A 144,179-nucleotide genomic window follows, 5' to 3' on the forward strand; every position below is an offset into this window, starting at 1 on the left:
AGGAGGTCACAATTCAATTCCTGGTCAAGGCACATGCTAGGTTGCATGCTCAATTCCCAGTAGGGGGCATGCAGGATGCAGACAAGCAATGATTCTCGCTCATCGTTGATATTTCTGTCCCTTTCTCCTTCTCTCTTCCTCTTTCCAAAATCAATAAAAATATGTATTTTTTAAAAGAATCATGGCATCTGCAAAAGGTGGCAATTTTATTTTTTTAATTTCCAATTTGGATAATTTTTATTTGTTTCTCTTGCCTGATTGCTCTGGACAGGACTTCCAGTACTATGTTGACTAACAGTGGTGAGAGTGGACATCCTTATCTTGTTGCTGATCTTAGAGGAAAAGCTTTCAGTTTTTCACCACTGAGTATAATATTAGCTGAGGGTTTGTCATATATGGCCTTTATTATGTTGATGTACTTTCATTCTATATCCATTTTATTAAGTGGTTTAATCATAAAAGGATGTTATAACTTGACAAATGCTTTTTCTGCATCAGATAATTTTTACCCTTTATTTTGATCAATTTGCATATGTTGAACCAACCTTTACCCTTCCACCTTGATGATGTTTTGATATGTTTTACATCAAGTTAAAATTTACAGTAGTTTTTAATATCTTTTTTCATGTAGGGTTATTGTTATTGTGATATAATTGACATATAGCATTATATCCGTTTCAAGTGTTCAGCATAATGCATTTAGGATAATTTTTAAAAACTGCACTTCACTAGGACAGTGGTTGGCAAACTCATTAGTCAACAGAGCCAAATATCAACAGTACAACAATTGAAATTTCTTTTGAGAGCCAATTTTTTAAACTTAAACTATATAAGTAGGTACATTGTTATTAACTTAATTAGGGTACTCCTAAGGCTTAGGAAGAGCCACACTCAAGGGGCCAAAGAGCCGCGTGTGGCTCGCGAGCCGCAGTTTGCTGACCATGGTGCTAGGATAACAGCTAACGTTTAGTGAGTGCTTGCTATTCTATAGGCACGGTCTAAAGTGCTGCACACATACTCGCTCTTTTATCCTTACAGCTCTGAACTGAGGTTGGTACTGTTATTATCAGCCCCGTTTTACATATGAGGAAACTGAGGCACGAGGAAGTTCGGCAGCTTGGCCAAGGTCACACCATTAAAGTCAGGCAGTGGGAGGCCAGACACCTCATCCCTTTATCTCGATGCTCTATTGCCTCCCTTCCTTACTTAAACTCTCTCCTTGCCACTCACGTTCATTCAAACTTCTTTTAGATTTGGCAGGGAGAGTGAATAAGGAGCAGAGAAACTGCACGCTCGAGATAGGATCGTTGCCAGCCAGGAGACGTGGTGTCCCGCCACAGTGCGACAAGACCACTGCAGGCCCCGGGTCTGGCTGAGGGGGGCAGGGCAGAGATCTGTTCCTAACAGGGCAGGACCAAGCCTGCCCCAGAGCAGCAGCCTTTTTAGCTTGGTGACACAGAAGCAGGAGCAACAAGCGGGGGAAGAAAGGCGTGTTAAGGAATGTATTTAAAATGTCACATGGCACCTTGTCAGGCAAATGACTTCTGAAGCTGGGTCTGCTCTCCGTGAGCCCTGGGTATTGTGAGTGACACGGATAACACCACACGTTCACTTTCCTAGTGGGCTTTTGAGCCAGAAGAGGAAAGGATCTTCCCTATTTTTATTTGTGTTCTTTTTCTTTTTAAAGCTTAGCACTATGCTGAGTCTATTCTTTCCCTGTCTATCAAAGAATGCACCCTAGGCTCCCTAGACCAAACTCAGACACTTACTCAGACATATATTCAACAGGCGGAGAAAACAGTTAAAAGATTTGGTATCGGGACCACCATGATGCCAAAGCAAACCTGGATCCTCATCCGAGATGGGTTTAGCACAGGGCTGAGCTGAGAGCATCTCGTTTCTTTTTCAGGGACAATCTTACTTACACGTAGACCTTGAAAACGTTGCTCCTGTCTGTTCGATTGTGTAAGTGATGCTTGTGGTAATAATTGCTCCGGTGCGGTCCTTGTGGCCGCCTCGCACATGCTCACATGGCTCTCACCTCCCATACTTGTCTGACCTGAGCCGCCAGACGGTGGGGCCCAGCGAGGGATATAATACCCTGGGAAGTGACAACAATGTCCTGGTGGGAACACGATTCAACCTTCAGCTGCAAAATGGGCAAGAGCGTCCTCTGCCTTGTGGTGGTGTTTTTTTTTTTAAGGAATAATAAAGAGAGAGATGCTGGTGCCCACTGCTCTAAAGGGCTTTGGGGAAGCAGCTCTTGGTGCTCTCCACAGATGTTAGACGGAATCCGGAGGGGCTGGGCAGTGGGAACAGTCTGGGTCCTGAGCCCCATGTGTGACAGGTGGCGTAGACTCACGAGAAGGCAGAGTTCTTGAGAACAGGACTGCCGTCTGGTCATCTCGCATCTCGGGTTCAATGGTCTGTGGCACCGAGTGTGGCCAATGGCTGTTGGCTGCCAGGGACACTCAGCATGGCATTGTCAATGCTTCCAGCCACAGGGCATTGGCACCCTAAGGACCCCCAGCAGCTCCAGGAACAAGGAATGTTGCTCAGGCAGAGAAAGAGACCGAATGTCCCATGTCTAATGGGTGACTTAACGATCCTCCGAGAGCCACCCTAAGAAGAAGGCTTCCCCAGGGGTGCCTGAAATTCCGCGAATAGGGAGTGTTTTCCGTTTGTGTCATCCTCACTAGCTTCTTTGAAAACGCCTCAAAGAGGGGCATCCACATGAGCCCCTTGAGCCTTCATGAGACCGAGTTGGTCATGTCACAGTTTTCTTCACGGGAGAGACCGTTAGCAGGAAGGGGCAGCTGCCCGGGAGGGAGCATTGGACTCACCTGCTCCCGTAAACAATGCTTACTGTTTATTGCTTTTTTTTTTTGTCCTGACCGAACCCTTTGAGAACCTTGGCTGAATTATCCTCCCCAAGCGGGCGGGCTCCGGACTTTCCTACTCAAACTTCAACATGGGCTTAAAATACAGGAGCTGCTCACACCCCCTCTTTCCAGAAGCCTATCTCTTAGGAGCAGTGATACCCCACCCCGCCCTTGCAGGCGCCGACAGAGAAAAGTCGATCCCTGGCTAAACAGCCATAATCGTGGTTGCATTTCTTTTCCTTCTTAGGAATGACAGGGGTATTTCCTATGAACAGTCCCCTCGGGGTCTGTGTGACTTGCATTTGAGCTCAGCCAGAGGACCTGCTTGCAAGGCAGAGTGGGGGCTAGCACCGACTGAGCACCTGCCTGTGCCAGACACCTGGCCAGACGAGCACTGCCTGCTGGAAATGACTTGGTTAGGCAGATGGTATCCTTTCCGGGGTCACTGAGAACCGAGCTGAGGTGCTGAGAGAAACAAAGGACTTTTGCGGAGTCAGGAAGCTGGGCTGAACTCCAGAGACTCAGGGCACAGTCATAAACTCCGTGCATACCCGCACTGGACTCTGCACAGGACCGTGGTGCCTCTCACGGGGAGTGCAGGTAGCAGAAACCCACTCAGAATGAGCTGGAACAAACCTGTGGGTTTATTGGGAGGGATATTGGGTACCTGCTGGGATCAGAGGGAGGTTGACCACCAGGGTCAGCAGCGGGAGTCCTTGGGCTTTCTCCCTGGCCCTCCACCCAGGAGGAGGCTCAGTAACCTGCACCTATGTTTTTTAGTTGGAGTCCTCAAAAGAGAGAACCTCTTTGGCTGCTCGACAGCCAATGGCTTGACACCTTCATTGTCAGGTGTTCACATCTAGTCCAATCAGCTATGACAGAGTCATGAAGTAAAAACATGGTTTCTAGGCACTAATTCTGCCTGGATAGATGAAACAGTTCTCTAAAAATACACACACACACACACACACACACACACACACATTCTGTGCTGGGCAGACAACCCAAACGTATATTAGATTTGGCTGAAGTTCAATAAATGTTTATTGTTTATTGCATTTTGGGGGGGCGGGGGGGGGGGGCGGTGTCCTGATCAAACACTTTGAGAACCTTGGCTGAATTATCCTTCTGTTTTTCATTTAGTCCCTAGGCAGTGTTCGTGTGGTCAGGAAAAAGATGTGGCATTTCTACAGTGTATGCTAGTTTGTCCCCTTGTTTATAATCACTGGGGCAAATCAAGAAAGGAGAAATGGCCTATTTATTCTAAAAGGGTTGGTTTTGAGGGGACAGAGGAAATGGGGGAACATCTGTGGCCGAGGCTATTGTGTGTGCTGCTGGAAGGCCTCCAAGGCCAGTTATTGGATGGTGGGCGGCAACAAGTAGGTGCTTTGTTTTTCCCCATAGGAAGTTGTTTTCTGTTTTGCAAGTTTGTTGAATCTCTATTGTGTCTGGGGTAAATATCCCGAATGCCTGAAACTCTTTCTTTCCCTCCAGTGTGCCCTGACTTGGTATTTTACGTAACCCCAGAGCTGACCAAAAAGCATGTGAAATGACATGACCTACAGGTTAGCAGCTCCTTGGAACGGAGGCTGCAAGCATATGGAATAGTCTTATACTGCCACCATGTGGGAACTGTTGGAATTACAAGGCACTTTGATTAAAATGATTTGTTATACAATGGAATTTCAGAAACAAAATGAGCAAGTAAAAAAAAAAAATCGTGATGGAACAATCCACCTGCTAAAAAAATGACCAGATTCTGCAAGGCTTAAAGGGATATACAATATTTCTAGGTGTGGCCAAGTTAGGTAGGTGAGGGTTTGAGACCTGCCTCAACCTACCATTATCAGTGAGTGTCCTTAGACCAGCCACTGGGTTTTCTAAGCCTTAAGTGTCAAAAAGCAGTATGAGTATCCATTTCACAGGTTTTGTATTGGCCCTTCCTGTGCCAAAATTTAGCACTTGGAAAGCACTCAATAAATGGCTATTGTCGTCTGAAATTGGCCATGCCTGGAAGATGAGAGGTCTTCTCCAAGAAGAAATAGAGAAAGGTGCCAGAATGGGGGGGGGGGGGGGGAGGGCGGCGGGGTGTGCATCGGTAATCCAAATAAAACCGAAAACTCAACATATGCCCTAGAGCAGAAGTGCAATAAACACTTGAAGGGTTGGGGGAGAGGGAGCAATGGTGTCACTGGAGATGGTTCTACTTGTCAAAATGGGGATGAAAAACATTCTTTTTTACTACTCATGTTAGAGTCATTTTAAGGCGCTATAAAAATATCGAATGCTCATGCAGTAAGGATTCTAGAAATGTACTCCAATTTCCTTTTTTCAAATAGAACGATCGAGTGGTTGGATCTCTCCTCAGTTAATATGTAGATCCAGACTGAGATCAGAACCCAAGACTTTTGGCAAATAATGCAGCACCCTTCCCGTAAGGCTGAAATGGTGCTCAAGACTGGCCCAATCAGGACTGCCCGATTGTTTTCAAATGTTCACTGGTGTGATTACCTGACAACAGACTTCATGTCTTACAACTAAACTCTCTCCTGCACGTGCCCAATCGGCCTTGGCCACTTTCAAACCACTGGCTTCCTAACTCTGGATCTCCATGGTAATAAACTCTTTAATGGCAAGAACATGTGTTACCTCTTTATACCTCCTGGCACCTGGCACAACTACGCTTTTAAAACTTTGAGATACAGATTTATATGCAGTTGTAGGAGATGATACAGAGAGATCTGTCTTTTACCCCGTGTTCTCCAATGGAAACAATTTGGATTATAATACAGTATCCCAACCAAGGCGTTGACATCGATAGAAGCCACTGGTCTTTCTCAGGTTCTCCCAGTTTTCATTGTACTCTTATGTGTATCTATACAATTCTATGACACGTGCAGGTTCATCATCAGCGTCTAAATGCAGAACAAGTCCATCATTCAGAGCTCTTTTGTGCTGTTCTTTTATAACCATACCCATTGCTCTCCCACGCCCTCCCCACCCCGTCCCTACACTCTTTTGACCACTAATGGTTATTGGGCCTTTTTCACTCAACAGAACTCACTAGAGATTCATCCAGAGTGTTGCTGTGTCAATAGTTTGACCCTTTTTATTGCTGAAAGTATTTGGTGATGTAGATGTACCACTGCTAACCATTCACCCCTTGAATGGCATTGGGGTTGTTTCCTGTGCTTGGCTACTAGGAGTAAAGCTGCTATGAAAATTTGTGTACAGGTTTGGGTGTAAATACAAGTTTTTATTTATCTGCGATAAATGCCTAAGAGTGCAACTGCTGGGTCGAAGAGTAATTACATTTCCCCTTCCATACACCCCTGCCCTTTGGCAACCATTGGCTTGTTCTCTATATCTATGGGCCAGTTTCGGTTTTATTTATTCGTTTTTTGGGGGTTCAATCTAAAAGTGAGATCATATGGCATTTGTCTTTCTCTGTCTGACATGTCAGCATAATACCCTCTAGTTCTATCCATGTTGCAAATGGCAAGATTTCATTTCTGTTTATAGCCGAGTAATATTTCATTATATATGTACCACATCTTCTTTATCCATTCATATACTGATGGACATCTAGGTTAGTTCCATATCTTGGCTATTACTAGTAATGCTGCAATGAACATAAGGATGCATATCTTTTTAAATCAGTATTTTTGTCTTCTTTGGGTAAGTACAGACTTTTAAATGAAGAAATACACTACGAAATTACCCATGGATCAAATAAAAAATCACAAGGAATAAGGAAATATTTATAACTGGACAGTGAAAATACAACATAAAATGTGTGGTTATAGCTAAAACAGTAATAAAAGTGAAATCCATAGCTTTAACTAATTATGCTAGAATACAAGCCCATTTCCATTTTAAAATGACAATAGAAATAAAATAGATTTCAATATGGAATTTCACTTTATATTATCTTTGTTCAGAGCGCGTGTCTGAGTAGGTGTAAACCAATGAAACTAAAAAGGCAACTACAGCATACACCACTAGAGGGCACTATTATCTAACACCATTGTGAAATAATTTTTAAAAATCTAGTTAACATCCACCACCAGACACAGATTCTTTTTCTCTTGTGGAAACGTTTAAGATCTCATAGCACCTTTCAAATATGCAGAACAGTATTATAAACTATGGTTACTATGCAAGTATACACCTTTTGACCCCCTCCACCCATTCTACCTCTGGTAAAAACCAATTTATTATATATATTTGTGAGCTTGATTTTCTTTAAAAAAAAATATTTTTATTGATTTCAGAGAGGAAGGAAGAGGGAGAGAGAGAAACATCGATGAGAGAGAATCATTAATTGGCTGCCTCCTGCATGCCCTTTACAGGGGATCGAGCCTGCAACCCGGGCATGTTCCCTTGACCCAGAATTGAACCGTGACCTCCTGGCTCATAGGTCGATGCTCAACCACTGAGCTACACTGGCCTGGCTGAGTTTAGTTTCTTGGTTGATTTTTATTCCATACATGAGATCACAAGGTATTTGTCTCTGACTTATCTCACTTAGAATAATGCCCTCAAAGGGCCACCCTTGTTGTCGCAAATGGCAAGATTTCGTTTTTATATGATTGAGTAATATCCCATTGTGTATATATATACATCTTTATTGATTCATCCATTGATAGGCACTTTGGTTGATTCCATTATCTTGGCTCTTGTAATAATGCTGCGATGAACATGAAGATGAAGATATATTTTCAAGTTACTGTTTTCATTTTCTTCAGATAAATACCTAGAAGTAGAATTACTAGATCATGTGATAGTTCTAGTTTCAAGTTTTTTAGGAGCCTCTGACCTGTTTCCCATAGTGGATGTGCCAATTCACATTCCCACCAGTAGGGCACAAGGGTTACTTTTTGTCCACATCCTCACCAATACTTTTATTTCCTCTTATCAAATACCCATTCTAACAGGTGTGAAGTGAGGTGACATCTCATTGTAGTTTTGATTTGCATCTCCCTGATGTTTAATGATGTTGAGCATCTTTTCAGGTACCCATTGGACATCTATATCTTTTTGGGAAAATGTCTACTCACATCTGCTACCCATTTTTAAATTGGGTTACTCGGGGATTTTTGCTATTGAGTTGTTTCTCTATTTTGGATATTACCCCTTTATCAGATATGATTTGCCAACATGTCCTCCCATTCAGTGGGTTGCCTTTTTCTTTTGTTGATGGTTTCCTTTGCTGTGCAGAAACTTTTTAATGTAGTCCCACCTGTTTTTCACTTTTGGTGTCAGGTTTTTTTTAAAAAAAATCACCACCAGATCAATATTAAAGAGCTTACTACTTGTTTTCCTTTAGAATTTGTAGTTTCAGGTGCTGGTTTTCAAGTCTTTAATTCATATTGATTTTCATGTCTGGTGTAAGCTAGTGGTCTAGTTTTCCCATGTTCCATGTATTGAAGAGGCTGTATATATTCTTGGCTCCTTTGTCGTAAATTAATTGACCGTACGTGCATGGATTTATTTCTGGGCTCTCTATTCTGTTCCTTTGATCTGTCTGTTTTTATGCCAATACCATACTGATTATTATAGCTTTGCGATTGGTTTGAAATGAAAAGTGGGCGGCACTGACTGCATCTTTCATTCGTAGCTTTGTAGTGTTTCATGTCATAGGGCAGTAAGAGTGGAAGGGGCTCCGGGGACGAGCCAGCCTCGTTCAGCTCCACATACCGAGACCTGAACAGGCTGGAGTGCACCTGCCAAGGCCGCCCACCAAGGTCTCCTCACTCCGACTCCAAACCTTATCAGTCCCCTCTAAATCACACTCTTCTACATACACTTGGCATGCATGTTCAGGGAACTCTGAATGTTTATGCAAAAGCATCAAGGAGAGGAGCAGCTGGTAGAGCTCAGTGGCTTATCTTCAGGGAAAGTCGGGGGTTGACCTTGAACTTGAAAGGCCTGGCCTCCCAGGCACACCCTGTGGTCCCTCCCCCAACAGCAAGGGCTACCAGCTGCTTGAAGGAACGTCCACTTTTTGTCTTTGCACGGTTCCAGGTCCCCAGAAATGTCCCTTCAGCTCCTCAGAGACGTGGCCTAAGCTGTGCCACACCCTGGACTTCCACATGTCACTCGGTTAGTTTTGTCAGGAGGCAGTTCAGACAGGCGGCCACGGCGCGCTTCCTCCATTTCTGAATGGAAAGGCTCATGAGCAGCCTCAGGAAGAGCCAAGTGGTCGGGGCAGAGCCCTCCTGGGACCCGGAAGAGCCTCCTTAACCCAGGAGCAACTGCCGGGCAGGAGACCAGACCTGGGGTAAGAGTGGGTGAGGCTGTCTTCTAAGTGAGGGTCTGAGTCTGGGCTCAGCCAAAGGGAGAAAGCCCTTTTACTTCTCTCAGCGTTCAGTTATTGTTCCTGAAACCGAGTCCTTGCTGTGTTCAGGTGGTAAAGCTCATGAAAGGCGCAACTCACTTCGTCTTGGAGACAGAGCACCATTCCCTATTTTTCACTAAGAAAAACTCTAGATACAACCGATGGAATGAAAAGCAAGTGTCATTGGAGACAGACAACTGATATGTCTACAACTTGAGTACAGTAAGTCCACGTTACTCAGTGTGGCCCACAGAGCCAGGCTGTGCTTGTTACCAAGACCCCCAAGAGGTTTGTATGCAGGTTAATTAGACAAGCACAGCCCTGGGGCTGTTCAGGTAAACAAAGCTGAGAAAAGCAGACTGGCCCCAGGACAAGCATGATCACGCGAACTCTAGGCTGAGAGGATGTTGACGCGGCCATGGGTTGAAAGGATTTCTCTGCAGGACCTGCAGATTCTCCAGCTTAGGTGGAGTGTGCGTCAGCACCCGAGTTCCTCAGCGTTCCCGTGACCACTGGCTCCGCTGAGCAGTGTGGAGTAAAAAAGTTCACTTCCTGTGGCTCAGGGGTCACTTCAGCCCAACATGAAGCCCCTCCCGCCCCTCCCCTCTGGGGTTGACAGCGACAGGGCAGATGAGGCGTCTGTTTTTTGTCACTATGCTTCTTTCTGAAAACCTCTGAGGACTGCAATGAATTTCACAGAATATCTGAGATGATTAAACACAAACCCGCCACCACCCCTTTAGTTGCAGAACTCACACATTCAACAGTTTTCAGGATTCTCATTCCATTCTTTTATTTCCTCATCCCACAAACATTTAGTTTATCTGCCTTTTTACAACCTGATTTACAAGCAAATGAAAAGCAGGCATTCATTAACCCTCCAACGAGCGTGTATGAAACATAGCACAAACCCTAGTATTTATACCTAAGCAGACTTAGAAGCAGCTTTGTCACAATCTCTTAACATTCACATTAGTTTAAATATTGATGCCTGTTAAGGTTTGCATAATCTACTGTACATAGTTATTTCTGAAGTAGGTTAAGACTTTAATTGGAAAAAACCTTCAACAAAATGCTCTAATAATTATGTGAAACTTATTTACAGTTAAACATTTAGGGGCTTGATTCACAAAACTTAGTGCAGATCATGATTTGTTGAAGAGCTTCAAGGAGAAGGGCATAAGCAGCACGTAGGATATCCTCCAGGTAAAGCCTAGAGCAAACGGCTTTTATAAGAAAGTCTGTCAATATGCTTACTGGAAACTACAAAAAAGTAAGAAAACCACCTTCAGCAACTGCACCTGATTTGCACATTTACATACACAGCAGCAACCAGAACAGACACAGGAGCGGGTGCCATTTTTGACAGTACTCTGTATATTATGCACAGGAGGAAAACCATCACCCCCAATAATCACTACATGTGAACTCAGGGTACAGGTCTCCTGCCTTCCTATAGAGTTTAATGCCTGCCTCATCGAATTAAATAAAAAAGGACAGTACCTTTCAGAACAGCCATCAGTTTGATGGCTTTACTTGGTGGTTAGCTATTCCGATTACAAAAGAAACAGATAAGGTGCCAGAATCCAGGGTTACCCCTGAAGCCCTTCAATGGATCTGACAGTGATTTTAAATATAAAACAAAGGAGATGACTGAAAGGACATCAATAAGACAAACTGGTTTTAAAGTGAAGTGATAAATTTCAGTGAATCAGGTCCAGGTAAAGTCTTTAAAAAAAAAAAAAAAACACCCACAAATATTTACAGTAAACATTTTGAACTCTGGAATGCAGATATAGTACAATTACTAGAACATCACATTTACAAAACTGCTTGGGCAGTTGTTGCTCCAGAGTGAGAATTGGGAAATGTACAAGCCAGTCCACACTTTAGATATGTTATTAAAATACATTGTTAATCATAAAAATACTTTACTATATACAGGTTCGTTGTAAAAACTCTAGATTTATCCGCTGAAGGGAGCCTCTCAGGCCATTTCCGGCCCATGGGTCCAGGAGCCGGTACGGTCCTGCTAACCTGGTCATGCCAGGCTCTGGCTGGAGCTGCGGCCGGTTCTCTGATGAAACAGCAAGCGAGTCCCTCTGCAGGGGCCTAATTGGAAGAGTCCATTTTACTTCCGCTATATCTTCCTCTCCTAAATGCTGGTCCAAGTAACTCTGGGCATTCACACAATTCATTTGCAATTTGGTTGCACTTTAAAATAAGACTATAGTTGATTTGATCAGTTATTACACTGTCTTGCTTGTAGTCGGGATGGTTTGCGATAAACTCCCTCATCCATTTGGCGACTGTCATTAGTTCTCCTGAAAAAGAAAAAAAAAAAATTTAGGACACTTTAATAGTAGTGCTTTTTAAAATACAAGTTGACATTTGGCCAGGATGCATAATCCTGAAGAAAAAGCAGCGTGACCTTTGGTGTGGCAGGTGGCGGGGCTGGGAAAGCATGCTTTCCATAGCGTTTGCAGGACTCCTCCTGGAAAAGAATTTCAGGCTGCAGGCAGGCAACTAGACCACACACATCCCAGTGCTGCCTGGCAGATGCTACCCGCACACTGACAGACACTGCCAGCTCGTAAGAAACGAGAGCCAACACGTGCACTAACGCACGCGGCCTCCCATTTGGCCAGAGGGCTAAGACCACATATGCTGGCCATGTCATGAGACTACCTCAGAGGACAGCAGGTCCCGCGTTTGCCAGAGCAACCTTTGGTCAAAGAGGTAGAGAGAAAAGAACAGTAAGTGGAGTGGGAAACGGGCAGACATACCATTGGGGGTATGTCCTTTGTAAAATACAGATGCCATTACCACCATCACCGTTACTCTGGTTCACAGCTGACGGCTCCCCTGGCTAACAGAGGTGGGGTTCCTGGGGTGCTCACTGTATGCAGCAGGCTGAAGACCCTGACGCCCTCGCTGTGTTGCTTATTTACCTTACAGAGTTACTCAGCCCTACCAAAAGAGCCCGTGATGGTGCACAATGAACACAGCTGGACTTCAGTCACAGCCAGGCACTGTGTTGCATTCTCTACAATGCCATCAACTTAAAGATGCACCAATTTTATGAATCAGTATTAAAAAATAGAGCACTAATTAAACTGTGACTATCAGAGATTATAAGGTGTATCTGATTGTAGAGATGTCAAAATGTGAAAAGGTGTGTATTAATAAATGCATCCTTTAAAACAGCGGTCGCCAACCGGTGGTCTGTGGACCACTGGTGGTCCGTGAGGTCTGAAAAGTTGGCGACTTTAAGAATCTGAGTATTTTAAGATTGTCAGATTCTGCCTACATTGAGATTTGTTTTTAAAGAAAAAAGAAAGCAAAGGATACCATACCAGATGCTCTCTTCTTAATCAGCTTCAGGTAGTTCAGAATGCTACATCTGGTGTCCACATCCACTTCCATGTTTTCCAGGTAGGAGTTCAGAATTGGGATCAGCCCAGGAAACACGCCTTCCTGCACGAAGCAGGAGATGCCATGAGCTCCCTGCCTGTGGGTGTCGGCTGGCCGGCAGGCAGTGGGCGCACAGGACCCTACCTTCCCATTGATGATGGTGTCTATGCTCATCAGGGTGTACTCCTCGTGCTCCTCTGCGGCCAGCTCCGCGCCCTGCTGGGCCTTGCCACAGCCGTCCACCACAGCGTTGCCACCTGCTGGTGATGGCAGAGCAGCGTTAGTGGCCTGTTGTAGCCTAAGTGGCCCCAGAAGTCCAAGAGGATGTAATACCTTTGCAAATATCTTTCCTGAAGTAGAACATTCCCTGCAGGACAGCATCTCGTTTCTGTGCGACTTTCATGTTTTCATCAACCTAGGGGAGAAAAAGAACATGCCCAAGTCAGAACGCTCTTGACCAACCAGCCGTGCCTCCGTCACTTCTGCCATCAGGACTCGCCTCCCTCAAGAATTCTACCGTCCTTCCCGTGGTTTCTGGTCAGAAGAGCGGACTTTTCACCTTTATGTGGGGACTGTGTCACTCAACCACAAATTGGTATGTGCTTTTTAACAATAATGGGGGAAAGAGAAGCTCACCTTAAAAAAACAAAAGCATAGAATCACGTGGCTGCCTGCATTTCAAGGCACCTTTGTGACTGGCCTTCCAGGAAACCTGTCTGAGGGCAGGTGGCTGGCTCCCTTTACACAGCACAGGACTCTGTCCGAGACCCAGGTGAGGGAAGGCAGGAACCCAGCCCTGGCTCCCAGGTCCCTGCTCTGCCCCCGCTGCCCCTGGGGTTTTGCTGCCTCACTGTCAGATCTGGACTGAGCTCAGCTCTCCGGGGGCAGAGGGTCAGTAACACTGTTTGCCCTGGCCGTGTCCACTTATTCAACAGACCAAAACCTCGCCATTCGTGAATTCTCCATTTCTCCAGTGACTTTTTAAGACTCACAAAGTAAGAGCTTTCAAAACTTCTTAGTAATCCCTTACTTCCTATAATGAAATCTGAGAGGATTCTCAATATATGAAAGACACAAGTTAGAGGGTCACACTGAACTAGCATGGGCTATTCAGAGTCTTGGATGACTTAGCCTCTTCACTGTATTCATTAATTCCTACTGTTGTTTTTTAAAGACACATACGACCTGAATAATCTAGGGACTTCTAGAAACATATTCAAATCCAGGCTAAAATTCCACCATGGTCACTGCCCTAGCCATTTTGGTTCAGTGGATAGAGCATCGGCCTGATAAAGCCGTATCTTACCGTACCACAGTGCCTTTAAATGCTTCTTATGCTTCTGAAAAATGTTTGCTACACTTTATGGGGTAAAGAGAATCATGAATCTAACACTGATTTTCTAAGGTAAAGAAAACTGCTTCCTCTATCCCATTTATATACTTTCTATCACATTTGTCATTATGGTTATCTTTTTCAAAGATAGCTATTTTCCACACTGTCCTTATTTTAGGCATATTGTATGCAAACAACAGATGCCATTATGTTGCTATATTACCTGTTTCAGCTTTTTAATAGGAGAGTTTATTCAAATTTGTTGTCTTTTTTTTTTTTTAACCATTTTATGCTCTCTGGGCTATCCTGTCTTACACTCCCCTGACCCCACACCTTTTAGCTGCAGGTTAATAGTAGATAGTTAATAGTAGGATTTACTATTAACCTGTAGCTATCTATTACTAGTTTTTCTTTTAAACAAGTAGTTTTGAATTCTCTCTAAATGCCAAGTATTACAGAGTATCTACCATCCTTCTCCTCCACTGTCCTTCACTAGGTAAGACTTCTGGCATACTTTTAGCCCTAATAATCTATCAAGTTTTGTTAGAATTACCTGGAATTTAAAGAATAATTTGACTGGAAGAGAATTCGATGGTTGTGATTTTTAACCCCTCAGGATTCTGAAGACCTTTCTCAGTCTCTTTTACTATTTATTGTTGTAGATGAGAAGTGATAGAAGTGATAAACTGTTTGTTTTTCACCCTCTTGGCAGCTATCCTAATTCTCTCTACCTAGACAGCTGTTATTTTTCTTTGAGATTCAGAAATTCCTAGTGGGTTCTTCTTTAAATATTTATCTCTAGACCTAATGGACTCTTACAGGGAAAATTGTCTTATTTCCTTGATTACCATATCTTGCATCTCTTTTATACAGACCGGGCTGGGGGAGGGAGTGCCTGGCTCATGGGCCATATGAGGCCCGAGAAACCATTTGGTCTGGCCCTGCCAAGGCAACTGCCCGCAGGACTCAAAATTCAATAAATGTAGGAGCTTTTAACATAGCAACATACATTTATATTAAGCAAATCTATGCTCATAAAAGGGTAATATGCTAATTAGACCTTCCGGACAAAGCCATGGTGGCGAGGCAGAGGCAGTTATGGGCAATCAGGCTGGGGGGGGGGGGGGGGGTTGAGCAGGCTGGCCGGGGGGAGCAGTTGGGGGTGAGAAGGCTGGCAGGCAGTGGCTAGGGGCAATCTGGCAGGTAGGCAGGTCAGTGGTTAGGAGGCAGCAGTCCCAGATTGTGAGAGGGATGTTCCCCGAGGGGTCCCAGATTGGAGAGAGTGCAGGCCGGGCTGAGGGACACCCCCTCTCCCCGCCCACAAATTTTGTGCACCGGGCCACTAGTAATGTTATAAATATCCAATGGCCCTTGGCAGAAAAATGGTTCTCCACCCGATATAGACTATTCTTTTCTTCTAAATTACACAAACACTGAACTTTCCAGAACAATTTTCCATGTTCCAGTTCTTCATTTCTTTGCCATCTGCTGGGCTGGATCCCACTTTGGCTTCCTAAATCACTGACTTTGATCTTCAATATCTGAGGTGTGGTTTGTCTTTGTTGTTAATCCTCACCTGAGGATATTTTTCCATTGATTTTTAGAGAATGTGGGAAGGGAGGGGGGGAGACAGACACATAGATTGGTTGTCTCCTGAATGTACCCCAACCAGGGCTGGGGACTGAGCCTGCAACCAAGGTATGTGCCCTTGACAGGAATCAGACCCAGGACCCTCACTATCCTCTGAGCAAACTGGCTGGGCCATTCACTGAGTTTAAAATTGTGGCTACCATTGTTCTTTGTCTCTAGCAACTCTTCTCCAAATGCTCGGTGGTCCACAGTGCGTGTTTCATGGATGTGAGCCTTCTCTAGAATTTCTTTAAGAGTTTTTTCCAATTTCTTGAATTAGCTGTGTTTCACTGAGGATAATATACTTTTTGTAGGCTCTTTAAGGCCATTAAAAGTTCTTGGTTTCCTACTGACATTTAGACATCTATTGTAAACAAAGGCTTAGACTGGTAGCTTACCTGGACTGTGCCTCAGACAGGCTGCTCTCCCCAACAGGCACACCTGGTGTGCAACACGGGCCACGGGACTCCATGGCCCCCTTCGGCCTGGGTGTGAGAGCAGGCAGGGACGAGCTGGCAGCCAGACTGCCTCCCGGGTGTGGGGGGACAGGGCAGCTGCGGTGCCCCCTGGGGGAGAGGGAGCAGCGGCCGGGCTCCGCGGCTTCTTCCTCCTTCCACACTTGCTGGGACGGGGCTGCTCTTCTCCTCGCTCTGCCCTCACACCTCACCAGACCCCTCGCTCTGCCTGCAGCTTTCCCAGCCTCTCTCTCTGCCAACACACCTACTGGCCCAGGAACCAAACCTTCTACTTGCTGCCTCACAGCCTGGAACTGTTCTGAGGCTCTGCCAGGAAACTGCTTCCTGGAGTTTCCTTTTCTGTTTTTTATTGGATTTGTTTTTCTGATGGTCCAAGCCATCACATCCTCCAGGAACAGCTCCAGTTCAGCCCCACAGCAGGTACCCTTTCTCCTCACACCCTAGGCTTAATACTGTAACCAAAATAAGATGGTGGGGAGGATGAAATCTATTTGTGGGACTCACTCCAACCACCATCTTTCAAATGGGCTGAGTAAGAAACCACTGTTAGCACTTTTTCGGGAGTTTCCACCAGTGTAGCATCAAAAAGGAAAAAAACAATAAGGTGGAGGGAGAAGCATTTTTATTCTAAAAGGTGAACAATTCTAAATGAGGTCACATTTAAAATAAATATGACATACAAATGAACAGAATAGTCACAGCTATCTAGACCCACTGCTACCCTTTATCACACTCTTACCTTTGACAGCGGAATGAGAAAATCTAATTTGTAGGAAAGGATCACTCTCGTGAGCAGCACCACAAACACCACATACGCCGAGTTCTCGAAGTCTGTTAACTGAACCTAGACAAGCAGGAGCCCAGAAGTTAGGAACCCACCACACAAGCGAGCCACTCCCCAACAAAGCCCTCCTTGGATCACGTCATCCCCCAATTCCCCACCAGGGTCCGGGTCTGCTCACAATCTATTCTCAGAAATCAACCCTCCTTAGCTTCTGGACGCGCTCACTGCATGCACACTCTTGATCTGTATCAGTTTCCAGTTAATTTAGGAGCCTCTGCTAAGAGCGTCACGGGGTCGTGGGCACTCAGAAGACGGGTGTGTGAGATCGCTCCTGCTGATGCGCGTCTTACCTCCATGGGCCGGAACTCCACTCTCCATCCAATGTCTGAGTTTGGAGGAGGAGGCTTAAATCTCATTGTCTGCCAATTTGTGGACTGAATGTTCTATAATAAAAAAGGCAGAGAATAAAACCAACTTTCCATAGGCCCCAGAAAATACTAAGATGACTTGATAGTTAATGAGGGGAGACTGCTTGCTGTCCATACCTAATACTCTTCAGTTTATAAGTACAAAAAGGTACAACTTAAGATTTTCTTGGAATGTGACCTGCTAGGAAAACAAACAGCAAGTGTTTAAGAAAAGTTGGTTATATGCCAGCAGCTCTGAAATAACTGATCAGGTTATTTTTATGTAGCATGCTTGAACTTTTCACCATGCTGCAAACAAGAGAAAATACAGAATAAGAAATTTAGAACTGGAGATATAACCTGTAAGAATCATAATAAAAGTACCTTGAACCAATTTAAAATTTGTCTTGGTTTTATACTGCACTGGATAATGAAAGGCATGTGAGGTTTCCACTGGCCAATTTCTCACAGACACAGAAAACTGCCTCCGTCTTGGTTAGTGAGATAAAAATGCATTTAAAACAGGAACTACCTCAAAATGGTCAGACTCATTGGCATCATCCAGGTGTATTTTCTCTTCAAACAGAGTCAGCGGGTCTCTGATAAAGAGATGAGCAACATGCTGGGCCAGGAGGTGGTCAATGCCTGCAAAGAGAGGTTGCACTGGACTCACTACACAGCTCAAGACTCCACTGTCCTCTAAGTCCCAAAGGAAGATGGACAGCTCAGGAGGTTGAAGAGCGGGTGTCTAGAAGCTCAGGCAATGGCTGGTGTGTTCGGTAACTCATGTCGCCCAGGCCCTTATCCTATGGGCCCTGGGGAAGCGCCAGAGTTTCACTCGCTACTTACACAATGCCTGTTGGGGCACTGGTGGGGACCTAGATACAGACCTCCAAAGTTAGTTCCTTTTGCTAAAAGTCAAGAAGATCTCACAAGTATTTGGAACTTGAAACTTTAGGAACAAGCAGCCTCCTAAGAAAAGTTAGAGACTTCACACTAAAAACAGAAACCAGACCAGGAGTCAGCAAAAAAAGTTTAAAAGAGTTGTGAAGAACTAAAGGCGTACAGTCAAATCTAGGAAAAAAGGCATGGATGCTCACCTTCCTGCATCAGCTGCTCGTAGATTTCTTTATCAATTGTCAAGTCGATGTCATTGTACTTCTCTCCACACTCAGACAGATAACTGTCTATTGAATCATATCGGGATTTACTAATCCTATAGTTACTGTTCTTCAGTGGCTAAAGTTTAAAAAATGTGAATGAATGCCATATAAAATCATTTGGAAATAAACTAATGCCCCAAAGAATTACATTAAAATGCCGTATGTTTTTATATATAATGATTATATAAAAATGTCTAACCTTAACATAAGACTGAAAAAATAAGTTAACGCTGAAAAGCAATATTAGGGGAAATTGTATTTAAAAAGCCTGGATAAATTAAGTAGCCTTCCCCCCCCCCCCATTTTTAAGTAGCCTTTTTGCCTGATGATTTAAATATACCTTAACTTTTTTCTTTTTTAAAGCACATCACCTTCATTCTTATTAAGTTTCAAAAATAAATGCCAAGATTGACAGCAAAATAATTAATAAAAAGCCTGTACTGTAAAAGAAAACTATCAAAATGATCTCTCCTTTGAAGTTCGTTTATTTTTAGAAAGCATGTTCAACAATTTATGAGCAATTGCATGAAGAGCAGAGTAGCAGTAGTGTGCCCTGGTTCAGAACATCAGAGTTACTTGGGAGGGCTCCTTTAAAAACACCTATGTCAAGGTTCCAGTCCTAGAAAACTTATTAAAGGTCTGAGATGGGCCAGGGGTCTATTTTTTTAAAGATCTCCAGAGGTGGTTCTGATGGATACTCTTGGTTGGAGAAATGCAAGGTCACAATTCAAACAAGAGGCACTAACTGACCCTTATAAGGCAAAACCTAACCCCTTCATATGGGGCAAAAAATCTTTGACAACAGAGTATACTTTCCACGGCAGAAAGCATCATATACAAAGCACTCATGTAGCGCCAAAAAGCATTTGGTAAAAACAGCCATCAGCAGTGACTGCCAAAATATTAAAAACAAAAACAAAAACTACACTATTAATTTAGAAGATAAAATACAGATTTCAACAAATGATGAAAATTAAACCCTCCCCCCCGCAAACCAAATCACATTTCCACATATTCACCCCAGAACAAACACTATAAAGCCAAAGACCACAAAGATAGGTTTATAACCGATGAATTTCTTGCCATGTGTGACTCAAGATAAAAATTTGAGGGAAACTTCACAATCACAAGTAGTTATTACAATAGCTCTGGTTGATCTGCTTGATATAAAAAGGCTATGAAGGAAAAATCATTCCCACCTCCAGTCCTCTCTCCTCCCGAGTTCTATCATCTACAGATGCAGAAATCACGCCCCAGCGACAATCAACGTCTGACACATAGCCTCGGTAAAAAGGAGACGCAGCACTCAAAGCCATCTAAAAACAAACAGAAGTCAGCACCTGCAGGTTCAAAATGTCACTTTCATGCTGGAAAAAGCTCCATGCAGTTATCTCTGGTCACGAAGAATCAGTTATGCAACACAGCTCTACTGCACTGTCTGTGCCTGTTTCTCATAGTGGAATACCCCAGGAGTGACTTAAATCCCTGCATCTGGTACATTTAACATCCTCTCTCTAATGTGAAGACATGAAGGATGGAAGAGGGAAGATGGCTATACTGGAACTTAACACTTTAGCACATAAATGTCTTCCTAGCAACAGTAACAGTCTACAGCTTAGACTGAGTCCACTGGTTCTTAATCTACATATTATCTGGGTTAGTTCATTTCTGAATGAAGTCTTAAATGGACTTAACTAGCACACTCAGCAAATTTCGGACATGCGGTCTTTATTCTATGCAAAGAAGAATTTAAAGTAAGATATGATTTCTACTTACGACAATTGGGCAGATAGTGGCCAACTGATCATACAGGTATCTAGCCTCGGAAATGCTGCAGGCTTGGAACGTTACCTGTGTAAGAATTGCAAGTTATTAACAACAAAGAATTATTAACATCCTCCCCTAGGAGAGAAGTCTGAGAAGAAGACTGAAGAAGGGAGGGGCCTGGTATGTAATGGTCATTCCATTGATGAAACGTTTAATACAGGAGTTTGTTTAAAAGCTTGTCCTAGACGAATTTTGCTAGAAAGTGGTATTTAATCATGTTCAAAACTAACATAAATAAGATTTTAAAAGTCGATGGAGAAAAATAAGACATTAGATAAATGATAAAGTTCATTAAGGCATTTCCTCTTCTACTGGTTTCTTTCAAGAGCTTCCCTTTCACTTCAGTTGGCTGAGAGGTTACATGCATTCTGGTGAAAAGGGGACCTGGAGATACCGAGGATGGGTTCAGAGTGCACTGGTGGAAGCATGAGGAACAGCTTGGAAGGGGCAAGACCGGAGGAAGGCAGAGAAGTTCAAATGCTGCAACCGCCTAAGAAAACGTTGAGCACACTGGAACAAGGCAGCCAGCTCTAGAGGCCACAGGGTAGAGAGAGTGAGGGTGTGACTTAGCACTTGGCTTGGGTGCTCCCAGGACAGACAGGAAGAAGAGGCAAAGGCTTACGGAGCCAAGGACAGACAGACAAAGAAAGCCGCCCTGTAAGTGGCTGGGTCCAGAACTGGTGCCTAGAAGAAAAACCTGGGCTGGAGAAATATTTGGGGAGTAGGCTCAGATGATGTCCTGAAGATGAGCAGATCACCTAGAGCAGTGGTTCTGAACCTTCTGGCCCTTTAAATACAGTTCCTCATGTTCCTCAACCATAAAATTATTTTTGTTGCTACTTCATAACTGTAATGTTGCTACTGTTATGAATCGTCATGTAAATATCTGATATGGAGGATGGTCTTAGGCGACCCCTGTGAAAGGGTCATTTGACTGACAAAGGGGTCTTGACCCACAGGTTGAGAACCGCTGACCTAGAGAGTCTGCACATGATTTGTAAGTAGGACATTTAAGAGTTAGGCAGAGAAAAAGATCACATAATGATTAGTACAAATCCTCCACAAATAACTACTAAAAAGAATCTAAAAAAATGTTCTACCTTTTTTGGAGCAGGACACTGGGAGCAGTGGATGGGAGCAAGGGATATAAATTGTGGTTGTGTTGGCACATCTACATTAACTGCAAATTGGGAACAGTTCTAATTTCCTGTCACTGTTATTTAATAACTAGTGGCCTGGTGCACAAAATTTGTGCACATTAAAAGGGAATTAGAGGAAATATTTTTATATTGCTATTTGTCCTTTCTCTATAATAGAAGTGTCAGAGATGAAAGAAAATTAGTAAAATATATATGAAACTCTCCTGTCAGAGCCTGGGGTGCGTCATGGGACCCAGAGTCTAGTCCCCGCACCTCCGCGTGTACCTCAAAATCGCGCGAGACCCAGACCCGGCCGGCCCCGGCCCCAGCACGAGGGCATGACAATCATTTGCACATTAGCACTTTATTATATAGGATTACATAGGACTAGAGGCCTGGTGCACAAAAATACATGCACTTGGGGAGGGGGGCTGTCTCTCAGCCTGGCCTGCACCCTCTTGCAGTCCAGGAGCCCTCAGGGGATGTCTGACTGACGGCTTAGGCCCGCTCCCCACCAGGAGCGGGCCTAAGCCGCAGTCTGGCCTCCCTCTGCAGGAGGCGACTGGGCAGGCCAATCAGGGGATGGCGAGTGGCTGGCCCCAACCCCATCGCCCTGCCACTGCTGCCACCCATGGCCTCCCTCTGCAGGAGGCGACCAGGCGGGGCGATCAGGGGACAGCACCGGCCAACAAGTGGCCAGCCCCGCCCCCCCACCACCCCTCCGCCACCATTACTCACTGCCACCCCACCACCACCGTTCCCTCCCTCTGTCCGCTGGCATGCACCTTGGCTGGCCGGGCACTGCCTGCTCACCGGCCCCACTTCTGCCGACCAGTTGTTCTGCCGTTTGGTCGATTTGCATATTACACTTTTATTATATAAGATGACAATTTGAATTTAATGTTGGCACAGGAAATTACTTAAATTGCTTAATACTTGAAATAGCTAAACCAACATGTTAGTTCCAATAGTTTTAGCCAGGTCTCAACTTTGTATTCTTAAAAGCCAAGAACTGCTGTTGGAGTCACAGGTGCACCTGCTGACTCACAGTGGCATCTCAGGTCAGCGTGGTGACTATAGAAAACAATCTTTCAGACAGGTTACTGTGTCCTGATCTTCCTACACTTCCTATGCTAAGGCTATGTTTTCAGTAAAATGTAATAATTGCCCAGCCATTACAGATTAATTCAACCCAGAGAAGAGCTGAGTCATAGACATCAACGAATAAGAGTATCAAAGGTTAAAACAGATAAAGATTGAGCAGGGCTGGCAACTAGGTCACTGATAACCAGAAGGAGGGTAGTTTCTGGAAAGAGGCAGAAACTCGGAAATTAGTCTGTGCTGGGTAAGGGGTAAACGAGAAGTGAGGAGATGGGAGAGGGTGCACAAAGTATTTACTCACTTATCTGCTGTGACCCCACCACAGAAACCTCCAGCACAGCAAGGATGTCTATGCCCAGTGTGAAGAACTGTGTCTGACACCTACTTAGTATACTAGATATTTATTACATTTATATAGTATCTTGAAGGAATGAGGGTGTTATAGAGGAGAACACACGGTCAAAGGTAAGTTTTATTTTAATAAAATGGTGAGATACTTGAAAAACTGTGACCCCATGGGCCAAATTCACATGGATTTAGATTACAAGCACTTAAATGTTCCCCAAGTATTTTGACTGCTGAATTCTTCTGAATAGACTTCTCTACTTTACTTGGGTCCTATTCAGCACTTCTGAAAATTTTAGTGTGTGTCTGTGACTTTTGTTCTTAAAAAGATAGTACAGTGAGCATTGTTTCTTTTCAGTTTTGTGACTGGGTTCTGTTAACTGGCCTACTGCATACTAGCCCATCCACAGGCAGATCCTGGGAAAGCCAACCCTAGACGAGTTAGAAAATTAGCACCTGGAATTCAATAGCTGCGTTACAACAGCACAGTGACTTATTCTAAATCCACTTACTATCTTCCTTACTCTAGAGCTGATACCATAGTTACCAAACCAAATGCAACATCACTGCAGATAAAGGCTTAGTGGAGAAAGGAAAAAAGTTCTAATACCTTAAAAAGGTGTAAATATATGAACAGTTGGCTTCTGGTATCCATTTAAAGTATTTAAAGAAGAGAAGCGCCCTAACTGGTTTGGCTCAGTGGATAGAGTGTCAGCCTGTGGACTGAAGGGTCCCAGGTTCGATTCCAGCCCAGGGCATGTACCTTGGTTGTGAGCACATCCCCAGTAGGGGGTGTGCAGGAGGCAGCTGATCGATGTTTCTCTCTCATCGATGTTTCTAACTCTCTATCCCTCTCACTTCCTCTCTGTAAAAAAATCAATAAAAAAGATTTTTAAAAAAAAGAAGAAGAGAAGCAATGTCACCAGGAAACTGATGAGAGGGGAAAAATGAGTGTATGAAAAATACCAGTAGATGTTAAAAACCTAAATATTTAATCTGAAATTTATCTAGGCCCAGCCGGTATAGCTCAGTGGTTGAGCTTTGACCTATGACCCAAGAGGTGATGGTTAGATTCCCGTTCAGGGCACATGCCCGGGTTGTGGGCTCGATCCCCCACAGGGATGTGCAGGAGGCAGCCGACTGATGATTCTTTCTCATCATTGATCTTTCTCTCTCCCTTCCTCTCTGAAATCAATACAAGTATATTTAAAATTTATCTAGAACCCAGTTTAAAGCCACATGATTTTCTGGGTGTGGGGAGACCTCTTACAACACACAGGAACTTACTGACATGAACTCATTAAATGATTACTGAAGCCCTATCCGGTTTGGCTCAGTGGATAGAGCGTTGGCCTATGGACTGAAAGGTCCCAGGTTCGATTCCGGTCAAGGGCATGTACCTTGGTTGTGAGCACATCCCCCAATAGGAGGTGTGCAGGAGGCAGCTGATCGATGTTTCTCTCTCATCGATGTTTCTAACTCTCTATCCCTTTCCCTTCCTCTCTGTAAAAAAAAATCAATAAAATATATTTTTTAATAAATAAATAAATAAATGATTACTGAAAAGCTCCCAAGAGTCAATTTTGAATGTGGTTAAATGATTTGTCTTGTAAATTTTCCATTAATCTTCAATTACTTTTTAAACATTTTTTTCTGCTTTACCGTAATAAGCAGTTGCTAGTGTTCCACTAAAGAGATTCACAGCAGGAAGCTCTGTGTTGAATTGTGGAAGTTGTTTCTGCCACAACTTCACATCTGTGCCACACACTTCACATCTGTGCCAATTTTTTCAGTATTGACACTGGGTATTGGACGTACCATTGAGAAAAAGAAACTTAAATCCATGACAAAGCTTAAATTGGATAGAAAACTATATCAACCAGCAATAAAAATGTGGCTGGTAGATAGCATGAGACTGCATTTATTTGTAAAAATACAGCATTTCAAGGGAAAGAATAGCCCTTTGGAACAGAACAACTGCAATGTCCCTGGCGAAACACCTTGGTTTAATATTAAACCAAAAAAAGGCAAGCGGTTCTCCCAGCACCAATAGAGTTTTAAAGCTGTGCACTGTGAGTTCTAGAGCTTAATGGTTCTCTTTGGAAATATTTGTAATTAAGATAGGGAGGCAGATAAGCAGTTAACAGAAAAAGGTCTTTTTTATGAAGGGCGGCCATGTGTAAGGAAACTTTCTGGCCTGTTTATTTGGAAGCCACATATTTTATACTACCTATGGAAGTCAGGAAACGCAGGAGAAAACTGTACCCTTGGCCATGGTTACTGAAACACATTTAGCACGGAAAACTCGGACACTGGCAGCCGATTTTGATTCCACATAGCCGTGAAAATAAATGCATTAGAGATATGTGCAGGAAGGTGTGTGTCTGTGCTGCAGCTGTTTGAGATGATGGGGAGGCTGGTTTCCCGGCCCGTGTGGAAAGTGCTCAGGCTGGAGGTCCGGGGGCCCTTACGTGGGGACAATGCCTGGTGCTGCTCCAAGAACACTGTTCCTAATCAGCTGAAATAATGAGACCTAGATAAAACCTCCTTAAATAACAAGAGGCCCCCTTTTCTTTGATATTTTTCAAATTTTCAACTCTTGTTCTGAGAGGATTTTAAATAAAGATTAAAATAAATACTTCTGTTCATAAAAACAATGAAATAAATATTAGCTTGGAGTCAGACCTAGAAGAGGCTTTAATATAAACCCTTCTTTAAACTGCTGAGAAAACAGGCCAAAAAAAGTGGAGGAAGTTACCCAAATACCAGAGTAGCCAGGCCCTGCGCTGCCTGAGGAGTCCCGGGCTCTGCCCCCCAGGCCCTAAGTGAGCCTGGGCACAGTCCCTGCCAGGGGCTCCGTGATCTGATTAGGTCAGAACGGCTGTTCTACCTCCTGTGTAACTCAGCCAGGGGCAGGGCAAACTCAGGCTGTTTTCTTTTTATGCTGCCAGGTGGCCTCACATGAATATAAAGATTTAAAGTCCAAACAGTCCTTCCCTTGATGACAAAATCACTGGAATGCATCCATTAGACTTCACTTTCAGAAACAAGAGATTGAAGCCGTGTCTATAACCTCAAAGCTACACTGTCGCTAGATGGCAGCAAAAATCAGGCTTACAGAAAGAACAGAGACAGTGACCGGGAACAGCTCACATTTTATGTTAACCAACAACTACGCATCCCTGTAGTGAAAGGCAGATTCTGTCAATTCTGTCAAGAGATCGTTTCCAACGAATTTACTAAAATAACTTCACTGGTTTTCAGAAAAGCATACTAGCTACCTTTTCAACCTGATTAAATATGATTTTTAAAACGGAAACACAAACCTGTCAAGGACAGAAGTTATAGAGAGAAGTGGGCGAGGGCACTCGCCTCTGCCTGTGAGCTAGTACCTGAAGACAGCAATTGCCCATCCCAAATCCCATGGCGTCCATGTAGATGTGATCTGGCTTTGAAGCCTTGGCCGCCTCGTCATCCTCAGGAAATGTTTCTATAAACGGAGACGGTGTGTTCTTATCTTTAAATACTGTATTAAAAAAAAAAAAGAAATGGGTGAGAGCCAAGGACTAAACAACAACTCCACAGGAACCTCTCCACCCGCCACGCCTGTGGACTCACTTGGTGCATTGATGACCACCTTTTCTCCTCTCCTGTGCCGGATATTTCTGGTTAGGGTGCTGAAACAGACAACCAAACACCGTCCATCAGTCCCATGGGTACCAAAGACCCATTATGTAAAAGAAAATTTGATCATATACAAGTAAATGAATGACATCCTGTACCTTCAAACTAATTCTGGGGCCACTCTAGATAATTTATATGGATCAAGATACCCTGAGAGATCCTCCGAAAAAGGGCTTCACATTAATACCACTCCCCTCGGTGCGTACTCAAGACTGCCATTCTCTCCCCTGCTTCACCCCTGCGCCTCCTAACTCAGTGTTTGGAGTCCGCAGGGTCTGGTCTCACCCTGCACCTCTAACACGTCCCACATTACAAAGACTTTAACCAAACTTTAGTGCTTGCTCTCCCAGGCATCTCTGGAGCCCCAAGACCTCATTACTGCTGCTCCCAACCTGCAGCTTTAATACTTATCCTCTAGACCTGCTAGGAGCTACCAAGCAAATGTGGCTACTGAGCACCTGAAGTGTAGCTAGTCCTGATAAAAATATGCTGGGAGGAGAAAAATACACACCAGATTTTGACAACTTAGTATAAAAAAAATTCATATTAATACTTTAAAAATAGATCATAAGGTGAAATAATATTTTAGATATACAGGGTTAAATAAAATATATTATAAAGCCAAGTCTACATTTTTAACTTTTTAAATGTGGCTACTAGAAAATTTAAACTAACATCCTGTTGGAGAGTGCCGCTGTAGACTCAGTGCCATCGCCTCATGAGCCTGCATGGATCCTCTCCGTTAGAAGCACCTGCTCTCTCCCAGGAGGATCCCTGCACTCCCATTTTCTTTTTTTAATCTCACCAGAGGATATGTTTATATTGTCTTTGTTAGAGAGAAAGGGAGAAACAACAATCAGTTGCCCCTTATACGCGCCCCAATCGAGGATTGAACCCACAACCTAGGTATGCATGTGCCCTGAACGGGAATCTAACCTGCAACCTTTTGGTGTGCAGAATGATGCTCTAACCAACGGAGCCACTGGCCAGCCACGGCAATGCTACCTTTTTTTTTTTTTTTTTTAACAGAGTCATAATCTATCTTTTCTTGCAGCTGAATATCTATTTTCCCCTTCGCACACTCTAACATTTGAAGTTGGGAACTATGTCTATAAATCTTTGTCTCTCCCAAAAAACTTTGCAGACCTCTTAAAAATGAGTACTGACAAGTCCCAACATCCCTAACTCTAGGTCAGGCGCCAGGTTCAGGATGAAGGGTGAGATTCAAGGTACAAAGCTATTAGACTGGTGTGGGCCCTGAAGCAACTTAAACCCAAGAATTAAACACAAAAAGACCTAGAACAGTAGTCGGCAAACTCATTCGTCAACAGAGCCAAATATCAACAGTACGACGATTGAAATTTCTTTTGAGAGCCAAATTTCTTAAACTTAAAACTATATAGGTAGGTACACTGTTATTAACTTAATTAGGGTACTCCTAAGGCTTAGGAAGAGCCACACTCAAGGGGCCAAAGAGCCGCATGTGGCTCGAGAGCCGCAGTTTGCCGACCACTGACCTAGAAGATAATGGAACAGTGGTTCTCAACCTTGGCTGCACATTAGAATCACCTGGGAATTTTTTTTAAATCCTGGTTTCTGGGCCTCATCCTCCAGAAATTCTGTTTGTTATGGGGTGGGGCCACAACATTAGTAACAAAGAAACAGAATTTCCAAAGGATGAAGCCCAGAAATCAGGATTTTAAAAAGATTCCCAGGTGATTCTAATGTGCAGCCAAGGTTGAGAACCACTATAATAGAACAAAAGGTGGAGAGTGCCTATTATATGCAGATGTACATAATTTACCTTATTACCAGGGTATACAGAATGGGAAGAACAGATCACACACATACTGGTGGTAACTTAGAGGGGAACAAGGTAGAAATAACTACAGGAAAGCCTTCCCAAAATAGGTGTTTACAGAACTAGGATGGAAAAGAATCTGCTCATTAAAGGAGAATACAGTGGCTAAGTTAATGACTTTAAGATGAGTTGGAAATAGGCAAGTCAAACCTGGCCCCAGAAGCAATAATCAAGCAGCCTTGGGCACACAACAGGTGTGTGTTTGTGTGTACATGTATATGTGCATGTGTGTGTGTATATTATATATTGTCTTCTCTGGTTAATTACAGAGGGAGCCAGAATTCAGTAAATGCTTGAAAAGGATTCCCGGGCAGGCCTATCATCCTCTCAGAAGGCAGAGATCTGAGTGAGGGGCACCTGTATTTAAACACAAAGCTATACTCACCTAAAGCGGGGGTGCTTGTTTATTGCTTCATCGGGAAAGAAGAGGGACCTGGAAGCTCCTCCTTCGACCGGGTTGGGTTTGACCTCAGGCAGGGTGAACCCAGGACAGCCTAATCTACAACAAATTGAGTTAATTATGCCTCGTCATCATTGCACCTGTTAAAATACCTAGCCTCTATCATTCCCTTTTTCAGAGGGTCAAGCACACAAATGGTTTGTAAATATTATGCTCCATTACAACCACGCCTTTGCTTTTCTTATTCACCAAGATCTTCTTTTGTGATTCCAGCCCTTTACTAACCTCATCAGAGAACTTCGTTCACTCATCGCCCACGGAACACCCTCTAGAGCAGCGGTTGCCAACCAGTACTCCAGTGCTCTGAGGGCCACTGGTGGTCAGTGAGGTCCGAAAGGTTGGTGACCGCTGCTCTAGAGAAGGCCCACTTGCATCCTGCCCATCTCTTCATTCAACAGCATCAACCCAGGGGTTATATATAGGTGCCCCCTATCCAGCTTTTGAGGCTTCTGCTTTTACTAGCTCTAAACTCTCAGCTTATCTTTTGACCCTTGTACTGACACTACCCCAACCCCCTGATAAGCTTTGCCTGAATCTGAAAGGGGTCTCCTGTTTTTTGCCTCTGCAGGTCACCTCACAAATCCTTCAAGATTAGATTAAGTAGTGTCTCCACTGGTGTCCCCATCCACCTCTGAGATCTCTCTCTGAGGTCTGAAACCCAACCCTATTATCTACTTGACCTAAAGAAGTTTTAGTTCCCACACAGAAAAGGGCAGCTCTGTATGCATCCCTGATCAGAACGCTCCAATTCCACCTCACTTGCTGTCACACCACCTGTTCTTTGAGTTAAGGTCAGTGGTTAAGTGTGCTGTGAGGGAGGGCAAAGACGATCAAGTTAGTGAAAGCCACACAAGGGAGGCTCTTGTCAGTGGTAGGAAACTTGGCTGAGAGCCAAGACTAGCCCCCACGCCTCACTTCCCCCGACCTGAGAAGAACTGAATTTGCTGATCTTATCTAGAAAAGAGTTCCCAGGGTTGCTGGAACTCCTGTGGCACATGCCCTGTGCGTTACCGAGAGTCCTTTAGCGGAGTGACAAGTGTACACGGGCATTCTCCGCCAGGGTGTTGATCTGGGGGTCAGAGCTCAGATCCTCAGACTCCTGCACAGCTCTGCTTTGCTTCTGGACCAGCACCCCCACAGAACCTCCTGCCAAGACGGCCCCATTAACACCTGTGCTGTCCAATCTCAGCATGTGACCACTAGCCACAGGGGACCCCTGAGAGCGGACTGCAGCAGTGTGACTGGGGAATGGAATTCTTCATTCCCTGTACATTTGATTAAACTCAAATTGTCATATGACCATTGTTTTGGACTACACTTCCACACTATAGGATTTTTGCCTCTTTACAGAGAGAAAAATCATACTGTTTACACTTAAGAAACCAAGTACTAATTTTACTGTTGATCCCAAAATAAAACCTTCCTTATCATTTTCTATAGATGTAAGGTGAAGTTCTACAACTTCTACAACTAAATATTATTCTTGTTTTGTTTTCAAGTCCAAAACATACAGTAGACTTTTTAGAATAAAACTTATTTCATTGTCTCAACTCCCCCTCATAATGACTTACGAAGCTAGACCTTAAAAACAAAGGGGACAGGGGTGGCAATGGCTCCATACAGAGCCATTATCACGAGGAAAAAACACATTAGATTTAACTTAAAAAAATGTCCTTTTGCGGCCTACTGCCACACTACTAACCATTCTGAATTTTGAAGTATAAGAGAAAACAATTCTGGTTTGCATTACAAACCTCTTTTTCTTTTTAATTTGCTAAGTGAAAAGTAGAATCCTCTAATGTTAAGGAAAAAAAGGAAAATTTAAGATATTGAATTTTCCAGTTCACTGAAACTTGTCAAATAAAGGCCAAGAAGGAGGCTACAGGTATTATTACTGTAAATTTCATAATTACTTGACCAACAGCCTTGCCATCTCTTCTCTCCACCCCGTTTGCTGATTTTGCCCATCTCTTCATCTATCCATTTTCTCCATCTCCGCCACCCACCCTCTGCTGGCTGCCCTCATCTCCTCACTGAGCCCCCTGCTGGTCTCCTAGCAAGCCCTGCACCCATCCTACAGCCACACTGACACCACAGCCCAAGTGCAGGGCTGCAGAACTAAAACGTGATGCAATCCGCCCAACCCGACCTTCCCAAAGCTCCCACTGCTTTTAGGATAGCAACTGAAATTCTTAGTTAACACAACTGGCCCACCAACGACCTGCCTGGCATCACCTTACCCCACACGTCCATTTCATTCTCAGCATCCTCGTCACACTGGCCAGCCTTCTTCCAGCTCTTCAGGCTCGGTCCTCCCCTGGCTCGTCTTAGGACGTGTGCTCATGCTGCACCCCCTTCCTAGGACAGCCTTCCCTCTCCACTTCTATTAAACTCGACTAGAACTTCGGATGTCCCTAACAACCATCTTCCCTGGGCGGCGCCCCCCTCCACCACGCAGAGGCCATGAGACAACCACGTCGCTCTCTCTGTGCACCACACCCCCTCACTACTTTCCCTCATGGTTGCATCCTCACTGTGTGGGTCTGGTGTGGAGCAGGCACTCGGGTATCCTGTGAATGGCAGTCATGAATTCTTTACCTCCTTCAAACACTGGGCAAAGGAACACGCCAATTCTCTTCCAAGCACACCTGCCCACCCTCACCCAGCTGGGGTTTTTATTTCTGGCAGGGAGAGGGGAGTGGTGGCCTGCACAAATGAACAAAGGAATCACAGAAAGAGATGTTTTTCTAAATGTTTGATGAGTTGCTTAAACAGGTTTCAACTATTTAGATGTGACCACGGAAATGTTAAAGAAAATTCTCATTCAAGTGTCCTTCTGAGACCAATGGTGTGACTCTGAATGCCTGTGTCCATTACAGACATTTATCAAACTGTTCCAGGACATGGATACTAATCCCCAAAGCTCTCTGAACTTTGAGGAGGTGAGCAGACTTGGTCACACTCTGACAGATATCTAGCATAGATCAGATTGACGATTTGGTAGAACCGTATTCTTACGTACAGGTCCTACATATAATTGTAGCATATTTATGTATCTCATTGTAAGCTAAGAACATAATCTCACTATTTCTATTTATATTTGTGAACTTTTAGCCATTACTACATTAGTATAAATGAAGCTAAAAACTGCTTTACAATTCTCAATTAGACAAATCTAAAATTTTCTTTTCCCTATAATATCCAAATATGTGGAAAAGAACATTTTCCACGTATTTTTATTTCTGGCAGGGAGAGGGAAAATATGACCTAATGCCCCCTCCGCCCCTTGTTCAATGCTGATAGCGCCCTGGGTGCACTGATGGTGGCCCTCCAACAGGTGACCTCTGATAGGCCACCAATGTCACCCTTTACCGGTAGGCAAACACATGTGAGGGTGCAAGGAGCACTTGATCAGGGGACTCACTATTCCTCACAAGGTCAGAGCTGCATGGCACAGGATGTGCTGCTGCCTCCACCCTGCTACCCGGCCACAGTGGTCCTCCTGGTCTTTCCCACCAAGCCCAGACACAGCCCTTACCACAGGGCTCCAGGCCACACCACCCACTGGAGCTGGTGTGCAACATCTGCCTGTAGCTCTAACATAGAGGCAGCCAAAGGCAGTGCTGTGAAGAATGACCGGTCTGTAAAGTATGAGAACTTTTAGGGTCAAATGCTTGGCCATGATTTGCTCTTTATAACCTTGAGCTCCGAACTGTCCCCTGGGGCATGTTCACGTAGGAACTAACCTGGGAAATGAAGTTATTGTGCAAAGAGCCTGATTTTCTTTTAATAAAGAAGTTGCCTCCTTCCGGCGCTGTCTCATATTGTCTTCAACTGTGTTGAACTCGGACATGGTTCCTCCGTATGGCTGTCCAGGTGTCCCTTCAATCATGTAACTCCCGTACTCTGGTCTCCAAAGTGTAGGGTGGCTACAGAGGAGAAAATAAAAATTTGCTCCATCTTATTCTTTGCTGCAGTCTACTCAATTCTTAGAAGTTCTTTTAAAGCATTGCCTCAAAAATGTTAGAAACTATTAGGTATAAATGAAGCTAAAAACTGCTTTATAATTCCCAAAGGCCATTAATTTTCCATAGCTCTTCAACTATATAAGGGTTAAAAGTACCAGGTCCAAAATATTTATAAATAACTGAAAACACGCACAGGGCACTCTCTGTCAGGACAAGCCAGTCCCTGTGCAGGAAAGGAGATGAGGCCCTAAGGCTCTTTCAGTTCTGGGCTGAGGTGAGGGGAAAAATAAACTGCAGAGCACAGGCCCCCTTCCCCTCTTTGTCTACTTAAATAAATATTTAGAAAACATCCCACCAGCCAAACAAAACCCATCTGCAAGTTTAATCTGGCACCATCGTTCATGGTCTCAGGAACACTATGGCAATTTTTTAAAATAGTAAACAAGCTCTATATTGCCTTTACTATTCTAAGTGCTCTAATATGTTAATGGATTTTAAAATGTCAATACCCTACAAGGTAGATATTATTATCCCTCCCTTACAGATGAGGAAACTGAGGCACAGAGAAGTTAAGGGACTTGCCTAAGGTTACCCAACTATTAAGTACAGGAACCAGGATTTGCACCCAGGCAGCTGGGAATCAGAGCCCGGCTCTAAACGGGTATGCTATCCTGTGTCCTTCACCTCTGAGGAAAGAGGCTATTCTAGTAGTTTGACAGTTTCAGAAACACTGAAACAAGCCTCCAGCTTACTTCGGGTTTGTCCTTTCCCCCTTTTCTTGTAGAGTTTCAAGGACTTCTTCTCCAGACAGGACCAACTGGACTCTCTTCTTTTCATGATCAAAAGACACCAGCATGTATTCCACCTATTGAGATTAAGGAGAGACAGAGGAACATTCTTTCAGACTGGTGCTCAGTGTGACCTTTAAGAGAAGGCGGGGAAACATGGAGGTTGGAAAGGATCGACAATAACTTGAGACTGTCACATGCCTGACATGATGGCATATCATAAACATTTGTTTGCATAATATGAAAACCTGAAGAAAATGGTTAATAGTGGCACTGAGGACCACTCTTATACCTCAATTCCTTCTTTCCCCTCTTCTACTTAATATGCTACAGAAAGGTTGAGATGCCCATTTTGGAAAACTGTACTTCAAGAGGGAAGTATTCCAAAGCTAAGATTCTATACATTACATTAGCAAGAAGTTGCATTTTAAAACTTATTTCCTCGGGAGAAACTAAGATGGCGGCATAGATAAACACCGGGAAATAGTCGCCCCACACAACAATTGAAAATTATCCCAAAGGACGGAGCAAACATCATCCAGAAAAACAGGAACGCTGGCTGAGTGTAATTTCTACAACTAGAAGACAAGAAAAGCACGCTGAGAGCCAGGGGAGCTGCGGAGGCTGAGTGCAGAGGTACGGCGGCTCGCGCGCGCGTGGAAAGGGGGTGGCACCTGAGAACGCGGCTGTCTTTTTGAATCATAAGCTCCCGACTGCTCTGATCTCCGGTTCTGGGAAGTCTCTGGGGACCCAGGACTCATACGGGGAGAGGCTGCTCTCTCAGGCGGCAGCAGGCGAACTTGAGGGCGGATTTCCCTCAGAGGTGCTTGCAGCCGTTACCGGGACACTGAGACGTGCGACTCCGGGCGCGGAGAATCAGCCATAGCGTCTTTCTCCGCCCCTTTGACTCCCTGAGACCCCGCCCCACCCAGGCTGGGGCAGAGGCTTTTGCATGTCAATGTACCTAACTACAGCCCAGGCAGGCAGACCCGGAACTTCCAAGAGAAGGCCCAAGGCCCCGCAGCCGCTTGCATTGCTTCACAGCTGAGCCTCTTCGTGGCCCGGCTGTGAGGCCTCAGGCAGGGGCTGAATTAGCACCTCCTTAGATCCAGGAGCCACTGTACCCAGTGGTCAGAGGGGAACCATTCTCCCACTTCAGACACAGCTGCTTCCCACAGCCAATTGGCCTGGAGGTCAATTCCTCCCAGTGATCCTACAACAACCAAGGCACCAAGAGTGCACCAAGAGTGTCCACCCCAGGTAACTGGGGAGGCTGAGCCACTGGGCCCTACAGGACACCTGGAGCGCAGGGCCACTCTATCAACACAGGGAAGCAGCCAAAATGCGGAGACAGAGAAACAGGTCACAATTGTCAGAAACGGAGGAGGACAGACGACTGGATATAGAGTTCAAGGCCACGTTTATAAGGTTTTTCAAGAATTTTATGGAAACCGCCGATAAATTTAATGAATCCCTCAAGGAGTATAGTGAGACCATGGAGGACATGAAAAAGGACCAACTAGAAATTAAGCATACACTGACTGAAATAAAGAATATTTTACAGAGATCCAACAGCAGACAAGAGGATCCCAAGAATCAAGTCAAAGATTTGAAATACAAAGAAACAAAAAATACCCAACCGAAAAAGAAAAAAGAAAAGAGATTCAAAAAGTATGAAGATAGTGTAAGGAACCTCTGGGACAACTTCAAGCGTACCAACATCAGAATTATAGGGGTACCAGAAGGAGAGAGAGGGCAAGATATTGAAAACCTTTTTGAAGAAATAATGACAGAAAACTTCCCCCACCTGGTGAAAGAAATGGACCTACAAGTCCAAGAAGCGCAGAGAACCCCAAACAAAAGGAATCCAAAGAGGACCACACCAAGACACATCATAATTAAAATGCCAAGAGCAAAAGATAAAGAGAGAATCTTAAAAGCAGCAAGAGAAAGACAGTCAGTTACCTACAAGGGAGTACCCATCCGACTGTCAGCTGATTTCTCAACAGAAACCATGCAGGCCAGAAGAGAGTGGCAAGAAATATTCAAAGAGATGAATAGCAAGAGCCTGCAACCAAGATTACTTTATCCAGCAAAGCTATCATTCAGAATGGAAGGTCAGATAAAGAGCTTCACGGATAAGAAAAAGCTAAAGGAGTTCACCACCACCAAACCAGCATTATATGAAATGCTGAAAGGTATTCTTTAAGAAGAGGAAGAAGAAAAAGGAACTCTTACCATTTGCCACAGCATCGATGGAACTGGAGAGCGGATAAATACCACAAGATCTCACTTATTTGTGGAATATAATGAACAACATAAACTGATGAACAAGGACTGATCCAGAGACGGAGAGGCTTTGATTGGACTGTCGGGCCTTGGAGGGAAGGTAGGGGAGGGTGGGGGCAAGGGGGAAGGATCAACCAAAGGACTTATATGCAAGCATATAGGACTAACCAATGGACACGGACAACGGGGGGGGGTGAGGGGATGAGCGGGGGGGGGGGGGGGGTAGAGGGTACACATATGCAATATCTTAATCAATAAAAAATATTAAAAAAAAAAAAAACTTATTTCCTCCACTGGCTTACTGTAAAGTGGTTATCTGGGCATTCTGGTCCAAGGCAGATGATCCTTACTTCCTAGCAGGTTATTTAATAATCCCACTTAAGTCCCACTACTGGAGAGTTCAATCATCAACACACCAATACGGAGCAGTTATTTTAGGAGTTTCAACCAGTTAGTGGAAGCATGTCAAGCTCTTGGCATGCCTCGTTTATTTGGCCCGTGTTAGCCTTTGAGTTTGACATGCTTGATTTAGTGTTTTTCAGTAAAAATGTAAGACAATTTCCTAACTCTGAAACCAGATCAAATGGATAATGCAAGGTGCTCTAGTGCATTTACAACAATACCTGGGGGAATTCTGATAAAAATCAACAGTTCAATACCAAAGTAAGACTTTTCTGGACAGAGTACACATAAAACCTGCTTTTGTTTTCCCTCAACCAGGTGCTTTAAATCATGATTATTGATATGAACAGTGAAGATTATGACTCTCCACAACGGAAATAAAACACACATTACCCTATGTAAATGAAAGGTATGGAACTGGATCTTCCAGGCAAACACTTGAGTACCTTTGGCACAAAACAGAGAAGATGAGGCAAACTGATGCCCCACAGGCATGCCAATACACAGATGTATTTTGTTTGGCTTATCATAGTATTAAAATTAAAAAAAAAAAAAAAGGCAAGCAACAATACATCTACTACCTGACAGCTGCATGTCAATCCAAATTCCCAGCCTTAGAAACACACACCCAGAGCCTAGCACTGTGTTACGGTCCTACAGGGCTGGGCTGCTCCCCTTTGGGGAGGTGCTCTGTGATCTGCAGTGGCCTATCCCCTTATTTATGTGTACCTGTCCCATCTTGGAAGGCATTTGAGCCAGCCATCCTTAGCACAGAAATGGCTTTGCCCTTCAGCTAAGAAATATAATTAAAGAGGGGTAGGTGGGGGATTGTTAGTAACCATAGGAAATAGCCTGGCAAGTTTAAGCAACAAAATAATGAACTTTGAATTAACTTGTGTTAATTGTTGCTATAGGCTGAATGTTTTTGTCCTCCCAAATTCATATGTTGAAGCTCTTAATTTCCAATGTAATAGTATTTGAGGTGAGGCCTCTGGGGGTAATTAGGTCAGGAGAGTAGAGTCCTCATGATGGGATTGGTGCCCTTAGAAGACAAGATAAAAAGTGATCTCTCTCTTCAACGTGTGAGGACAGAGCAAGAAGGCAGGCATTTGTGAGCCAGGATGGGGCCCTTACCTGGAACTAAATCTGCCAACACCTTTGACCCTGGACTTCCCAACCTCCCGAGCTGTGAGAAATAAATAAGCCACCCAGTGTGTGGTATTTGTTACAGCAGCCTGAACTGACAAGATAGTTACCTCACCAATGAGTCCAAGTTTCCATTCATGCTTCTCCATTAGAATTTTTTTAGTTCAAAAAGTAGGTAAGACTACTTGATTTAGGTACACGAGCCAGAAGTGTAGGATTGTATGTGTACAATCACCCCATGTGAAATGCCTGAAACATGGGCGGCAGAATCTGGAACTGCTCCCAATTTTAAGTACAGGTTTTCAGATAGCATCTACAGACACATGACTCCTGAATAGCTTAAACATGACGGAACAGGAACCTTTAAGTCTCAGGATGAATATATGAAATATCATAGGTATGAGAAACAAATATACCTCTAAATGATCATAATGAGAAAAGGCATGCCATAAACTTTCATTTATGGATCCTAATCTTCAAACCCGTCACGATCACCTGTCAAAGTTGGCGTGATCACCCTTTGGCATGATGGGAAAAAGAAGCCCAGAGATGCCGAGTAAGTTGCCCAAGGCCATAGTATCGGAGCAGGGATTTGAACCCAGCTCTGACTGGCCTCAAGGCCCAGCACACCTTACTGCTAGGACTATAGAGGATGCCAGTCTTGGTTAGAAATAAGCTTTTTAAAAATTTGTTGTAAGCTACATGAGGCAGGGAAAGGTTATAATCCTGGCTGAAAATCTCTCAAACTGATTATGCCTCAATTTTATGAGGTGGACCTGATAATGTATCATAGTAGCTGAGATATAACAGTACGGTTACAGATTTAAACAGATGGGTAAGCCCATCTCTTAGGCTCAGGAAGGAGCGCACATGTGCTCTATCCAGCATTCCTAACGCTCCCAGTTAGAAGGCATCTTCTCCTTCAGTACTTCCTCCATCACTGGCTCCAACATATCTGCCTGGCAGCATGTTTTCAGGGTTATCTTCTTAACCAGACAACATGCTTCTGAAAGATGAAGAGAAACTTCCTAGTTTACTGGGTTCCCATCATTTAATATCACAATGAACAAGAATTTTTGCACCAATTGCATAACCTAAATTGCAATTACTTTTGTTAGTTTCCTCGTTTTGAAATAGTCAAAATCCTTGGTTTTCAAAAATCACTCTTAGCCCACAATTTAGAACCTGGGAGGGGAAAAAGAGCAAAGCACGCAAACTCAGTTTGAGCTTTACATATCAGCCAAATGGATGACACTTAAAATCCTAACAAACCCAACTCTCCTTAACTGAAAAACAGTGAGCCTCGATCTCATTAAGCAAATGAAACAGAAAAACATCAGAACACTTATCAAATGAGAAAGAAAAACAAACTTACTTCTGGATAAAATCTAAATTCAGTTAGAAACCTTAAGAATTCCCTGAAGATTTTTCAAACTCAAATGTAAGGCATTCTGAAGTAACTGTCCCTACAGTTATCTTGACCATTCTCTTCCAGTGCCCCAAATGGTTCCTTATCCTCTTGGCTTTTTTGTTATCTTATTTAATCCTTCCCCACCAACTTCAATACATTTATATTTATTTCCAATTCTAGTTCATACAAACACTAAAATAATTAACTCAATCTTTAAGAGTCAAACTAGAGCTGAAACGGATTTTGGTTCAGTAACCTTGCTGTTGAGAGATAATAAAAAGTGATACAATAAGACAATGCTTTCCCAATATAAAATACCTAAAACCACAGTGATTTATTTTATTCCTTCTGGAGTTTGTCCCCATCCTAAATCTTTTTGCATACAACGGATGATGAGAGGAAAAGACAAAATTAAAGGGAAAATAACAAAACAGGATATACAGGCCCTTCTGTACACAACACAGATGCCAATGATTAAATTGAACCAGCTTCCTGACTTTGAATAGCATGTAGGCGGTACACTCAGAGTTATAGCAATATCTATGTGCACTGCACACACACAACTCTAAAAGTGTATGCCCAAAGAACATAAAATGCACTGCGGAGTGACTAATTCAAATCTGTGTAATTAACACATCATTTGAAAAAAACAAAAATAGCCACCGTACTATTCTCAGTACAAAGATCATAATGCAGATGTAACTTAGGGACACTGCTATTTGGTGCCCAACAGTTGTCTTTTTTAGTGGAGGGAGAATAAGCCCCATAAAAATAACCTACACTCTTTGTGAGACACTCATCTTTTAAAAATGCACTCTACTTTTTCTACAATGACAATCTTTTAAATTTCATTCCTAAATGGCTAAATGTTATCCTACTAGAATAACAGTCACTAATATCTCTGAGGTGTTTAATCAAAGGCACATTCAAAGACTATTATATAGTTTACTGTTACATAGCATTGCTAGAAATGACCTGTACACAATAACCCTCTAGTTATTTAATGCAGGTTTGCACAAGCACAAGATGCTTTATTCATCTGAAATTAGGCCAGTAAATATAATCTTAATTGAGGGTGATGTAAGTACCCAGTACAATGCTGAACATATAGTAGACTGTGAAATATTTGTGGGATTAAAGTTCAAGATAACAGTTAACATTAAATTTTTTAGTATTTATGTTGTCTTTAAATGGTATTTACCAAGTTTAAAATAAAAGTTTTCCTTTTTAATACTACAACAACAAAAACATTCTAATACTCTACCATTAAGGTACTGGTTACAGGGAACTTAGAATGTAAGGCAAGGCTAGACATTTTATAAAATATATATTTTTAAATTTCTACCCTCTGGAGGTGAAAACAGTGCTTAATTAGGCAAACAATCTACTTCTATAAGACTCAGAAGCAATTATAGGCACGTCCCTATTTAGGGAGGTTATACTTTGAGAAAATCCCTTTGTCTCTAAGCCACCCTACTGAAATTCAAAATTCAGGGTTGGGGGCCAGCTCCTCTATTCATTGTTGGCTCTCCCACAGGCCCAAGCCTACAGTCCTGACTGCTAGGAACTACCTGCTGCTTCTCAGAGGCCCAGGTTTCTCCTTACACTAACTCCAAAAAGAAACCCATTGCCCTTTGAGGGTTAAGGTTCTAGTGAGAGTTGATGACCAAATCAGTGCCCAAACAGCATCTCGCTGCCCCCTCTGCCACGCCCGACTCCCTTAACCCCCCATATGCTTGGTCCTTTCATCCACTCAAGGAAGTCCTGTGCGGGAATATTGTGAGGAGCCAGGCAGGTGTGGTTCCTGTTCTCGAGCTTACACTGTGGCTGGAGCCACAACCAACACTACAGAGCTAAATGACCTGCGTGAGTGCTTGAGATGTGCACATCTAATAGGAGAATATGGTCCCATCTGGGAGATCAGAAGGCTTCTGGGAGGAGGGGGACTGCCCCAAAGGAGAGAGTCTGCTGATTCTTCAATATAAACACATACTCCCACAGGATTTCCCTGTCTGACTGGTCAAAGATACAGATAAACTGGCCCCATACCACAGGGATCATGCTACAATAGTCCTTTTCTAGATTATAAACTGTTTTAATGCTAGTGACCATGATTTCTGTCCAGAAGACTATTTCCTCATGTGGCAAAATATAAATGACTAATATTTTTGAGCCCTCTCAACCATCTAGTTGGATGGCACCCTTTTCCATATCTAGCACACAATACCCAAAAAGGCGCTAACCATAGTGACACTTAAAAAAAAATCACCTATACTTAAATAGGGAAGACCTGAATGACAAGACCAAAAGAGCAGCTGAGCTTAAAACAGTGGTCAAAATTCAGTAAGAAATTCTAATATAGATGTAATAAGGTTTGATATGGCTCAAAATTCGGTTTAAGGCAAACTCCCAGGTTAGATATGTCTAAGGATGATATTACTAAATATCAAAACCACTGCTTTATGTGGTAATATTTGAGCATTTGGGTGAGACAAGTATGAAGCAGAAATTATAACGTGCTTCTGTATAGTTGTGTACATGATGTTTTAAACTGGTAGCTGTTGATATGTCAAATTCAACTGTGCTATGTCCCCGAAAGAAATGTTATAGCAGTGTAGTCTAAAGACATATAAATTTTCATAGTATGATATATTTTGACTCTCACTTCCCCCCTCAATATAAAATATGATCTCATACCGCAGAATTACACAGGTGAACTCTAAGGAAGTTTACACTTCTGAAACCAAAATCATCGTGGCCTCACTCTGACCTTATCTTCGTGGGCAGCCTACAGAGCAGCAGAACAGCAATGAATTTCCTACACGATTAGGTATAGTAACTTCCCTGAATCATTATCTTGGTCCACATTGAGAAAACAAGTTCTTCATGTGCCAAGATTAGTGACATGAAACTTAAGTGACAAACTTTAGGACTTTAAAAGAGAAAGAAACTGGGAGCTGCTGGGAAAATTGTGGTGGATCTCTTAAGAGGGACAATGACACCTTTCACTAAAGGGAAGAGAAAAAGCATGCTGCCCATTACTAGGCACAGGTGGCTATTTAGAGTTAAAATTCAGTTCCCAAGTCCCACTAGCCAACTATGGTTAGTGCACACATTTCTATTACTGCAAAAAGGTGTACTGGACAGCACTGGACTACACCTAAGAGAGAGCAGAGCCCTGGAACTGTACCCGGACATACGAATTCATCACACGGGAAACCCCCGAATGTAGATCTGCTCTTTCATGGCCTACAGATGGAATGAGACTTTCACTTCTGACCCAGAGAATTTACATTAGCTGACTTTTTTTTTTTAACCATACCACTACACTTCAGGCATATGAAATTTTCATTTTCTTATGGTTAAGGCACTCCTATTATTTCTAAACCAAATCTAACAGAACCCAACCAGTCTTCTCACACAAACGAACCGCAGAAAAAGTAGCACATCAAGTAAAGTTATCAATGGTGATGTTTGCTATGGCTGCCAAGTTAATGCAGACAGTCTGCAATTGAGAAACCTGAACCTAAACCAGAAGACTGCTCCTCCTAAAGAAACAATGTAATTTTTATTTACCTCAAAATACCTGTACTTGAGTATAGAGCTTCTGGGTTCTAAGGACAAGTGAATTCCTTGGCTCATTCCTGAGAACACACTCCCCTACCAGAGTCCAAGGAGGGTATTCTGGTCCCCAGATAGAGGCTGCTTTGAAGCAACTGCTCTGCAGTGCTCAGCTAGAGGTGGGGCAGGGGGTGTGAGAGGGAGTGAGGTCGCATCAAGAATCTGTAGGGGGTAAGGTCCATCAAGAACCTCTAAGGTGGCTCCTACCAGGTACAGAGAGCTCAGGACATTAGTAGAGGCAGGACTGTTGCTACAGAACACCCACCCCCTAAAGGGGACCCCAGCTCAGGGCCTGATACACTACTAGAGAAGAGCAAGCGAGAAAGCAAGCACGTTCCCTTGTGACATCTATATATATATAAAACCCTAATATGCAAATAAACCAAACGGCAGAACCACTGTACAACCGGTCACTATGACATGAGCTGACCAGCAGGGAGCACGTGTGAAACATGGCAGGTATCAGCTGCGGCGGGATGGTGGAGCAGGTGAGTGGGGGCGCCAGACCAAGGCAGGGCACCAGTCGCTGTTATCAGGGAGAGCCTCTGGTGGTTACTGAAAATTCTTTGCTCCCATGCACCACGGTCCTGCCCAGCACTCGCACCTGCTGCCAGAGCCGGCCCCGCTCACACCTGCCGCTGGTGCCCGCGCCAGCCCCAATCGCTCGGCACCATCAGCGGTGCGAGCAGCGGCTGCGGGCCCCGATCGCCCCTCAGGGCTTCTCCACCTCCCCCTGCTCCTGAGGGGCCATCAGGGCGGCATCCGCCGCTCGCATCGGCTGATGGCACCAGCCCTGCTCGCCCCCACTGCTGGCGCCGGCCCCAACCGCTCGCTCTGCACCATCAGTGGGTGCAAGTGGGGCCAGCACTGTCTGTGTGTGCGAGCGGCGGAAGCGGTGGGAGCGGGGCTGCCAGCAGACAGGGGACCAGGGTCCACGGCGGGAGGGGCTGTGTGGGGGTGCGGAGGATTGGCTGAGACCTGCCCCTGTGCCCACCACCACCTTGAGGCCCACAGTTCCTTTCAAAGTGCACAAATTCGTTCACTGGGCCCCTAATATGTTCATAAATTAGACTGGCTTAAATTCAGGGACTGCCTATGAGAAAATCAGGGTTTTAGTTCTTGGGAACTGGTGGTAGACTAACCCAGCCAAAGAAGAAGGGGGGGGAAAGAGTGCTTTCTAAAGAGACCGAGAGCAAATGCTACCACAGAGGAAGTCTAACTCCAAAGTACCTGCTGTGCTCAGAGGGGGCCCACCTATCCCCCCCGTGACAGTGACTCAAGATCTCCACGTTTAACGCTCTTCCACCATCACAAGAATCTGAGCAGTTCCTCTTTCATGATCACATCTCTTAAGGGCAGCACTGGGGCTCTCCTTCAGGAATTACTCCTGGGTGGTAGGACAGAAGCCACCAATAGACCTGCTTCAGATGGGATTTGGAAGATGGAGACTCTTGGTAACATAAACTCCTTCACTGCCATATTTGAGAGTCCAGTGAAAGGAGCAAGCTCTCGAAGAGGTAAGTCAAGCTCCTGACTGGGGCTCTGATTCTGGCCCGCTACCTGCTGTCCTGGGATGAGGCTGGCACAGTCTGCATAACTATCAAGTGAGATCAGCCTGATCTTCATTTAAAGGGCCCGTCCGCAGCTGCCTGGTCATAGGGCTCTGCTGCCAGCACATTGGCTGGGACGTTGTGGCCACATTACCAAACCTGTTAACATTTGTCCTTCAGTCCGAGAAATTGACAAATCATATTCAATATTATAGTTTTGAAGGCATTCACTAAAAGGGAATCATTGGCAGCCATCTGGTAACGATAAATACTTAAGCCTGCGTCTGTAGCTCTAAGACAATTATATTTTCATTCAGAAACAAACAAAATCCTACTTTCTTTGTTGACACCACCCCTTCCTCTATTCTTTCTTCTTTTCCTTTCACCTTCAATCTCATCTCAAGTTGCAGCCTATACACAGTCACAGAGCTCTTTTCCTTCAAGGTATCTATCTGGGAGGTGGTCCCTAGGTGAGCAGCTAGGAGTGCAGGCTTTGGAGTCAGTTTGAATCTTAACTTTTTCAGTTTTTTCTTTTGTAACATGGGGAGAATAGCTACCTCATACAGCCACTGGAGGGAATTACATGAAACAATGCATATAAAGTGCTTACAAGAGTAGTATGTACAAATTCCACTCAAATGTTAGCAGTTATTATTTTCTAGCTCTAGGGCCGTGGTACACTTATTGAGGCAGAATAGTGTCTTATGTGTTTTTCAAATGCTGGTTACAACCCCTTAGAGGGCCATGGTGGGTTGCAGTCAATATTAAAAAATCTTTTTGAAATAAAATCGAGTAAAGTATCAGAATCTGTCACTTATGGGAAGGAAAGTACTATTTCACCAAAATGTTGTTTCAAACAGCATTTATTTTAGGTACTATTGGTCTCAGTCAAAGGTGAAGCTGCTAGTGTAGGAACATCCCCAACACTGTAACTAGGCAGACCCTGCTGGGCCCCTTCACCACGCAGATCAAGTCACTCCCTCCTGGAAACGTTTAAAAGGCTCACAAACAGCAAAAAATCCAACCCTCTCACCAAAAGCATTCAGATCATCTTCCTCCTCTGCTTCCTCCCTCCATATCAACCCAGCCCCCATCACCACACTGCAGCCACACGGGCCACCTTTCTGTTTCTCCAACAACCACTTCAGGGCCTTGACGCACTTTTGTTCTCTCTGCTTGGAAAGGTTTTAGCTCAGCCCTTCAAATAGTTGGCTCTTGTGGGTCTCAAGTCCAATACCTCTTCAGAGAAACTTTGCTGACATGCCCCAACACCAAGACCCTCTTCCTGTCCCCTCCCCCTAGAGGCGCCAATCACACAAGTGCCTCTGGGACTTGTGCAAGGTGGCTACCTGCCCAGAGCCATCTTCATTTTCCCTCACTTGACACAAATATTGTAATTACAGACATTTGGGGTGTGTTCTGATCTCTGAGCCTTAGTTTCATCATCTGGAAATTAAGAAGAAAAAAAAAAGGAAGAAAGAAAAACACCTTAATGTCCCTTCCCGCTCTAAACTACTATTTCTGTAATTAAACTCTTTCAGAAATCCTCTTAGTATATAATCATCAATTTTTATTTTACTCTCAAATACAATACATTATTTACTCTGCATTGCCAGGAATGTAATTTTACTCAAAGGCGTTTTCTTGTTCCTTAAAGCTTACTCCTTTTTAAGCATGTGATGTCTTAAAAAATTGTATGTATATCGGGGAACTCTTTCTAAAACATCCTCTTCTCCTATCAACAGGAAGAAACTAATACACCTCCACTTTTTATTAAGGCTTTGGACTTCATTAGCAACTTCATTTCTAACTAGAGTCCAAACAAAGCAAGGTCCTAGAGACCCACGGCTGCTGCGTCTAGATCTGCTTTCACAGTTCCTCTCTCTTAATTGGCCTCTCATTTCTGCTTCAAATGATATTTTGTACTTCATCCTGAGCTGGAAACCTAGATGAAAGAGCTTGCAGGAATTGTTATAAAGTCAGTGATCTCTGGGCAAGGACCAGAGACACACTTCTAGGAGTAAAGTGCATGAACTCTGTACTTCCAGGACTTTTGTTTGCTTCCTAGTTCTTACTCTTTGAGTAACACCCTGCAGATCATGACCCCTCCATGGCCAAGGTGGCCCTGGGGGCCCAGAGGGGAGGACTACCACACTCAGCACAAGCAGGACTGTTGAGAAGTGTGCTAGACAACAACATATATCCCAAGGACCTTATTTGTGTCAATACATAAATATTTAGAGAAAGAAATGAAGGAAGCAACCCCAAATAACCTTTTTAGGTTCATCTGAAGCAGTGGTTGCCAGCCAGTGGTCCGTGAGGTCGACGGCTGACCTAAGCTTACAGTTCTCAGAGTATATACTTTACAAACAAGATTACAAAAACAAAACAAAACAAACTGCTAACTTTCTTGTGCTTAGGGTCAACTACTACAACCCCTAACTCTTTAAAAAGCTTCCAAGAAGTGCCAGCCAGCTTCCACAGGTCCTTCATCTTTACTGTCTCTCCAGAGCATTAAAATATGTGAAACTCTGGGCACCCCAGCCCTATGGGTGATCCAAAAGTGGCAGAAGTTGCAGGTTGAGTCTTACTAATTTCCAGGAAAAGGGTCGTGGAGTCTCTCACCTTAGGGTTTTGTTTTAGGGCTGCTAAGTCAGCATCCAGTTCAAAAAGAAAGAAAAAAACTGACTCCAAAGGACTAAAAAAGGGGCCGGGGGAGAGAGATAAAGACAGTGGGTCTGTGTGAATACTAATGTAATCAGGAACATCTGGTTTGGGGGTTCTTTTGTAATGATGCTGTAGAAATACGTTTAACTACCAAATCCTGACCATAACAGACACAAAAATCTAAGAATACAGAAAGCTCTCCAAAGAGTGTCCAACAGAGTAGAACCTTCGCCATAATGAACTCTCCAAGGCATAGTGATCTAGAAAATCAAGTTTTGTAGATACCTATATAAAGATGTATCCAAAATGAGCTCTTCTGGCTAGAAGTCTGAGGCTTCCTCATATTTCCCCATCTTCTTAAACAATGTCTGAGAAACTAACCTTCAAGTCGAGATTCAGGGTCGCTATCCTAGCACACTCAATCCATTACAGTCACTTTCAATATACAACAGAGACAACTTAGCAGCCACAGAGATACTACTTAAGTGACCCAAACTCACATGCTTTCTCAGTTCAATACCGTTTCTTTCTGAAAATTATCACCATGATTTCAAGGACTCTACAAGCACTGAAAACATGGATGGGCTCTGTGCCATTTATTTTGGCCAGAACCCAATTTTTGCTCTTTTCCCAAGTTCTTAATATGTTTGAAATAGGTTGCTGCCAAAGTCTGCAGTCCCTTCCTAATCAGCAAATCCAATGGCTTCATTTCGGCTCCCATCCTTCCACACCTCTGGAAAGCCTGCCACACTTCTTCCACACACAGTGGTCCTCCACCCCTCCCCAGATCGCACACTAAACCTGTCCATTACCTGTGTGTTCATCAGGGTTCTGACCACCACCAAGGCTTTCCTCTCACTGGTTACCTTGCTCTCCCCACCTTTAGGTCTGTGGCTGCACAGGCACACACACAGCCAGCTCAAATGTTGCTCCAGCTGTCTCCTCACTGTCCATCTGGTAGAGGTAGTACAGGAGGGCTCCTTAATGGTTCCAAACCACAACAGCAAACCAGTTCCCTCAGAAACTAGGTCCACAGAAATTCTTACTCACTTGGTCATCTAAGTTGGGCCCTGGGTGAGAGACATAATCACTCAGGTGCCAAGTACTCAGATTCCTCATCAAAGTAGCTCTTTAATATGCATCACTCTTATTGCTAGAGCCTTAGGCTAGACTTTCTTCTCTCTCTCTCTCTCTCTCTCTCTCTCTCTCTCTCTCTCTCGATGCCCTGTGCATCTTTTCTCTAGTGACCCTGCCAAACCCATTTTTTCACACTGTTATCAAAGGAATCTATCTAGAAGAAAAAAAAAATCTCCGTGCATCATTCCTGGACTTATAATACCATGTCTGCCCTCACTGGCTATCCTATCTAATAAAAGAGAAACATGGTAATTAGCCTTACATCCGCTACCCTTCCCATTGGCTAATCAGGGCGATATGCAAATTAACTGCCAGCCAAGATGGTGGCCAGCAGCCAGGCAGCTTGAAGCGAACATGAGGCTTGCTTGCTTCAGTGACGGAGGACTCCAACGTTCCCTGCCTGCCTTGCCAGCCTCTGAGCTTGCAGTTTGAAACATTGTAACAAATAAAGAAGCTAAACAAAATCCCAGAAACCCGCTTTCAGCCAGCCAGGACCTCAGAGCTGGAGATGATACAGTGTTTTGATTATAGAACTGCTTTCAGCAGCAGAGGCCTCAGAGCTGGAGCCAGAGCTAAAGCTGGCCCAGAATTAAAAAAAAGAAAGAAAAAAAGCAGTTGGGAGCTTCACTCACCCACCAGCCTGAAAACAGCCCTCAGCCCCTCACCCAGACTGTCCAGGTACCCCAGTGGGGACCCCCACCCTGAAGGATGTGTGACCAGCTGCAAACAGCCATCATCCCCTCATCCAAGCTGACCAGGCACCCAAGCGGGACCCCCACCCTGATCCAGGACACCCTTCAGGGCAAACCAGCCGGCCCCCACCCATGCACCAGGCCTCTATCCTATATAGTAAAAGGGTAATATGCCTCCCAGCACCGGGATCAGCGTGACAGGGGGCAGCGGCCAAACCCCCTGATCGCCCTGTGGCTCTGTGTGTGACAGGGGAAGGCGCCCTAACCCCCTGATCAGCCTTGCTCTATGCCTGATAGGGGGGAGCTCCCCAACCCCCTGATTGCCCTGCGGCTCTGTGTGTGACAGGGTGTGGTGCCCCAACCCTCTGATCGGCCCTGCTCTGTGTGTGACAGGGTGCGGCGCCCCAACCCCCCCTCCACGGGCCCTGCTCTGTGTGTGACGGGGTAGAGCCATAACCTCCCCATCGGCCCTGCCCTGAGTGTGACAGTGGCGGCACCCCAACCCCCTGATTGGCCCTGCTCTGTGTGTGACAGGGTGGGGTGCCCCAACCCACCCCACCAAGGGCCCTGCTTTGTGTGTGACGGGGTAGAGCCATAACCTCCCCATCGGCCCTGCCCTGAGTGTGACAGGGTGTGGTGCCCCAACCCCCTGATCCGCCCTGCTCTGTGTGTGACAGGGGGCGATGCCCGAACTCCTCTATCGGCCCTACTCTGTGACAGGGGTGAGCTCCTCAATCCCCTAATCGGCCCTGCTCTGTGCATGACAGGGGGGAGCTCCCCAACCCCCTGATCAACCCTGCTCTGTGCATGACAGGGCATGGAGCCCCAACCCCCAATTGGCCCTGCTCTGTGCGTGATAGGGGGTGGCGCCACAACCTCCCCATCGACCCTGCTCTGTGCGTGACAGGGGGCAGCGCCCCCACGCCCTGATTGGCCCTGCTCTGTGAGTGACAGGGGGTGGCGCTGCAACCTCCCCATCCACCCTGCCTTGAGTGTGACAGGGGGCGGTGCCCCAACCCCCCAATCGGCCCTACCCTGAGTGTTACTGAAGGTGGCATTGCAACCTCCCGATCCGCCCTGCTCTGTGCATGACAGGGGGCGGCACCCGGGAGCAGGCAACCTGGGAGCAGGCCTAAGCCAGCAGGTCATTATCTCCCGAGGGGTCCCAGACTGCGAGAGGGCACAGGCCGGGCTGAGGGACCCCCCTCTCTCCCCGAGTGCACAAATTTTTGTGCACCAGGCCTCTAGTTTTATTATAAAGGACCTTCAACCACCTGTACCCAATCCACTTTTATACCTTAACTTCCAGCCATTCCCTATCCCCTGCTTTAGTCCTATGTTACAGCAGTACTCCCTCAACTTTAGGCACCTTTGAAATTTCATATTTGCACATGCCCTTTGAAATCCTACCAGAAGGTCCCCCCATCTATAAGACTCCCAGGATGTCAGGGTATAGAGCAAACCCACCCCACCAACCACTGGTATTCTTCAAAGGCAGAGAGCTTCTCTTTTCTTGGTTTCTCTCTTCAACCCAATGACCTAGCATAAGAAGTCCTCAATATATAGTAGGTACTCAATAAGCACTTCTTAATTTAAAAGTCATCCACCATGGAAATAAAGGCTTTTAGTATTTTGCCACACTAAGTAAAGGTTAAGTCTCAGCTTTCCTGAGGGAAAAGTTTTGCAATACCATCTTGCTTTTTATTAAAAAAAAAAAAAAATTGTGAGACTCAAATAGGTTTACTAAGGAAGTTAAAGGAAAACATTTCTAGAAACCTAGTATCTATGGCAGGGGTGGGCAAACTTTTTGACTCGAGGGCCACAATGGGTTCTTAAACTGGACCGGAGGGCCGGAACAAAAGCATGGATGGAGTGTTTGTGTGAACTAATATAAATTCAAAGTAAACATCATTACATAAAAGGGTACAGTCTTGTTTTTTTTTCAGTTTTATTCATTTCAAACGGGCTGTAGTTTGCCCACGGCTGATCTATGGCTTTATAATCAGATTAGTTTCTTAGTAGCCAAATATATTATCTTAGAAAAATGCTAAACTCCAAAAAGTGACAGGGCAAGGCAAGCAAATGGATTCTACCATTTCTAGTGTGTATTTACTGATTTTCATAAGTCGTATGGCATTTAAAGAATTCTGACACAGTTAAATTGTTAAAAGATACAATTAGAAATATATATATAGGTCTATCTACCTATATATAAAAGCATGCAATTCAAAACCAAGCATTAAGTTTCTTTTATTTGTCTTACAGATGAGGTCCAAAAAAATTTAAGTTTCATATCTATGATCACACAACCATTTGAGAAGAATTGGACTCCTATCTTCAAATTAAAGTCCATTCAGAAAACAGATGCAAACTTTCAAAATAATACCTGGCCATAGGATGATAACAGTGATATCAAGTGTTGAACATTACAGCATAAGTGCGAAGAAAATCCTGATTTTAAAAATCTGGCTACATCTTAGTTGCTGGAGATATAACCATGAGGTTAGCCAGCCTTTGGACAAAGTTTAGAGCCAAAGAAGTAGAGCTGAAAGAACAGGAAAACTGCAAGACTTCCACTTCTGATCAAGATAGTATAATAGCAACCAATTTTACCCTCCCACCTAAACAATGGAGGGGAAAGAGAGTGTGTGTGTGAGAGAGAGGGAGTAGGGGTGGAGGGGAAGGCGAGAATGGGAGAGCGAGAATGTGTGTGTGTGTGTGTGTGTGTATGAATAGTTTTTTTAAACATTTTTTATTGATTTCAGAGAGGAAGGGAGAGGGGAGAGAAAGATAGAAACATCAATGATGAGAATCATTGATCAGCTGCCTCCTGCATGCTCCTCACTGGGGATCGAGCCGGTAACCTGGGCATGTGCCCTTGACTGGAATCAAACCCAGGACCCCTCAGTCCACAGGTCAACGCTCTATCCACTGAGCCAAACCGGTTAGGGCTATAAGAATAGTTTCTCAAGACACTGGACATCAGATAACCAAGGGCAGAGATCCCTAAGATATGGGGTGAGAGGGCACAAATTAAGGGAGCCCTACAATTGCCCCAACTTACTGATCAAAAAGAGACTCTAGATCGGTGGTTCTCAACCTTCCTAATGCCGCGACCCTTTAATACAGTTCCTCATGTTGTGGTGACCCCCAACCATAAAATTATTTTCACTGCTACTTCATAACTGTAATTTTGCTACTGTTATGAATCATAATGTAAATATCTGATATGCAGGATGTATTTTCATTGTTAAAATTGAACATAATTAAAGCATAGTGATTAATCACAAAAACAATATGTAATTATACATGTGTTTTCCGATGGTCTTAGGCAACACGACCCCTGTGAAAGGGTCATTCGACCCCCAAAGGGGTCGCGACTCACAGGTTGGCAACCCACAGGTTGAGAAGCGCTGCTCTAAATTATGGGCAGGGAGGTGAACCACACCCTGATTGAAGAGATGGAGCTGAAGGTCTGAGGAAACCAACTTAATTAGAGGTCACAAGACCAACTACCAAAAGAAGAGAGCTGCTCATAAAACCCTGGGTCCCCCTTAAAGATTCAGTAGTGAATTAACCCACACATGTGAGGCAAGAACTCAAAGCTGGGGCAGGCTGTCCCCACAAGTCATAATGGAATAACTCCTAATTTAGGATCACTGGGGAAAGTATTCATGAGGGTCTTGTCTCAGTAGAAGGGAATTAGCCCTAAACTGAGACTTCTCCAGATCTGCCTAATAAATTGTAAAAGCAGCCCTTAGCCCAACAGTTCACAACCTGTGGGTCGCGACCCCTTTAGGGGTCGAACGACCCTTTTACAGGGGTTGCCTAAGACCATCGGAAAACACATTTTATGTTCAATTTGTAACAATGAAATTGGGGGTCACCACAACATGAGGAACTGTATTAAAGGGTCACGGCATTAGGAAGGTTGAGAACCACTGCCTTAGCCGGTTTGGCTAACTGGATAGAGTGTCAGCCTGCAGATGGAAGGGTCCCAGATTCCTTTGCAGTCAAGGGCTCGTTCCTGGATTGTAGGCTCCTCCTGGGGCTCATACAGGAAGCAACCAACCAATGTTGTTTCTCTCACATTGATATTTCTCTCTCTCTTTCCCTCTCTCTTCCACCCTCTCTAAAAATCAATGGAAAAATATCCTCGGGTGAGAATTTAAATAATAAATAAATAAATAAATAAATAAATAAATAAATAAATAAATAAATAAATAAATGCATTGTAAAAGCAACACCTGAAAGGAACAAACTATCTCCAAATAACTATATTCCAGGAACAAAGGATACTTACGAATACTTTTAGGAGTATACAAACATCAAGTACGCAACAAGGTAAAATTCATAGTGTCTAGCATTTAATCAAAGATTACCAGACATGCAAATAAGCAGGAAAACACATTCAAAATGAAGAGAAAAAAACCCCACTGACCTGACCTTTAATGACAAAGATGAGAGTTAACAAATACATTAAAACAGTGATTAGAACTATATTCCACGTTCAAAAGTGAGTTTAGTAAAGTTGGAGGATACAAAATAAATATACAAAATTTTATTTCTATATTCATGGTATGCAAAAAGTATGTTTACAGTTGTTCATATGGAAATACATTAATAAATAATAATCCTATATAATAAAAGCCTAATATGCAAATTGTCCCCTCGACCTGGAGTTCAACCGGGAGTTCGACCACTCACTATGACTTGTGCTGGCCACCACGGGGTGGCAACAGAACATGGCAGGCGTCAGCGATGCAACACTGGCAGCAGGAGGCAGTGGAGGCACTGCTGGCCCCGATGGGCCCTGACGAGAGCAGGACCACAGCTGGATGGTGGAGCAGGTGAGCAGGTGGTGCCAGGCCAAGGCAGGTGAGAGCAGGGGCCCAATCGCCCTGCCCATTGCCCCGCAGATGGCGACAAGCGCTGAGGGAGCCGAGCGGCGGGCCTGGCCCCAACCTATCGCCCTGCAGATGGCTACCAGCTGCCAGCAGGCCCTGATTGCCTGATTGGGGCTGGGCCCTGGGCTGGGCTGGGGAACTGGGGATGGGTGGTGGCGACCAACCTCCTGAAGCACCTGGGCAGGGGGGCTGCGACCTCTCCCTGGCTACCTGGGGGCAGGGGTGACGGGGATGGAGGTGTGGTGAGAATGTGGAGTACCCACTGAGCTCGCTCTTACTCCCCCTGCTACCCTCCCCAGGGATGCCAGGCAGGCCCATGAGGAGCCCGCCCTGCACCTGCACGACCTCTTCTGGGTGAGCTGGACAACAGCCACCAGGACTGCAGGAGCTGGTTGGGCTCCCCGTGGGTTTGCACAGGAGACAGTCTGCGAAGCTGTCCATGAGAGTGCACTGCCCACCGGCTTCCATGCAGCACTACTGGCAGCCCAGAGGCCCCACTGCGCCCCGACACATGGCATCTGGCCGCGCTTATCGCATCTCCATGTGGGGACTTGGGCACCGTGACTCAGGTGGAGGTGGGCACGAGGGGGCCTGGGGTGCTGCCCAGGGTCCAGAGGTCAGCTGGGACCTGCCCTTCCACGCCAGATGCTCACGCTTCAATCGCCTGCCAGGTTTAGGGAATACATCTGTGCACAAGTTCATGCACCGGACCTCTACTACAAGAATAAACTCTTTCACTTACCACAACTGTAAGCCTACTTCTGTCCCACTCTGTATTAGCAATGAACCAGAAATTAAAACTTTAAAGGTAATAATATTATTTATAATAGAATAAAATACAAAACACTCAGTGATAAATCTGACAAAGATGTAGACTTGTAACTGAAAACTACAAAACACTGATGAAAGAAATTAAAGAAACCATAAATAATTAAGAGATGTATTTGTTCCTGGATCAGAAGACTCATTATTGTGAAGATGTCAATTTTCCCCAAATTGACCTATAGATTCAATGCAATCCCAGTCCAAATCCCAGCAGGGTTTGTTTTGTTTGTTTTTGGTAGAAATTGCCAAGCTGGTTCTAAAATTTATGTAGAGATTCAAGGACCCAGAAGAGTCAAAACAAGTTTAAAAAAAAAAAAAATCAAAGCTGTAGAGTTAACACTATCTTATCGCATGACTTATAAAATTACTAGCGGCCCAGTGCACGAATTCGTGCAGCTTGAAAGGAACTATGGGCCACAAGGCTGCAGCAGGCACAGGGGCGGGTCTCAGCCCATTCTCCACGCCCCCGCTTGGCTCCTCCTGCAGCAGCCCCCAGTCCTGTCTGCCAGCAGCGCTGGACCCGCTCGCACCTCCTGATGGCACAGAGCAATTGGGGCTGGTGCCAGTAGCAGGTGCAAGCAGGGCCAGCACCATCAGCAGGTGCAAGCGGCAGCTGCTGCCCTGATTGCCCCTCAGGAGCAGGGTGAGGTGGAGAAGCCCTCAGTGGCTATCAGGGCCGGCAGCTGCCACTCGTACCTGCTGATGGCGCCAAGTGATTGGGACAGGCGCTGAGCACTGCCAGCAAGTGCAAGTGGGGCCAGCGCTGGCAGTGGGTGCAAGCGGGGCTGGCGCCAGCAGCAGGTGCAAGTAGGGCCAGCGCCAGCAGCAGGTGTGAGCGCCGGGCGGGACCACGTACTGTGGGAGCAAAGAATTTTCAGTACCAGAGGCTTGCCCCAATGACAGCGACCGGTGCCCTGCCTTGGTCTGGCGCCCCCACTCACCTGCTCTACCATCCCACCGCGGCCAAAGCCTGCCATGTTATGCACACGCCCCCTTGTGGTCAGCGCACATCATAGTGACTGGTTATTCAGTTGTCCAGTTGTTCCGCCATTCGGTCTATTTGCATATTAGCCTTTTATTATATAGGATAGCAATAAGAAGTGTGGTAATGCCATAAGGATAAACAGACCAGTGAAAGAGTACAAAAAATCCAGAAATAAAACTACATTGACAATTGATATTAGCTAATGGTACAAAGGTTGTGCATGCCTTCAACAGTGGAGAAAAGGCAGTCTTTTCAACAAATGGTGCTGGGGCAATATGCAAAAAACAACTGAAACCAAAAATCCATACCTTGCATCATATACAAAAATTAACTCAAAATGGATCACAGACCTAATTTTAAAAACCTAAGATTATAAAACTTTTGGGGGAAAAAATAGTAGAAAATCTTTGTAACCTGGGATTAAGGCAAGATTCCACACCAAAAGCATAATCTATAAAGGAACAAACTGAATTTCATCAATATGAACAATTTCTGTTCTTCAAAAGACACAGTTAAGAGAACAAAAATAGACTATGAGAACGTAGGTAGGAGCATTTTGCAGATGACTTACAACCACAACACATAAAGAAATCTCAAAACTCAGTAATAAGAAAGCATCTCAAATAGACAAGTGATTTTAACACTCTTGACCAAAAATATAGAGATGGCTAATAAGCACATAAAAAAGATACTCAACATCACTGGTCTGTAGGGAAATACAATTAAAAATACAAAATGAAATACTACCTCACACCTATTAGAATGGCTAAAATTAATGAGACTGAGTATACCAAGTGTTGGCAATGATGTAGACAAACTAGAACTAGTATACACTACTGGTGGAAATGTAAAATATGGTACAACCACTTTGAAAATGTTTGGTTGTTTCTTCGAAAAGCTAAAACACATCATTCCTACATAATAATAAAGACTTAAGCATAAGTCCATACAAAAACTTCTGTTTATGTTCATGAGTGTTTTGAATTATTGTAATAGCTAAAATTTGGAAATAATCCAAATAGTGAATAAACAAATTGTAGTATATCCATACAATGGAATACTACTCAGCAGTTAAAACAAATGAACTACTTACACATGCAACAACATGAATGAATCTCAAAACACATATGCAGAGTTTAAAAGTGAGACCAAAAAAGTACAAGATTTTTGGTCTGCATGATTTCCTAGATATAAAACTCTACAAAATTCAAACTAAGCTACAGTAATATAAAGAAGATCCCTTAGGGAAGGGGAGGGAAGGGGGAAATTGCAAAGAGGCACCAGGACATTTTGTGGTGATGGTTGCACAGGTATATACATATATCAAAATTTATCAAATTGTGCATTTTATATATATGAAGTTTACTATATATCAATTATATCTAAATAAAGCTGTTACAATATTAAAAAACGAACTTGGTTAGCCCTGGCCAGTTTTTCTCGGTGGTTAGAGCCTCAGCCCACAGACTGAAGGATCATGGGTTCGATTCCCAGTCAAGGGCACCTACCTCAGCTGCAGGCTCAATCCCCAGCCTTGTTGGGGGTGTGAACAGGAGGCAACCAATCGATGTGTCTCTCTCACATCAATGTTTCTTTCTCTCTCTGCCCTCCTCCTTCCCCTACATCCTCTCTCACCAAAAACAAACAAAAACACACACACAACTTGGCTAAATCATGAACAGAGAATATTAATTAGCAAGCTCATTAGGATATGGTCCATCCAATAATAACAGCAACATCAGTAATGTCCCATACAGTGGGGCCTTGACTTACGAGTGTCCCGACTCACGAGTTCTTTTGAGATACACGCCGACTCTCGGCCGATTTTTTGCTTTGAGTTGCAAGCTCAAAAAAATTTGGGTTACGAGCCAGCTTCAGATACCCCACTGCTAGCTGGCACAGCGAACGTCACAGTGATTTGACATATGAGTAATTTGAGTTATGAGCTCCGTCACGGAACGAATTAAACTCGTGAGTCAAGGCCCCACTGTATATAGTTTAGGTTTAACAATACATTCATATGACTTGAGTATCTAAAAATGTTCAGAAACACAAATTCTGATGTTAAAGGCTCAATTAATATTCTGATATCTTTTCTCAAGATATGGGATCTTAATAAACTTTACCTAAATTTACACCTCAAAATGAAGTTACACATAGAATACTAGTAAGTACACTGGCTAGTACCACTTCTAGACATTACTATAAGTAGTATTAGAAGTGATACTCTAGGCATTCCTCTTCACAGAGGTATTCGACAGTGATATGATGGGGATATAGTAACTGGTTCAGAAGTACAGAAACATTTTTCTAGAGGAGCCAGCTGTACAAGAAGTATTAAATCTTAATAACCCTACCAGGAAGGTACTATAGTCCCCATTTTGCAGATGGCAAAAATGAGGTTAAGAGAGATTAAGTAATTGCTACACAAAACTTTCCATTAGGCTAAAATGACTATGTTTTTGTCTATTCCAGATTTTTAGCTGAGGATTATGTTACTTTTGTTATAGGATCATAATCTTATTGACTGACAAGCCATGCATTTTCTAAATAGTCACTTAAGCACTCTTACAAAAGCACACCTACACTGGCAAATTTGTAGCTCAAAATCAACAGATGTTACATTAACCCTTAAATCCCACCACCTCAGTCTTATTAGTTTTATACATGTTAAGAACACACTCATAAATATTAAAGACATATATTTTCCTCTCAAAGTTCACACGGACTTTTCTAATTAGAGGACAATTTACATTCTTGCCTTTGAGAGCCACACAACATTGGATTAAAACATTTAAGAAAAATGTTTGCTTTTAAATGTTGTGTTCTGGCACCTCCACAACCTGTAGAGTTTGAACTCTGTAAATGGAGATTTGATGAAATCTCATACATTGTAAATAATCCAAACCCGGTATAATGTGTTTAAGAAATGAACCTCGAGTCAGACAGATTTCAATTCTGATAATGCCTCTGCCACTAAATAGCAGCAAAGGGCTGGCAGGTAGCTAACACTAGAGTGATTATCAGGGAAAATTCAAAAGTTGTATTTATTGCCACATTTGCACCATAGATTTCATAGGTTTGTCTTTTAATATGCAGACTCCAAGTTATAAACAAAATCTATACCTGAAAAGTTGTGTGTGAGCTGTGAAGAGAGAAGTGCATACTTTTTTGCATACATACTATGTTTAGCAGCAATAGAGCACCCAGGGATATCCATCTTTTCCCCTCCACCCCCACCCCGTCCTGGGGCAAAATGAACCTATGAGTTCCTGGCACCTAGGAGTTAGAACTATTTCCAACAGAAACAGAATAAATGGCGGCAAGGGTTAGCACCTGTCACACTAAAGGTATAAAAATGCATCTGTAAGCTGATCTTGGACTCTACCTATCTATAAGGTTCCCACTTTTTTAGTTCCAATAAGCCAGCATACACACACCTTTATTATACAATCCATTTTTACCATGGCCATTGGTGACAGCCTTCTCTATTTACTCAGCAATCTAAAGATTATCTCCAGGTGAGTTTCAAAGACTGACATACTAGTTTGAAAGATGTACATTATTTTTTTTTTAATTTTTATTGATTTTTTACAGAGAGGAAGGGAGAGGGATAGAGAGCTAGAAACATCGATGAGAGAGAAACATCGATTCAGCTGCCTCCTACACACCCCCGACCGGGAATGTGCCCGCAATCAAGGCACATGCCCTTGACCGGAATCGAACCCGGGACCCCTCAGTCCGCAGGCCGACGCTCCATCCACTGAGCCAAACCGGTTAGGGCAGAAAGATGTACATTATTTAAAAATTTATTCCAACTGTACTTAAACTGTAAAAGCTGGAAGGGAAAGAATGTCCAACTCCCTCACTTGCCAAATGAGGAAGCTGAGGCTGGGAATCACACAGGCAGTTGGGCAGGCCTTGGAATCCAACACCAGTGAAACTCCAGAGCCAGGGTTCTTTCTGATTAAACACCAGAGACCAGCAGTGTCCTAGTAACCAGGGCTGAGCATTTCTAACGTGGCAGGCTCTCCTGCCACAGTGTCAGGGCACTTTTTTCTTCTTTTTCAATCCAAGTCCATGATCTGGTAAGCACACCAAACCTTCCCCTGAAGAGCAATATTTTGGTTTCACGTTAACACTGTCCAGCATATCGCCTCCCAAACACCATTTTCTGTCGGCCAAGGCCACTCTTCATCTCAGGGGCCATGCTACCCACCACACCCTTCTCTCCTCTTATCTGCCCAGCCAGTTTCTCAATTACTGCCCTAGGCTTCTGTATGAAAACAAACTCGCGTGCTGTCTGCCCCTGCCTGAAGGCTTCTATTCAGCAAATGTGGTTATGAAATCCTACTGTGTGTAAGGGTTAGTGCTAACACTGGAGTAATTACTCTACTGCTCTTTCTCACAGCCTCATCTCATCAAGGAAGCCTTCCACAATAAACCTGGCTTTCCAACTCCTTTAACTGAAACCATAGTAAGAAATAATCTAAATGTGACCCAATACACACTACCTCAAATAAATAACTCAAAAGTTTGACATGATATTCTTTACTATGCATGAATACATCAATATTCTTCATAGTATTCCATTTTTATAAAAGTCCTAGAGAGAAAAAAATTCTAAGGGGTACAGTAGATAGATCATAAAATACACAAATGAACATATAAAATGCCAGATGCTGTAAAGAAACAATGAACTTTTGACTAAAATTGAAGAATTATCACCAAACATACTGTACTCCTTTTGTGACGGGGAAAAAAACACTTATAGTAGAAATGTGAATTACTGGTTATTATACTTTTCTAACTTAAAACTGCACAATTCCTTCAACTGCAAGAAGTAGAATTATGTTCCAGTCTTAGAAACAGAAAAACTTTTTCAGGGAGAGAGTCTGTATTGGTGGAGCAGCACCTTGACACTTAGGTCCAGAGTGACAGCAATGTCTAGAAGAGAAATCATTTACACCTGACCACGCCATAGAAAGCGAATGAGAAAAACACAAATATAAATGGGTTCTTCAAGAAGTCATTTAATTATCTTAACTGCAAACTGTATACCTGTGTTTTTTTAAAACGGGAAGGAGAGCACAAAATGCTTTGGCAGAAAAGAGTAACTCTAACCGGAGGCAATGCTTTCCAGATCATTCCAATTAAACTAAGGTTCAACATATTGAGAACCCAGAGACATTTCACCTCCAGGCAGAACATATGCTGAAGCGCTGATGTGTCAAGTTTAAGATGCTGGATTTAGGCCATGGAGAGGTACTAACAATCCCAATTATGAGGCGCTGAGTTCCCAGTTAGAATTAAACAAGGCAGGAGGGCTCCTCCTCTTCAGGGGCAAAAGAAGTTCAGTTTCAATTGATCCCTATCCTGTGTGTGTGTGCGCGCACGCGCGCGCAAAGGGGGGACTGATGAGGAGTTGGAGGTGCAGCGCAGAAGGGAACATCCTTTAGACCTGATCCCTAATAACGACGGGCCTTCCTTCCTAGGAGAACTTTCTTTTCGCTTTAATAGCAACAGTGCATTTTGAGATGAGATCGCGAAAGGCGGCCGGCAGAGAAGTCTCAGAGACTGTAAACTCCCCGCGGCACCAAATGTCACGCCTTTTCACGGTGGAGCCCTCCCAGTGCCCAATCCACATTTGCTTAGAGAAGGAGGAAACCCACGTGAATGAGTGAATGAATGAATGGGTGAGAGTAGCCCGGCCGGAAGGCTCAGAGCAGGGCCCCACGCCCCAGGCAATCCTGGACGCCCAGTGGGAGAGGGCAGGGACGGCGAGCCGGGGCAGGGAGGCGCCCGGGGACCCTGGGGCGCCGTGCAGGGCGCAGACAGCCGTGGGGTCCTGGGGCCGAGGCTCGCAGGTAGGGCCTTGCGGAACAAAGGCGGCGCAGGGTGGCCTGACGGGCGGCCCGGGGGGGGGGGGGGGGGGGGTTGCGGGCTCTCACCTCATCGCCCCACTTGAGCACGTCCTTGTGTCGGTCCTTGACGGCGTGGTAGATGTGCAGAAACTGGAGGATCCCGTGCCGCCGCACGTGGTCGGCGTGGCGCTTGGTCTCCTCCCAGCTCAGCGGCGAGCCTTGGGACAGCAGCCCCATGGCCGCCCCCTCCTCCTCTCGAGCGCTGACGGCGGCCGCACGCTCCCGGCGCGGGGCGCGAGCCGGACACTCAGCTGCCCGCAGGAGGCAGCGGCGGCTCCAGCTGCTCCGCCCCGGGGGGGGCGCCCTCGGGCCGCAGTCGGCCGGGGGAGGGTCCGGTCCGTTCCGGCTCCCCCGCGCGCGGTCCTGACCGCCCAGGGACCGGCCCAGGGTCCGGCGCACCACGCGGGTTGAGAGGCAGAGGACGTGAGGGCAGGCTGGGCAGCTCTCGGCCCGGCAGCCTCGCCCCTCGCCCGCCCCAGCTCCCGCTCCTGCTCCGAGGCGGCGGGGCCGCGGCGGCTCCCGCTTCTCTTTGCCGGTGCCCTGCACTGGCTCCTTCCTACTTGTGACCAAAACCTGCGCCGCCGCGGAGCATGCCCAGTCCTCCCATCCGCGCGTCCGCCCTTCCTGGGAGTGATCCGTCGCTCCGGATCTTATAAACTACGGGCTGGGGGGGCGGGGAAAGGGGCGGGGCCGGGGATAGGGTCGGGTCAGAGGAGGGCGTGGCCGAGCGCCGGAAGAGACCAAAGCGGGCTGCAGGGGTGGGCGTGCGCAGGCGTGGTTAGGGCGGAGTCAGAGGGAAGGCGCTCACGGGGGGCGAAGAGTATGGTCGGCCTGGCTGCAAGCAAAAGCGAAATGTAGAAGTTAGTTTTCTCTTACCCAAAGATATCGACTCGGGTTTGGGGAAGAAAGTTGGTTATTTGAATTAATGAAGGACCCACCGGATTGTTTTTTAGGTGAGAGGGGCTTCACACTTATAAAAGCAGGGTGAGAACAGCAGGGTATGGCAAGAAAAATATTAACTTGGGAGGCAGATGAAATACGTGTTCAATGCTAGTGTCTGCCGTTGACTGCCTGTGAGACCTTGGGCAGGTTATTTTCATACCTGTACAAAATTATATTACCTGTCTTTTTTTGCCTGTTGTAAGAATGTGCACATGCACATGTGCATAGAGTTAATGGTCAATAAATGATCTGGTTATTAAGAAGAATCAATTTGTCTACAAGTTTTTAGATACATGTGTATATTACAATATGTGTGTGTTCTCCAATTATTTGATGACATACATTCTTTGGATGACACAGACACCATTTATTGCAACAAAGGGGACTTTGTCCATGTCCCTAGATGGGTCATTTGAAGGAATCACCTCCAAAAATAAATACCTGGTCCTAGCCTAAGAGTCATCCAGTAAGTGGTTACAATAATGTTCGTGTGAGTTTACCCTAGGTGTAGAAGATAGAAGAAACAGCTGGGGTTGGCCCTACCTGGCAAGAAAGGGAAGATACAAGGCACCTCACCACAAAGTAGTTGTTCAATAAATGTGTTGACAGAGCAATGACATGACAGGTCAGGGAAAGGGTGACAGCAACTAGATCATACATGTACTGGGGCCAGAACGTGTGTACTTATTGTGCCCACTTCCCTCACACTACAAAGTTAACATTTAGTAAGCACTTATTAACTGCTAAGTGGATATATGATAGGAGTCTCTTCTCTCCTACCCTTCATATTGGATGTGCCCATCTCAGGGCTTGGGGACATGTATACCCAAGATCTGGCTGTAATTTCCACAGCAGGGTATGTGTATGTATGGGGGGGGGGGGGGGGCTGGAGTGTGGCAGTGCTTGAAGCTCAGGGGATGATGTTTCAATCCTAGAGTTATAGCCTGGATAGAAACCAAGTCTCATTCTAATTTACCCCCAGCTGACTCAAACAACCCCACCTACTGCCCTACTCTTCCGTGTACCCTCCCCACCCATCTCTCCAGACCTGTGCGGTCCTGGCTTTCTGTTGTGTCTTTCTGCTTAGAATTCTCCACCTGACACATTCCTGTTCTTCCAGTTGCAGTTACTCCTCCCTGTATTTTGATTACATTTGAACATGCCTCTATTTCTACATTATAAAAGAATCCTTTTAAAAATATCTCCACATTAGATAGTGACTTCCTCTGGGATAGAGATAATTTATGCCTTTGTATCTTTAATTCTAAAGTGCTTTGCATAAATGTTTGCTTCCTATGGAAGGCAGGTAATGGGGGCTGGGGTGGGAGACAGGGTTGGTCATTGTTTTGAATACAGCTGAGGAGGCATCCAAAGGATCCTTTTGTTATTCTCACAATCTCACCACATATTTGCATAGATCTGCATTGTTCAACACAATAGCCATCCACCATCTGTGGCTACCATGTTTGGAATATGGCTAATTTGACTGAGAAACTGAGTTTTAGTTTTATTTAAGCCCACCTAAATATAAATTTCAAAATTGATATTTAATTTGGTTGCTGAAGACTTTTAAGTAAATCTGGAAGAGGTTGGGATATAAATCCACTTTTCCATCTGTTAATTTTATGAAACACAGATAAAGTATTTCCAATGAAAATTTAGTGGCCTGGGAGGTGTGATGTGGGTATAATACACACACCCAATTCAAAAACTTAGTACCCCCAAAATGCAAATATCTCATTAATAACTTTATATTGAATATGTTGCTATAGTAGTATTTTGAATATGTCAAGATAAAACAATTTAAATTAATTCACCTGTTTCTTTTTAGTGTTTAAAGGTAGCTAATGGCGATTTTTAGATTACATATGTGGCTTGCATTCCAGTTAAAGCAGCGCAGGTGTAGACTTTTACACTTTGCAAAGCACACACTTTCTCCTACACCTGCTTCATTTCCTCACAATATGGTGAAGCTGGTCTCTTGGGAAAGCGTCAGTTTCGTTTTAAAAAGGAAACGGGGGGGGGGGGGGGGGAGGGCGGAAGAGCCATAGTTCTAATCTAGCTAATGCTCTACGTGATACTGAATGTAGTGAGAGTTAATACTATCATTTGAGTCACTCAGTCTCAGATTCCGGTTGATTCTCACAGAAGAGCCCCCGAACTTCAAACTAGCACCCCCAGAGTGAGCTCCTGGGCTCTGGACAATCCCCAATTGGGCGCAGCGTGGGCAGTTATGCACAATTTAAACCACGGTCTCTACAGTGCCTTTCCAACTACTGTTACAAGGGGTAAAGAAACCCACCACAGATCAACCTAACGGAAGTCACATTCAACAACAATCATTTCCCTTTATTGGACAGTGTTTTGCATTTTTAGGTTTACTTCTGGATTTCATTCTGCAGATTGCAACCAGGACCGGGGAGTGGGTTTTCAGTAGACAGCCCCGAAAGCAAGCAAGTTTGACATGCCGCGAGTTTGACATGCTTAGGGCTTCAGCGATCCTTCAGGAGGAAAGAAGGAGCTCGTATATTGCAGAATCGGCTCTTCCGAAGGCCTTTCCCAAAGGCGATTCCTGGTGATTTCTTCGCGGGGGCGGGGGGTGGCTCTCAGGGCCGGAACCAAGCCCAGAGAGCGGCGGGTTCAGACAGCGCATCCCTGGCTCCTAGCACCCAGGGCGGCCGCCGGGAAAACCCGGACGGTGGAGCAGGGCGCTGGGTGCTCCCGCAGCCGCGCGGCCGAGCTGAGCATGCTCGGAGAGCGGGTCGGTCGCGGGAGGAAGCGCGGGCGCTGCACGCCGCGCGGTTGTTGTGATACAGCCCCAGCCACGTGACGGCCGGCCCGCCTCGGGGCGTGTGGCGCCGCCTCCGCGTGACTCAGCACTTTTTGCGGGCTCTGTGCTAGAGGTCAATCCCGGGAAGGCTGCTTGGGGGCAAAGTCTGGGTTGGCCAATCCTGACCCTCTGGCTGCTGGTGCTGGTGCTGGTGCTGGTGCTGGTGCGGTGATGTAGGTGGCGGTGGCGGCGGCGGCGGCGGCGGCTGTGGCTGTGGCTGTGGCGGCGGCGGCAGCGGCGGGGGCGGGGGCGGGGGGAATGGTGGTGGTCGTGGTATTGTTGGTGGTGTTGTTCTTGCAGCAGAAGCCATTTCAGACTCGTCGGTTTTCGGGACTCTGGGCAAGGGAAAAAAAAATGGTCATTTCCCTGTAGTCACGCCGTTCCGTTACCCCTGAGTCAGCGGTTCGCAGAGTGTGCTTGGAGCTGGCAAAGCAGAGATTAAATGAGAATGGGGGGGGGGGGGGGCTCTCTGAAGGAGGAACTTGTCACCCACCCCACACCATACTGCTCTCTGGCCTGAGCATACCCCTGGTCTCCCTGGTGGTCCCAATACCTTGCTCTTGATGGGGCACCGGCCAAGCAATGTGATCTGGAATCCAAAGAACAGTCCTTGTTGCCGCGTTTTATATAGCTGAGGCAACTGAGATCCAGGACAGTAGTCTCCACGTATCCGCATTTATTCGTGGGAGATACATTCCAAGACCCTCCCCCAACCCCTCCCCTGCCCCTACCCCCACTCCGAGGATGCCTGAAGGCACAGATAGTACAGAACCCTATATATGGTGTGTGTTTTTTTCCTATACATACATACATACTTACAGTAATGCTTACTCTTGTGCTTTGGGGCCATTATTAAGTTAAATCAAGTTTACTTGAAACCTAAGTACTTGAGGTAGTTGAACTGATAACCGAAATGGCTGCTAAATGACTAGGGCAGGTCAGGTATACAGGGTGAACACTCAAGGGATGATTCACATCTGGAGGGGGCAGTGGGAGGGTTCATCACGCTACTCTGAATGACGCACACATTTTAAAACAAGACTTTTAATAAAAGGCATCCAAATTGGAAAAGAGGAAGTAAAACTGTCCTTATTTGCATACGACATGATATACATACAAAACCCTAAAGTCTCCATCAAAAAACTACTAGACTTAATACATGAATTTGGCAATGTAGCAGGATACAAAATTAACCCCAAGAAATCTAAGGCATTTCTATACACCAATAGTGAACTTTCAGAAAGAGAGACTAAAAAAACAATCCCATTTACCATTGCACCAAAAAAGTTAAGGTACCTAGGAATAAACTTAACTAAAGAGGTAAAAGATCTCACAAAACTACAGAATGTTGAAAAAAGAGATAGAGGAAGACATAAACAGATGGAAGAACATACCGTGTTCATGGATTGGTAGAATCAACATCATCAAAATGTCCATATTACCCAAAGCAATCTATAAATGCAACGTACTTCCCACTAAAATACCAACAGCATATTTCACAGATTTAGAACGAACTCTCCAAAAATTCATCTTGAATAAAAAAAGACCCCGAATAGCTGCAGCGATCCTGAGAAACAACAAAGTAGGTGGGATCTCAATACCAGATATCAAGCTGTAGTACAAAGCCACTGTTCTCAAAACTGCCTGGTACTGGCACAAGAACAGACATATAGATCAATGCAATAGAATAGAGAGCCCAGAAATCCACCCGAACCAATATGCTCAATTAATATTTGACAAAGGAGGCAAGAACATACAATGGAGTCAAGATAGTCTCTTCAATAAATGGTGCTGGGAAAATTGGACAGATACATGCAAGAAAATGAAACTAGACCACCAACTTACACCATACACAAAAATAAACTCAAAATGGATAAAGGACTTAAATGTACGATGGGAAACCATACAAATTCTAGAAGAATCCAAAGGCAACAAAATCTCACACATATGCCAAAGCAATTTCTTCACTGATACAGCTCCTAGGGCACTTGAAACTAAAGAGAAAATGAACAAATGGGACTTCATCAAAATAAAAAGCTTCTGCACAGCAAAAGAAACCATCAACAAAACAACCAGAAAGCCCACTGCGTGGGAAAACATATTTGCCAATGTCATATCTCATAAGGGCCTAATCTCCAAAATTTATAGGGAACTCATACAACTTAACAAAAGGAAGATAAACAATCCAATCAAAAAATGGGCAAAGGATCTAAATAGACACCTTTCAAAAGAGGACATTCAGAAAGCCAAGAGACATATGAAAACATGCTCAAAGTCACTAATCATCCAAGAGATGCAAATCGAAACAACAATGAGGTACCATCTCACACCTGTCAGAATGGCTATCATCAACAAATCAACAAACGACAAGTGCTGGAGAGGATGTGGAGAAAAAGGAACACTCGTGCACTGCTGGTGGGAATGCAGACTGGTGCAGCCACTATGGAGAACAGTATGGAGTTTCCTCAAAAAACTGAAAATGGAACTCCCATTTGACCCTGTGATCCCACTTCTAGGAATATATCCCAAAAAACTAGAAACACCAATCAGAAAGGATATATGCACCCCTATGTTCATAGCAGCACAATTCACCATAGCTAGGATCTGGAAACAGCCTAAGTGCCCATCAGTAGATGAATGGATTAGAAAACCGTGGTACATCTACACGATGGAATACTATCCTGCTGTAAAAAAGAAGGGACTCTTACCATTTGCAACGTCATGGATGAAACTGGAGAGCATTATGCTAAGTGAAATAAGCCAGTCAATGAAGGAAAAATACCACATGATCTCACTCATTCATGGATAATAAAGACCATCATAAACTTATGAACAAAAATAGAGAGGCAGAGCTGCGTCGAACAGACTGTCAAACTGCAGCAGGAAGGCTGGGGAGGGGAGGGGGGCAGAAGGGGGGGGTAAGAGATCAACCAAACGACTTATATGCATGCATATAAGCATAACCAATGGACATAAGACACTGGAGTATAGGGGAGGCCAGGGGATTGTCAAGGGCGGGGGGGAAAAAAGGAGACATATGTAATACCCTTTGTAATACTTTAAGCAATAAAAAATAAATAAATAAATAAATAAATAAATAAACAAGACTTTTTTTCTGCAGTTTTCCATTTAATATTTCTAGGCTGCGTTTGGCACTGGTAACTGAAACCAGAAAGGAAAATCAAAACCCTGGAGAAGCGCGTACTATTGTCATTATAAATAACAGGTAGTGGCTGCACAGGGATTTGAACTCCAGTGTGATTTCAGAGCCTTTGCCATTTCTGCTACACCTCACAGCCTCCTGAAGCTGAGGGCCTCTTTCCGGGACTCTCCACAGAGCCCCCCTTCTCTGTCTGACACACCTGTTCCCCAAAAGACTTCTGGTATGCCAGGGAAGCGCTTACGACTTTCTTTTTATTTGAATCAATTGGTAGGAACAAATGCAGTTACTGCTTAACTTCAGTGTACATGGTACAAAATGCAAAAGATGTAGAAAGGATTTCTCCCTGCACTTGCATTATACTTGGAATTTGATTTGATTATACTGAACAAGGCCCCCGGGACTGTATGATAGGAGAGCAGTAGCCAAAAGATATTGGGGTCTTCACCTTAGCTCAGAGGGTAACCTGCTGGGTCAATTTAAGCCAAGTTGTGTTTTTCCTCAGGAACCCCACCCTCTTCATTCTTCAAATGAGAGTCTATAAAGAAATGATTAGTCCCTTCCAACCTAAATATTCTCTGATGTCAGTACTACTAAATTAGCCCCCAAAAGTGCAAATCTTTTTGTATTGTATAGTATTCCATATGCTTCTGAGATGCACCATTGTCATTTTAAGTAAAAACAAACGGCCCTACCTGGTTTGGCTCTGTGGATAGAATGTTGGTCTGCTCTGCGGACACAAGGGTCCTGGCTTGATTCCTGTCAAGGACACATGCCTGGGTTGCAGGCTTGATCCCCAGCAAGAGTGGGAGGAGGGGGGGCGCGAGGGAGAGCAGGAAGCAGCCAATCAATGATTCTCTCTCATCATTGATGTTTCTCTCTCTCTCCCCCTCCCTTCCTCTCTGAAATCAATGAAAATATATTTTTAAAAACACAAACAAACGCAGCCTCTTTTAATTTGGTTTTTAAAGCCAACTTTTAGCTTATATGGATTTTTTTTAATTTTTAAAAATTTCATCCTGAAATTGGAGACTGTTTATGTTATTCAGTTGCCTTTATTCTGAATTTTAAGCTATTGTTGTTATAAATTATGGGACATTGTATTTATAAACAACAACAACAAAAAACATGTTTGTCACACAAACTATTTCACAATGGCTGGCCTAGATAATTATTATGGTCAAAGTAGGCCCATTCTCAAAAGGTGAGTAAGGTGTTTTTTTAAGACAGTAATTATTCATTTAAAGATTCCTAATCTTACTCATCGCCCTTCTCCTCCCATTTCACTTACCTTGGTTCACAAAAATATTTAAATTTCATTGTAGGTTAGAGAACACCAAATAATTCATCTTTGGCACAGAGCAACCCATAATTTGTGGATGATGAAATGTGAAAAAGTGCTAGCCATAACTACATCTTTGCAAAAAGATAATCATACTGGATATTGAGCAATTTTGCTTCAATAGACCAGTTGCTTAGTGCCCCGCAAAAAGAAGAAAAGGAATAACATAATTGTACTTCCTGAAGGTATTGTATTTTCCACACACAATACCCCCTGCCCCTTATTTTAGTACTTAGACTAAAATGTAATAGGTACCTTTGAGGGGGAAATCAGCTCATCTAGAAACAACTTGTCCTCAATGGCCAGGACAACCCCACACAAAAACATCATGCATCTTAACATGTCAACAGAGCCAACATTGAGATACCTTGGTCTACTAGTATATGCATCAGTGTTAATTCTAAATATTACATGGGCGCCTTTCCTTTAGTATTTGCAAGAGTTTCAAAGGTCATCAAAATGGTTAGTTGAGAAGAACTGAATATATATGATGGTTAGTATCACTTTATGTGTAGTTATCATAAGCAGAAATATATACAGCCATCTAATATACTACTAGTCTCTAGTGCACTGATGGAGACCATGATAGAAGGGATTAGGGCCCCTTCTTTATCCTGTTTCTTTTTTCCTCATGGCCACTTGCTGGTCCAGCCATGGTCTGTTCTCTGTAGTGTCTTATTTTCTCTCCATGTGAGACTAGTTACATACTTGTACCAATGTTAATATTAATCTGCAGATTTCTTAGTCCCCCTGTCTACATTTCTTGAAAATTCCGTTTTAACGAATGAAAACCCATTAGATCTCATAGAAGCTCTATTACTATTGGACAGGAAATATGGGTCCTGGAAAAAAACGCGGCTTGAGTGTTAGATCTGGGTTGGAATCCCAGCTTTGCCTCCTTCTAGCTCTGTTACCGTGGGCAAGCTACTGTGCTTCAGTTTTATCATCTGTATAATGGGAGTGGGAGGGGAGTGACACTACGCTGAGTGGTTGCAAAGACGGAAAATAACATGTAGGGCATCTGGTACATATTGGGGACTCATTAAATGGTACTACCCTTGCATCAGTCAAGGCAAGGGAGGACTTTCAGGAGGAGCAGTAAGCTCAGAAAACATCTCCCAGCTCGGAGGCTTCTGTTGCTGCCATGGTAAGAACTTTTAGACTTTCCTGGAAAAGACACTCACCTGTTAGTCAAAAGCCCAGCTCCTGTGAAAGCCAGGGTCACACGCTCTCTGCTGGCCACTAATAGCTGCCTCTCTGGCATTTTAAGGTTTGAGCTTTGGTGACTATTGCCTGGTTTTTTGCAAGTGTCATTCAGGCAAACCTTCACGGGTTCCTCCATCTTCTTCCTCCCCAGGTAGCAACCTGGACAAAGAAGAGAACAACTTGCTAGTCAGCAGCTGCCTGCGTGGCCTCAGGCAGGGTGTTCAGAATCATGCTTCAAGGTGGGTGCACAGCAGGGTGGGCCACTTCCCTCACATTGCAGAAGCAAAGCCAAAGTCACCAAAGAGGAGTTGCTGTGATGCAGTTGGTGTGGGCATCTCTGCTCTGACACAGCCCAGCCGTCAGCCTTCAGAGGAGTGTTCAGCCAGGGTGATGGGTACCAGCTAAGTGGGTTGCTCTGTCCTTGATCTAGGGAAGGAGGGAAACTAAGAAATCACTTAACATCTATTATGATCAGGAAGGTTCACATTTATTCCTTTCCACAAAGCAAATAATGCAGAGCATCCCAAAGAGTATGTCCAGATACTAACGTGCCCTGAGGAGCAATGGAGTGCCAAAACACCCACTCCCGCAGCCCTTGCGATGGTAGGACCGGATTTGGATGATCAGAGCCCCTCTTCTGGTTACATCTCTCTGTGGGCAGCAACATCCTTTGAGGTAAAAATATTCTCATTTTCAAGGAGTGCAATGTTATAAACAAGGTTGGGAAAGACTACTGTGAGGTATTAACCCATTTTACAGAGGAGGAAGCAGAGGCTCACAGATTAGGAAGCATACTCAAAGGCCATACTTATAAACAGCAAGTAAACAGCAGAAGTAGGATTTGTTTCAAGTCTGTTTGCCTTCAAAGTCCAAGTTCATTCCACTTCCCTCACATTGCAAGAACAAAACAAAACCATATAAACAGAAATACCTATGTTTTGATTAAGCCTTCCTGGCCCATGAGTGTTTTGACAGAGAAAGAGGGAATTAAGGGATGAGGGAACGAATATTACTCAGAAACCTACACTACATCTAGTGCTTCATATCAACAGTTTAATTTTCTTAACAGCTTTAATTTCTTACGTATAAACTTATAGTAGATAGCTTTCATGTGTTTTACAAATTCAATGCGCCCTTTCATAATTTTCTCTCTAAACCTCACTCCTTCTAAGAACTGGACTCATATTTGTGTAGGACAGTGTAGCTTTCAAATATTTGATCTCCTTTTATTCTTACAACACACCTGTGTAGGGGGGTAATTTTGCGGGGGAGCAAACTGAGGCTGAGAGGTTACTAGTCTTGCCCAAAAGTCTTGCTGCTAGTCCACGCCCGAGCTGGGATTGGCACTTATCATTATTGCTCCAACCTGCCAGCACTTGGCAGTGGACATTGATCCGTGAGTATTTCATCACAAACCCAGTTCTTCAAGAGTTGAAGTTTAGCAGTTAATTTTTTCCCTGCCCCCCCCCCTTTAAAAATTGCCCTCAGTCAACTGTATTTTTTTTTAAGAACCAATACCAAAAGAAGGCTCGTCCAGAAAATTACTTTCTTTTCTGGGTAGAGGAGCTGCTGGCTTGGGGGCAGGTGGTGAGGTCAGCATCCCTCCTCTCAGGGTGATGGCTTGGCTGCCCCGATTCACCCCCACTCCTCCTCGCAAAGTCTTCCCTGACAGTACCCTCATCTGATCTGATCTGCCTGCAGGTCTTAATATGTAGGTTGCCTTAGTATTTTACATATATATTTTATAGCCAACTTTAATATATATGCTCCATTTAATATGCTCTGTTTTCACAACTGGGTCGTGTAATCTTGTAGCATTTTAATACAATTTCATTTTAGAGTTGAGAAGAGTTGGAGAAGAGTTGAATGATAGAACCTGCACTTAAACTCAGGACTTTTGACTACAAATTCAGGACCCTCCTTGCGCCGTGAGCGAGGGTGCAATTTCATCCAGTAGAAACTTTCAAAATAAGATAGTGGGTGAAGATGCCTATACAAAAGAAACTCTTCCCTCTATACCCTTTGATTTCCTTGCTTATAATTTTTGGACTTTAGAATAATACCTATGTCATGTGCTGGGAGAAGAAGCTATAGAGAAAGAAAAAGGCTGATCAGAAGTGAAATCACCAATCAGGTGAAGAAAGGGCTTGAGAGGTGAGAGTTCTTACTGGGGGACCTAGTGCAGGTAGAAGTCTCTTAAGAGATGATTTCTTGTTAAAGGGAAACCCTTGCCGAAACCGGTTTGGCTCAGTGGATAGAGCTTCGGCCTGCGGACTGAGAGGTCCCGGGTTCGATTCCGGTCAAGGGCATGTACCTGGGTTGCGGGCACTTCCCCAGTGGGGGATGTACAGGAGGCAGCTGATCGATGTTTCTCTCTCATCGATGTTTCTAACTCTCTATCTCTCTCCCTTCCTCCCTGTAAAAAATCAATAAAATATATTTTTTTAAAAAATAAAGGGAAACCCTCATTAAGCATGATCATTAAAGTAAACCCGTGGATGTAAAGCAGGCCACTCTTTTTAGTGTAATTTAGAAAGATCATTCACTAAAAAGAAAAGAAAATTCTCTGTCCAGAGATGTCTCTCAAGTGCACAGCAAAGCCGCTTTTCCAGGAAAACCAAATACAACTTTTGTGAGCAATCATGAATCATTTTCAAAAACTGTTCACACAACCCTCAGTAAGGTCAGGGCATGGTTCTGTAGTTACTGGCAAGTGACATGGCGAAACTCAGTAGGTTTCTGAGTCATGATGAGATTGCAATAGCAATGGCAAAAGCCAAAACCTTGAACATGAGAATGTGTCCTTGACGGCAAGATTATTATTGAAGTTAGGGTTAGGCACTATCTTTTTGTTTTCACTGTGCAAAACAAATAACTAAGAAATCTTTTACAGATGTCTTTTAATATTTAATACCATGGATTAAATATGTCCATAAACTAGCTGTGAAATTAGTAACAGTGTTGATCTGGGCTACAAAAACTTTGGAAGTTTGGACAACATAGAAATATCCATGATTATATAACTAAGGCAATTCTCTGCCAGGCGCATTGCACTCATGCTGGTTATTTAGCAAATATTCACTAGGTACCCACTCTGTGCAGGTCTGGTTCTTGGTGCTGGGATACGGGGTGGGTGGGAAGGGCAACATTTCTGCTCCATTGAAGTTTTCCTTCTAGAGCAGTGATTCTCAACCTTGGCTGCACATTAGAATCACCTGGGAATCTTTTTAAAATCCCTATTTCTGGGCCTCATCCTCCGGAAATTCTGTTTCTTTGTTATGGGGTGGGGCCACAACATTAGTAACAAAGAAACAGAATTTCCGGAGGATGAGGTCCAGAAATCAGGATTTTAAAAAGATTCCCAGGTGATTCTAATGTGCAGCCAAGGTTGAGAACCACTGTTCTAGAGGGAGAAGACAGACAATGACAAGGAAAGAAACTCCATAGTTTTAGATGAGAATTTGAAGAAAGTATTGTTATTGTGACACCTTACGTGTGCTGGACGGTCTTCAGGTTAGTTTTGCTAATGATTTAGGTACCAGTACTGTGATTTTCAGGCTGAAAAAGGTGCCAGCTCTAGGAAAATTTCCTTTGCTCCAGCTGGGGATAAAATCTGTCTGTTGAAATGGAGAGATAATTTTTTCCTCCTTTTCCTTCAGGTAGGGCATATAGCTTTCTAAATTCCTTCAAAATGAGATCATCATTATGAGAGGTTATTGAAAAACATGTTTTAGCCCAGCTGGCATGGCTCAGTGGTTGAGCTTCGACCCATGAACCAGGAGGTCACGATCCAATTCCTGGTCAGTTCACATGCCTGGGTTGTGGGCTCAATTCCCCAATGTGGGGTGTGCAGGAGGCAGCCGATCAATGATTCAATGATTTTCAGTCATCATTGATGTCTCTCTCTCTCTCTCTCTCTCTCTCTCTTTCCCTTCCACCTTCCCTCCCTCCCTCCCTCTCCCATTCTTCTCTGAAATCATTTTTTTACAAAGTATATAAAAAATAAAAATAGATGATTCTTTAAAAGAAAACCACATGTTTTAGTTACCTTTGACAGTCCCTAGTTCCTGTTATGAATCTACAGATCCTTAGAAACATAATATTTAAACAATATCTAAAGCCAGAAGGGTTTATGAGGGATTTATGGTAGGATTTATTCAGAAAGCCAAAATGTGTCAAAACGTCAAACAATATTTGATTTGATATTTGAAGGCTGTTGATTAAGTTGACTTGTGTTGTGATATGGTTAAGATTTTTATCCCCCCTCCCCCAATTTTCTTGGGATGAAAACCATGCTGAATGGCATGCCTTTGCTAATATTACACTATAATATTACACTACCATATTGCTGTCAAGTTCCTAGCACAGGCTGGTGGAAGGCATGTAGAGGGTAAAACAAGAGAGAACAGTCCAAATAGTTCTGTTTTTAGAAATTTGGTACATTTGACATCAAATTTGTAATAAGTAAGGAATTTACCTCACGGTAATTATATTACACTCAAAGCTGCTAATAAATCCTGTTTTCTTCCCTTTAGAATAAAACAACATAAATTCTGCTTGAAAATGGAATCCTCAACAACATTTTCTCTCCTTTACCAGTTTTTTTGTTTTCTAGCTGTGAAAAGGAGATTCAGGGCCATCACATTTAAACTAAAGGGATAGGCTCAGAGGTTTCCAAGTTTTCGTTTTCAAGTTATGTCTCGTTTATACAGTTTTAGGGCTGTTTTATAGCTAGATGATTATATGGTAGTTTATTTAAAAGGCAGAAGAAATGCCAACGTAAGCCTGAAAATATTTACTGCAACATTTACGGTCTGTTAACAGCTCCACTGAGGTAACAGGTTGCTGCATGGCGAATGAAGGCCGGTTGCTTTCATCTGTACTGAGGAAGAACACCGCTGAAATAAGCAAAAACAATGGCTACTGTGTTTTGTTTTCTCTGTGGCTTGGAGTGTAGTGATCGCATTACGGTTGCATTCCAGAGTCCCGGAGGAAGGACATAAAAGTGTGGACTGTGAGAATTTACCAGAAAGAGGCAAAGAGAAAGAAAGAATAGGGGGCAGGTAGGGGGAGATAAAAGGAGAAAGGAAGAAAAGGGAAAGGAAAGAAAGAAAATAGTGATAGCATGGATTAGTGTCTTGGATTCCATGCTTACTAGCTCGTTAATTAACTCATTCATTCTTTCAAATACTAGTGTGCTGGTGAGATGACTTTGGGCCAAGAAATTAACCTCTGAGCTTGGGTCCTGGGGACAGCGGGGAAAATGAAGATAAAAATGTAAGAAAAAACAAACTGGAAATGATAATAATTCCAGCCCTGTCTCACAGTTATTGTGAGGGTTAAACAACATAACGTATATGAAAGTGCTTTGTGAAAATTCTCTACAGAAGAAAATTCTCTCTAGATATTATTAATAAAAGGCACAGGCCCATTTATCATCTTATTTCTAAAACCCTATCTGAGGTATTTCAAGGGCCTACAAGTGGGACCCAGGCCCTGTAGCACAGAGAGTAAGAATAAACATCCTTGTCTTGTGAGAAAGCGTGCGGAGTGTCCAGTACTCAAGTTGAGTGTACTATCTCTTTGATTAGTGTTTATGGAGCAGAATAATATCTCTTTGATTAGTGTTTATGGCAAAATTTTAAAAAGCTATACTTTTGCATATTTAAGATATGCTATCTTGTTGTTTGGAAAGAAATTGGGTAGATGATTCATTCTTCAAGACAGGAAAAGATCAAGGGGGCTGATTCATCTAATTCAAGGCCAGGATCCAATCATTATGGAGACAGCTCCTTGAGGCCATAGTGTGTGTCTGTCATTGTGTTCAAACCCTTACTCGTCCTCTCGTTCGATTCTCACAACCCCCAGATGAGGTGGGCAATAATATCTCTCCATTTAGCAGTTGCGAAAAAGCAACCTTTGGAGGATGTAAGCATGTTTTTTAAAGTTATATCTATTAAATGGCAGATCCCAATTCAAATGCACGTGCTCACCACCTTGCTTCTCCAGGCATCCCTCTGCCATCTGCTTTTCCCCAGCTCCAGAGGGAAACAAGGCACTGAGTCCAGGGCTCTCCTGCAAAGTCAGCTATTAACTCTTGGGACATCGGGGTCAGGGACCTTTCTTTCCCCACCATTTCCCTATTTCCTGTAGCATTTCCAAAGGGTGTGGGCGCTCCTCCTCCTTTTACCAACCATGTTAATTCACTTGATATTTATACTTTTTGGTAAGTGCTTTTATTATATAAATACTACTGTGTATATGCTTTTGAAGATAGTCTTTGTGGAAATTTTCAAACATAAAAAAGTAGAATATTTTAATGAACGGTGTATCATCCATGTGTAATAATTGTAAATTTATGTCTAATCTTGTTTTATCTATAGCCCAACTTACTTTAACAATCCTTCCCCTGAAGTTATTTGGAAGCAAATCACAGACATCATATTATTTCTTCTATAAATATTTCAGTATGAATGTTTTAAATATAAGACTTTTTGAAGGAAACAAAACTTTAAGGCTATTATCTTTCGTTAAAAGTAGTGAAAATTGCCCTGACCAGTGTTCTGATTGTCATCCCCCCCACCCCCCCACCGAAGGGTTGTGGGTTGGATTCCCAGTGAGGGGCACTTGCCTGGGTTGCAGTTTGGATCCTGCCCTGATTGGGGGGCATGCAGGCGGCAAACAATTGATGTGTCTCTCTCACATCGATGACATTTCTCTCTCTCTTTCTCCCTCCCTTCCACTCTCTAAAAACCAATGGAAAAAATATCCTCGGGTGAGGATTAACAACAACAAAAAAGTAGTGAAAATTCATTGATTCTTTCTTAATAAGTATTGTTCCTATTTCCCCACTATTTCTGCAAAATATTACAAGAGATTGAAATTATTAAAATTTATAAATTTGGAAAAGGAGCCCTGTAGGGCTGAATTAAGACCTCTGAGTATCCCAGTATATGAATGTACTACAATTTGTTTATCCTTTCCCCTGTTAATAAGCATTTAGATTGCTTCTCTTTGGGGTTATTACCAGTAAATATGCTATAAACATTCATGCATAAGTCTTTTCATTTTCCTCTATTGATATGTTGGAGTGGAATGACTAGATCATTGGTAGTGTATGTTTAGTTTTTTAAGGAACTCCCAAACTATTTTTTCTAAGTTGTTGAACCACTTCACATTCCAGGAAGCAGTAATGAGAGTTCCAGTTCCTCTCCACCCTTGGCGGCACTTAGTTTGGTTGGGGTATGGAGGTATTTCATTACAGTTTAATTAGCATTTCCCTAATGACTAATTGTGTTGAGCATCTTCTCATGTGCTTATTTGCCATCTATATATCTTCTTTGGTGAAGTATCTGCTCAAGAAAAGTCATATTTTGGGCCATAAGACAAGTCTCAATAAATTTAAGAGGATTTAGCCTGACCTACATTGAGGTTTGACCTGTGAACCAGGAGGTCAAGGTTCAATTCCTGGTCATGCAACTATTGCAGCTCCATCTCTGATGGGAAGCCTGCGTTGGGGGGGGGGGGGGGGGGGGGCGGCGGGGAGCATTCTCTCATCATTGATGTTTCTGTCTCTTTCCCTCTCCCTTCCTCTCTGAAATCAATAAAAATATATTTTAAAGGATTTAGTCATACAAAGTATAATTTTAGACCACATGGAATTAAATTAGAAATCAATGATGGGATGCTATCTGGAAATCCCCAAATATTTGGATCCAGTGCTGCTGTTAAGAAACCTGATCCAATTGATTCTTGTACTTTTGTAGGAACCCCTTATAATTTTCTCCTTCTCTTTGATGTACTGTAATTTCCCAGTACTGTATCTAAGTTCTTAATCTCTCTTATTTGGTACACAATTCTTTCCATCTAAGTTCTTTCATCTTTTTTTAATTCAGGAATGCTTATTTTGATTATTTTCTTAAATATTTCCCCCTTCTTTTATTTTTCTCTCCTTTTGGATTCCCATTTTTGATATGTTGGCATATCTACTGTTATCCTCCATGCCACTTAACTTTTTGTTTCTCTGTTTATCTCTCTAACCTTTTTTCCTGCCTTCTAGGAGATTGTCTCTGTCTGTTCTTTTAGTCCTGCAATGTCTTCTTTGGCTATATTCAGCTTGTTATTTATCCCACCTACTTTATTTCAAATGTGTGTGTGTATTTTATACTTAATCTTCCATTCGTCTCTTTTCTTCCTGCTTCATATTACAGTATCCTTCAACATCATAAGTTGTGTTTATTTTCAATTCTAATCTGTTCCAGTATTTCTGCTGGATGACTAGAGTGGTTCTGATTTCAAGTACTTTAGGTTGTGAGCTAATGTTCCCTGCGAGTTATCAGGTGCCAGGATGAGACACCAAAGCTCAGGCCCTAGGTGTGGCTTCCCTGTGATTTTAAGAAAAGGTTAGAAGATGAGCCCCAGGGCAGAGAGTCCCAGACAACAGAACTAGTCAATAACCCATCTGTTGTCCCTCCACTAGGCAGGCATTCCTCTAATGAGGGCTCTCCTCTAAAGTTTTAAAAGGAGAAGACAGTTATCTCATAGGTGACCCACCGTCCTTTATGCAGGCTTGGTGAGGAGGGTGGGAGGAATGAGCGCTCAGGGTAACATTATGTGGGCTGTTGTTGCTACCTTCTGACTCATAGGAGTAATGAACAGGCAATGATCCAAAGGAAATCTGAAAGAGGCAGAGCAGAACCTAAGAACACTCTGCTTACTTGTTATTGCACCTCTGCAGGCCTCTCCACTCAAGGTTTACAATAACCTTCAGTTTTTTCAGGAATTTCTCAGTTTTTAAGATAAATGCATTCTTCCCTCGTCTTGTTTCCCCAGAGCTGATTCCCTGTGTCCTATGCTGGGTAAACATCTTTGATGCTTGGTAAACATCACAGGAACAGTAGCAGATAGGTAACTGAGAGCCTTTGAGTTATGCTGTGAGGAAATTAACTTCGCAACAGAGTGCAATAAAAGGAGGAAGAAAACACAGGTACTAGTCTAGGTAAGCAGTAATGAAGATCTGAACTCATGTTGAAGAGAGAAGATTGTCTTTCTGTAGAAATGATTTATTAGTTGAGCCCTACCTTGAAGAAGCTGCTGTTTTCTTTTCTATTTTTTTCTAAGTATGTTTACTCCTAACTGCTTTTTGTTTTGTTTTGGAGTGAATTGCAAACTAAGCACTGGCAGACAGTGGAGATGTGAAAAAGGAAGCTAAATGAGGCCAGATTGGAGAGCAAATTGTTATTATTTAAAACATATGGACCACCCTGAATTCGCCAAGTTCTGTTTAAGAAAATGCACAAACATGATCCCTTGCACTGACTAGCTAACATTTGCAGGAAATATACACATTTTTACGTGTGTTTTAGTCCATATGCCACTGATATTGACACTTGTTTAGTTTGAGGAATTTCCTCTTCTTAGTTTTCTTTCCCTCAGTTTTTTTAAGAGTGGTCCCCTTTCTCTATTTGTAAAAATAGAGACCATGAACAAATGTTATGTTGTATATTCATAATCTGATTGGTAACTAAAACTATCTTCATCCTGTGATTCTTCATAGAGCAGGCTAGGTGGAGTGTTCTGACCCTCTTGCAACTGGTCCGTGTGTCTGCCCCTCCACTCGATGGTGACTGACTGACTGGGGTCTATTTTCATTTTATTTTATTTTATTTTTTTAAATATATTTTTATTGATTTTTTACAGAGAGAAAGGGAGAGAGATAGAGAGTTAGAAACATCGATGAGAGAGAAACATCGATCAGCTGCCTCCTGCACATCTCCTACTGGGGATGTGCCCGCAACCCAGGTACATGCCCTTGACCGGAATCGAACCTGGGACCTTTCAGTCCGTAGGCCGAAGCTCTATCCACTGAGCCAAACCGGTTTCGGCTCTATTTTCATTTTAGACTAAAATGTTAAAAAACAGTTTGAACTGTAACATGCAAGATTTATGTTAACTATAAACATATGAAAAATGTTCAGTCTTAAGTAAGACAAACAATTTTTCTTGCCTATCAAGCTGCCAAAAATTACATGTAAAAAGATTTGGGCAGTAAGAATTCTCATAAAATGCTGATGAAAACAGAAGTTCTGCTGGCCATGAAGGATGGTTACAGATGCAGCTGTAGCGCCTCTGTGGAGCAGATGAGCCCACCCCAGCACATCCCATCTACCAGTGGTTCTGAAACTTCAGTGAGCATCAGAATCACCCAGGGAACTTGTTAAAACACAGCCTGCTGGGCCCCTCTCTCAGATTTCAGATCCAGTAAGTCTGGGGGCAATGCCTGAGAATTTGCGTTTCGAACAAGTTCCCAGTTGACACTGATAGTCCATATATCCATGGTTCTTTAAAAGGATACCATCGCCAAAAATTACCAGTGTTCAGCTCTACTCCCAATAATTCTAATTGGTTAGGAATGGGGTTTAGAAATGTGTGTTTTATTAAACTCTTCAGGAGATTCTACAGTTCTCTTAAGGTTTAAACCACTACCATATGCTCATTCTCCATCCATCATCCAGAGGAACTCAGGTAGTTCCACTTCCATTCAAACCTTCAACATTAATGTGTTATCAAGATATTTTTAAAATATATTTTTATTGATTTCAGAGAGGAAGGGAGAAGGAGAGAGAGATAGAAACATCAATGATGAGAGAGAATCATTGATTGGCTGCCTCCTACATGTTCCCCACTGGGGATCGAGCCTGCAATCCAGGCTTTTGACTGGAAACGAACCCGAGACCCTGCAGTCTACAGGCCAATGCTCTTTGCACTGAGCCAAACCAGCTAGGACAAGATACTTTTGTTTAATTTGGTATGCCCATTGGTGTTGGTCACCACTAAAATGTGTCTTCTTTTCTCTTAATTGTTCCTGATTTCTCTCTTCTGACGTAACCTCTCCTCCCTTTTCTTTCCTCTTCCCCATCCCTCTCTCATCTTCCCATTGCTTCCTTTAGAGCTCTTCACCAAGAGGTTATCAACAACCTCGTCTATACTTTCAGCCTTTCAACCCTTTCCTCCCTTCCTCTCTTTGCCCTACCTGAAGCTCTGCTTGTTTCTGAAGACAGTGTTTCCATGCAGACCATTCGAATGCAGGGTGCAATTTTCCCACAATCCCTGGGTGTTGGAATCTGGAGCCAGTTTGCAGTCCTCTTCCCACCTCCCTGAAGTTTCCCGACATTCACTCTTCAACCTTTATGTAAAGTTGCTGTGCCTTTGAGGTTAATGCTATCTGGCTATCCTATCTCTTTCCCTTTTATTGTTGTCCACCAACCTCCTCATCTCTTCTTTTATTCACTAAGGTTTGGGCACCTGACTCCCAGATATTCATGTTTAATGCTGAACAAGTTTCAGATGCCTTCAAAATAGATTATGTGCCTTACTAGAGAAATCGGTTTCCTATCAAAGCATGATTGACAACATGATTCTGCAACATGACTCAAGAATGTTAAAAATATTTGTACCCTTTGACATTTTGATGGTCAGAGGGAACACAGGATGGGAAGGCAGGGACCCATAACAGTCCCTTCCATCTTTTCACTCCTTCAATAATCAATATGTGCGAAAATGTCTTTCCATTAGACACAGAGCAATGCACAGTGATCATGAAATTCAATTTTCTCCAGAGCGTGGTTCCCTCAGGAGCAGGTTTAGAGATATTGGGAGGAGAAAGTTTGACATATTTATCTAGGAACACACTTTGGACGGGTGTGTGTGTGTGTGTGTGTGTGTGTATGTGTTACTGGCTCATAGTGTTTTGTTTTCATACTTTTTATGCATGCAGAAGGTTTGGACACAGCTTGGCTGGCATTTATGGGAAATGAAAGTAGCATGAAGGATGTGTTTAAGCCAGCTAATCATTTTTTTAAAATATATTTTATTGATTTTCCACAGAGAGGAAGGGAGAGGGATAGAGAGTTAGAAACATCGATGAGAGAAAAACATCAATCAGCTGCCTCCTGCACACACCCTATTGGGTATATGCCCGCAAGCAAGGTACATGCCCTTGACGGGAATCAAACCTGGGACCCTTGAGTCCGCAGTCTGATGCTCTATCCACTGAGCCAAACCGGTTAGGGCCTAATCATTATTTTTGATAGAGACAGCCCTGTTCTGGCCCACTGTACAGAAATTGGGTGCACAGAGTGACAGGAGAGACAGGATGGTAGAAAGAACAAAACCAGAAGTCAGAAGATGCAGAGTGAGAGTTTTTGTTTTTACTTACTAGTCTCATGATTTGGGGCAATTTACTTAGTTTGTGTAAATTTACAGTTTCCTTACCTGTAAAATGGGGATTGGAGTGTCTATTTTATTATCCTCACAGGGTCACTGTGAGGATGAAATCACTTGATGTGTGTGACAGTGCTTTGACAATAGTCAGTAAGGTGCCGGAGAACAAAAACAAGTGTTCTTGTAGGATGGGGTGTGGTGCTCCTCTGAGTTTCAAAGGGAATATTAAGCTAAATTGACTTAAGAAATCTATAAGGTTGACATGTTAGTAATGATACACTGTAAATTTTAAAAATGGTTGGGATAAATTATAATTTTTGGAGTTATAAAATGATTGAGTGAAAATGAATAAAGATATCAGAAGTCTACTGAATTAAAAAGTACTTCAGATTTTGAGAAAATATGCTACATAAACATCAATATTTTACATCCAAATAAAAACACTTAGCCCTTTTTCATAGGCCCTTTTCTTGTATAATAATGATTCAATTTGGTATCATTAAGGGGGGAGGGGAGGGAGGAGGGGAGGGTGCACGGGAACCTCTTTTATTTAAAAATATTGTCCAGCTGCTTCTATCATAATTTCTACAACTTAATTGTTTCTCCATTTATTTTCCAAAGCTCCATATCTACGTACTTTGTGGTTGATAACAATCATGGAAATAGCACAGATTGCTTTTTCCTCTCAGTAATTTTAGCTTTGAATTGCCTATGTTGAAATTGAATGTTTGTTTTCTAATTTCTCACACATGCTTGAAAGATATTTTTCCAGCCTGCTGGAACTTTTCATCCCCACATTTGGTTGGCATTTTTCAACCCCATGCTGCTTAGAGTATACAGCAAAATTATAACTTTGTAAAATAAAAGATCATCATATTTTCAACTGTGGCAGGCAGTTGCATAGACATAAGCAGAGCGAAGACAATGGGCCAGGTACAGAAGGCCATCAGGGTGGAGAGCCCTGGGTGCCTAGCAAAGGACAAAATGTAGGGTGGGACCTCGCGCCAGGGAGAACCTTCCTCCCCTAGCAGATCGCGGGTCTGGGGTTTGGACCTCGTGACCTTTCCTCCCTAGAGATAACATCCAGGCCTCAGTTGTATTTCAGCTCCTGACCCAGAAGAGCAAGGAAACCAGCCACTGCTGACCTCAGGACCTGCTGCCCTGAGTAATGAGCCCCTGCCCTGGTGCCAGGCCCATCACTCAGTGAAGAACACAACCCTGAAGGACACCCTTGGGAAGCTGTTGACTATTCTATTGACTCTCCCTCTGGGACTCCCCTAAAATCTCCTCCTTAAAACCCTTAGGACAGAGGACCCAGGGCTCGCTCTCCCTCTGGGGAGCATGTCCTGCCTTTCCCTTCCCTTTCTCCACTCACTCCCCCTCATTACCATACCTTCCTCACTCTCAAGCTCCAAGGGCCCTTCCTTTACATCTACAACTTGTTTCCTAAGCCCATTTCTTCTATAAATTACGTTTCCTACCTCTGTGATTTTCCAAATAAATGTTCGCTTACAGTTTGGGTCTAAATGCTTTCCTAGCCAGAACTCAGCTACGGAGGTTGCTGAACCCACGTCTGGTCTAACCCCACTGGTCAGACACCTGGTGCCATTCCCGCTGCCTACAATACCACTATCTTGTGATTCCTCATTGCTTACAGTTTTTGTTTGTCTGTTTTTTAACTCTGAAAAGAGCTTATTTCTACTATCTCCACCCCCCCCTTTTTTTTTTGCTCAAAAAGGTAATTAAAGTCAAGAGGACCACTTTGAAAATCTCCATGTGTAGATATCACTAATATTTTGGGAATGAGAAAAAAAGATGGGTTATGAGAATATCTTCTCCAAAGATTCTTCTTATTTTCCTGTTTTAAATACTTATTAGGCACTATGTGGCAGCCAATAGGTATAGAAATTGGTGGTACCATTTGAAAGCTGTATGAGGAATAGAATTAAGTTATAGACTACAGGGGGAGGGTTGTACTTGGTGGGTAAATGGGACACTTTGTGTGCCCCATCTGACATCAGCAACAAGATGCAATGCCTTGTTGATCTGTTACTTCTCTGTTCTTGCAGTGTGGGGCGCCTTCAGGAACTCGCTGACACATTGTGGCAGATACATAAACTGAAAGTGCAAGAGAGAACCCTCCTGGGGCAATCTTTGACCGATGAGAGATGAGAGCCAGGCTATAATGTGAATAAATATACTTTAATTATTTGACTTCCTTCAGCCTCAGTCTCCTGCTCTGTAAAGTATAGAGAAAAAATTCCTACCTAGTAATAAATACCCTTTAGCATAGTGAGGATTAGTTGAGATAAAGTATGTACAGGTCTATCGCATAGTAGATGCTCAATAAGTGCTCACCTTCCTCTCTGTTCCTACATTTATAACTTTGTGATAGTGTTATTATTTGGTTAGTGTCTTTACTATTAGACTTTTAGAATAATTTAAAGAAAATAATATTTTAAACTTAAAATCCCTGGAAAATTGGAATTACTAGCAATAACCAATAACTATAACCAAATCGTATAGTTGAAAGAGTTTCCTGTGTGTAATCAGAAAAACCTAGATTCTAGTTCCGGTTCCAATGATTACTATCTGTATCACTTTGGACAATTTGTGGTGACTCACACACAACACTGGATGAGGAAATGGGCTTGTTTTCACTCCTAAGCAACTGTTGGCTGGAAGGGGGCCGCAAGCAGGGGGGAAGAATGTTTAATAGTAACACAGTCAACAGGGAATGTATTTCCAGCTCTCACTCTAAGTAGGAAGTGATTCTTAACAACTAAAATAGGTTTAAAACCACATACACACATAGTCACAGCATGAAAAATGATGATCTGCAGAAAGGACACCATGCCTCCAGAACCCACAGATGCAGTGACAGAGCTCAGCAGTCCACAGCCAGAACTCTGAAGCAATAATGGACAAAACCTTTCATGGTAATCAGCTGATAAAAACTCAGTCTTAATAGAATTTCTGTAAAGCACCTAAGAGGCAATGCTAACTGCCTGGAATCACTCATAAGGTCGCCAAAGCAAACAGCAGATATCTTCTTGATTGAGTGGCATAAAACATATTGTGAGTCATATAGAGAAACCAGACTGATTCTTTTAGTGTCTTTGCTCCACTAAGGATTTGAAGGGAGAGGAACTAGACATGATATAAATCATGCTCTATGTTCTTTAGAATTTTTGAACATGTTTGTGGAGTGTGAGCTATACATGTCTTATTATAAGGTATCATTTTAGTCGAGACTGATAGACTTAATTCTCCTAAATGTTCTCAATGCAGAAAACACTAAATTTGCTCATATCCCCTAGTCTCAACAGAGCAACATGTGGCTTTGATTATCTGATACATTTCTGTGCTCAATTCCAAATCTTCCTGGAGTTGAAAGGTGCTTTTCCACAAAGGAAGCAATTCCATCCTCCCACAGGAGGTAGGGGTTACTGTCTCAGCTTGCCTGGGGTTGCTTCATGACTGGAACTCTAAGCCAGGAGGCTTTCTGTGTTCTTTTTAGAGACTCGATGAGACCCACTAAGCCTGATTCCTGCAGCCTTGTCTCTGACTGTGATCTCCAGAGCCAGGCCGTCACTTAGCCCCCAAACTTCTCATTCTCTCCTCAGGGAGGTCTGCCACCTCTCTCCCCACGACTCTTAAAGTTTGTTAATAAATGTATTTTGACTCTGTAGTACTTCTCATTTTATGGAACCTTGTAGAGCTTAAAATGATATCAAATTGAACCTTGGAGACCTCTCTCCTGGCTTCGTAGACTGGTTGGTCACGACTTCCAAAGTCACATTCCTGACAAACCTGACATGACTCCTGCCTTATGCCACGCAAGAGCCCTGTGCCACAGACACAGCCATTCTAGGATTCTCACAGAATAACAGCATTTGTTTGTTGGAACCGGGTATCCCCAGGTGCCTCATGTTGCCTATGTAACAGGTGTTCGTCAAGAAATCTAGCCATTCACTTATGAGCCAGCTTAGTTTACCGCCCTGGTATCACGTTCAGCAACGTTCTCCCTCCCTTCTGTTCTTTTCTACATAACACACTGTAAGTGAATGCATCCTTTAAGATGGACATGATTCTGGAAATAAAAAGGCATGCAAGATCGACACAGATAGAAGTTAAATCAACAGACACACTTAACTATGTTTTAAAACTTTAAAAATTTGAGATATAACTTCCATATAGTAGAATGCACAAATCTTAAGGGTAAGCTCAATGAATAACAATAACTTCTGAGTTTTTATAAATGCTAGGGAACTTATTCAGAGATAATGGACATGTTACCAATGAACACGTTATCCCAAATAAAATAAGTGGATTTGGCTTGCAATTCAATTTGAAGGCCATCACTGATATATTTGTGAGCTGCTGGTTTAGAGCAGGCTCCATAAACTATAGCACCGACTAATTCTGTGTGGCCCAGGAGCTAAGAACGGTTTCTATATTATTTATTTTTAAGGATTTAACACAAAATAGAAGAAGAAAAAGGAAGAGAAGAGGAAGAAGGAACAGAAACTACATGTGGACTGTAAAGTTTAAAATATTTACTATCTGGCCCTTTCACAGAAAAAGCTTGCTGACCGAGGAGCTGGAGGAAGGCAGAAGTGTCAACGGGTTCTCTTTGACTGACATTAGCATGTTGCTCAACCAGTAAAGGGTTTACATTTTTACTCGCTCGGGTCAGCCCCACCTGGTGAAACTAAGTACCAGGCAGTTTGCTGAAAGACTGCCAGCACCACTGTCAGGACACTAGAAGTTGTGACCTCAATCTGGATATGAATGCAATTGTTCAGGAATATAGAAATAGTGATGACTATGTTGAACTACTTTCAAAGCCATGGGTGTGTGTTGAAGAGTTTGCCACAGATATTGTCATCATCTACTGGGGTGGGGATCCCCTGGCACCTTTGGAGCCATTGTGGGGAGGGGAGAGCAGGGAGTGAATGTGTGGGGCTGTGATTCAGCAATTTCTAATCATACACCCTATCCCTCCTTCTCTTTCCAAGTAATCCACATGCCTTTTCCTCAAGCCTATCCCAGCTCAGAGTTTGCTTCAGCAGCCAATATCCTACTCTCCAGAGGGGAATTTGGGCTCAAATCAGGCCAATTGGGCCAGGAGTTGGTCTGATTACTGGATAAGGGGCAGCTTAGGACTTGCGAGGTAGTGCTGATCTTAGAATTGTCACTGTGGCTTGGGTTGGTCTGTGTTGTTGGATTGGCTGTGGTTATTGGCATAGAGAGGGGACTCGAAATAACAAGGAGAGGGTTTGAACCCTAATAAAATGGGTGGGCCCCAAAGGAAAGTTTGTCCTGGAAAGGGAGCTAGAGTGCAAGCCAGGAAATGTGTGCAAAAGCCAAATTACACAGACTGGACAAAGATGGCTGGGGGGAGGGACAGATTGCCGTTTGTTGGGGTCAAGGCTCAGGAAAGTGAACTATAGACCCTCCCCATTTGCAGGGTCTCCAATAACCTTGACTTAGCTGTTGGGACTGAGCTTGTCAGTTGGAGGCTGAATGGCAATAGCTGAGTGTGGTTGGGTTGGTGAGACCTAGGATTGACAGGACTAAGTTACTATTGATATTATTTTTAAGAAAAATATTTGAGATGAACAAAAATAGACCCAGAGACATAGAAACATCGAACAGACTGTCAAACCTCAGAGGGAAGGCAGGGGAGAGGGCCGGGGGAGAGATATCAACCAATGAATTCATATGCATAACCCACAGACACAGACAATAGGGTGGTGAAGGCCTGGGAGGGGAGGGCGGAGAGGTCAATGGTGGGGGGCGGGGGGGGGGGAGGACATATGTAATCCTTTCAACAATAAATATTTTTTAAAAAAAGAAAAATATTTAATGACACCGGCCATTTTATTGAGCAGGTGCTATGTGACAGACACCTTAAAGCAATACCCCTACTCCTTACAGAGCAAACGTTAGGTCAATGAAGTGAAGCTGGTAAGTGGCAGGACTGGGCTTTGCATTCAGACCCTTCTGAGTCCAAAGTATAAAAACTGCTTAATTTTATAATTAATTTTGTGCCCAGTGTTTCTTCCAGTGCTATTACACAAAAAAAAACCAGTTACTCATCATACATCCTAGATTATAGATACCTACCCTTGCATAGATTTGGGTCTATTAAGGGACTTTGGATACAAAATATATCTAAACTCACAATTCTATGATACATTAGTATGAAATATCTACTTAGCCAACATTAACTGAGGACCTTTTTTGTGTGTGTAAGGCACTGTGCCAGCTGCTGAGAGTGGCAGCAAATGAAATATGCACAGTCAAAGCCCTCACTGGGCTTCTAATAGAATGTGTTAGACTTCAAGCAAGTACATAAGATAATACTTCCATAATTATGAATTGTGCAAATGTCTATTGAGGAACGGACGGAGGTGATGGAATAATAAGGGGATTTACTTCAGACTAGATAACCAGGGAAGGCTTCTTAGAGGAGGTAACATTTAAGTTGGGACCTGAAGGATGAGCTGGGACCGGCTAGAACAATGATGCTCAGCTGGGGGTGATTATACCCCTGAGTGACATTTGGCAATGTCTAGAGATATTTTGGTTGTCACGATGGGGTGGCGGTGGGGTTAGAATTTAATGCAGCCCAGAAATGGGGATAAAAGGTAACAGGACAGTCAGTGAGGTGGGGCTAAGGACCTGGTCATGCAGCAAGGGCCATAGAGTCTGTCATAATAAGAAATTAGATTTTATTTCACATCCTCAATGAGTTTGCTTATTCATCCATCTCAAAAGCAGTGACATAATTAAGTTCCCATTTTCCAGATGGACCAACTTCCAATGAGGGGGAAGTCTTAGATGAAACACTGCCATAACCCTTGCTTGCCTGCTCTTCCACTGTATAGTGGGAAAGCACCTAGTGCAGTTTTAAGCAAAAATGAAGTAGGTCAAATGCTGTCTACTGACTCTCTTGCATCTTTAACTAGACTTTTCTGTCAAATGCTGCACTTTGATCTCTTTCACATGTGCCCACAAATGGTTTGCTGGAGCTGACAATGTACCCCATGGACAGGATCAGACTGAGTCATTTTTAATGGCACTCACTCTTAGAATAATGCAGCATTGTAGAAACCCCATAACTTTTTTAGATTAAGTAGAAGCAAAAGTAAAAAAAAAAATCTTTCCACAGTTGTTAGTGGGTGACATTGAGCAAACTTTGGAATGCAATTTTTGTTATCTATAAAGCAGGCATCTAATTAATTAATGGAATCGTTTCTTGACTGTTTTGGCAATGTTGCAATTCAGGGCCACGGTTGAAAATCCTAATTGCTTCCTGGAGAGGAATAAAGAAAATAAAATATGAAGAACAAAAAAATACCCTCTTTTACTCTGTCAATGATCCATTTATGAACTAGTCAAAAAAGAAGTAACTTGATTCAAATAAATATGTAAATGCAAACTCCCTGTAAGTCAATAGATGTGGCAAAGCAAGAGGCTGCAGAAGTATGGGTGCTCACTCACGCGCTTTGACACAGGTATTGCACATAAGCCAGTGATGCTCTCCCTGGCTGCATTTTCCTGAAACTCCCAGACTAATCTTTCCTACTTTGCTGGAACTCCTTGTGTCCAGGGGCTGCTTCATTCTTTCTTTTTCCATAACTTTAAGCTCATTTGCCTGGTCCTTTAGTCAGCACCCAAAGTGTGGGGATAGATGGATGGATGAATGGATGGAGGGACTGAATAGTTATGGTGAACTGTTCTATTCTCATGTATCTATTTGATCTGAAGGACAAACACGATGAAATCTCGTTAGCTGCGCAGCCTGTCCGTGTTTTAACCAGTGGACACAGTTCCGCCAGTGACTTTTTGGTGTCCTGAGGAGTTCTCTCAGCCTCTGTTCTCTCTACATGGGAATATTATCTTGAAGATGGAAAGTACAGGAATGTGGATTGACCTTGAGGGCATTGTGCTAAGTGAAATAAGTCAGCCAGGGGAAAGGTAAATATCGAATTATCTCACTTGTATGTGGAATCTCAAGGGGAAAGAAAGAATCAACAAGCTTACAGATACAGAGCACAGATTGGTGGATGCCAGAGGCGGGGAGTGGGGGATGAAATAGGTAAAGAGGGTCAAAAGACACAAACTTCCAGTTACAAAAATAAGTCAGTCACGGGTTGTAATGCACAGCATGGCTACTACAGTTAATAGGACTGTATTATATATTTGAAAGTCGCTAAGAGAGATTTTAAAAGTTTTCATTACAAAACAATTTTTTAACTATATACGGTGATGGATGTTAACTAGAATTGTGGTGATCACTTTGCAAAATACATAAGTAGTGAATCATTGTTGTACACCTGAAACTAGTGTCAATTGTACTTCAATTTTTAAAAGTGTGAAAAAGGTATAGTAAATAATAAAAGACTAAAAATGTGTGTCATTGAAAATTTTTCTTTATTGTGTTTTCTATGTTCTTCACATACTTAATTGCTTATGATTTTAGGTTTCAGGAAATGGAGCTAGTTATTGTTTCGTTAATTAAATCCTAAACTCAACAATACAACCCTCACCAGGTACATCACATTTTTAAGCGCTGCTCCACAAATTTCAGTACAATTTTTAGTTCTCAGCCCACACATCAGAACTATTTAAATGCCTTCCTTCATTTTATGTTATGAGTGATTTCATTCTAGAGTAAGCTTCTGTTACTGTCTAGCCAGTAGCTGTGTCCTTTCCCCGACATTTGACACACGGGCAGCTTCCCATCCTCTTCTCGCATTCAGATCCTTATCTTTTAACCTTGACTGTTGGAACTGGAGCAAATGTTTTCAGACACTGTAAATATATCCAAGTAAACACAGTGTGGACAAGTCAGAGCAGCGTCCAGACCTAATGCTGACCACGTAGCAGATCCTACCTTCTCTTTGAGAAACACTACCAAGAGCAAATAGGCTCCATGCCATCCACCGCGTCCGAAAAAGAAAAAAGAAGACAGTCCAGTTATTACATAAACTGTTGCCATCGGCTTCACAAGGCAAACAAAAGCACTACCGTTTGAAAGTCTGCTGAGGAGACAATGCCTGCTCTCACAGGCAGAGGGTCCTGGTTGCTAGCCCAAATGGGGAGAGGAGACCGGGGCTGGGGAAGGAGGGGACATGTAAGAGGTGGGGCACAGGAAACAGGGCAAATGAAGCCTCTTCTTTCTCTTTGGAAGCATGGGGCTTAAGGTTATGTGAATGTGTGGAATGGTACATTGATCGGTCCTTTGTGGGCTTATCTGAATGTTGACATTCATTCATGCATTCTTTAACAAATGTTCTTTGAGCACTGACCACCAGCCAGATACTGCTCTAAATGCTTGGGACACATCAGTGAAAACAACGAAAACAAAGAGCCTTGCCCGGCTGGTGTGGCTCAGTGGTTGAGTGTTGACCTATGAACCAGACGGTTACAGTTTGATTCCTGGTCAGGGCATATGCCTTGGTTGTGGGCTCAATCCAAGGTAGGGGGCATGCAGGAGGCAGCTGATCAATGATTCTCGCTCATCACTGATGTTTCTATCTCTCCCTTTCTCTCTGAAAATCAATAAAAATATATTAAACAAACAAATAGGCAGACAAAGAAACATCAAAAACAAAGAGGCTTTTCCTTGTGGAGCTTACATTTTAGCAAGGAGAGAGACGCAATACATACAGTAAAAGAGTAATTCTGTAGGAAGTAGAGGTAATTGAGAAGTGTTAGGGGGAAATAATGTTACAGAAGACCGGAGAAAAACCAAGTAACGCTTAGAGAAATGGAGTTACACTTTATTATTACACGCGGGCCCAGAGAAAAATGTCTTTCAAATTCTGAGCGCCCCTCCCCCCTTTCCCAAAAACATAGAGGAAGCTTTCCATATTTATACTTTTTCTAGTTTTTTGTCTCCCAAATTTGGAATGAGACTTCTGGACCTTCTGGGAAAGAAGGCCTGTGTGCTGGGAAGGGGCCATGAGGTCACATCTCAAGGCCTGGTCTGGTGCCAGCACTGACAACTCTGTCTGGGGCACAGTTTATGGCCTCTCTGGAATGGGAGTAGTCTTATTTTCCTTATTATTTAAGCAAGCAAGCATTTACAGAAGCCAGAGTAGCAGGGTTAAAATTTTAAACAGCAAGCTGCAGCAATCCTGAGAAAGAACAAAGTAGGTGGGATCTCAATACCAGATATCAAGCTGTAGTACAAAGCCACTGTTCTCAAAACTGCCTGGTACTGGCACAAGAACAGACATATAGATCAATGCAATAGAATAGAGAGCCCAGAAATCCACCCGAACCAATATGCTCAATTAATATTTGACAAAGGAGGCAAGAACATACAACGGAGTCAAGATAGTCTCTTCAATAAATGGTGTTGGGAAAATTGGACAGATACATGCAAGAAAATGAAACTAGACCACCAACTTACACCATACACAAAAATAAACTCAAAATGGATAAAGGACTTAAATGTACGATGGGAAACCATACAAATTCTAGAAGAATCCAAAGGCAACAAAATCTCACACATATGCCAAAGCAATTTCTTCACTGATACAGCTCCTAGGGCACTTGAAACTAAAGAGAAAATGAACAAATGGGACTTCATCAAAATAAAAAGCTTCTGCACAGCAAAAGAAACCATCAACAAAACAACCAGAAAGCCCACTGCGTGGGATAACATATTTGCCAATGTCATATCTGATAAGGGCCTAATCTTCAAAATTTATAGGGAACTCATACAACTTAACAAAAGGAAGATAAACAATCCAATCAAAAAATGGACAAAGGATCTAAATAGACACCTTTCAAAAGAGGACATTCAGAAAGCCAAGAGACATATGAAAACATGCTCAAAGTCACTAATCATCCAAGAGATGCAAATCAAAACAACAATGAGGTACCATCTCACACCTGTCAGAATGGCTATCATCAACAATTCAACAAATGACAAGTGCTGGAGAGGATGTGGAGAAAAAGGAACACTTGTGCACTGCTGGTGGGAATGCAGACTGGTGCAGCCACTATGGAAGACAGTATGGAGCTTCCTCAAAAAACTGAAAATGGAACTCCCATTTGACCCTGTGACCTCACTTCTAGGAATATATCCCAAGAAAACAGAAACACCAATCAGAAAGGATATATGCACCCCTATGTTCATAGCAGCACAATTCACCATAGCTAAGATCTGGAAACAGCCTAAGTGCCCATCAGTAGATGAGTGGATTAGAAAACCGTGGTACATCTACACGATGGAATACTATGCTGCTCTAAAAAGGAAGGAACTCTTACCATTTGCAACAGCATGGATGGAACTGGAGAGCATTATGCTAAGTGAAATAAACCAGTCAATGAAGGAAAAATACCACATGATGGATAATAAAGACCATTATAAACTTATGAACAAAAAATTTTAAACAGCAGTTTTTACATAAGATGGATGCTTCAATAAGAAAAATTGCAACGGAATCAAGAGTGTGCGGTTCAGTGCATGGTCAGGACATGCCAGGCGTGGTTAGTTAGGCCTCCTTGACAAGGAGGGATTTGAGCAAGGACTTGAAAAAAGTGAGTGATTCAGCCCAGGAGGCTGAGTGAGGCAAGAGCTGGATTCCAGGCAAAGCAAATATCCAGTGAAAATGCACTGGTCAGGGAGCGCCACTGGCTAGAGGGGTCAAGGGGCAGCAAGGAGGTCAGTGTGGAGGTGGAATGAGGGAGGAGACGTGACAGGAAAGGAGGCAAATCTAAGAATCAGACAGGGTTCTGTGTACTTCTCCTTTGTTCCCTTCTGGTCTCTGCCCCGCCCCCAACTTCTAAAACCCTTCTGCATTTCCTCTGGAATTCACAACCCATCACCAGAAAACATACTTACAGTACCAGACTTTAAATAGTTCCTTTGCCTTCTTGTTCTCATGTGGACTCTACTTCTTTAGCAGCCCTGGGCAAATAGTTTATCATCCTTTTTAAAAAATATTATTTTTTTATTGATTTCAGAGAGGAAGGGAGAGGGAGATAAAAACATTAATGATGAGAGTGAATCATTGATCGGCTGCTTCCTTCACGCCCCTCACTGGGGATCGAGCCCACAACTAGGGCATATGCCCTGACAGGGGAACTGTGACGTCCTGGTTTGTAGGTGAAAGCTCAACCATTGAGCCACACCGGCTGGGCAGTTTTCCATCTTTTTAAACTCAACTTACATGATGGATTGCTGTCGTTGATTTTTTTTAAAAAAGTGGAGATAATAAAAACTTACCTTTCAGGCTTGTAGTGAAGGTAAAACGTGGTAACATCTCTGAAAGTGCATTCTGAACTACTCAAGGGTGAGCCTTGTTACCCTGTGTGGCTCACGGGGACAGTGTCACTGTGATGCCCCCTGACAGGCTCATCTACATGCTCAAGCCTGCTCACTGTGAATACCTGAGCGTCTCCACCTGAGGGCTTTGCTCTGGTCTTGGAAACGTGCTCAGGGGCATGTGAGACGTGCCAGAGAGCTAGTACCCCCAGGAAGAGCCTGCAGCAGTGGTGAGCAGAGGTTGGTGAGTAAACGCCCCAACTTCCTAGCCAGTGGTTGGCACAACTCTGAGGTGTTCTGTCTCCCAGGACTGTGCTCCAGTTGCCCCCTGTGGTAGTTGACCTGAAAATACCCTTTATTAGCTGCCTTCCCTTTCCTGTTTCATTTCCTCACTTCCTTTCTGAGGTTTCCAGGGATTACCTCCAAATAAGTGGCAGAACTAGAACTTGATCTCAGCCCATCTGTATTCAAAGACTATGCCTTTAACCACTAACTTATAATGCCGCTGATATTTCTTCAAATATTGTTTCAGACAAGGGTTGTGTTATTTGTGTAACCAGCTTTACCTGCTTCATGCATTTAAGTACAATTAATCACATTCTTTTAGATTTCACATTGAGTTGAAGATAGCTGGAGGAGCTCAGTTGCTAGATTAACAGGAAGTCTAAGAGTCCCCTTTTCAGGTTCCTTTCTGTGAATTGTTGAAATTAAGCCCCCTAATGAGAGAACACTACAATCAACTGAGCCACACGGGCCAGGGCTAACCTACTGCACCTTGAACCACACAATCTGGCAGGAGATTCAGTTCCCGTAGGCGCAGTTTAGTGTTTGTTTCATGTACGTGATTCTTGTCTCCCCAGGTGGGCTGGAAACTCCTCGGTGCCCAGCACAGTGTGAACACAGCAGGCTCTGCTTATGTCCAGGAATGACAAGGTTCTTATTTTCCGGTAACCAGATACTACTGTTCTCAGGCTCTCACAGAGTAGGGGGAGTGGCAGAGGGCCCGGCATGGGAAAGCAATGACCTTACAACACTCCCGTGAATAAAGTATTATTTTCTACAAATATTTCTGATAAGGACAATTTACTTATCTTCCTGAAAAAAATGTCTTACTTGCTGTTTCTATGGCACACTCGTTTCTTTTCTTACTGAGTTTTCAGTTATTTGTAAATAGACATTCAATGAGCCGTATTTGAGATATTCTTGGGCAGCATTTAAAAACCCAATTTTCCAAGTACGTGTAACACGTACCTCCCAGTGTTGCAGACTCTGTTGGTTGGCTGACCCAGTAGCTAGCTACACCTCACAGTGTCCAGTCACCCTGGACAGGAGCGGCCACGTGGCTTAGTGGTAGCTGAGAGCGATAGGCAGAAGTGGTCTAGATGAGGCTGGTGAAATGGCTTTGACTCTTGTAGATAAAAAGGGACAGGTGTGACTGCCAGGGCCCTTTGCCTTCCCCTTCCTGTCTTAGCACAGGCGATGTTGCTTTGGCACATCTGTGAGGAGCTACATCTCTGTGGGCTGCCGCTTGAGGAACTGCTAAGCTACCCTCAGTCAACACGGGGATTCTGCTGGTGCTCCTGCGTGCCTAAGACTTCATTAGGCATGATTTCAACTCCAGAGATGAGAAAAGTGCTGAGGTTTTTTTCTTTTTTTCTTTTTATGCGTTTTTATATAATTTGCCACATAAGAGGCCTGGCTTTTACTTATTTTTTGAACAATTTTTTTAGCCTTTAAAATAACACATGCTTATAAAAAAATTCAAACTATCCAAAAAGTGTGAAGCAAAAGTCTCTTTTTGCCCTAAAGGAAAAGTGGTTAACATTTCTTATGTATTTTTGTAAGCACTTTCAATGGTGTGTACATATATTTATTAAAAAAAAGATTGTACTATGTGGTGTTCTGCAACTTGCTTTTTTTTAAAAAAAAAATGTACTTTTATTGATTTCAGAGAGGAAGGGAGAGGGAGAGAGAGATAGAAACATCAGTGATGAGAGAGAATCATTGATTGGCTCCTCCTGCAAGCCCCACACTGGAGATTGAGCCCGCCACCCAGGCACATGCCCTTGACCAGAATCGAACCTGGGACCCTTCAGTCCACAGACCAATGCTCTATCTACTGGGCCAAACCAGCTAGGGCCGTAACTTGCTTTTTAAACTTACATCTTTCCCAGCACATGTACATACGCCATATTCTTAACTGGCACATCGTATACAACACTACATGGGTAAACCAGAATCATTAGAGAAATGCAAATTAAAAGCACAATGGGATACCACTGTACACCTGCTAGAACGGTTCAGATACATTTAAAAGAACCTGGCAATATCATGTGCTGACGAGGATCCAGAGCACCTGGAACTCTCATAATTTGTTGGAGGGAGCCCTAACTGGTTTGGTTCAGTGGATAGAGCATCGGCCTGCGGACTGAAGGGTCCCAGGTTCGATTCCGGTCAAGGGCATATATATACCTTGGTTGTGGGCACATCCCCAGTAGGGGGTGTACAGGAGGCAGCTGATTGAGGTTTCTCTCTCTTCGATGTTTCTAATTCTCTATCCTTCTTCCTTCCACTCTGTAAAAGAATCAATAAAATATAAAAAAAAATGTTGGAGGGAATGCAGAATGTTATAGCCAGTTTGGAAAGCAGTTGGCAGTCTCTTATAAAGTTACATGTACACTCTATATACAACCAGGAAATTCTATGCCTAGATATTTACTCAAATGAAATGAAAACATATGTTCTCACAAAAGTCTTTACTCCTATAGCAGCTGTAGTCATAATTGCCCAAAACTTGGAACAACACAAAATTCACTTTCAGTTGGACAAATCAACTGTGGTATCTCCATCTGATAAAACAGGCTCAGGACTACAGTGAGGCAAGTGAGAGTCTCACCTCAGGCACAGAATTTAGGAGAAGCAAACACTCACTAATCAAGATAAATAATACTAATGCAATATTTTTAAAAAAATCAAAATCAAGCCCTAACCGGTTTTGCTCAGTGGATAGAGCATCAGCCTGCGGACTCAAGGGTCCCAGGTTCAATTCTGGTCAAGGGCATGTACCTTGGTTGCGGGCACATACCCAGTAGGGAGTGTGTAGGAGGCAGCTGATTGATGTTTCTCTCTCATTGATGTTTCTAACTCTCTATCCCTCTCCCTTCCTCTCTGTAAAAAAATCAATAAAATATATTTTAAAAAAATCAAAATCAATGCAAAAATCCATGATGAGCAAAATATTAAAAATGTACTTACATGACCCTGAGAGTTATGCAAGTTGGGGGTGCAGGAGCAAGGAAGTAAAAATGCGTCTCATTTTTGTTTTTTTCTGACAGTCATGATCATTGTTCCGACACAATGGAAGTTGACAGGTTCTCCCCATAGAACTGTAGTCCATAGTACTGCAGGGTAAAAGGGAAAGTCTTATTACTAATACATGTCTGTGTGATTCTAAACATATTAAGAGCAGTTAGGTAAGGTGTATAAATTTTATATAGGACTATATCTTACTTTTCAGAAATAAAACTTAAGCATTTATATAAATCAGTCACGTATAAAGGCATCAATAAAAGGCATTAATAAAAAAAGTCTCCTCCCCCACCCCCGACATTTTATGAGAATATATTTTTAACCAGAAAAATGACAAACTTATCAGGAAACTTTTACACTTTATTTACTTAAAATAGTAATGAGTAGTTTACTGTATTTTGCATATCTTTATGTAAAAAGTATTTTTTCATTATTTTTTCTTTCACTAATTTACCTGGAAACTTAGTGTGTGTAATTTTCTGCTATTTGTAATTATTCCTATCTACACTGAGTGGCCAGATTATTATGACCGGCCAGATTATTATGACCACCCCATCAGTACAATGAAGTGAATTAGTTATGCAAATAATAATAATAAAACCTTGAGAGTATTTGCTTAGGAAGTTTTCAATATTCAGTATTTTTGGAAGTGTCAATGAAGTACTGATGGGGTGGTCATAATAATCTGGCCACTCAGTATATATTATAGTTTTAATAAATTAAAATAAAATTTAAATTATGGTAAAATACTTCTAACAATGTTCTCAATATTTATCCATGTTGTTGCAGGTATCAGAATGTCCTTCCTTTTTAAGGCTGACTTATACCTATTGTATGTATGTACTATATTTTGTTTATTCATCCATTGATGGGCACGTGGGCTGTTTCCAAACTTTTTGACTACTGTGAATAATGCTGCTATGACCATGATTGTACAAATTTCTCTCTTTATATAATGTTATTAACCAATGTTACCTAAATAAGTTTAACTTGTAAAAAAAGAATAATGTAATCAACAAAGGAAAGTTATATTGACTTTATTGAAATGAAAAAACTTGATATGGTCTAGCTTGTAAAATTATTAATAAATTGAAAAAGTCATATTAACATAAAAATGCTCATGGCCAGGAATATAATATGGAGCAAACATGGCTGATGTGTACAAGGGTGTATAAGCCATCATTTCCTCCCCAAATTGATTATGCCAAATTTCTGTAGTACTCGGCTCATAATCTTTAATATGTAAAACTTGCCACTGTGAATTGAAATATGGTTTTTAGTATTGCACATAGCATATATACTTTTTTGTGTGTGAGTTCAATAAATAGGTGAAACATTAAATCTGTTCTAAGAATTGTATTACAGATATCTGATGAGCATCAAGATCAACTACAGGTGCCCTGGTTGGGTAGCTCAGTTGGTTAGAGCATCATCCCATGAACCAAAAGGTTTTGGGTTTGATTCCTGTTCAGGACACATACCTAGGTTGCTGGTTCAATCCCTGGGAGGGGCACGTAAGGGAGACAACTGATTGATTTTTAAAAAATATTTTTTATTTATTTCAGAAAGGAAGGGGGGAGGGAGGGAGGGAGGGAGAGAGAGAGAGAAACATCAATGTTGAGAGAGAATCATTGATCAGCTGCCTCCTGCACACCCCACACTGGGGACTGAGCCCACAACCCAGGCATGTGCCCTGACTGGGAATTGAACCTTGATTTCTTGGTTCACAGGTCGACACTCAACCACTGAGCCACGCCGGCCGGGCCAACTGACTGATTTTTCTCTCTCTGTCTCTCTCGCTCAGTCTCTCTCTCTCTCTCTCTCTCTCTCTCTGTCTCTCTCAGTCTCTCTCTCTCTCTCTCCTCCCTGCCCCTCCTTCCTCTCTAAAATCAATAAACATATCCTTGGGTGAGGATTTTAAAAAAAGCAATTGCACTCAAGGCACTTCTTCAGCTATAGTAAAAAACTTAAATTCATATAAAAAGATTCCCGAGATAAGGACACTGGTTTAAACCTAGTATGCTATCCTTTGTAGAAACTGTTCATTCTGACTTGCTTTTTGTCTTTGATTTTTGTATTTTCAACTTTGCTCTACATTTTTTATGGCCTGTTATCTAGCTAACATCTTGTTTGTTTATGGGCTCTAAATGTTCCTTGCAAGCAATAGACCTGAGATGTTCCCCGGGTCCTCCAGAATTGCCTAACTCTGCTAGGCTGAGAGTTCAAGAGGCTCTTTAGAACACATGTTTTCTCAAGGTTGGGCTTAATTACCTTTTAGTAAAATCTTGGCAGAGGGACAACCATATTCTGGGTGCATGTCAGAGCAAAGGCTTCTAGTCCTCAGAGGTTTTTGTCCACATCTCAATTATGTTTTCATGATCCTCTTGGCAAGTAGGCTGGGTTTCTAAACCACACGGAGTTCTTCAACTCTGTATATCCTGAGAGGTGGTTTCCTCCTAAGAGACTAACAGTGGTAAACTGTTTTTACTCTGCGTTTTCATGGTCCATTTCACAGATAGATTATGTGAAACCTTTCACAGAGGATTATGGAAACTCAGGGTTGGAAGAAGCTTTAGGGCTTTGCTATTCAAACTGTGGCCCATCAATCGGCATTTACGTTGTCACTTGAAAGTCTGGGAGGAATGCACAGTCTTGGGCCGACTCCAGACCTCCTGAATCAGAACACGTACTTTTTAACATCCCCTGTGCCCCCAATTTGTGTGCACACGAAAAGCAGGGGAGCACTGATGTAACTGCTGTCCGGCCTAGTACTTACCTGGCGCTCAGCTCTGCCACTGCAGACTTGCAAAGAGCTGAAGGTTGATTTGTTGTAATTTTGTACCTTGCAGCACTATTTATACAACACTTGTATAATACAGTGCTTGCACACTATAATATGGCTACTGAACAGGATAATACATTGAATAGTTGGACTATCATTTATTGTGTAAATAAATGTGTTTCGGAAGAAGTTTGATAAGCACACACAAGTGTTGAGAGGGGGCTAGCAGATGTTATTTGTATTCCAGTGCTGAGAAGTTTGTGCTTACATATTTCCAGGTAGAAAATCATCTCAGAGTAACAAACAATGGCCAAGAATTCTTGTGCAATTGTTGTACCCTTATCCTTGTGACATCCTGTGGAGATATTGGGGAGGGGGGCAGATATTAATATTAAGTCATTCTGGTCAGTGATATTTCTAGGACTAGTCCTGGAACCAGTTTAGCATTCATACGTGTATAATGTTTAGAATTTAGAAATGATTCTTGATGCCTTTATCTTAAGTGACTGATTTATATAAATGCTTAAATTACTCGTATTTAAGCAACATATTCATCTGATCTTATTCCAGGATTTTTTTTTTTTCATTGTGAAAAAGTCTTTATTTTAAGGAAAAAGTTTAGTTGACAAAAATACAAAAATTTTTTAACAAATTTCACTTAGCAAAATATACCCAAAAGGAAATCACAATAAAGGAAGCTTCAAGTCAAGGCCTCACCAGTTCCTACAGTATTAGTAATGTGTCTCAGTTTTTAAAATTAACTTTTAAAAAGCTTAAACTTAACCTAAGAGATTTTAAATGAAAATAAACTAGAATGAACAAACATGAGAAATGTTCCTCTTTGAATTAGGGATCTAGTACCTTGAGTTTCCCAAAAACCTCATCGCCCCAAGGTGTTCATGGTGATATGGTGTAAAGATCCACATTTGATGTACTTAAAACTGCTTGAAGTCAGATAACATCACCCCCTGAAATACACTACCAAAATATTGGAAAAAAACACACAAAAAACCCAAAAACTGAGAACAGTTTTAGTTTACTCAATATCAAATGCCAGAAGAAAGTTTGCCTGAGAAAACACTGAAGAGGTAACTTTTTAATCCAGATTTCACAAACTCATGGTGCAAAATGGGTCCCCACAGCTTCTTCTAGAAGTAATAACTGCTTTTCGCTGCTTGTTGGTTGCCTATGAAAAATTATAACAACTCAAATGTTTTATAAAACATAAAATTAGTCATATCCAGTCATGCTGTTCTGGCCACGGTAGCTAGCAGCTCCGTAACAGCCACTCACAGATGGGCTCTCAAGGCCACTGTAAGTTATTCCAGGATTTTTTAATGTCAGGATTTTTTTCAGAATTAAAAAAAAATCTGCCTCTTAATTTAAAGTTATTATGTGATTATCCTTTGCTTTCTGCCAAACTGTGTATTTACATTGAGGTCATCTTTGTAAGTGTGGTTCCACAATCTTCCATTCAAACCATTGGACCTAGCCATCTATAAGAACTCAGAACTCTTCCATTTCTCCTCCTCCTCCTCCTCCTCCTCCTCCTCCTCCTCCTCCTCCTCCTCATTATTATTATTATTATTATTATTATTATTATTTGATGGTGTTAAACCTCGCGAGAGGATATTTTTCCATTGATTTTTAGGGAGAGTAGAAGAGAGAGGGAAAGACAGAGAAACACTGATGTGGGAGAAACACATTCATTGGTTGCTTCCTGCACGAGCCCTGACCATGGCCGGGGCCAGGGAGGAACCTGCAACCACAGTACATGCCCTTGACTGGAAGCAAAACCGGGACCCTTTGGTCCCCAGGCCAACGCTCTATCACTGAGCCAAATCAGCTAGGGAAGAACTCTTCCATTTGCTAACCTGACTAGTTCAGGCAAAACCTGCGTGGCGGTTGTACAAACTCAAAGACCTAAAATAACCACAAAAGATTATCTGAAAATTAAATATTTAACTACAAACAGGTTATGATGGGTAGTCATGTCCTAGGCCAGTATTTTCCCTGACAAAGATCAACTTAGATCATTACTGAGCCCATTTGTTTTTTTCTTTTTGCCTCTAAGATAACTTATTGATGGAATGACTGGGTAACTTGTAACTTCCCTTTTTTCTGGACCCCTTAGGGCACAACAAATAGCACCAGGACATTCTCTCATTGTTATTGTTATCAAGTTAATTAACTGTTAATTATGTTAAGGTATCCTGTACCCATCTGTGTAAAAGAGGCACATGTCCATCATTCCCTTTTTACCCTATCCCAGAGGTCCCCCCCCCGCCCCCCCCCCCCCCCCCCCCGCCTCTTTGCTTTATTCCACCTCCTTAATCTATCACCAATGGATTTCAAATAACCCACCTACCTCCCTTTCCTTTGATTGCAATGTATAAATACAGATGTAACCCGCCATTCTCCAGAGCATTATCTCAATTCGTTGAGGTTCTGCTTCCTGGCATATGTCGACAGTTTGGCTCAAACTCACAAAAATTCTTTAGAGGTTTCAATGGTTTTTACGTTAACACATTTAAAAGAGACTATTTATTATGTAATATTTTGAGTAGGGCCTGGGGCACCACCCCTTAATCAAACATTAATATTTCTGCCACATATAAAATAAACATTCATACTAACTCAAATAAATAAAGACTCTAAATAGCCTCTTTTCTAGTTAGATCAAGTCTTTACCTCGATTACTTTTTTCTTTTTCTTTCTTTTTTTTTGCCTTGGTTACAAAAATATTTTTGTTTTCACAGTTTTTGTTTGTCATATTTTACATTTTGCAATTGAGGCTAAAAAATGGGAAACTTGTTAATAATAACAAAATGAAAAGAAAATCTTGGAAAGCTTTGGTTCACCTTTTTTCCTGCAAGCATGAAGGACTTAGTAAAAATTAATGTGAATAGGAGTTTATTCTAAACTAAGATTTCTCATTATGTTTAGTCCATAACTTACTCAATATATTTAATCAACATAGTCATGATATGTGAGGCTGGGCCTGACACTACTTTATCTGCTGATGCCAATTCTCATTGCCTCTTTCCAAAAGAGCCTAATATTATTCAATGTGCCAGACTAAAACTTCACCAGACTGTCAGGCAGCTGGAGGGACCAGGTGACCCTGTAGTGTCCCACAGGTATAAGTGGAGGCTTTCTGTGAAAGCCTTTGTGTCCCTGTCACAGATCAGCCCTTTCCCACCCTCCTTTTCCTTACTCTCACTGCCTGGAATGCAAATGTAATAACTGGAGGTGCAGCAACTATTTTGCAACAAAAAGGTGAGAAGCATGAAGACAAAAGCCTCATTCTCCGGATGGCGGAAGTAGAAAACATACAAGCCTGCTGAGTCTCCTTAGGAGTCTTGGACGGCCCCAGAATTCCACTACACAGGGCAAGCTTATTATGTAACCTATTGTTTTTGAGTTTCTGTTATTTGTAGCTACACACATCCCTAAACGCTACACTATGTCACTACCTTTTTTCTCTCATTTATTCTTATATACAAAAATTGACCCTACCCACACGCACTCCCAGGAATGATAATTATAGCTCAGTATTATGTCCATACCCATTATTACTTACCTTACCAATTAGAGATACCTTCAATTTGTGCCAGTTTCAAGGTTACCTTTAATCTACAGAGAAGAATTACTATACCACGCTTCTTCTCTCATCTTTTGTGTCATTCTGATCTTAAACATGTGTTTACTCGGGTAAAATGATGCCCCTTTTCTTCTAATATAAATCACTATCAATTAGAAGTTGAGATAAAAGTTTAGAATTATTTTTTTAAAAAAATTCAAAATAACTTTAGACTAAGAAAAGCTCAATTGGCAAATTCATATTTGTTTTCTCTATTTTTTCTATTTTTAGGCAATATTAACAACAAAACTAGTTAATAATTGGTCAGTTTAGTATTCAATTCAGGTCAAATCAATCCATTCCATTTGAGTCCCTTTCAGATATGCTTGGTTTTTTCTCAAAATGTTTTGTTCTTGCCTTACAGATTCTCTTGCTCTATCTCTTTGACATTTGAAGTATTTTAAAGTTCCTTTCAGACTGTTCTATTGTATATTGTTCATTGAATGTGATTCCTCGTCTGTGTGTCCGCTGATTCTCTCCTTGGTCTTTCACTTCCTGTGAGCAGATCTTCAGAGGTAATTGTGACCTCTATTTAGAAGAACCTTTATGGGTTGGATTTTTTGCTGCCTTAGTTGAAATTCTGCTACAGACTGAGTATTTTTGTCAGCCTAAAATTTACATGTTGAAATGCTAATCCCCAATGTGATAGTATTTGGAGGTGGCACCTTTGGGGGTGATTAGGGCGAGAGAGACCTCGTGAATGGGTTAGTGCCCTTATAACAAATACCCCATCATGTAGAGTTATAGTGAGAGGAGAGCCATCTATGAACTAGGGAGAAGGCTCTCACCAAACACTGAATCTGTCGGTGCCTTGATCTGGGACTTCCCAGACTCCATAACTGTGAGGAACAAATTTCTGTTCTTTTAAAGCCACCCAATCTATGGTATTCTGTTATAGCAGCCTGACCAGACTAAGCTAGGTTCCATGGTGTTCAATGTTTTTGCATACATTTCTACCTTTGTCTCTTGGTTTGAGGATTTCATACTGTGGGGAGAGAGATTGGGAGAACTTAGGTACCTACGTGTGCCGTGATAAAGGATAGGAAATCCAATCAGAGTTTGCAAGCTAGCAGTTGCAGGCTATTCAGCCCTCAGATATGTTCTGTCTGTTTAACCCAGTGTTAGCCCACTCAGTCTTTAAAAAAATTTTGAATTTATTGGCAATATTTCTACCTCTTCAGACTACTTCACTTGAAATATGGACTTCTAACAGCTTTTGAAATTCAAAAGACATTGAACACTGGGCCCGTTGCCCTCCATGGCAACCTGGAGAGATGAAGCAGCATTCATTAGACTCCGATGCCCTTTCCAGTTGGCATGTCTCTCTACTCTCTTTTTGACTCTCAATGCCAAAGCCTTCCTTTGTCACTTATCACCATGTTTGTGGTATTATTATTATTATTTTGTAGACTTAAGGAGAAAGTGAACTAACCCTTGCAACCCTGTCTTTATCAATAATGAGAAACCAAAGGTAGATGAAGACAACAGCATGTTTAACTAGGTAGGCATGGGAAAATAATTATTCGATGAAATAAAATATATCTCATTCACATAAAATTCAGACAAAATACATCTCTTTCGAAAGAACACAAGTGGGCCAGTTAACTCATTTTAATTATCGGCCTGGCTCCTACAGACACTTGAGTTTTTCTGCTGCAGGAAAGAGAGGCTCTAGAGTCAGAGCAACTTGTGGGGTCCTGGGCAAGTTAGAAACCTCAGTTTAATCATCTGTGAAAACAGAACAATAAACTTGCTAGTATAGAAATGAAAATCAACTGAGATTGGGGAGAAAAACATTTTGGGGACTATCAAGTGTTATTGAAGTGTTAGTATCATTTTATGCATAGTTTTACTTTCATTTCCCTACGTTCCTTTTTTTATAGTTCAGAATTATTTCTTAGTACTTGTGAATGAATGTTTGTCTTGCGTTTTATATGGAAAACTCTCTTTGCTTAAAAGTTACTTATGAGCATGAGCCAAATAAAATAAAAGCTTACAGACAACTTCCTTTAAAAACATTCATGTTGTCATTCTCCCTAAATAGGGAAGCGAATCTTAAAAAAAAAAAAAAAAATGGCCCCTTATTCACACTTTTGAGAGGTGCCCTCCACGTGGATCCCTGTAGCTTATTTTGGAATATAGATTGTGGTGGAGGTGACGGCACTGTGTGACTTCTGAGGGGAGGTCACGAGAAGCCCTGGGGCTTCTGCCTGTGCTTCTTGGAATGCTTGGCCTGGGGGAAGTCTTAGCAACCATGCAGGAAGTCTGACTACCTCGATCCTGCCATTTTGTGAGGAAGCCCAAGCTAACCATGTACACAGGCTCTGTGGAGAGAGAGCTATTTGGCTAGCCCCCAGTTGTTCTACCTGTCTCAGCTCAGACACCAAGTATGTGAGGGAAGAAGTCTTTACCCAACTGCAGACCCCTGAGACAACGTAAGTGGGAATTTTCCTGAGGGGCCTACTTAGCCAATATAATTATGAGAAAATATAATAAATTTGTAAGCTACTAAGTTTTGGGGTAGTTTGTTAGATAACGACAGATACCATGAATACTACATTAATTGACAAATTTAATGAGATCCAAATAAAGAGTCCAACTAGACAAGCTGATTCCACAGTTTATATGGAAGAGCCAACTAGCAAAAATAAACAGAAAATTTCTGAAAAAAGACAATAAAAGAGGGTGCAGAATAAAGGTGCTATCTCTCTCAGCTACTAAAATATTTTAAAAGGTAATAATTAAAACAGTTTTGTACTGGAAACTTCTGGAAGATAGAAACTCTAGGTCTACAATGGGAGACCGAAACTCTAGAAAGAGACCCCAAAAATAGAACTTAGGATATGATAAATTTGACATTTCAAGTCAAGAGAGAAAAGGCAGTTGTTTAATAAATGGCATTTGTAAACTTGAATGGTCATCTGGAAAAAGATAAAGTCATATCAATACCTTCTACCTTCTACCCAAATAAATTCTAGATAAAGCAGACATTTAAAATTACAGAAAAAAAAAACACACACACACACCAAACTATTAAAACAGCAAAAGAATCCCTGGGAGAATCTTCTTTAATAATCTTTTAGTGGAAAGGTCAGGAGCTATACCATAAAATTCAATTACATAAATCTTTATGGCAAATGCCACCATAAGGATAAACAATAAACTAGGGAAAATGTAAGACATTTCACAATTAAATTTCTTAACAGATAAGAAGCATCTTCAAGTAATAAACCAACAATCAAATAAGAAAACGAACAAAAAATATAAAAAGACAGAACACAGAAAGGGAAATACAAATGGCTCCTAAACCCATGAAAATATGTTCAACTTCGCTCACAATAAGAGACATGCAAATTAGATACACTCAGAGAAACCATTTTTCCTTATCAGATTGGCAAAGATCCAAAAGTTTAATAATGCCCTATGTTGGCAAAGACATGAGAAAACAGGCCCGTGGAGTTTGTATTGGAATTTAAATGGAACAACTTCTATGTCATTGGGATAATTTAGTAAATCTATAAAAATTGCAAATGTCTGTGTCCTTTGACCAGCAATTCCAGTTTTAAGAATTTTTCCCCATAGATTTACTTCCATGTGTGGAATAACGTATCTAAAAGGTATATCATAGCAAACAAAAACAACCTAAATGTTTATCAACAGGGGATTGGGTCAGTAATGGAATTCTCAGCAACAGAGTAAAAATAGGGAAAGTCTTGAATAGGAAACAATATTCATTGTGTGTGTGTGTGTGTGTGTGTGTGTGTGTGTGTGTGTGTGTGTAAAATGTAAGGTATGAAGCACTGTGTATATAGGATGTGTATATTACATTCTATAGAACTTGTGTGAGAAGGGAATACTATGTACACATATGCATATGCATGGATATGAGTAAATATTTCTTAGAGAAGCACAAGAAGCTTTGGTTGCCTTTAGGTAGAAAAACTAAGTGGCTAGAGGTCAGAGGTGGAGAGAAAAAAGACTCTCTACCTTTTGAATATATTGTATTTAAAATAATTAATTTAAAAGTATGTTTCTTATAGACTTAACTAATACAAATTTCAAGAACAGACAAATTGTGGTGATACAGGTCACAATATGACTTCTATGGAGAGATATTTACCGGGAAGGGGCAAGCGTTCTTGGAGGAGAGCAGAGATGTCCTCTATTTTGGATGAATTAGATGGTGGTTATACAGGTAAATGCACATGGAGAAGTTCAGCGGCTCCACATTTAACATCTGTGCATGTTACCGGATGTATATTGCACCTCAATACATTTTAGAAAAGTATATACTTTGAATAATGAGAAAGGAAATTGCTATACAGTAGTCCTCCCTTATCTGTGGGGATACAATCCAAGACCCCCAGTGGATGCCTGAAACTGCAGATAGTAGTAAACCCTAGAAACATTGTTTTCTCCTATACATACATACATACATACCTATGTAAAAAATAATGAAAATGGAGTCGCTTTAAAATAGAGTCAGAGCTGCCATTCTTGAAAAACTGCCTTGCATGTCTTACTCATCAGACCTTTGGAATGTTAAAATGGGCAAATTAACCTTTGGTCTGGGCCTGAAGCAGCACACAGTATTTCAAACAACTGTCTGTTATGACTAAGACTTAAAATTAATGACATTCTTTCTAATTAACATCACTATGTTCGCTTATCTGCACCCATGGAAAATCCTTCCTTCTATTCATGCAATTGTTCCCCTTCCCTTTCTCATGAGCTCCCCTTGCCTTCACCTTCTAATCGGAACGTAACCTGGCTTTCTGCCCAAAACAGTGCTTTCCTAATGGCTGTTCTTTTGAATCTCAAATAAATGCGTTGCCTCTCGCTTTGGCCTTTTGTTTTTAGGTTATCACCTCTGATAAGGTTCAGTTTGTAAATTATGCACAGTAAGAGGTTAACAATAACCAATAATCAAATAGAACACTTACAACAATCCGCTGTAATAAAGGTAATGAGCATGGCTTTGGGCCGTCATTAAGTGAAATAAAGGTTACTTGAGCACAAGCCTGTGATACCATGGCCTTTGGGATGGGTCCCTATACAGCATGACTAGCCTGGACAAGGGGATTATTCACGGGCAGGGCGGGAAGGAGCAGGACGGTGAGAAACAGCGTGAGATTTCATTATACTATTCATAGCATGCGATTTAAAATGTATGAGTTGCTCATTTCTGGAATTTTCCACTGAATATCTTCAGACTGCAGTGGACCACTGGTAACTGAGGCTAAGGAAAGTGAAGCCATGGATAAAGGGGTCTACTGTATACAACTAAACAGTAATAATATACTGCATAGTAGTAATAATTTTATACTGCGTGAGACAGTGTAAAATAGTAATATTTTATAAACCCCGTATAGTCTTAAAGTTTTAACTGTTACCCTTCATTTGGTTTAAAGCTTTTGAAAAAGAGTTTCCCCGTGAGAATGTGTATGTATACATATGAATATCAATGCAGAGGGCAGTTGTGGCCAATCTCTACTGTTTTTTCTTATTTCTTATTAAAAAATAATCCTTTATTGATCTATGTGGAGGAAAGAAACTTTTCTCTACCACTCAAAGTTCTCTTGGCAGGTCTAATAATTAAATCTGCATGAGATAGATTAATAACCAAATTTAATTACATACACAGATATGGGAACCAGTCAGAAACCCCACACACAAGAAGTATATAGGACAGGGAGTTAAAATGAGGTTACATGGCACTCTGAGCTAAGGATGAGGTAAGGCTCCCAAGGGCTTCAGGGGGGAAAGGTCATTGTGGGATGATAAGAAGAGCAGATAGTAATTAGTAGTTGTCTCTATCATATAGATAGGCCATAAAGTTATCTCTGATAATTTCATTATGAGCAAGACCCTAATTTAAATTCTTCTAGATAATTGGGGATGAGAGGAGTGGCAAAGTTTCTCTTGAGTCCAAAGGGTTTTGGTTGCCTTTAGTTCAAAAATAATCTGCATACCACAAAAGCACATCTTGGGGTGACTTGTTCTGAACCCCTATGCCTCATTTTGGTGTTCAGTTATCATTCTGTTTTTCTACAATCATGCTGTGTGTGGGTGGGTATACTCGTTACTAAGTATATACCTAGGAGTATATACCTAGGCATGAGTAGGGCAAGTCACATACTTTAAAAATATTTGATATTGGACTTTGCTCCCAATGAATTTCTAAACATTAGCTCGGTGCAGCTTTGAGTAGTGTACAATAAGTCAGCAGGAGCTTAACTGTGAGAGAGGGAGCCAATGACAGATTCCTTTTAAAAGGGACCTTTGATCTTTACCAGATCACTGCCTGCTTCTGCCATGCAATCTCTACCTTTGCTTTTGGTGTAACAAACATGTTTACCTGCATTGAGTAGGTTTTCCTGGCCACATGGTGAGTTGTGACAAGGCAACAAGTTTGGAGCAATGTTTGAGTCATTGTGGCATAATATCAGGTACCAATGACAAAATAAGTCCGATGTGCTGAGTCACTGTGATTTGGTGATTCTCTAAAGCATGCGTGCAGAGTTTGACTTTCAATTCCTTTCTTTTGCTGAACTAATCCTGGAGACGCTGCCACATGATCACCTTCCCTTCACTAAAGCTCACATTTAGGCTGTTTTCCCTCTGACATAACAAACACAAAGCACAAGGCAGGCTGAACACCTCATGTAAACTGAATCTGTCTGGCTGCCTCCAAGGCTCTGGACTCGATTTGCCTGTGAACCTCAGGCAGGGGTCATGTGAAGGAGCTAGGATTGATGCTCAGGTATCAGGACACTGAGTTTTGGGTAAATGAACCAGAGAGAGAGAGAGAGACAGAGACAGAGAGAGAGAGAGAGAGAGAGAGAGAGAGAGAGAGAGAGAGAGAGAGAGAGAGAGAGAGCTGTGTTAATTTCACTGCTGATTAAGAAATTGACTCAAGGTTGCCCAGCCAGTGTGACTCAGTGGTTGCATGTTGACCTATGAACCAGGAGGTGACGGTTCGATTCCCAGTCAGTTTGTACAACAGTTTGGAATTTTATTTCTATGATCCCCTCTATTTTCTGCACAAATGTTCATGTTTCATCTGAACAGTCTCCCAATGACTGAAGTCATGACAAGCAGTCCTTGGGAGCTGATTTTTCATTTACAGCTCTGTAGGCACAATCTCAGACAGACAGGGACCTTGTAGCCAGTCTGTATGCTCCCTCTTAAAAAATATCCCTCTCTTGACCACCTCGCTTCAACATCCAATTACCATCTCATTCCACAGCTATCTGTAACAAAATGCACGGGGGGGGGGGGGGGGGGGGGGGGGGGGACTTCCTCATGTCCACCTCATTCTCCCCACCCTCTTCCACCTTAACTCGCTGCCTCCTGTCTTCAGCATCATCACTTATCAGAACACGGGGCTTTTTCTTAAACCCTTGGTGCTTTTCTTCTGACCTTGATCCAGTGGGCTATTTGCATAGCCCTCTTTCTTGCTTGTTTTAACATTCCTTCAAAAAAAAAAACAAAAACCAAAAACCAAAACAACAAAACCCAAACCCAAAGCTTTCCCTCCTATGGGGGATCCTCTGCTTCCTGACATCTGTGAGCCTGGGAGCATCTGCATGTTCTCACCCTGAGCTCACCTGCATGTTCTCACCCATCTGGGGGACGAATGCGAATGCATTAATGCTGACTTTTCATTGTCACGCTGGCTGTTCCTGTCCCTCAGTTTTTGAGGTGAGCCCAGAGCGCTCTTCTCCCTGCAGGCCCACAACACCCCATTCCCTATCCACTCCCAGCTCTGGATCAGCACCCCCTCTGGACACTCTTAACGCCACATGGCCCCTTGGTTTCCTAAACCCATTTATGAATTACATCTTCAAGGAAAAACTTATCTTCTTACACTTTTCCTACTCTAATAGCTTTCTTAGGGTTGTGGGAACAGTGCTTTCCTTGTAGCACACTAATTTATCAACACCCGTATACATCTTTGTAAGTATTTTCAAGCTTTTGCTTTTTTCATGAATTCTTATTGCTCCCTGAGACCCTGTCTTCTATTTGGGTATTTTCTAGAATGCATTATACGGTCTTCCCTACACAGTGGACACTAGTTAAATATGGACTAAAGTGGATAACAATTAAAAATGGAATATTTGCTCCTGCCAGCTGAGTAAATATTTAACTTTCTTAGTATGACTCTGACCATTTGTCCAGACACTGCCATTTCCTGCTTTCAGGGAGCTCACTTGCTTCCGTGGCTAACTTGTTGCTGCTCTGGTCTTGTCCTGCCTGGCTCAGATGTGGAGCCCGGGGCTTGCACAGTAGAGCAGGATGTTGTTCTCATGCATTTGTTACCTACAACACATGCCAATCTATCGTAAAGACCAAGTACTCACCGGGCCGCATGCTTGTAAAAGGGGATGAGATTTATTTGGGCGAGACGGAGCCCACAGAAGCCTCTCATGCCAGATTGCTGGGGTTGAAGTTCAGGTTTTGCCATACTCTGGCTGTGTGATTTTGGCGAACTTGCTTAACTGCTCTGTTCCTCAGTTTCCTCTGCTGTAACATGGGGGCAATGATAATTGTGTTGATCTCCTAGCATTGCTATGAGGATGGAATGTACCGTACGTAACAGAGTAAGCCTATGCGAGGACTCGCTGCCTCAGCCACACTCTTTTTACATTTGCCTTAAGTCTTTGCATGTGCATGTCGATTAAGATGGAACACATAAAGATTCATGACCACAAGTTATGTTTATGCACCTTTAAGGAATAGGTTCTGGAAGGTTAAAATAGCACACAGCAAGTTCTATCTGTGCAGGCAAAGCCAACTCCAGAATGGGTGGAGAAGAATGAACACTAGTTCCTATTCTACAACACTCTGCACTCTCCAAAGCTGTTGATGTCAAGACAAAGAAAGGCTGAGGAGCTACTCCAGGTCAGAGGAGATTAAAGATGTATGGCAGTTCAGTGCAATTCATGGTCCTGTGATGGCTCCTGGCTTGCTATAACACACATTAGAAAAGTGGGAAGAATTGGAATACTGACTGATATAATAATGATTATTAGATCAATGTTAAATCTCTAATTGTGATAACTGAAATGGGATTGTGTAAGGGAATGTTCTTATTCTTGTGATGTGTGTATGTGTAAATGTGTGTACACATGGAGAGAGAGAAAAAGAGAGTGATGAAGTAAGACTGGGAAAGTAAATGTGAAAACATGTTTACATTTGATGAATGTGGGTTATACAGGCTTCTTTCCCCTATTATTTTCTTTCTCTTATTTTTTCAACTTTTCTATAAATTTGAAATTATTTCAAAAATAAAAAGTGAAAAAAAATAGTCCTGTGATTTGGAGACTCAGTTTTCCAATTTGAAATATGGATGAATTTCAATTTATGGTCTTTAGGAATGATAACAATATTTTCTGAGCTGCAAATTAGAAAATTTTGTCTGAGAGATCTCTCTTAATGTTTTCAATATAAAAATCTCTAAAGATGACAAGTTAAGGGACATTAGTAAAATAGTTCTTTTGAAAAGAATAAAAATATATGAGAATGCCCTAACCGGTTTGGCTTGGTGGATAGAGTGTCGGCCTGTGGACTGAAGGGTCCAAGTTCCATTCCGGTCAAGGGCATGTACCTTGGTTGTGGGCACATACCCAGTGGGGAGTGTGCAGGAGGCAGCTGATCGATGTTTCTCTCTCATCAATATTTCTAACTCTATCCCTCTCCCTTCCTCTCTGTAAAGAATCAATAAAATATATTTAAATATATATATGAGAAGAAAAGTTTAATAAACTACATTTATCAGTTAATAGAAGAGCTGAATTCTCATTTGTCTATTATAAAGTCATTTAAAATGGCTAGAGATCCACTTGTATTGTTTGAAGAAGTCAGTTTGTTTAATAACTAGGTTTCCCCCCATTTTTTTGCAAATATCAGAGTAATGGAATGAAGTTATTGTTGAAATTTCCAATTCATCTGAAGTCTTAATATAAAATAGTAGATGTTATTAAAAATACGTTCTTAATATAAAAATACCTAAAAGTAAAAGGACAAAGTCATGTATTTTCGTTAGTTCTGAAATAGTCATATTCATAGAATAAAAATCTATAAGTAAATTTTATCACCTGTGATATATAGTTTGTGTGTGTGTGTGTGTGTGTCATATTCAGTTTTAAGTTCTTTTTAAGATAAGCTTTTATAATGCAAAGTTAATTAAAATTATATTATCAAGTAGCAGGGAATGTTCAAAACATGACTTCCAGTTTAAAATGGAATGCGTTCTAACGCACTTTTCTTTTTTTTGTTATCAATATTAAACTTTTAATATCAAATACAGTTTTGTACATTACTAATTTATATAATTATAAAACAAACTCCAAAAGCTCCATAAAATCGGTAAGGTAAAAGCCCTTACTGAATATTATATAAACTTCAGATGTTACCAGGCTTGATTTCTGGAAAAGTCCTTGGTTTTTAATACAAAGTATCTACAAAACAATGGTATAAATGGTACTTGCATTTTACAAGAATGTGGCTGTAATTTGCCCATTACTCTTCGATAGGTCTCAGATGTTTAAAGTTCATTTCCATTCACACACTTCTGCTGCTGAAGCCTCGTTCTTCTCAAAGACTCAAGCTGCTTTGCTCTTAGCCATCGTTCTCTTGACAGGGTTGTCTGACCAGCGCTGAGAGGCAGAAACCGAGCGACAATGGGCAGCTGGTGGAGATCGTCGGCAGTGATGCTCTGAGGGTCATTCTTGCGCATTTCCACAAAGTCATCTTCAACTGCCTTGGTTATTTCATCAGATAGGCTATAATCCAGGAACCTCAAAAGGGTCAGGTAAATGCGGAACTTGTTTAGCACAGAAGGCAGCACGGCTGAGAAGGCTGTTCATGTACTCCTCCATGTTTGGGGGAATTAGCTGTGGCGGTAAGTGGATCTGGCAATCTGCGGGTAGGAGTGATCTCCCTTCCGAAGTAATCAAAACATGAATATTGCAGGGGAATTCCATTTGGTGGTAACTGAAATCATAATCCACCTTCTGCCGGGTTATTAGGTTGCTCAGGGCCGTCACATTATGAACACCTGGGGTGTCAGGCTGGCCTTGCTCAAGGAGAGTTTCATCGATTACAAGGGAAGTGTTGCTGGGTAGCTGGAGGAGCCCACTGACCAAGCAATTGGCTGTATAGTCTTTGTGGGGAATGAATTTCATGTTCTCTATAGTCATCTGCAGACGAAAAGATGCTGGAACAAGATGTTGAATAATTCGATACAAGTGTTCTGTGAAGGTACTATCCCGTGGGCAACCACTCAAGTTAACCGTAAATTTTCCCAGTGGAAGCACGTCTCTCCTTGTATATACCATAGAGATGAGGTGTAATATAAGGTATTCAGCAGCCAAACTATCTCCCAAAAGGGCATGTGTGAGGAACCCAAGCAATTCTGCTCTGACTGGAGACAATTCGGACATGAAGCTTGAAACAAAGGTTTTGCTCTCCTCTTTGTTAAGGGAGGCCGGCAACAGTGAGTTGATGTGTTGCAACTTCTGGGCTAAAACCACATGAATTCTTGGCACTAGCGAAGCAGGAGGACTGTGCGCTCTCTGTTCTTCGGCTGTGTCTGCATTCCATTGGCTCCAGGAGTGACGCGGCGTCCCTGTCATCATTGTTCAGCGTACTTAGCACAGGATCCGCAGAGAGGATGCCATACAACTCAAGAACATCATTTACTTTGAAACAATCCCCATCTTCACAGACCTTCACAAGGCATGCAGGGCCCTTCTCTCCTGGCAGTGGGAAGCTCAGGTCAAAAGGAGAAGAGAGGTTCAGGGAGCTCAGCTGTGGTCCAGTAGAAGCTTCAGTTTCTGGACGTTTTGGCTCGCCACACCCCTGAAGACCGCCAGCACTCCCTGTTTGTTTGGCACCCGCATGCTGCTCTTTCTGTTTATTAGGCTGTAGGTCCATGTCTTCACCATCTTCATAACCCCTCTGGTGACGACTGGGAGTGTGAGATGTTGAAGGACTGACTCGAGCTTGGTTTGCATTAATATAGGCTTCTTTTACCCACACAGATTCCCCAGGCACTGGAACACAATAGAAATTCTGTCTTTCCAAAGCGGTAGTTCGTGGAGAGTTTAAATCAACTTCCTGTCGAGGCCCACATCTGCTATATCTCCATATTTTCCAAAATGAAGGACACGTGCTTTAGTGTTTCGGTTCACCGTTTCATGAACTCCCATGTAAAACTCATGAACCATGTAAAACATGTCCTGAACCATGCGGCGAAACTTCACAAAACTGTTAGGTTTCCAATAATGAAGAGGAACCTCATTCAATGATGGTACCCATTTAGGAGCATTATTTTCTTCCAGCTTTTCCTTAAAATATTCCATTACTTTCTTCTCCCGGTCAGGATTAACTCCATTTTGGGTGAAGAAGCCCTGCAGGATCCCGAGCGGGTGGCTGAGCCAGTCCTCCCCGCACGGCATCTCACCGAGCGGCGCCTCCTCAGGGCCTCGGCCGCTCCTCGCCCTCCACGCAGGGCGACACGCGTGGGGACTGCGGCGGTGGCGGCGGCCGCCCGGGAGCTGCGGCGCGACCGGGCCCCCAACCTCCACTTCGCCACGCACTTTTCTAACTTTATACATCCATGGTCTCCTCCAGACACTGGAAAATGGTGCACCTGCCCAGCCCTGGCCCTGGAAGTGAAGCTTGAGCGACAGCCAGAGTCTGAGAGGAAACACCATTAAGTGGAAATGTTTATGGAGCTTGACGGGGAAGCCCTGTCAGGAGCCATCAGAGCTTTGCCCAGACTCAGAAAGCATTGCTGGAGGTTGAGAGAGTCCCCGGCCTACTTCCCTTTTAAAGGGAGAGGGAGAGGGAGAGAGAGAAACATGTATCTTGAGACCATTATCAGCCAGAAAGAAAAAAAAAGGCAGCTGTTCTGCTGTGAAGGTTAAAAATAAAGCGGTAAATAATAAAAAATTTTAAAAAAGGAAGATAGAAGAAAGAAGGGAAAAAAGAAGTCAGTGTCTGATATTACTGTCATTCAAAGCAAAAGTTGTCAGAAAAACAAGGATCATTTTATATTGATAAAAGATATAATTCACAATGAAGATAAGATGCATGAGCCATTATAGAAATATCAATTTAAAAAAGGAAACTAGTTTCTGAAAAATTAGGGAGAAAGGGACAGAAATATAATTGTTGTAAGAGGCACTAACGTATCTTTCACAACACTTGGTGGACGCTGACAAATAGAACTGAGTCGGCAGGTAGACATTAAGCTTGAGTCTCACAGCAGAGACCCTACCTTTCCCATGCATCCATGGACTGTTTGCAGCAGCTCATATGCTAACACACAAGGGAATTTTACTGCCTAATAAAAATGAGAAAGTGTAGAAGCCACATTTATAGGATTATAACTAGAATATATTATGAACAGTTTAAACAAACAAAACTCTTCAACCCGCTAATTATCTGACCAATTCCAAAATAAGGTCTTAGAATATTTATGTTTTTGAAACTTCAAACTCCATTTCTAACTTAGAGGATATTTATTGCAACGCTGTTCATAACAACAAGCTGCTGGAAATAACCCAACAGGGGGCTCTGACACCACCAATGGATAATCATGCAGCTGTAAACTAGGAATGTCTCTACACTGTTACCTCAATATACTGTGCAGGATACATTATTATCTGGAAAAAATAGATGGAGAAAAATATATGCTTCCATTTATTTTTTTAAAAAGGTGGCAGGGATAGGAATATATAAAATCACAGCAATGAAAAAACAGCATAATTTATTATTTATTTAGTTATTTTAAAAATACGTTTTCATTTATTTTTTAGAGAAAGAGGGTGAGGGAAATAGAGAAACATGCATCTGCTGCCTCCTGCACGCCCCCTACTGGGCATCTGGGCATGTGCCCTAACTGGTGACCTCTCTGTGCGTGGGATAATGATCAACCAACTGAGCCACATGGGCCAGGGCAGAAGAGCATAATTTTAAAAACTGAAAAAAAATACTTAAAACTCGGTTACCTATATTGGGAAGAGCGTGGAGGAAACATGGATAGAAACTGTACTTTCTGATTATACTTTGTTTTATAAGTTGGACTTTGGAACCATGTAAAGATCTTTCATAATTACATAATCAAATTAAACTTTAAAAATAATTCCTAAGAACAGAAAGCAAAATCGATTACTGAATTGAGTTAGTGACTTAACTACACAGAGAAGAATTATTTCTACTGACTAATTTAATGTATAAACTAGTGGGATATAACCTAAGAAGAAAAAGAATTGGACATACACTTTAATCTACTTTCAGTTATCATGCTTTTGTAGTAATATTAGCACTGCTGTTCTGAAACTAGGGCATATGACATAAGATATGGCAAATAAATAATTATATTTATATTATTAAGAATCAAGGTGTTAGTATGTGGGGGGAAAAGATGTAAAATAAAAGAAATGAAAACCCTATAGTCCTAACTTGAATTGAAAACATCAGTATGAGCTCAGGATGTATTTCTCTTAAAAACACAAAACAAAGGACAAAAAAACCCCAACAACCACATGTTTCTTAGCTTCGCCCATCTACAAGGCCTAGAAACAATGACCAGTCTAGCAGCACTGAGCTCTCATGGCACCCAAACTGTGGTCTCTATTACTATTTCCTACCAAGAGGAACCCAGATTCTTGAAAAACAATGCAAAACAGCTAATTTCAAGACTGGGGCAGGAAAAATTCAAGAAGGTCCTGAAACATAGTGTGAAATAATAAAGCAAGAACTTTTCAATGATCACCAAAGTAATAACAAAAAAAGAACTCAGAAGCCAGTTTGAATGCGTTTTTACTGGTCAAAAATGGAACAATTTGAGCAATAGATTGAAACAGCAGATATGTTTAATCTATGAGCTCATAAGAAATAAAGAACTCGTGGTTACCTATAGAGGATTGTGAGAATTGGTAAATGCAAGGTAAGGATCAAGCATTTATTCTACCTTTATTGCACTAAGAGTACCACAGAATAACCAAATAGTTGGCCAGGGAAGTTTCTCTGTCTTAGAAGTATTTCTGCTAATAAATGAATAAGGAATGAGAATTAGAACACTTGTACACTAATGAAATAATGGACTTTGGCTAAATGTCTAACATCACACAAAGAGAGACAGCTGGATAATATATATCCACTAATGAAAAGTCCTGCCATTATTAACAATGATGTCTTCTTGCTAAAGTATCCAAACTGCTACCTGATCAAGTCTACAGCAACCTGTCCATTAGAGCGCTAGAGCGCAGGAAATGCAGGGGACAACAAACATATTAAGACACTGTGTGGATGCAATCAACAAAGTCCAGAATGTTGGAAAGTCTACAGGACAAAGGGACCCAGCTTCTTCACCATATAAATGCAAGGAGAGAAAGAGTGTATGTAGCAGATGCCATTGGTGCCCACCTTATCTTTTGTGCCTTCATCGCGTTTAGCCTGGCTTCCAGTGTCAGTAGCCGCCTGTCTGTGCCAAGGAGTACCCCCCGCACCGCCCCCCCCCCCACAACCATGGGAGGCTGCTCTCCTCATTTTGCAAGGTTGGAAGGACAGAAGCACCAGGCAATTACTGCTGCAGAAGCAGCCCTTCATCACTGGCTAAATAAAGCTTTTTCAACCCTCAGGGGGTTAATTCTGAGGTGTGTGTGTGTGTGTGTGTGTGTGTACCTTTTTCCTAAAAGAATTAAGCTTCAGTTATCCACTGGTATAATATATATTTTTGGCAAAACACTGGCATTTTGGGGAGATTTTGGTGATTCAGTGGTACAGAATAGAGGACAGAATACTTAAAATTAAGACTTAGAAAACCTAAGATTGTGGGTGCTAAGTCCCCCGAAGCGCTAGGTGTTTCTGCAATTGGCAAGGTGACTATTTTTGCTGATAAAAATAAAGCTTTAATTGGGAAAATCTTTTAAGTACAAAGATAGTTTATTAAGTGAAGGATTAGGACATGGGTGAAGTCTTAGAAGCCTAGAAACATAAACCTGCAAGCGATTTTCCATATTAAAAAATACAGAAATTTTCCATCTTTAAAAATATGGATGTAGATGTATGTCTACACTAGTCCCTAAAATAGAAAATCCTATCACTTACCAGGAGTTTACACTATGAGGAGATTTGTGTTCTTGCAGGATTTTCTAATGATATGATAGTCCTTGTTTTCAAGTGATCGGGCAGAAAAATAGTAATTTAACTTTACAATAAGATTTGATTTTGATTCTAAGAAGATTCCTTAGAAATTCTGAGATGTATACTGGGATACTTTCAGAATGTCCTTCAAGTAGGCAAAGCTTAAACTGGAAATAGTAAGAGATTAAACATTTTATACTTATAAAAAATAATACTATTTTTTCCTTATCTGGTTAGAAAATTGGTACTAAAGTGACTAAATATAGAACATATTTTTGTTGGACTCTATTTCATGTGCTTATCTTTGTTTTCCACTCTTTTCGCCTATGTGTAACGTTATCAAGCTATATTTTATAAAATCTTCTAAGTGGTCTTTTATTCTTTATGCAAAATGGTGTGGGAATAACTAACGAGTTAAATTTAAAAACTACAACAAACTAAAGATTGACACAATAATGTACACATGTATTGCTATCCTCACATTAACAATCGTAGGCTTTATTTTCTAAGATATTTCAGAGAATGAACTTCCCAGCCCCATCATCAGCTAAATTTACTCAAATTCACTGCCTGGATTTGGTTGTTTAAGTCTGTATGGTTAAAAATCTAATAAGTATGCTATTTCTTGGAATTAAAAGTTATTGAATGAGCAAGATCAATTTCAATGAATGATGAATGTAAAGCTTTTGCTAACAAAGAGTCAAATAGATTTATCGTAAGCTCTAAAAAAAAGTAATTTAATTTCCCTGACATGTTAAAAGATATTTTAGTTCACCCAAAGAACTCTGAATTGGCTAAGCATTTAATAATAAGAATGACTTTAAACTTTCTTTCAATTCAGGATATGAAAAATCAGCTAAGACAGCAGTTAATCCTAACTTCATCAAATCGTAACTCCCATTAATGCACCCATCTTTCTTTCACAGTAAAATTTTATCTGTAGAGCCCTGGCCGGTTGCTCAGTGGTTAGAGTGTCGGCCTGCACACTGAACCGTTCCAGGTTCAATCCCCAGCGCCAGTTGGGGTGTGTGTGCAGGAGGCAACAACCGATGTGTCTCTCTCACATTGATGTTTCTTTCTTTCTCTCTATCTCTAGCTCTCTCTCCCCCCCTCCCCGCTTTTCACTCTCTAAAAATCAATGGGAAAAATATCCTCAGGTGAGGATTAGCAACAAAAAATGTTATCAGTAGAATTTCAGTTTTGATCTTTATGCAGAATTGTGCTTTCTACTGGTCCCCTTCCTCCAGCCTTTCTGCTGCATGGCTTCCTGAACCCTCTCTGAGGGTCTGAGTCCACAGTGGGTGTATGAAAGCACATTCGGCCAATCAGTGGCCGGGTGGGGGGTGGGGGAGTGGAGGGTCAGGTGGGGGGGGGGAATGGGGGCACGTAGCAAGTCCTCATCCTCTGCCCACTTGTCACAGCCTTTAAACTCGTCCTTAAATTCCATGCTCCTTTGGTGCCACTACATTAACCCTAAGGAGACAAGTACTTTGTTACCCCGGGGAGGTGGGGGAGGAGCCCAGGATCCTCAGGGTGGAGCCTTCCATGTGCCTGTGCCCAGCCTGGAGCTTTGCATTTGTTGTCTCATTGGATCCTGTCAACAACCTTACTAGGGAAGAAATACCCGTTTTATACATTAGGAAACTGAGACCTGAGAAGCCACTGGGCCACGGAGCTGTGTACTGTCAGCCTGTCTAACCCAAAGCGTTTGTCTACACCACGAACAGTAGGAACTAGCACCACCACAGTCACATGGCAGAAAGCAGAGCTTTGGGGACAGGGCCACCACCACTGTGCTTTGACCAGGCCTTAGGCACGAGGGACATAAAGCAGTTACAGGCTCCTGGAGGGGAAGTCAAGGATGGTGCCACAATGAAGTGGGGTGTGGGGAATGGAAAATTATTTTTTCAAACTTCACCTTTCCCCCTTACTGCCAGACCAAGTTGGAGCTTGTTTTATAGTAGAAATTAGGTGCCAGACTGTCCAAGAGAGTAACAATGTTTTTATTGAAAAGCCCAGGAAGAATTACTCTCATGAAACAGAGTCTTTTCCCAAATCGGGGGTCTTTTGTGGGCTCTGTCGAATGGAGCATGCGTGTCTGGGAATATATTGCTGCATGGATCCATGCATGGCTTTATTTTTCCTCTCCTTGTTATTTAATGTCTCTTTTTCCTTTGCTCCATCCAAGGACACCAGTCAAAGAAGCCAGGTAAAATAGCTTCCCTTATCCAGAGTGTAAGTCTGCAAATACGGGTAGATGGCTCTGGTAGGTAGGCGAGTGGAAGATCCGGTTATGATAAAACGAGGCAGCACATCAGTGATTCCAGACACTGAGGTAACTGCTCTCCTTCACTCTTCTCCCCACAGGGTGCTCTGATGGCCAGAGAGGAGGCAGGCGATGGGCCCGCCAAGCTGCTCACTGGGCTCCGTGTACCCTTTCTTTGAGTGCCAATTCGGCAGGATCTAGACAACAATCGTTTGTTTGCAAGGATTGAAACTAGCTCCTATGAAAGGGTGTTTACTGGAAGGATTACTCCTGGAATACCTCTGGAGGTAGTGCTTCTGGACCTTCCAGGGACTCTCTCTTGCACACTGTCTCCCAGATGGAGGTTATGATAGGGGCAGAAATAGAATTTTGGGGACTAAGAAACAAAATAAGCAATATTACCCGTGCTCTGTTAACCCTGATGGTTTTGTTCTGATTAAAGAAAGCACATTGTAACCTGGCTGGGAGTTGTATGCCCCCGGGACCTAGGAGTCAACCTTGTCCCTGAAAGTCAACCTTGGAGCGAGGTGCATCCCCACTCAAGAACTGCCTACTACCATGGAAAGATGAGCAACCTGGAGTCCTACCCCAGCCCCCCTTGCCTACTTCCCCAAGCCTAAAATTCCTACTTCCCGGTGTAATCTTTGTCCTACCCAATATAAGCGGCTGGCTTATGGGGGGCTGGAGAGCAGATTCTTGTGGCTGACCTGCTGCTCTCCCATACTGCTGACATTATTGGAATAAACGCTCATATATGACTCAACCCTGTCTCTGTTTCATTGGCTCCAGTAGTGACAGGCAGCCCAGACCCATTGGTTGTCCAATGACAGTTATACCTGCTGGCTGCTATTTCCTAGGACTGTTGCAGTAATGCTCCCGTAGTGACTACTACTGTGCTGCAAAAGCTCACGACTGCTTGAGTTGATTTTATTTTGTTTTTTAAATATATTTTTTATTGATTTCAGAGAGGGAGAGATAAAAACATCAATGATGAAGAGAACCATTGATCACCTGCCTCCTGCACACCCCCTACTGGGGATCAAGCCTGCAACCCGGGCATGTGCCCTTGACCAGAATCAAACCTGGGACCCTTCAGTCCACTGAGGCTGATGCTCTATCCACTGCGCCAAGCCAGCTAGGGCTCGAGTTTATTTTTTAAAATGGGGTTCCTTTTAGCCAAGGTCTTGCAAGTTGTTTCAAGGGATGCTGTAAAATATTTGCAATAAAAGTCATGTTAATTCACATTCATTTAAAAGAAAGAAATGAATTCATGCTGTATGTTTTTTATGTAAGTGCAAGGGTGGAGGCAGTCATACCAGGACTTGATAGTGAAGTGGATAATGATAGGGTGTCGGGATTCCAGAGAATTGGCAGTCATCGTTAAGGGGTGGTCAAAGAATTTGTTTCCCCACAAGGCATGTGGCATGGAGCCAGCATACCTCATAATTCGTTCCCTTCTATCCCATCCTCTATTTCCTGCCCCCTTTTTATCCTGTCTCAATTTAACCAGGGGATTGTGGTGTGTAAGGTTTTTCTGTTTGCCCTTATAACATCCAAATAGTTACTTCTGACATACATGGTGACTCGTAAGGGTTGGGTGTGCTGTTCTGGTTCTTATCGAGTCTGCTATTCATCTTGTATCAAATATTAGACCAGAGGGCAGAGTCCAGAACGTCGAGCTCAGATGGTAAACCAACCAGTGGGTTGTAAATAGGTACATGAAGGGCATCGAATCTAAAGATATCTAGAGTGAGAGGCTAAGATGAAGGGAAAAGAAAGGCACATTTGATTTCACTTAAAAGAAATAAAAACATAAAAAGAGTATTCAAGGGGATGGATGATGGAAACAACCTGCAGTGGTCTTGGATTTCTGGCAAATGGTCACTTCTATTGCAAAGACTCTGGCCTTATCACCCTGTCTGTATTACTGTTGTAACTTGCAAGGTGGGACTTGAGTTGGGCATACTTCCCGGGTGTTTGTTCAAGGGGACATGGGAAGTACTACATGGTCCATACTTTGGTCAGATTAGATAAAGAACATTCAGGGACACAGAGATATTTTAGCACTTTTCTCCTTTTCTAGGAAAGGATGACACAATAGATGACAACAAGCATTTGGGTGAACCCCTCTATCTAGGCTTAGAGGAAGTTCATGCCAGTGGCAGGTGGGTGGGAGGTTTCATTAGTCCTAACTGTCCTTCCAGGGCCCTGCACCTCGAGCCTATTAGTTGTAAGGCAAGAGTGGGACCAACATTCCACGTACATTTGTGAGAGATCTCAGAGAATGAGGCAGGGGAAGGGAAAAATCACTTTTTAAAATATATGTATTTTTATTGATTTCCGAGAGGAAGAGAGAGGGAGAGACAGACAGAAACATCAATGATGAGAGAGTCATTGATCAGCTGCTTCCTGCACACCCCCTACTGGGGATCAAGCCCGCAACCCAAGCATGTGCCCTTGAGTGGAATTGAACCTGTGATCCTTCAGTCCACAGGCCAATGCTCTATCCACTGAGCCAAATTAGCTAGGGCAAGACATCACTTTTAATCCACCCTGAAGAACTCCCTAAAGCCCCATTAGTGTCTCACCTGTTTGGTCTAACACTGTAAAGTACAGTGTTCTTTTTAACCTAACACTAATTAATTGATTAATGAATTGATTGATTGATTGATGAACACTGAGGAATTAAACATGAAAATTACATAATCATAAGTCTTAAGCTCAGAGTTTAATGGGGAATGTGGATAGATATTTATGATGTTGTGTGATAAGGGCAAAAATAAAGCAAGTACAGACATAAGGAATCTTCTGGGCTTTGTGTCAGACAAAATGTCTCTGGGCGCCCTTTCCCTGCAGGCCAGTGGGGGCCCAGCTCCAGTAATTCTGAATGAGACCTGACTCTAAGCATCACAGATGATCTCATATCTGGAATCATGCCCACTGTCTGAAATGTCCCAGTGGCTCCCAAGTTATTGGTCTGGTCCCCGCAGGCTCGTTCGTTATTGTGCATCCACATTGCTACTTCCGGAGCAGACACCTGGCAGGTGGTGTCAGGAACAGTACAGCATGTGTTTGTCCCAGATGATCTTTGAAACAGGCCAGTTCCCAGTCTGGCTGTTGCTGCGGAACCGGCATCTTTGCTTCCTGATTTCTATCACACTCCCTGCAGCCCTGTCTCCCAGGGCCAGTTGGTTGAAGAACTCAAAGGGCAAGACACAGATAATGGAGAGACCTGAGCTCCAGAAATCAGCAAACAGTCAGTGCATATTAACCATGGGTAAGTCAGCAGCACAGGAAAATGGATGATCCTTGCTGTGAAGGACTGCAGTTATGCTGGATAAATATGCAGTCTCTGTTAGCAGTTCTTTCTGCACTAGTATTTGGGGGGAAATAGTTCTCCCTGCGTGCCAAATTATAAAAGGCACCCTGTTAAGAGATGAAAAAGAAAAGAAAAGGCTTCTGTTTAGACAAAGCTTGTGAAGGTTCGAGGATCAACTGTCTGTTGACCAAACAGGGTTTCAGTGGCTTAAAAATAAGAAAAATAAATGCAGGTATTCTTGCCTTCTCATTCCACTTAAAGGCACATTTCTGAAACCTTCATCATCTGAAAGCAGGAATGGGGAAGTAGTCAAAAGAGATACTAGAGAAGGCTAGAGTTTTATCAACTTGAAGACGAAAGCTGTTCTTAGAAATGGTTGCTTTCTGAACACCACATGGTACTGAAGAAACTGTAATCACTGGCTTAGACCTTGATAAAATAATAGCTAACATGTATCAGGTGCTTATTATAGTCTGGCACACTTCCAAGTGCTGTGTATTTGCTAATTTATTTATTTTCTTAGAATATAAAGGATTAGCAGACCCTTTCAGTTTCTGTTATGTTCATGGAAAGACAGATTCGGCAAAAAGGGAACAGCCAACATATTACGTAGAAGTCGTGTGTTTTAGAGGTGGAGACTGGACGTGGTGCCCCTAAGGGAAAATGACGAGGTCAGAACAGACTGGGACTGATGGGTCTGGCACTGTTGCCACAGAGCCTGGATTATGTAAAGATGATCTGATGGGAAGCCAGGCAGACAGTTAGACCGAGGCATTCATCCATAGGACTGGCCAGAAAGGCAGTTTGAGATGAGAATATGGGCATACCAGAGCAAAGCCAGAGGCTGGGAACAGGGTGCAGAAGCCTGCAGAGAGGCCTCAGCCCTAGGGACATGCGGGTGTTTTATTTACTTTTTTGCTATACTTTTCTTGACTTCAGAAAGGAAGGGAGAAAGGAAGAGAGAGAGAGAGAGAGAGAGAGAGATCAATGATGAGAGAGAATTATTGAACGGCTGCTTCCTGCATGCCCCCTACTGGGGATAGAGCCAACAACCCAGGCATGTGCCCTGACTGGGAATTGAACTGTGACCTCCTGGTTCATACAGCTGGGCTGGCAGGTGCTTTTTAAAGAGCACTGGTGTCTGGTGTGCCCTGGGAGGACCCTGGGAAGAAGTCTCCAGCAGTATTTGGCTATTTGTTCTCATGGTTTGGTGACTCAGCAAAGAAGGGGACAAAGTGCAAGGACCACAATAGCAGTCCTGTCAGATGTCAGGATTTTACTTCCTGCTTCAAGCTGGAGGATACACTTGACTATCACTCAGTCCTTTACTAACATATCAGTTCTGGGATAGTACTATTTGGCAACCCTATTCTTATGATGACTAGGGGCTTGCAGTTGTTTAAACCCTATCTGGTTTGTACCAATAGGTGCTAATGCCGAGCTTTTACCACTGTAAATTGCTACCTAAAATCCATGTGTAGTCTGTTTGGTGCCTTGTGGCATTTTCTGTTCCTCACTCCCTACATGTAAATAAAGGGTTGGCAAACTTTTTCTTTCAAGGGCCAGATGGTGAATATTTTAGGCTTTGCTGGCAACGCTCATTTCTGCCATTGTAGTGGGGAGCAGTGATAGACAATAAAGTAAATAGGTGTGGCTGTGTTCCAATAAAACTTTATTATCAAACAGGCAGCAATCAGATTTGGCATGGGGACCACAGTGGCTGACCCAGGATATAAGTAAATGAGTAGATAAAAAACAAATAAATTTCATGGTTTCCATGAGCGATTTTTTCCTTTTAAGTGTCTTTTCCTAAAGGATAGGGGGAAGGAGGGGCCATTTTGCCTGCATGGAACTCTGCATCACTGCCATTTCTCTCCTGTCTTACATTTGTAACTGCGGAAGCTAATAGCCTTAAGCCAAACTTCCTGTCGGCTTGGAAGGCACGGAGGGCTGGACTGTGTTGCTCCAGGTTTTCTTCAAAGAGAGGGACCCCATTTGCTATTCCCCTCCCATCTAGTGAAGTTCTTTGCATACAGAGGCCCCTGGTGAGAGTTGAGAAACTTTTCTCAGGTGGCCTGGGTTCTTTCTCTTTCCTACTTCTTTGGCACCAGTGAGCAACTAAACCACCTCTGGAATTTTACCTTCCCTAGCGTGACTTGCCTACATAAAGAGTTAATAGCTATAAAGACAAGGCAGACGCCCTTTCTTCTAAAACCCCCAAAAGCACCAAAAGAGAAGTTGAGTGAAAAACCCCTCCACGAGTCAAGTCCAAAGGTGAAACACGTTTGCCCTCCTTATCTAAGGAATAAAGGTGTTCAGACCAATGGGAAGAACTTAACCCTAATTCTTTTCAGCAATTAGCCAGTTCACCACCTGTTATTGGTTGGGTTGTGGCCTCCCAAAAGATACGTTGAAATCCTAACTCCTGGAACCTGTGAATGTCACCTTACTCAGAAATAGGATCTTGGCATATGTAATCAAGTAAGTTGAGGTCATTAGGGTAGGTCCTCATCTAATACGACTAGCGTTTTTATCAGAAGGAAATTTGGACACAGAGACACACACAGAGGAGCACACCAGGTGAAAACACAGACAGATTGGAGTGGTGTAGCTACAAGCCAAGAAATGCCAAGGATAGCTGGTAACTTCCAGAAGCTAGGAGACAGACTCCCTCAGACACCTCCAGAAGGAACCAACCTTGCTGGCACCTGGACTTTGGACTTACAGCCTGCAGAAATGTAAAAGAATAAATTTCTATAGTTTTAAGCCACCCAATTGGTGGTAATTTGTTATGGCAGCTCTACAAAACAAATACACCACCCTTGGGCTGGCATAAATGGTAACTCAAATTCTATAGTGTGTTCCCCTCTGCTCATGTTTGTTAAGCATCTTCCCCTTCTATTTAGATACCTCAACAATGGAATCAACTTAATCATCCTGTCATCATATGCACAGCCTCGCTTCTGGCTTTATTTTGGTTCATTTTTCAGATCATCTGGACTCTTAAACTCAAATGGAAGTGATCACTTTAATACTTTCCCTTGTTTTGTCATGTGAATTCAGAGGGCAGTTTGGCAAACTGTCAGCACCCGATAATATGACTGAAAAACCTGATTTGTCAGCTATTGTTCTTCTGTATTCCCTTCTCCGGGTGCTATGAACTCATGAAATAAAACAAAGCACAGTTTTGTCTGAACTCTTCTGAATATACGGCTCGTGTTCACATAACTGCTTTTGTCTGAGCCTGTGCCTGTCAAAGGGCACTTCTCTGCTGCCTTTGTTTTCCTCTAGAGCCTTCCCCTCTAATTTGTTCTGTACTTGATGACATGGTTATAAAGAACACCAGGTCCCTGGTATAGCAGACTCGCACATAAGCGCTGCCCAAGTCACCCTGCAACCTTCCACTGCTGCAATGGGCCCACTGGGGAGTCAAAGGACGGACATTTCCCAGGAAGAAGAATAGCCAGCATTTATTGATTCTTGTGTACCGAACACTCTTCTAGGTGCTTGATAGAAGCTAACTCTTTTCATTCTCACCAGGAACCTCCCTATTGCAGTCCTCACTTTACAGCTAAGAAGCCTGAATGGCAGGGATAAGTAAAACTGGCCCAAGGTCACAAGGCTGGTGAGGGCCAGGGCTAAGATGAGCCCAGGTGGTCTGGCTGCAAAGTCTTTAATCATTATTCTGGTGGCTTTCTACCTGCGAAACACCCCCATCTTGGATCTAGGTGTTATAATATTTTCCTCACTGAAAATCAGTGGTCTTTATGTCCTTTTCAGCAAATGCAAAAGTTGGAACTATGTACTGGCCCAAGGTTGCAGGACCACCTTTGCCAGAAGGGGACTGAATTAGGATGGGCTCTGGGGTCCAGCTCTAGGGGATTTTTGATTGGAGAATGTTATAGAGCTTTTGATTTCTGAATGATCAAAGCCACATGGGCACCACTGTAAAGCAGTTTCATTTTCTCCAACTAGGCCCACTTACTGAAAGATCACAACTTTCTCAAAATGTAATGTTTTCTTTTTTATCATGTTATTATACAATAAACCAGTGACTGTGACCATTTCTATGTCTGCTTACATATTTACAGGACACACATTTTGGGGAAGGGTGTTAGAGACCCAGGAAAGAGAGGGCTAGAGGCCAGCGCCTGTTCTGGGAGCTCCTGCAGGCCAGCAGCTCTTAGGGTTTAGGTGGTCAAGAGGGAAAAGGATTAAAGATGGGTCAGAACTGCTCCTAGGGCAGCAGTTCAATCCCATCACCCCAATCCCTCCAATCTAACAAAAATATTTTAAACTTTTTAAACTATCCTAAAATGATTTTCATAGGTAATATAACATGCAATAAAAATTCAATATAGCCCTCTGGTGTGGCTCAGTGGTTGAGCATCCACCTATGAATCAAGAGGTCAGGCCTCAATCCCCAGTAGGGGGCGTGCAGGAGGCAGCCCATCAATGATTCTCTCTCATCATTGATGTTTCTATCTTTCTCTCTCTCTCTCTTCCTTCGTCTCTGAAATCAATTTTAAAAAGCCAATATAATGTCCCAACTGAAACATAAGGAAACAAAATGAGAGGAGAGAACATGGATTTTAAGTCGTTTGATATTTACTGCTCAGGGTTGACTACAGTTAAAATCATACGGCGAGTCAAATGCTTGCACACACAGGCGAACTTGGCAAATGCAACATCTGTAAATATGCACTGAGTCAAGAGTGTGTGTGACTCACATACCACGAGGCGCCTCACCACAGGAGAGGAGTTTTCCTTGTAGCGAATAATCTAAGTAAAGTTACTAGCAAAACAATGTATAATCGTCCTCTAATTAGAAAAAAAGTCATCAACAAATCAACACATAATTTTCCTTCTAGTGTCATTACTGGGATATTCAGCCTATATGATAACCAAGCAAAATATACTATGTGTTGGTGTGAAAAATAGAGTTGGGTCCTGGAATTGTCACCTACTTGAATTCATTCTACAGTAGGCAGGATGTGGGACTATTCTTTGAGTTGTGGGACCATCCCATGCATTCCACAGTATTTACCAGATCCTCCCTTCATTGTTTGCACAATATCCTGTATGGGCTGAAGTACTCCAAACGACTCGGCAAACTCATTAGTCAACAGAGCCAAATATCAACAGTTGAAATTTCTTTTGAGAGCCAAATTTTTTAAACTTAAACTATATAGGTAGGTACATTGTTATTAACTTAATTAGGGTACTCCTAAGGCTTAGGAAGAGCCACACTCAAGGGGCCAAAGAGCCGCATGTGGCTCGCGAGCCGCAGTTCGCCGACCACTGGGCTAGTGCTTTCCTATTCGCAAATCTCTCCTGCCCCGTGTCCTGTCTCTCTCCCTTGCTCCTCCTCTCCTCCCTTCTCTTTCCCTCTCCCACCACTCTCCCTCACCTTACTTGTTCCCTTACCTTCCCCCCAACTTGCTCTGCTTTTCCCAATGTCCTCCTCCTTTCTCTTCCCATCAGGGAGGAGGTGATGGCCTCTTCTAGGAGCAGAGCTGAGGGCTCCGTGTGTCTCGTGAAGAATGGATTTCCTAACAGGGCTAGCTACTGAGCCTCCTGACACGGCACATGTGTTCCCGCTCTCTCTTTCTTTCTCTCTTTGTTTCTCCAGCCTCCCAATTTTGATTTGTAATTTCAACTGTATATGTTAGAAAATATTGTCTGACAACCGGCCAGTGGACCACTTCGAGACTCAGGGGCAGTACATGGCATTCTTGGCGCAGAAGGCATAGTGGTGTCCCTGGGGCCAGCACACCCCTTGCCCTGGACAATCCTGAGAGTGACAGCGGCAGGAAACCTACCCCTACCTTGTCCTCCTCACTTTTCTGTCCCTCTGGGAAGTTGTCTGATCAGAGTATGTTTTAGTGGAAGGAGCTATAAACTTGATTTTTACGTAGAAGCCACTGTGGGAATGCCTTTTCTTCACTCCCTTGTGAAGTGAAGAAATAGCCTTGTGCCAGCACCCACACTCCACTCTAGTCGTGTGTGCCTGTGTCTCTACCTGGCCTCCTGTTGGGACCTGATGCCAAGGCTTTATGCAGATTGCTGTCAAGGCCACGCCCACCTGTGCACAGGTGTAAGCAGGTGACAGGACTCTTCTTCCAATCACCGGTGGGGAGTGGGGGGCAGCCCTCATGTTAGGGGGACTCATGCCACAGTTGCTCATACCACTTCCTTGTTTAAAATAAAGCAGCTGCCTTGCCCTGGCCAGTAGCTAGGTTGGTTAGACTCAGAGCATCGTCCCAATACACCAAGGCTGGGGGTTCATACAAGACTCAGCCAATGAATTCATAAATAAGTAGAACAACAAATGGATTTCTCTCTCTCTCTCATATCAATAAATTTTAGAAATAAAAAAAGAAACATTGTCACATCAGAGCCTTAACCCTTAGTATAGTTTTAATATAGACTCTTAAACAACAAATAAAGGCTAAAATGTATTGCTTACTATATGACCAGCATTATGTCATGGGCATTAATATATATTATTGGCTTTAACTTTTTTCTATCCCCATTTTACACATGAGGAATGGAGACTTAAAAGAAATTATATGATAGGCCAAGCTCACAGAGCTCATAAATGACAGAGCTGGACTATACTCTTACTCACTAGGCAAGGGCGCTAGGGACCAGTTCCCATCCTCAGGAAACTGGCGGCCTGGTACAGGATAAAACACCTGCACAGGAATAGAAGAACATTTGACAGCTAATATTTATAGCCATGTGTCCTCAGGTGTGCTTTAATGCATTATCTTATTAGTCTTTTTAATAACCCTATAATGATCCTGCTATTATTAGCATTGCCAACACAGCCTCCCACTTACAGATAAGGGACAAGAGGCAGAGAGAGGTTGCTAGGAAGTAGCAGGGCTGAGGTTCAGAGGCAGGCAGACTGCCCTGGGGCCTGGGTTTTTACCCACTAGTCCAAGCCCAGGAACTTCAAGAGAGGGAGGTATTGCTGGCAGCTGAGGTCAGGGAGCATTGGCATTGGAGCTGAGCTGATGGAGGGGAGGAATCCCCACAGGTGGAGATGGGGAGGGTGTTCTGTGCCTGGAATGGCAGGAGCAGAACAGCAGCAGGAACGCCCCCAAAGGTGTGCTGACCATTGGGAGGGAGGTGGAGCCTGGGGCACACGGAGAGGTGGTCAGTCCACAGTGCTTCCTGCTTTTAAACTTCAGAGGCCTGATTTATTCCCCCAGTTGAATATTAAAGAGAATGACCTTAACCTTTGAGCATTTGTAATTGGAATAAATATATCTTTAGCTGTTCTGGACAGCTACTAAAATGATTTGTTAAAAAGTTCCTGTGTCACCCGGCCGGCATGGCTAAGTGGTTGGGCGTCGACCTATGAGCCAAGAGGTCACAGTTCTATTCCTGGTGGTCGGGGCACATGCCTGGGTTGCCAACTCGGTCCCCAGTCGGGGGGCATGCAGGAGGCAGCTGGTTGATGATTCTCTCTCATCACTGATATTTCTCTCTCTACCTCCCTCTCCCTTCTGCTCTGAAATCAATTTTTAAAATTATGTTTTTAAGAGAGAACTTAAATAAAAAGTCCTGGTGTCATTCCCACTTGGCTCTGTGTGCACTACGTGTGTGAAGGAATGGTCTGAATTAGGAGCTGGAGCTTGTCCTGATTCCACCCTGTGGATCCTGGGCTTTGTTACCTCATGTTCCTCATCCTTCCGCCAGTCAGAGCACAAGCCCCAGCTTACCCTGGAAAGACATTAGGAGGCCAAAGAGGAAACAGATGCATAAAACTTCAGAAGAAAGGTGCTATGGAACTCCAAGGAATCACATATTTTTACTACTCTGATTCATCTGCTCGTTTAACACATGGTAGTTATTAATTATTATTGGCCACAGGCAATTCAGTACAGAAATGTTGCAACCTAGATTAACTTATAGTTTTCACATACCTGATCTAATTTAATCTTCACAGTCGCCCCATGAAGTAAGCAGAGTGGTTATGATTAATTGCCATTTTACAGAAACTGAGACCCAAACCATTTGTTTAGAAAATGCTGGACCAACGTATAAAATCTCAGTCTTCCAAACTCTCGGGTTAGACTCTACTTTCCCAAGACCATAGGAGAGGCAATTAGTTGATAGCTAGCTAAATATCTGGGCAAAATCCCCGAGAGGCAAACGTATAGGCTTTATAATGCTCTTTGAACATAGCGCATATTCCACAGTAACACTGAATTTCTAAATCTTTTTTAAAATTGAGTTGAAAGCTTGCCTCTTTTGCTTTGAGTCCTCCAGAGAGGATTTGTCACCCCTGCAGCAATCCCACAAGGCTCTGCGCATACCCTGTGATCACATGTATTGCGTCGTCCAGCAATAATTTGTTTGCCCGTCTGTCTCCCCAGCCTCTTTTCTCTCCCCCAACCCACTCAGCCATGGTCACCTTGGGTCTGCAGCACCTAGCAGGTGGCTAGACGTCACAAAAGCTCACGAAGGTTTTTCATTTTTTCATAAAAGAACTTATTTTGAGTCCATAAAATTTAGCAATATTTAAAGAGGAAAACATGTCCTCAACAAAATAAAGGTTAAAAAGAAATTACAAATAGTGCTCTTGACGGTTCCGGATCTACCTCTTGCTTCAACAGTGTTTGGACAGAACAGACCCAGGGAATCCTCTTCTTCCAGCCTCTGGCCACTCTCCTGCGTCTTATCCAGGGGCCACCTTCAGAACACCTCTGAGACCAGCCAACACACCGTGATTTTTTCTACCTTATCTCCTCATTGCCGCACAACCATGGCTCCCAAATCCATCAGAATTACCCCACCGAGGTGGAGGCTGCGGTCAACCGCCTGGCCAACCTGCCTCTGCGGGCCCAACACCTACCTCTCTCCGGGCTTCTGTTTCCACCATGAAGATGTGGCTCCCGAGGGCGTGGGCCTCTTTTTCCAGGGGAGAAGAAGCTGAGGGCGCTGAGCATCTCTTAAAGTTGCAAAACCAGTGCGGTGGCCGCATTCTCCTCCAGGACGTGCTGAAGCTTCCTGAGATGAGGGGGTAAAACTCAGGACGCCATGGCAGCCGCCCTGGCCCTGGGGAGGAACCTGAGCCAGGCCCTTTGGGAGCTGCAGGCCCTGGGTTCTACCCACACAGGCCCTCAGCTCTGACTTCCTGGAGAACCACATCCTGGGTGAGCAGGTGAAACTCATCAAGAAGATGGGCGACACCTGGCTCACCCCGCAGGCTGTCTCGCCCCCAGGCTGGGCTGGGCGAGTATCTCGAGTATCTCTTCGAAAGGCTCACCCTCAAGCTCGACTAGGAGCCTTTGGAGCCCAGAGGCCTTTGAGGGGCCCCTCTGCATTTCCCTGGTGTCTGGCTTTTACCTGAGCCTCTCCCCGAAACCACTAGCCATTCTTTTAACCACCCTGAAGCCCTCTCCCATGCAGTGGACCAAATGGAAACAATAAAGCTTTTTGCAGCATAAATAAATAAATAAATAAAAGAAATTGAAAAAAAAAAAAGAAGAAATAAATGTTTACAAAACATCAACTCTTCTACTGTAATCTATGAATTAGTAATAACAAAAATATTACTAAGTTTAGCTGGTGGTAGTATTATTTGTGTGTGCATGCACAAAAACACAGGTGTGTTGTTTTAAAAACCAATAAAAAAATTTTGAGGTAAATATTGACCTACTTTTATAATTTCTAATAACACTTCTTAGCATAGAGAAATGGTCTTTATTCTTGCGAATGTCTCCACCTTTGATTTTAATTAAAATATAATATTTATGTGATCAATATACAGGGTTCACTGAAGTGGAAATAATGTATGCATAAGAATTATAACAAACATCATACAGGGTGGGCAAAGTTGGTTTACAGTTGTGAGTACGTGAAACATCCTTGTATTATTATTTATTAGTTATTGCATGACTATCACAACTGTAAACCTCATTTTTCCACTCCTGTATTTGAAAAACACTGCCTTAGGAATTATAATTCTATCAGAGCAAATGTAGCATCAATTAAATAATAGCAGCTAAACTAAAAAAAAAGAGAGAGAGAGAGAAATCAAAATGACAAAGCAGGAGAAGGCAAATCTCCTGCAACCAGATATGTAGGGCCCAGGCGCTTTGAAAGCTGAATCAGAACTGCCTGTGACCCTGGACTGCAGGGTCCTCACAGCTCAGCCCTCCCCGGGCCTGGGGGCCTGATGAAACAGGAATGCTCTGCTTCTCTGGGGCGTGAGACCAGGGCTGCTTGTTGAATAGCGAGGGCATCAACTTCCTGGTGCTGTTGGACAAACTCCCCTGACTCAGTGCCTTAAAACAACGCACATTTACAGCCTTACAGCTCTGTGGAAGTCTGGGTGAGCTTGGCTGGTGCCTGTGTTCCAGGTTTCATAAGGCTGTCATCCAAGTGTGAACTGGATAAGCAAGGGGAGGCTCATTCCCCACGCCTTTAGGTTGTCGTTAGCAAAATCCAGCTCCTTGCCGTTGTAGGACTGAGGTCTATGTTTCCTCGCTAACTGTCAACTGGGCTGTCGCTTCTGGAGGCCTTTCTCTGTTTTTGCACATGGACACCTGCATCCCAGAGCCAGCAATGGGGCAGTGAATCCTTCTCACACTTGGAAACTCACTGACTTCATCTTCCACTCTGTCTCCAGCAGGAGACATTTATTTGCTTTTAAAGGCTCAAGTGATTAGACTGGGTTCACGTGGTTAATCCAGGCCACTCCTCACCTCAAGATCCGTAACCTTCATTACACCTGTGAAATCCCTTTTGCCATGTAACATAATATGTGCACGGAATCCAGGCATTGGGGTGTGGACATTAATCAGCCTATTATAGGGCCACTTGTGAAAACTGGAATTTAAACTCTGCTGCAGCCAATTTTTGCCTGTTGTGGCCATTTTTTCCTTCCTCTTCTTAGCTTGTTGACCTTTCTCTCAGTTGACAAAGCTGCCAGACGAGTTTCCTTGAGCTTTTTCCCCCACGGAGATGATCAATCCAGCTTTCGCAGCGGGAAGTTGTTCCTTCAATTCTTTCTCTAGGTCTTCAGCCATCGTCCTGGTGGAGTTGTGCTTTTGATTTATACTGCTGATGCTTTCCTGCATTTTCAGAAGTTTTCCCTCTTTTTCTAAATTACCTCCTCGACTGGTTTTCTGTAGTTTCCTCACATATTCTTATTTTTTAAAATGAAATCTTTGTTGTTGAAAGTATTACATACGTCCCCCTTTTACCCCCATTGATCCCTCCTTCTAGCCCACCCCAGCCCCCTGCCCCAGGCCTTCACCACCCTATTGTCTGTGCCCATAGACTATGCATATATGCATACAAGTTCTTTGGTTGATCTCTTCCCACCCACCCTCCCTCTTCTGCCTTCCCTCTGAGATTCCACAGTCTGTTCTATGCTTCTATATGTCTGGATCTATTTTGTTCATCGGTTTATTTTGTTCATTAGATTCCACATATGAGTGAGAGCATGTGATAGTTGTCTTTCTCTGACTGGCTTATTTTACTTAGCATAATTCTCTCCAGGTCCCTCCATGCTATCTCAAAGGGTAAGGGATCCTTCTTTTTAACTACTGCATAGTATTCCATAGTGTAAATGTACCACAGCTCTTTTGTCCACTCATCTACTGCTCCTCACATATCCTTGGTACAGTTCAGGTAGTATCTGAAGATTCCGTTGAAGCTCTTGAACCTCCCTCCGGGCAGGGATAGGAGACTGAAGGGCTTCTCCAAAGGCACTAACTTATTTCAGCTGGAAGAATTCAGGAGAAATCAAGGGGAAATGGCAATATCTTAACATTTCATGGATTTTCAGTGAAGCCAGTTTCCCCCATTCACTCCAAGCATACCTTGAGGGGAGACATTCCTCCAATGGCCTTGTCACCTGGCACACGGCTCCCAACGTTGCCTAGGGTAGGCCTCCAGCCCGCCACGTTACCTTCAGAAGTATGCCTCTGCGGAGTGCCTCTGCAGTGTGGCAGCAGGTCCTTCTTTCAGCTGAGTTTCCCATCTTTTATTTATTTTTTATATCTCACTCTCTCAGTATCTCTGGAAGACTCAGACCCAGATCCTTACTGTTCATTACCCAGGACTCTGCCTCAAGTGACTTGTCCTCAGTATCTTCACCCACAAGGAAAATGAAAGAACCACTGTTGGAGGCAGGTCTGGGGGTTCTGAAGGGTACCAGGTTTGAGCTGCAGGTGCCCTGCTCCCAGGAATCTAATTATAGTCAAGTGGAAAACTTTTACCACCTCTGAGCTCCTTGAGGGCAAGCTCTAAGTTGGATTTACCTTTCTCTGCCCCACAGGACCCAAGGAGCCAAAACTTGGCAAAAACAAAATGCTTGATAATTTAATTGCAGTTTGTAGAGTTGGCTCTGTCAGATCTAAATGAAAAATGTGTGTGCTTCAGACATCAGAGTCTCCCCAGGAGGTGGGGGGAGATTCTGGTTCTTCACTGTCCCAGGGTATTCCAGCAGGGTGCCTGGTGCTTGGTCATGTCCAATGACCATTTGCTAAACAGGGAGAGGATTCCTTTTGCAGGCAGAATTTCCTTTGTTCCTCATATGCAGAATTGTGATAGATTAAAACATTTCTCCACTTGGAAAGACTTCATAAAGGTTGGGGAAGAAGACTTGGGGGACAGATTACAGCCATTTCAATTTCCTTCTCCCTCTCTCCCAGAGGAAGCTTCTCTTCTTATGGTGACTGAGAACATATGCATGTATTTCCTCTTTGAAAAACCAAACTCTATATCATGTTCTCTTCTCCCAAAACCATCATGTACTGGGACCTCCTCTTAAGGCTGGAGAGGAATTTCCGGTCAATATTGTTTAGATGAGGCAAAATCAAGGAGAGTTTAGAGTATTTTAGATGTAGAGGGACAAGAGACTCAGGAAGGGTGGGATCAGGAGGTGGTTCTGGGATTAGATGAATCTCCTTAGTGGTTTGTTGAACCAGATTTATGCAAACACTCAAGGTTTACAGAATACATTTAATGTATGTTGAAGACCTGTAAGGGCTCTGAATTGAGAAAGGCTTCAAGCGTTGTCTGGACTTGTCCTTCAGAAGGGAAAAGGCAAGATACAATATGACTCAACAAAAGTGGGGAAGAGGAGGCACTTGCTATGGTTTGAGGCAATTTAGAGGGTGAAGTTGAGGGAGGCAGTTTGCCTGGGAAGCTCCTTGCTCCCTGGACAGATGAGAGCCATGGTTTCCAAAATGTAATCATTCCCTTATGCAGAGAAAATGCTAAAAGAAACTTTTCTTTTTCCCCAGCTTCTTTACATCTAGGTAAGTCCAAATGCCTAGTGCTGGCCCACATGTTGTGGGTGACATTGACATCGACTGCTTCCACACCTGGCCCACCCAAAACAGATTCTACTTGGCTTCCCCCCTCTAATTGAGGGTAGAGAGAGCCCTAAGATTGAAAGAGACAGAATTTCTGAATGTTGAGCCTATGGTGATAACCTAGATGTGAGCACAAAGCAAAAACCGCCAGATGAAAAGGCATAAGGTCTCCATTCATATCACTGGACATTTCCCTCCCAATGGTGGGGATGAGGGTGGAATGAAGAGAAATGTTCGTTACTATAATCAAGGTCTTGCTTCTTCCATTTTAATATATCAGCCCTTCTAGGCTAAATAAGGGTAATTTTCAAAGGCTTTCCTTTTTGAAGATTGCAAATCACTTCCATAGCTATGATGAATATCAAGGCAAAGTCTGGCTGGTAGTTTCTCCAGGATGAGTCAGCCTGACTTCATAAGACACTTCCTTGGACAAGATAAAGAAAGGAGCCATATAGGTTCTTTAGGCTAATCAGAGGCTAATTCATCTCTCCAAAGGTTGGGGGAAAGTGCTTCCCTTCCTCAGCACTCCCTAAGGAGCATGTCTGGTGGGAGACTGGTGCTGGCAGAGGAGTAATGCTGCTTGCACCAGGTTCATAAACCAACCTGGACAGGAAAATAGAGGGGCCGAGTTGGGTGTTTCTAGGCAACATGTGTTGGAATTCCTCTTTCCTTCAAGGCCTATCTCTCCAAAAATGGGCCTTCCAATGCACTTCCTCACCCCCTGAAGAGAGGAAAGCCTAGAGGTGGGTTTGAATATCTTTTAGTGTCTAACTCTAGCCTATCTAAAGGGTGTCCCAAAATTCACCCAAGATTTGAATTTTGCGTGAGCATTAACAACAACAACAAAAAATAAAAGCCTAATTTTACTTGGTTTATTGAATCAGATTCTAATATCTGTTGCCCTTTGATTTCAATCCCTTCAAATTTGATAAGCATTACCAAGTACCAATTATGGCCCAGGAGCAGGGACAATGAAGACCAATGAAGACCACAGCTTTGTGTATGTGCCAGCAAAACCGTGGAGGCTAGTTAACCGATGTGCTATTCCATACATAACCCTATATGGTATACTTTATGAATCAATAAAAAATTTACAATTTTTAATTATAAACCTGTGTTTTCTATCAAAATTACTTCTTGCGTGAATTTTGGGACACCCTTTACCAAGCTTGCCAAATACAGAGGGTGCAAAATGGTTATTCCTTTGATATGTGCTAGGGTGCCATGGATGTAATTAGTGTCAATAGGTAATTTCACATGTGCCATGAATTGGATTGGATGGATTTTTTGCACATGTGGAAGGGAGTTCAAACCTGTAGTGAAGCTTGGAGCTATGTGGGAGTTCAAAGAAAACTCAAAGGAACTCTGGGGACTGCTCAAAACTGGAAATGCGGCACCCACTGGTTTCTGTTTGGGGATGACCTTGTCTCTTTAAATAAGGGGTGGGGAACCTTTTTGCTACCAAGGGCCATTGGATATTATAACATCATTCGAGAGCCATACAAAATTACCAACTTAAAAGTTAGCCTGCTATATTCGGTCAAACATTTAATTAACTCACCCCTAATGCCTTGGAAGGGCCAGACTCTTCACGGCCTGCGGGCTGATGTTCCCTACCCCTGCAATGGTTATAAGACTTGGAGAAATGTAAGAAAAAGTGTGGCTACCATTTAGGATTTTCTAGAAATGACAAAGCTGGCCTCAACTAAGTGTTGTTACTTAGCTACTAAATTGGATCAAAGGCTGGAATTTTATCTTGGTTACATGTCATTTGCTCATTTGGAAGGTGAGGTGGCAGAGAAAAGCCACGAGGATTTGTCTGGACCGTTTCATCTCCTAGAAAGTAGTCTCCTTGCAAATGATGATGGGCCTGAGTCTGTGCCAGGGTGGCTGTGGTCAGGGTGGAAATTAGACAAGAAACCACACTTGACCTATGACTTCTAAGTGGTCAGACTGAGGTAGACCAGACTTGAACTTTTGTCTGAATTGGCTTTTGTGTGAGTTTATAAGCCAAGTCATTAATGATGTTTTATACCTTTTTCTTTCATTTGTCTTCAAGCTATTGGAGCAGCTTTTCAATATTTTTCATTCCTTTTTTTTTCTTTATTGATTAAAATATTACATATGTCTCTTTTTCCCACCATTGGCCTCTCCCTGGCTACTCCCACCTCTCAGCACATGCCCTCACCACCTCCCACCTCCCCAGTGTCTGTGTCTATTGGTTATGCTTATATGCATGTATACAAGTCATTTGGTTGATCTCTTACCCCCACCTCCACCCTCCCCTGCCTTCCCGCTGAGGTTTGACGGTTTGTTTGATGCTTTTCTGTCTCTGGATATCATTTTTTCTTTTGTTGTTGTAGTGTTTGTTGGGGTAAATCATCATGAAAACTAAATAGAGGGGGAAAACCCACCCCAAGCATGACAAAAATACACTTCACAACCTTCCCCATTTGACCACTGACAAGCTCTTTTTGAATGCAGCTTTATTGATAGTGATGAGGTTATAAACACTACATACATTTTAATTTGTTGTTCCTTATATAGTACCAGAATGTTTTAAGCAAACAAAAAAAATAATTCCAAAAAATTTGCTGAATAAATAAGTTTTTCAAGAGTGTCTAAGGCAAGTATTTTATTTCAAATTCCCTGAGAGGGAAATGTAAATGATCTTTACCCTCTTAATGTGCATGAGAGTAATTCTTTATTATTTAGAACCTTCAGTTCTCATAATTACCATGGAGGAGTGTTTAGGAAACTACGCTATATTTCCTACTGGTATGAAAAGAGATACTGAAAAATAATTCCTTTTAATGCTGCGCTGTGCTAGACAACAGTCATCAGTGGCTGGGATGGGCATCGAACTCACTACTCAAAGAACATTTGTTCAGAGAAGAATTCAGAGAAGATTCTAGAAATTCATTTCTTTGAAATGCAGGGAAAACAATTAATGAAGTGATTTCAGTTTCTTTTATCTAGCAACTTGGATATATTCTGAAGATATTTGGTCAGGATAACCAGCAAAAAATTGACATTTTAATATCTATTTTCAGGTAAACCTCTATTTACATGCATGCTTATGAAACACACTTACTATGCTCGCTGCTCTGCCTTCAATCATAGAGCCATTCAGTACATCTCACTTCCTTATTATCTCAGTTACCCCTCCTCACTCATAACATTCCACTACCATCTAATCCTCGCTTAGAATTATATGAATCTGTGCCACCAGTGACTTTCTACTCATAACCATTCTTACAACATAGGAAGTAAAACGAAAACTCATTCAATGCCACTGAAAGCAACTAGGGCGTCAGGGATGACACCTGGGCACCAAGAGCCTACCTAAAAATGGACAGACTAATTAAATCTGGCTTCCTGGAGACGCTCACACCAGGTCTCTGGCCCATTCAGAAAAGGAGAACTTGAGTTTCATTATGTCAGCAGCTGGCTCACAGGCTATTTCTCCGATACACTGACTTGATGCTTTTATTTAATCACAGGGCTCTGGCATTACAAAAATAACAAGTCCTTTTCTTGCAGAAAAATAAAGGGAGGTACAGGGTTAGATCCTAAAACTGGGGAGAGTAATTGAATGTGAGCTTAAAACACAATAAAAATGAAATAATTTTCCAGTTGGGCAACATGAAGAAACTGGCAAGATTTTTAGGAGCAATTGCTTCAGTAGTTAAAGAGTATATTTCACTTACATATAAAAGGTGATGCATAATATTTTGATTCTGTATATTTTCACCTCTTTCAGTTGTCAGTGCAGGAGGTTCCAGGATATAAAACTTTCACCAATCCTTATGTTCCATGTTCCTTATGTTCCAAATTGCTCTGTCAGAAATTCTGGCATGCCAAATTCATAGTGGTCTTTAGTTATTGACATACTAGTAATTGTTGAAGCAAAAGATAGAACTGCAATGTACCCAGGCACCTGGTAAGCCCAGGTATGTGTATTTTTTCTGAGTCTTCAGATAAACAATGTAGAAAATACATCAAATAGTCATTTGAAATGATTTTTCCAGCTCTAACATGTCTCCAGTTTTATTTCTAGAAAGCCACTGCCAAGTTTTTGCACCACCTCGCTTATTAAGATCCAGTAGATGAAAAATCCTCTATGTTCAGCATCTCTCTTCATTCTCCGTGATAAATTGTCACAAGTGATTGATTCTCATTTCATTTTACACCTTAGG

General features: G+C 42.8%; 2 protein-coding genes across 2 annotated transcripts; both read right to left on the minus strand.

Moving 5' to 3' along the window:
* Positions 1-9,989: 9,989 nt before the first annotated feature.
* Positions 9,990-61,715, minus strand: GCLC (glutamate-cysteine ligase catalytic subunit). Its single transcript, XM_081093829.1, has 16 exons — positions 61,185-61,715; positions 33,566-33,678; positions 32,592-32,774; positions 28,771-28,884; positions 26,459-26,517; positions 26,233-26,366; positions 20,205-20,279; positions 19,628-19,744; positions 18,366-18,504; positions 17,798-17,910; positions 17,209-17,301; positions 16,814-16,918; positions 12,970-13,051; positions 12,781-12,896; positions 12,579-12,699; positions 9,990-11,546 (listed from the first exon to the last, which is right to left on the minus strand). The coding sequence occupies exons 1-16, from the start codon at positions 61,332-61,334 to the stop codon at positions 11,335-11,337; spliced, it is 1,926 nt and encodes a 641-aa protein (XP_080949955.1). The 5' UTR covers positions 61,335-61,715; the 3' UTR covers positions 9,990-11,334.
* Positions 61,716-115,437: 53,722 nt separating this feature from the next.
* LOC308521716 (mini-chromosome maintenance complex-binding protein-like) lies at positions 115,438-117,352 on the minus strand (the record flags this gene model as incomplete). The annotated part of the gene is given in 4 exon segments (XM_081094800.1): positions 115,438-115,747; positions 115,749-116,485; positions 116,490-117,028; positions 117,031-117,352. Coding segments are annotated over 4 exon segments (1,908 nt in total).
* Between the last annotated feature and the right edge of the window lie 26,827 nt (positions 117,353-144,179).

Source organism: Myotis nattereri, assembly GCF_964212035.1.
Source record: "Myotis nattereri genome assembly, chromosome: 6".
NCBI classification, from domain to species: domain Eukaryota; kingdom Metazoa; phylum Chordata; class Mammalia; order Chiroptera; family Vespertilionidae; genus Myotis; species Myotis nattereri.

Bases quoted from the DNA above. Each gene is read 5' to 3' on its own strand.
- GCLC (XM_081093829.1), bottom strand. From the start codon at position 61,334: ATGGGGCTGCTGTCCCAAGGCTCGCCGCTGAGCTGGGAGGAGACCAAG. The intron at 32,775-33,565 runs GTAAGCTGGAGG...TCTCCTCTGTAG, and splicing joins GGGGAAAGGACAAACCCGAA to CCACCCTACACTTTGGAGAC. The intron at 28,885-32,591 runs GTTAGTTCCTAC...AATTTGTTGTAG, and splicing joins ACAATAACTTCATTTCCCAG to ATTAGGCTGTCCTGGGTTCA.